Source organism: Tripterygium wilfordii, chromosome 12, assembly GCF_013401445.1.
Source record: "Tripterygium wilfordii isolate XIE 37 chromosome 12, ASM1340144v1, whole genome shotgun sequence".
Lineage (NCBI taxonomy): Eukaryota > Viridiplantae > Streptophyta > Magnoliopsida > Celastrales > Celastraceae > Tripterygium > Tripterygium wilfordii.
The window spans coordinates 10,549,888-10,671,783 of record NC_052243.1 but is presented as its reverse complement, the minus strand read 5'-3'; the positions used below and the strand labels follow the sequence as shown (position 1 = coordinate 10,671,783).

Sequence of the window (121,896 nt, the reverse complement as noted above, 5' to 3'; positions counted from 1 at the left end):
GGAAGCACCAGTTGCTTTTTTGGGAGAGAGGGCTGATGGCTTGCATGCTTTGCGCCCTGCAGATGTGTTGTTATATGATTGGTCGGAGGGGAGGCATGCTTGCTTAGATGTCACTGGGGTCTCGCCTATGGCAGGGCTTAGAAGTGACTTCAAGGTTGGGTTTAGAAGTGACTTCAAGGCTGGGCAAGCTGCCTTGGATGCTTCTGCTCATAAGATTGCCAAACATGCTCCTGCATGCTCAGCCAATCAGCATTCTTTCATCCCCTTTGCTTTTGACACTTTTGGGTACTTAACACCGGATTCAGTGGCTCTCTTGCTTAGAGTTCAACGAGTCTTCAAGGCAAACATGATGCTACGCTACTCTTCATCAGCTGGCTTTGTTTTTCGCTCCATAGGATTTGCAATTCAAAAGAGCCTTGCTGCCCAATTTGTTGTCCGTGCTACAGGGCATTATTTCTTGTAGTTTTGTTTGTTGTTTTTCTTGTTTAATTATATATGTTTTATGTTTCTTAAAAGAAAGGTTAGAAGATCTAATTGTATTAGTCGAAAAAACTAATACAAACCATATCATGTGGTCATTTTCCCTACCCAATATGTTGATAGAACCCGAACAAAATAAAACCCAAGAAAGTCAAATACTCTTTTCTACTCATTGCCTTTTAATAATTTTCTAACTGATTAATTAATTAATTTACTGATTTTAATCTATAATTTATTAAAAATTAACCAAAAAAAACAGTGATGCTAGGTAGTCCATATAGTGATAGCCTATGATAGCTCAAGTTTGTTAAACGAAATTTTAAAACGTTTTAACTCTCAGAATCAACACATAAACATATTTCTAACAAGATTCATTGTCGATGAGTTTTATCGAGTACATCTTAATTCTATTTTTTTTTTCAATGAAATTTCAAAAACAATTAATTCAAAACTAAAACAATGAATTCTGGATCGTGCTTTAAAAAACAATGGAATTTATATTAAAACAATAAATTTTGGATAAAGAATTTTTAGGATAAAAGAGTATCATAAAACTATTTTATTGATTAAATCTATTGTGCTTTCATGAACTATCAAACTGAAGGGCTTGATATCATTTTCGCCCATTTATTATGCATTTATGGATTTGGCCAAAAGATCCATGGTGCATTGAATGAGAGGGAACAGAGACCCAACGACTCAAATAACAGGAACGTGACCACAAGTCCACAACTGGGTGTTGAATGTTGATCTGGAAAGGGAAATTATCAGAACCCATCGTTTCCCTTGAATCTGTGGAATCATAAAATCCCCCTTAAACAGCTTCTCTCTGTCAGAGATTTAGACATTCTAGAATTTTCGTATGGAGACTCGCTGTTGTCTCTCCCTTTCTCTCTGTTTCCTCCTCCTCCTCCCTCTCCGCTCCAATTCTTCCTGGTTCAGCGACCAGAAGACGTATATATTTCTCTCACACCCGAAATGTTGTACAGATTTGAGGCAGTGCAAGTAGAGAATTAATTTCTTAATTGTTTGTTATTGTGCAGGTCCGGATCGTTGCTTAGATTGAAAAATGGAGGCTTTTCTGCTGCATTTGACCCCACAAGGGTCACTCAGCTATCGTGGCGTCCCAGGTATGGTTTATGTACGCATGTATTGTATTCACAGTTCGTGGGTTCTCAGACTGGCTTCAATTGATTTTTTTGGTTGTTCCATTTTATTTTATTTTTACTTTGTAGGGCTTTTCTCTACGAGGGCTTTTTGACAGACAAGGAGTGTGATCATCTCGTCAATCTGGTAGTTGATTTTTTCAACCTAGTGTAATTGAATTTCAGATTTGTTGGAATTAGTCGGGTTTTTGATTTGAATTGAATTAGTTGATGATGCTGTTAGATTAATCGGTTATTTTGTTGTCGATTCTGTGTTAATTTAGGCGAGGGATAAGCTGGAAAAGTCAATGGTGGCAGATAACGAGTCCGGTAAGAGTATAGCGAGTGAAGTGCGTACAAGCTCTGGCATGTTTCTTGGTAAAGCTCAGGTGTGTTCAATTTTTTTCCTTCTTGAATTTTCGACTACATGGTTTTCAATTATATATTGTGAATTTGTAAAATGAAAGCGTCCATTGAGTCCTCACCTATGTTGATTTGAATCCCACTTGCGGGAGCCTTGTGCACGGACATTATTTAGCTTACCCTGAGTGTTGTTAAGCAAATCAAGACAAAACCCATATGGTAAAGCAATATTTGTGAGGGAGGGAGACTTTTCAGATCTGTTTACATTCATATATAATAGACCCATACTAGTGTAAGTTTGTAGTTTTCTGCAAATATTTCTTAGGATTTGATGTCAACACAAGACCCATGTGTTTGTTATGCTCTCTGGTTTCTTTGTTATAATGCTGCTCCATCTTTGTTTCTTTTATGATCATGAAGCTTTAGCATGGTATGAACAATTGAACATCACAATCCAAATCTGCCACTGATGAATTATTCAATCCTCCAAGAAAACACCTGAATACCTCAAGTTAGAAATCCCTTCAAACGTGGATTCTTTAAGAAAATCTGTCACTTGAACCAAGATCAGATCCATATGCAAATCCTTAGGCTGTTTGGTGTTCTGGTCCATTATATTTGTATCAGGCTGGGAAAACATGATGTATATTCTACAACTTTATAAGTAGTAGAAGGGAGTAAGAGGTTAATCTACATGTGACCCCATGTGTATCTCTTAGGATTTAATATACATACAATAGGAGACAGTTAGCTGTTTATTTAAGTTCTTCTCTATCTTTCTTTCTCTTCGACGAACATGAAGTTTGACTACCTTGAAGCTTCTTGCGACCATATCATGGTCACAGTTAAATAAAAGGAAAGACCATGCTATGGACCTTTATGAATTTCTCTGGAGTACGTGTTTTCTCAAAAAAGAAGATATTTTGTTTAAGGCACTATTTCTTATTTTATTGTTTTCTACCTTGAACACCCACTTGTTGCTTGCCATTGTTTATTCTTCCTTCATCCAATGATGAAAGATATTGAAGAATCTTTTCAAAGGCCTGGTTCACATTTACCTGTAACATCTTCGCATCAGATTAGATTGTCAATTATGTGCAAGAGAAGGGGGGAACTTTGTGGATTTCCCTTGGCGATAATGCACCAAATGATGTTCGTCCTGCTTAGAAGTAAATGAATAGATAGAGATAACTTGTGCATTTTCTTGACTGGGTGACTGGTAAATATTTTTCTTTTGGGTGGGAAGTGATATGGTGCATTTGAATTCCCCTCTGCAACTTGCTGAAATTAGGCCTGAGTGCTAATGATTTGTTGAAAATTTGCTTTTCTGGGATTGATTGACTATGACCTCCTTACTTTCTGGCCTGCCATTTGGGGCCAGCATGGCTATGGTAATAGACTAATAGTTATGAAATTACTGTCTTTCTCTGTATTTCTCATTCGTAAGAATCATGATCTTTGTCTTTCATTAATGTTCTGTGGCTATATGTTTTCCAATTTGTTGAGTTGAAAGGGTGACTTGGAACACTTTGTGCTTAATTTTGAAGGATGATGTAGTAGCTGGTATTGAGGCCAGGATTGCAGCATGGACCTTCCTTCCAGTAGGTATATCTGTAACATGGTTTTCACAAAGACGAGGACTATTATTGTGTACGTAAAAAAGGAACTTATTTCATGTTCTTGATCCTTGGATTGCAAGCAGAAAACGGAGAGTCCATTCAAATACTGCATTATGAGCATGGTCAAAAGTATGAGCCACATTATGATTTTTTTCACGACAAGGCGAATCAAGCACTGGGTGGCCACCGAGTTGCCACTGTCTTGATGTATTTGTCCAATGTTGACAAGGGTGGAGAAACAATCTTCCCCAACTCAGAGGTAAATGGTAGTTAATGACAGTTTGTTTTGACTTTTACGCTGTTCAATTTCTACCATCATCATATTGCATGTCGGTGTAATCATGCTTACATATCTTCTGTAGGAAAAATTGTCTCAATCAAAGGATGACAGCTGGTCTGACTGTGCTAAATCTGGCTATGCAGGTATTGTTACTGATATGCAGTCTTATGGACTCTTATATGTCATTAATTAAGCACTTTATTCAAGCTAAAGCTTTAATGAACTTATTTGTACAAATATCTTTCAACTTCTCCGACCTTCTCAGACGAGTTAAAGATGTGAAATTAAGCAGGTCTTGGACACAGTAAGGGCTTCATGCTTTCTGAGAATTGCATTTTATTTCCTTTTTCTTCTGTTCTTCGCCTTCTTTGATATTGTAGAGATATTATACTTGTAGACAGTTACTGTTTTCTGCCGTCTTTGGGGTCAAGCATAACATAGGAGGCTACATGTTGGAAAGAGATTGGCTGCCAGTTATACATGTTTTTCTGTACTAAATATTTAAAGATGATATCAGCCTCCCTATAGTTGGTTCTGTTTAGTAGCATCTCAGTTATGGTATTACGTACTATTTTTTGGTGTTTTTCTCTTGATTAATCTTATCTGAGCTACACGTATCAAACGCTCTGAAGGTAAATCATTCGTGACTCTTAATTGCCTTGCTGGAATGGATGGACAACTTAAAGTATAACATTTGTTATCTCCACCATACTGTTTCTGGTATTTGATAATTGATAGCGAGTAATGTTTCCTTTTTGCAGTGAAAGCCAAGAAGGGTGATGCATTGCTATTCTTCAGTCTTTATCCCGATGCAACTACAGATACAAACAGCTTGCATGGGAGCTGCCCAGTCATTGAGGGCGAGAAGTGGTCTGCGACGAAGTGGATCCATGTCAGGTCCTTTGACAAACCAGCAGCATACTCGGATGACGGGGATTGTGTTGATAAGAATGACAGCTGCCCTACTTGGGCAAAGTTGGGTGAGTGTGACAAGAACCCCCTCTATATGGTGGGTTCCGAGGGGTATAGCGGATATTGTAGGAAGAGTTGCAACGTATGCTCATCCTAGACGTCCTCTCCCTTCAATGGTTCGTACTTATTATACTCAGAGTTCCAATGCATGGGATGTACATACATTGATCCATGTCCTCTTAGCCAGCAGGAAGGGGTGATGCATTTCCTGTTTAAATTTTAATTTTTAAGGAGGTAATTGTATGTCTTTACGTAAAATTTGTAGAGCATGACTATAAATAAAGAAAAGCTGGCAGAAACACCCTTATATGAGAATCTTAACCCAATACTAAGAAGCAAGAGAGAGTAGTGGTGCTTAAAAGACATGACAATTGCATTATGCAACCACCAAACATTCAAATCAACTAACAAAATTTGTACTCACCGAAAATGAACCTGAAGTAACAGTTAATGGAATCAAAGCTTCTGTCATACTCTTTGTGCGTCTGAAGGAGAGAATTTGTGATGATCATGCAAAACCATTCTCACTTGGGTTTGGGTGTCGAATTGTATAGACTTGAGATCTTGAGTTTGATTTCCACTGGAAACAATACTCTCGTGGCCATGTGTTGGGTTTTGATCCAACTTATCATGTCGTTAATGGTAATTTTTTGTGCAAGCGCTCCTAATGCCTTGTGTTTAGGACCATATCGGATGTCCAAAAAATAAACTTGTGTGTCATGCACGTTTAGGCCCATACCGGATGGGTGGTAAATTTTTGTGCAAGCATGCCTAACGACTTTGTATTTAGGCTCATATCAGATATCCAAAGAGTAAACTTATATGTCAGACGCATTTAAACCCATATCGGATGTCCGAAGGGTGAATTAGTATGGTGTTATTCTCGGTTACCAAAACCATTATTTTTTGGGAAGATAGAAAGCAATCATGCAAATACTATTAATTGGGGAGAGTCAATTTCATGCTTTTTTTGCTTCCTTATTTGTTAAACGTTTCCTTTCCTAGCTTGCTCTACATAAATTGTTTCTATAATTGGAATTGAATGATTGAATCACCAAGTACTTCATATCCCCCCTCTCTCTCTCTCTCTCGCTGCGGCCATAATCGAATCAATGGGGAGACCTCCTTCTTGTGACAAACTGAATGTCAAGAGGGAACATTGGACTGCAGAAGAAGAAGATGCCAAAGATTCTTGCTTATGTATCCAACCATGGAGTTGGTAACTGGATTTTGGCCCCTAATAGTGTGTTTGGATTGAGGGCTTTGGGCAGGGGATGGGGAGGGGAAGGGAAGGAAATCTTTACCTTAATTCTCTCCAAATCTCTCATTTTAATGAAATCTTTATCTCAATCCTCTTCAAAACACTCTATTTAATTTTTTATAAACTATCCAAACAAGAGAATTGGAAGGAAACTCCCTTCCCCTCCTCTTAAATCCCTCAATCCAAACACACTAAAGAAAAATGTTCAAAATTTAATATTTTCATAAGCTTATAGTACTAGATTAATGTTGTTCATTAAGATCTAGATCTTTTAAATTGTTTTTTTTAATGTTAAAATGAGTTTCTGAGTGCTGGACTTAACAGATCTGGTAAGAGCTGCAGACTTAGGTGGGGTGGATTAATTACTTGAGGCCTGACCTTAAACATGAAGCCTCAAGAAGAAGAGCATATAATTAATCTTCACAAAGTTATTGGTAGCAGGTGGGTGAAATATTTGTCTGGTTTTTGTAATACTTAAAAGACTCTAATTAGCTGAATCTTAGTTTAGTATGTTATAAACCAATGGACACAATTGAATAAATCCAATCCGTTTAAGAGAAATGAAATTACCATCTGGTGATGAACTCCAACCACAAACTCCGAAAAGGCAAGACAAACTATCCCTATTAGCAAAACCAAAAGACTTGTGTTGGTTTGAAGGACAAGAAGAAATAAACAAAATCAAGAGAGAGTAAATAGGAGAGGCACTTACATCAGGAAAAGAAGGTAAAGAAGGATTGATCCATGAGTGCATTGCAGAGATCCGCTGTTTCATTCAGGAGGCAAGGCTCTTCAGGTCGGATATGGGACTTCACCGATCCGAAAACTGGCCTACCCCACGGAGTTTCACCCCTTCACAAAAGTGGAGAGTTGTTTCTCCAAAAAATTGAGAACCAGAAAGCCAAGGGAAAGGGGGTTGATGCCTCAAATCTTCCTGATTCGCCACCGCCGGTTAAACTGGAAAATACGGCTTCTTCGCCAGAAAACAAGACTCAGAAGTGTGGTTTATCTTCCATTTTCCGCCGGTGCATAGGGCCTCCCACAGTCTAGTAGCTTTACATTCTCGATTCTCCTCTGCATATCATACATGTAAATTAAGCTGCACATATTTTAATTATTTTCCTGGTCTTTTTTTCCTTCAATTTCTCCATGTCTTTAGCATCAGAGAGACCTTCAATTGCCAATAGTCCTCAATGTTTTATATTTGTCTAGGATTGTCAATGTTCATCAGATATGTAAAGCAAACAATAGTTGTTCTTCCTACTTTGTTATTAATGCAAGGATGAAGGCAAGCTCCACAATATATTTTAGAACAAGATCAAAGAAGAGCCGTCTCAGAAAGAGATTATTAATAAATCAATCACAATTGCCTAGTACAGGAAGATAATAATTGAAGGGGAAAAAACTCTTTCTTTTCCTTTTATTTTCTCTTATTGGTCAGAACTGTACATTCAACAGACTCTTGCTCTACAAATAAATGGAGGTCAAAATTGAAATTAACAAGACACGAACCCAGAAATTCAGAGGTTAAAGCTGGGAGAAGAAGAATAAGGTGCCAATTAATTACTTCTTTATTAGTTGGCAAGCAAGCCTTAAGAGTATCACGCACTTGAGGTCTTCCAAAGTTCTCCAGTGTCAACAGCCCAAAGTTTGGTAATTATTGTAGTTAATCTCATTCAGACGAACACAACATAATAGATGCTCTGGCAAGTCTTCTGCCTTGTTTCCCTGTTGAATAGTTAACAGATAGGTCAAGATATAAGTTCCATATGTTTGTATCATGATATCATCCTATCCCAGAATCTTCACAAAGATGGTTACCTGTATGGTCAGGCCAAAGTCCAAGATACACGACTTCAATCTTTCTTGGAACGCTTCAAGACCCTTTCTTGAGATATAGCTAAACCTATGCACATCCAGATCGATTTCAAAGTAATTTTCTCCCTGCGAAAATATTCAAAATCAACCATAAGTTCTTCTATTGTCATTTTGATATGGGAGCTTACAAAGTAGAATTCAACTAGATGACTACATTCAGCGATACGTGAGCATATACATAGTCATGCATACAAGAGATAGAGTGGGGTTGGGAGGCTCTTAAGTCTTATCTTTCGTTGTTGTGTTAGTGATGCACAATTATTATCAGACAAAAGTAGGGGGCATGCTTAGAAGAATCCAAGACAAGCACTACATAACCTAAGCTGGCAAGCCAAAGTTGGTTTGGTAAACAAACTGCTAATACATGTTCAAGTGGCCCTAAAAAGCTGTCACATACTCAATTGGCGCTGCTTACTCTTATAACTGTGAGCAATTGGCGCATCCACCATCAGTATAACGTCTACGAATACTACCTCATCTTAATATGCCACATTTTTTTGTCCTAAGAAAGTGAAATTACTTCTGATTAGCATAACATGTTAACGTAATGCATACTGCATGTAGGGGGAAAAATCATCCTACAAACAATTCTGTTCAAGGATAAATAATAAAACAAATTAATCAGAAAGGGAATAGTCATTCAAAATAATACTGAAATTTAAGAGGAGAAGTTACCAAGTAAAATTCATGTTGAGGACGTGACAGAACAGGTTTTTCATTGTAAGCATTCATCAGCTTCTTTTCAGCGGCACTTAAATGAAGATCGTCAACATTTGCCACCCGACCCAAGATTTTTAATCTTTCCCTAAAAGGTGATATTGTATCTACAGGGAAACCTCTAACCCTCTCCACTTCATCATTGATTAACCTCTGCCAGTAAGCATAACCAAGAAAGTCAGAAAGCTATCGTTTCCTGCAGTTAATTTCTACGACAGAGATCTTAGAACACCATGTTTAAAGCACGAAAGAGACTTAGAAGTACAAAGAAAGAAATCATCCATCTTACATTTATATTTTCTCTGAAATTAAGGGGAAGCTCATTTGAGTAACTTTCTGAAAGCTTAAAGTACAAAACCACATTCATTCCTTCTCCATCGTTCTCGCTTTGAAAAATTGTAGCGGGATACAATGGTATCTGTAGGAGAAACAATAGGCACTCTGTTATCAATAAGTCTGGCCTGAAATCAGTTATTCTCAGAAGACATGATCAGTTTCCTAGTGGCAATGTTTGAGTATGTCAAAAAATGTTAAGCAGAAGCCTGCATTCGGATCATTCAGTAAGCGCTCTAGCCAAAACATGAAACATAGAGATACCTGAACATTTAAAACAAGGATAGGAGGGACTTCTTCAGATGCACTGACATGAGGAAGTTCCACAAATCGAGCAACATGATTGATTTTTTTCTGCGACAAGAAGACATCAACACCAAAAGGATGAAATGCAGAACAGTTTGGAGCATAATCTTTCTTCTTATCCCTGCAATGTAAATTATAAGAGGATATAATTATCACTTCAGGTTGATAGAGGCTACCCATAAAAGAGATTGCAAATGATCAATTCAACAGAGTGCCTCATCCAATGAGATTTCTAAACAACGACAAAGAAAAGCTTATTAGTTTCATACTCTCACCTGAAGTAATTTTTGCCCCTCACTCTAAAAGAACTTGGTTCAATAGTTGACCAACAATCAGGCATCCTCTTCTCAACACGGCAATATGGAACTGAGGAACCAGCTATCAGTCTTCTTTGCAGAAGCGCCTTGGGTGAAACTGTTATGAGAAAAAAAAAACCGTCACGATGAGCTACTGTAGCCATAACTTAGAATCAATCAGCAACACAAGAGAGGCTCCATTTAGCATTAAAGGAAGAAAACAAATGAATAACAATAAAGCGCACTAGGAGTATTAAAGTGTCAAGTACCATAATTTTGCAAGACATTGACGGAAATGTGCTATAGAGAAAAAACTGGTTATTTATCAGTTTTAGGAGGTTATATATCACCACTCAAGTATTCCCAATTGCTTATTTGCTTTTATATTTTCTTAAACTTTAATTTGTCATAGCTTCGATACCATAATGGACTGAGGCTGGAGTAAATAAACACCCTCATCATAATGATCAATTTCAAACTAGTTCAATAATAATCAGTCAGAAATCAAACTGAACTAACTTGCATCACACATGGAAAAGAATAGATAAAGGAAGAAGGGCAAGAGACTCACCTAACATTGGATTTGCATGCACTTCCTTCCACTTAAAAGAAAGTTTTGAAAGAGATTTTCTCCTTAAGCTTGGTGTCCCTGGACTGAAAGGTCTTTTCTTATCAACCGCAGCAATGGTTGAAGCAAGACAAGGCAAACACACATTAGGAATTAGTCCACAATGATCCGGTCGTTGTGCATCTTCTGCCCAAGCATTGGAAATTTCATCCACAAACACAGGAACAACCTCATTCGATTGTACATTGACTGTATTTACATCTTTAGAGACCTCCTTCAACTTCAGTCCTTCGTCAGAAGTACTGGGTATTTGTTCATTGGTCTCCTTTTGACCATAACGCGGTGAGATGCCTGATTCAGACCCAGTCATAGAAATCACATCTGTAATTGTACATGTTCAAACTTTAATTTGGTAAATCCCTAACAAAATATTCTAAGATCATACAGTTTATCAAGCATCCCAAACAATATACCGTCGTGAATGCTATAGAAATCATCTTCCAATTCAGATTCTAATACTGAAAACGCATCGCACCAGGCATGGTCTACACTTCCTGTTCACAAAACAAAAAAAAAATCAATAAATTTATTTTCTATTACAAAAAACGAAACTGATCAGAAAGAAGAAGAAGGTGCAGCGACGATTAGAACCTCGAAATGCAGAATTAGTGAAAGAACGATTTGTGGAGGTATGAAAATCGATCTCGTCAGGTTTGTGATGACAACAAACACGTCTTCTAATTCCCTTGATGACTCTTCTTCTTCTTCGTCGTGTTTGCTTACCACTCATCTTCTCCATCGGAGAACCCACACACTCCTTCGATCTCGAACCACAAGCTCCCATCCTTCCACACTCCCTCCGCAGATCAACAGCGAGAACCTGATTTGATCAATGAATCATCTCTCGCTTTCCTTCTCTCTCGCCGCTTCGAGACTCCACAAATCTGCAGATTTTTGAAGAGTCAATCAAATCGATCAAAACGATTGTTGTTGGTGTGTGTGGGGCCCGATGATGGAAGCCACCTGTGTCTCTACAGGCAACAAGAGGACGGATCTGACGGTCAGTAATTCACCCATTGATTCGCCGCCTGATTCGGGTAGATTTGGAAAGCGTGTGGAGAACTAATGTGAAAGTAAATGCATTGCATTGGGAGTTGCTTCCACGACAACGTTTAATGAGAGCACGTGTTTCTTGTTCTTTGCACTAACTTTGATGAAAAGTAGCATTAATTGGGTTGCTGGGCTCTTTCTAATAAAGCCTTAAGCCCAACTGCAGCGTTGGTGAGTTTGGGCTTTAAAGGTCCAGTCAACTGCAAGTACGCAAAGGGCCCAAGAAGGCCCAATTCAACACCAAATTCTAATCGTCGTCTCATGCTCTTAAACCTCTAAAAATTCCGGTCACCGACCGTCCATCGTCGTCTTCCCTCAAAGAGAGAAACTCTTTTGTTCAATTTGTGAACTTATTTTGATGTAGAATTTGAAGCTGATTTTTGATTTGCTGAATGGAATTCTTCCTTTGTGTGCTGGTGGAAGGATCGGGAAGTGGATTGTTGAGTGCAAAGAAGGAGTTATTGGAGCAATACGGTGATACAAGCCTTCAACCTTAACCTAGCTGGTGTATGAGAAAGAGAGGGAACGGAGAGAATTCCAGAGAAAGAGAGGGAAAGTGAAAATGAACTTGTATTCTTTATTTAATAACTGCCCTTAACAAACTAAAACAATTCCTTCTTATACTAACAAGTCACCGACATAAACCTGACTTAATGGACGTTAAGTACTAATACAAAACTAACCACAACTAACAGACTTGTTAACCGTCTTAACAGGAGCTAATTGCAAGGGTATGTAACATACGGTCTTGATCCTAATGACTACAGACTACTTATCAGAGACTTCTCCTAAGGTTCTCACTTTCGCTCTCTCTTTCTGTGGCTGGGATGGTGGTCGCGGGTGTGGTGGTGGCTGCCTATTTAGTTTTTTTTGTTCGTTTCATTGTTAGGTAAATGAACGAAGAGAGTGGAAAGTGGAAGAGATTATTGAACAATGTCGTTTTTGCTAGTACTTAGAAAGGAAATTCAATGGCATTCAAAAAATTAGGGATTTAGAAACTTTGAATTAATTGGATAGTACAAATTCCAAATTCCAAATTCCAAAAGAGGATTCTGATTTAACTGGGAAAGTTCTATAGCAAATCTCTTTAACTTATTCCAGAAGAATTCTCTTTAGTTTGATTTACATTGGAGTTTTCATCCCCTTGATCTGTGCACCTGAATTTTAGTAGATCTCTTCATCCTTGTCGTGAAGAACAAGGAAAGTTGCTTAGTGTTCTTTATGTTATGTCTTAATCCATCTCGCCTGCATGAGTGTCTAAATAGTTTTGTGCATATGATCCAAATAACTTTGATAAAGTGATAGAAACCTTTGACTGACTCAATCTGGACAGCTCAATTATTGCCCTGGATGCAAGTAATGATTTTGTTTTGGGACTTGTTTATGGATTAAATTTCTCACATTCAGTGTTATTGTTCATTCTCTAAACCCTTAGTTTGCAAAAGACTGAAGTTTTGTTAAAGTGAAAGGCATCTAAACTCTTTGATGAGTTCTCTTTTTGGAAATTGTATTCTATTATGGGCCACAATTTACTGTTTTTTTAAATTCAATGTTAGTGAATCATATTTAAGTTCGAGGAGTAGGAAAAGTAATATGGGTAAACAGGCAAAGGGCTAGATGTTGGAGTGAGCGGAGCAGATCATCATACCAGGCAGTGTGGTTAAAGGTAATTTTTTTTCTCTGAAGAAGTTATAATTCTATCCCTTGTGCCTACTTGATTAAATCACGTAAGTCTGTCAAATTTTCTCTCTTGTTATTATGTTTTTCCTCTTCTGATCACAATGTTAAATAAGTGGAGAACACAGTATCTATTGTCTTAATCCTTGTTTGTACCCATAATTTCTTAACTCCATCCTTCTCTGGTGCTTTAAACAACGCTTTATTGAGAGTGGGCATGTGGGACAATTGCATCAAACTGGTTGATGGAATCCTCAAGGATGGGACCTGATGAATGAGTAAATACAAATCATTTATGGGCCTTGCTTATCCTCCCTCCCCACATGATTGAAAGAATTTTACTGAAGTTGCCACGTTGACTGAACTGTGATCCTCTGGTGGGATCTTGAACTAAAAGTGCTACATATTTGTACACAAAATCATCTCTAGCTTTGGAAAAGGGCATTTCTCAATGCTGTCCTCGGAATTTATGATTCTCAAGGCTGATTGAAACATACTACACTCTGAGAATCGATTGTTCGTCCAATTATCGATTTAGTAGGGCAAGCTAGAATTTTAGTTAAGATTCTTAACCAATGGACATTTGCTGAATAGTGAATATGCATATTCATGGAATGTGATAGTGACCATCTTGTTTGTATATGTTGGTTTTTTGTCTTTTAAACTTGCCTCACTTGTTTTTGTAGTTCAAATTCAGTTTAGCAGTATAGTTGTAGAACATTTCAGTGTGAATATTCTTATTCCACTAAAACACTTTCCAATTCTTCAAGATTCATTGCTTGAGAATGAGATATTCAAAGGTTCAGAAGACTATCTTTTAGTAAAGAACAGGAATAGCATATTCAAAGACAGCTTCCATGCTTTAGTACTTGTGCTACAAGCAAAGTTTAACTTATTTGTTTTTTAGTTCCCGGTTTAAATTTACGTCTTTGTATCTCCTTTTCTTTTATTGGGTGGATCCCTTCAGTCCTATTTTAGACATTCCTACTTGGAAAACTTTGATCTGGGACTGGTGAAAGCCCCTAAAGCAGATTATGCGGTCTACTTCTGTGACTGTCTATTCAAGGCTCAACCTTTAAATTTTCTTCAGCTTATAGAGATAGGTCTAAAGCTATTTTCTCAAGCAATGAAGATCATTTCCTAGGAACAATAATTCTCCTAGGTTTATCTTTTTGGCAATAATGCTTACTTCCTCCATACGGTTTGAGGTAGGGGGCACAAGGCCCTATGACTTTTGAAAACTGAGTAAGCATTTTAGAGTTCTGATTTCCTTTGGCGGGTTTGTAGTGAGGAGGTCCCCTTGGTAGCTGCACAAATCAAAGCAAAGGAAGAGAGCCTAGAATGGACCCATATAAGATATACTAAAGCAACAAGGGTAATAAACTTTTCTGTCTTATTGCTTATGCTCTCAGTCCTCGCTCGCTCTCTCTCTCTCACATAACATTCCAATCTTTCAACTTCAAATAGGACAAACCAATCCCCTTAAATAGGACCATCCATTCCTTACCCGCCAAGCTTATTTTTACCAAAAATACTTTGTTCTGCCCTGCTCTCTCACCCCTTTTCTTTGTTCCTGCTGGTATACTCGTCATCTTATGCACGTTTCTTCTCTTCACATTAACATGGCTATTGTGACTTCTTTCATAGACACCATCAGTGGCTTGCAATTCTCCTTTAGCTTAAAGTTGTAGGAGAAGACAGAGGGAGTAAAATGGGAAGAGGCAGCAGGGTTCCGAGGGCTCTATTTGGAGCTTTTGTATTTGTGGGAGTTATTTGGTTACTTTGTGTTGGAATAATGACAGACAATGCTAGTGTAGCAGTGATGACGATGACACCACCACCACCTCCTGGTGATTTTGAGCATCTGAATTTGATTGGAAGGGAGAGTAATCCTGGTCGTCGTCGTCGTCACCGTAATGTTGGTTTCCATTTCGTGAGCAAGAGAAGAGTACCTAACGGTCCTGATCCTATCCACAACAGGTACTAATTTCCTCTTGGTATGTGATCTTTGTACAACAGATGAATACTTATTCTTGGGAGCTGATTTGTATTTTCTTGAATTAAATAGGTACCCAAGTTTAGATTTCTTTGTACATCCAGTGGTTATATTGAATTCAGATTGTATGTTATGCCATGTATTTCCTTGAACACAATGATTTGAAATGATGATTGAATGATCTACTCTTTTATAAAATATAATATCTGTATGTATATTTGAGATGTGTGGAATGTGATGATGGTTTTATTCTTTAACAAAAGCTTCTTTAGCTATCAATCTTTCTCTTATTTTGATGGGATCAAATAAAGGCATTGGGGTAAAGAAGAAGTAGGACACTTTAGCTGTGAAGAGGGAACATTAATTAAACAGCTCCTTTCCTTTCAATATGAAATTCAAATAAATATTAGTTGATCAACCATTGATGCACGTACTAAAGCTAGTAATCACCTGGCAATGTTCTCCTTCCTGGTTCTGACTGTCAAGTTATGACTATTTGCTTGTAATAAATATACGTACAGCAGAGCAGGCAAGTTTAGGCAACCCTCTGTTCGAGCCTAAAGAGTGCCAAGGAGACAGGGCAAGCCTCAAACTAGTGAGGAAAATACCATTCTCTTGTTCTGTTACAAATTTTTAATATAGCTGAGGCCTGAGGGAGAGGTTGATGGATAGGGTTCACTTTGCATGACATGAAATGATGAAAATACCATATCAAGCAGGCACTGTAAGGGTACGAATTCTAAGAAAAACTTCTTCTTCTGGTCTCCATTTTTACTACTTTTCTTTTGATGAGGACTATTTGCACTCCAGAGATGACTAAGTACACCTCAAAATCGTAAAAAACCCTTAATCTAATAACTTCCCAACTGACTCTACCATGTATCATTTCCCTTCATCCTGTTTTCTCCTTCTTCACTTCACTCTCCATCTCCTTACAAAACCAGACCCATCACTCCTGTGGAGGACGAAGAGTTCGACGGCGTCTTCGACAGAGGCTTCACCGGAGTAATGGGGACATCGGAAGGAGATGACATGGACGGTTCTCATCAACTTCAGACCCAGCTGAACCAATCTCAATCATCAGGTAAAAGACAAAAGACATGGTGTCGAAAGGACTTGATGACCAAATACTGAAATTCTATAAGGAAGACCTTCACCCTTCTAGACTTCATTATGCAAACACGTATCTTCTTCCTTCATTATGCAAACACGTTTCATGCACACAACGTGTTTGAAACAATGCCTCAGAGAGACACCATCTCATCTCGTGGAATTTCATCATAAACTGCTATACTCAAAATGGGTGTCTTTTAAAAGCAAAATGATGAAGGAGATGTATTTGTGTGGTTTCCTGCCAAAATCGGAGTTGCTGGCTAGCACCTTGTCTCTCTGTTCTGGTTCTACTGTTCATCATGGGGTGTAGACTGAAAAATTTGCAAAAAACTAAAATTGAAGTGTACTCATAAATGTTATGTTTTAGGTTGAGTTTATTTAGAATGGGGTGAGTTTGATTAAGTATGGGATGCAAATAGTCCTCATCTTTCTTTTTCTGGTTTGATTAGGTCGAGATGCAAAGACTCGGTCCAAAGTAACTAATAAGATTCAATCAAGGACTTTATGTTGCATGGTAGACAGATTCCCATCTCGTTGCGGTTCTTTTGATTATACAGTACAGCCCCCCATTACTGCCGCACAGTAATACCTAAAACAAGCAGATTAATATGATCATGCATGCGTATAACAAACTTTTTTGAAATTTCTTTTATTCAAAATTATTATTTTAATTATTTTATACACCTGTAAATGTCACGCCTCATAGCATTTTTCTGTCATAATTAAATAAAATTCCACGTCATAACTTAAGGGAACATGTACATGGTTAACGGCTAGATAAGTTTTGACCATTAAGTGACTAACGATCATATATTAGTAGCAAATTTAGTACCATTTGGTGTTGCGTTCGATAGGAAAACGCTCACCATCAAATGTCAACCAAACACCTCGTAAAATGTAAACATATATGTTACCGTTTACGTCCCAAAAATAAACGCTCACATCTGGAGCGTTCTTTTTACCGGTCTAGCTTTTTCCACAAATTATTCCTACCACGACCTCCGGGATGCTTTCGATGCTTGCCAATATGGTCGTGGCCACGCTTCTTGTGGACTTTGCGTCGTCGTTTTGTAGCTTGTGCACTTGTTCTCGGTCTTTTGGCAGGCTTATGTTGTTGCATGTTGTACCAACTCCACCGGACATCTTTGTACCATGTTTTATTCCTTTTTTTTTGCTTATTCCTCTCTCCCAATTTTGATGTTTGTTAATTTGGCGTTTCTTTACCGTTGCTGGTTAATTGGTTCCTTTTCTGAGTTTTAAAGCAATCAACGTTTCCTGCTTTGCTTCGGCATGTCCATAAATGGCGAGAGGGTTAGCGATGGAATCTGACATTATATATTAAACGAGCTCCTACACAACAACGTATACTCTAACGTAAATCAACACCACATATTCTAGCGTATACTCCGCCAACGATACATTGTACCAGACTGACCCTTAATCTATTGATGAGCGCAAACATTGAAAGTAAATCGTTCTGATCCATCTTTCAGTGAGTTTTTCATACCTTTTCCTCAAGAACATTGCCAACAAGTTTGAGACAAGCCCAAGCAAACTGACTAACAAAACAACTAGATAGTGAAAACACTACTACCCAGCCAAACAGCATTAGTGTCTTAATCCACTTCTAACCCTTCAGCAGTGCTGATTTGTACTACATGACTCTTATTTCACTTGTAGGTTTTTAGAACCAATTGATGCCTCAAATCAGTTGAGAAATCGACACCAATACGGCAATACTCATAATTCAAGAGGGGTATTCATAAAAAGTCTTCTTCGAAAACCAAAGTTACCACTAGAAACGGGTTAGAAACTGCACATTTGACCATTTTCATGGCACACCAATTAGAACTTACTAGGTAAGCAATATAACATATGTAACACCCACAAAAAATTCTACAAAAAAAAAAAAATGTGTGATACTAGCACAAACATAAAAGTATTGATGCTTTTAATGACGATGAAAACAGCAAAAACAAAACTAGTTCTAAGTTCTGACTAGGGGACACGGCCGGCCTAGCCACTTTGGTGCTTGAAGCGACACCCCGAAAAGTGGTGCCATATTGCAATTTTTTTTTTTTTTGCATAGAGTGAGATGGTTCTCTCACAACCTTTATACGATCGATAAGTTTACAACAAAACCTAAGTATAAAAAGGTAAATATTGAATATCTACTTATAATGTTTCAGTTCAAAACCCCACAAATATAATACAAAACAAAAACTTCTCCTGATGTAAAAGAAAAAAACACAAAAAAACTTGTGATGACTACCTAAATTTGAAATTGAAGATTATATGAATATATATAATACTTTGTACAGTGAATTTTCATAACCTAAGTGACCAAATTCTGTTGAAAGAACAAATAACTTCCAATATATAAATAAATAAAAACTGGTAATGAAAACAAGAATATGACGTTTTCCAATGGCGGGTGCGAAACCTCAGTCAGAATATTCAAATCATATGATTAAATCAGCTCTGTTGATTACTGAAAAAAGTCATCATCGGAGACCCATCACCGCCAAACTCAAATTTTAACTAAACACAGAGAAATGAAAAATTACAAATAAGAAGAGGAGATTTAGGGCAGTTCACTGAATTATACACATGACAGAGAGTGAACATGTAAAACCTTGAGACTGCCTTCACAAAATCGGAAAAATATAGGGCCTGGTGAAGTTGAGATCTCATAAATTTTGATTTCGAGAACCCATTGGAATGGCCCCCTTAATTGAACCACGAAACAAACTAAAACATGTAAAACCTACGACCTGTAGGTGAACAGCCGACCGCTCTACCATTGAGCTACTGAGAATGGACTTCAGGAAGCCGACTCTCGTTCTTTGGACCAACCTATGACCAAGACTTGGATTTTTTTTTTCAGGGCTTGGGTATGAGGATCAAATTTTAAGCATTACTCTATCAGTCTGCCTCATATGATGCTAAATCTGATATGATCATCAAACTGAACAAGAAAGATCAAATTTTGCCCAATCCAAGCTCAATCCTCACGTTGTAATATCATTTACAAACACTATTTTCCAGACTACAACTCTTCTTTCCAGACTACAAATATACCTAAGAATTACCTTTTCTTGGTGTTGCAGGGTACACAGGTATTTGTACCCCACATCCAGCATGAAAAAAGGGATATTTCTAACACACAGAGCGTGTGTCAGAGCAAACAGATTATAATTCCACAAACCATGAGCCACTTCATATGTGGAGCTCCCCATTTAGGACAAAATGCCTAGAACATACTTAAACTACATAATAGAGGCCTTACGGTAGTTCTAATACAGGTATTCTCAGGCTTTTCATCATCTTTTATCTAACAAAATTCTGAGACTCCATGATTAGGACAAGATTACAGATATCATGGAGCTATTAGGGAAAGGGAATATATAGAGTTCTTAAAACTCAAGATTTCAAAGACTTTATGGTGACATTTAGCAATAGATAACAAATGCCCAATGCAGCTAAAAATAGAAATCAAAACTACATCAAGCAATATTCCAATTTTGATTACCCCTTTGTCATACTTTATTATCTTACTTGCCAAAAAGCACCAGAAATATAGAACAACAAATTCCAAGAGCCCGCAGTTTTGAGGAGTTCATAGCATCAGATAGCAATATACAACAAATGGACAAGGCAGCTAAAAATAGAAATTGAGAGACATTTACATCAAGGGACATTGAGAACTTACTGCCCAGGTGCACAAAATTCATGGAAAATCCTTGCCTCCATCGTGCTCTTTCATTTTGCTTTAAAGCTGAACTGATTCACTTTCTTGCTTCTGGAAAACAAGTGGAAAGTCATCATACTGTTCAGACGACCCTTGATCCTCAGACATGTTCTTTAGTGATTGGTAAGCCTGGTACATAGACCATCTATCCTTTGGCCTTGCAACCACACAGTTGCATGCAATTACTAAGAACTGCAAGATTTCTTCGTCATGTCCCTTTCCACAAAGAGCCTTGTCAATTGCACCCTTAGATCGACCAGAATTACAGAGCTGATTAACCCAATCCACCAAATTACTCTTTAATCCTTCTTCAGCAAAACTAACCTCAAGCGCCTTTTGCCCTGTCACAAGCTCCAGTAACACTACCCCAAACCCATACACATCCCCCTTAAGTGAAGCAACCATGATGCTTGAATACTCCGGCGCTATGTAACCCAATTCACCTAATTCGCCATGGACATAACTACTACTCTCATTAGAATCCGAAGAAGACATAAGCCTCGCCAATCCAAAATCCATAATCTTAGCATCAAAATCATCATCAACTAAAATCACATTGGAACATATGTTCTGATGCAAAATTGGGGGTTGGCACCCATGGTGAAGCCACGCTAAACCCCTAGCAGCACCCAAACCAATCCTAAATCTGGTTGGCCAATCTAATGGAGTACCATTTCCGTGCAACAAAGAATACAAAGTCCCATTAGACATATGCTTATAGACCAGAAGCTTCTCATCCTCCACAACACAAAACCCCAAAAGAGGTGCCAAATTTGGGTGCCTAAGCTGTCCTAATCGCACCATTTCTGAAGGAAAGTGCTTCTCCCCAAGCTTACAAGCATTAAGCCTCTTGACTGCGAGAACTGATCCATCGGAAAGAACAGCCTTATAAGTAGTACCGGTTCTAGTTGAGAATGTAACATTTTCTGGATTGAAATTGTTTGTGGCTGCCAACAAATCAGTCAATTTAACCTTGACAAGAGGCTTTTGAAACAAAGAAACTTGAACAAGCTTGTGTTTCCTCAATCTCTCAACAAAACTACTATCATCCCCTCTTCCAATCCCATACCCACCCTTTCTCTTCCTAGAATACTTCAAGTGGTACCACCACCACACCCCAAAACCCAACAATAAAGATCCCGCCGCACCTAACACTCCGGCAACTATAATAATTGCAAGATTCCTCTTGCTCATTCCACCACACTTTCCAAGAGGCCCCCCGCAAAGTCCATTATTCCCGGTGAAATCTGCGGAATCAAATCCATCAAAGAAGGATGGGATAGTACCAGTAAGCTCATTATTCGCAACTGAAAACCTCTTCAGCCTACCTAAACTTACAAACTCAGGTGGTATAGTCCCCGTTAACCGATTATCGGACAATATCAGAGTATTCAAATAAATACACTTTACCAGATCTGAAGGTATAGGACCTGAAAGATCATTGCTAGACAAATCCAGAGTCACCAAGTATGGCATCCAGGTACAGATCTGGGGAGGAATACTACCTGAGAGTTTGTTAGATGAAAGATCCAGCTTCTGCAAGCTCTGACAGTACTGCAACGATTCCGGAACTTGTCCTGAAAGTTCCATTTCGCGAAGTTGGAGCTCGATTATCCGGTTTTCACGGATATTCCAGCACGAGACACCAACAAAGTCACAGACGAAACCGACTGAACTATTTGCGAAGCTCCAAGAGCTTAGCTTCCCCTCTGGGTCGCCAAGCGAAGCCTGGACACCCTCCAAGCACTTCACATCATCCTCAGAAACTGCAGTAGCAGCAAAAACAACAACAGACATGAATATCAAGCTCAAGATCCTTGAATCCTTCATCTTTCATAAAAAGAAAAGATCTTGTGAACTGGGTTTGGTGGATTTGGTCTAAAAAGAATGAAATTTGTGCGTAAAACGTATGGAATAGTCTAAAGATGAGGCAGCCATAGAAGTAGAACTGCAGAATGAGTCATTATTTGACTTTGATTTAGATGGGGTGGTGTGGTGTGGTGTGAGTGATTAACAAACAAATTGTTTAAGAAGATGGATTTGAATATTATTATTTGCAAGGCTTTTATGGTCAGTGGGCATTTTTTCTTAATGGAATTGTGTGTGATTGATGATTGAAGCTGCTTTGACTAACAACGATCGTTTAATAAAGGGGGTTTAATTAAGGGTTTTTGACTAATCCCAACATGTTTTGGTCTAATCCATTGATCCTCTCCGGTTGTTTAACTTTTCTTTTGGGGCCGTCTGGATTCTTGGGCTGGGCTGGGCCGAGGTATGGAGAGATTTAGTACTACTAACGAGGCTCGGTTGTAATTTTTAAAGTTGAGATTTTTTGCAACAAAATTCTATAAAATTGTGTTATGATTTTAAAAAATTATTTCCTAAACTCACCTTTAAAAACAAGGGTTAACCTATTTTTTCAGGTATTTTGACAAGTCTTATGACGTCAATATAAAGAACCGAATTTAAATTTATTCATTGGAGAAGAATTCATTCTTAACCAATTCGGTCATCCTTGAATTGATTGACGTGTTCTTAATTAAGTTTTGATTAAAAAACTCTGTCATGTAATATAACTTATAATTTGAAACAAAGTTCGGGGTCGGGTTATAATTTTTTTATGGTTGTGAAATGTGAATTTACATCCCAACATATCTTAGGTATTAGTCACACAAATCCATCCATGAATACTCTTATAGTCTTGTTAGATACAAAAAAAAAATATGTACGATTAAATTGTGACACATTTTGATTTTTTTTAATGATCTTATTAAAACTAGAATACTTGTATCGCTCCATTCTTTCCAAGTACTTGATAGGTCGTACGATGATGGGAATCTGCGACAAGGTTTGTCAATAATGATCCCTGTTATCCTTATGGTTTATATGATTTATTGGTTTCGGAATGATATGTACAAAATTTTTCTCCCCGTCATTTTCTATTAAGATAGTATTCTGTATTTGGTTGGTTGGTCTGTTTTAGATTTTTTTTTAAGGTTTAAGGTTTATGTTAAGACACTATGTTTTCCATATGATGTGCGGACTTGGAGAATCTGCGACAAGGTTTGTCAATAATGATCCCTGTTATCCTTATGGTTTATATGATTTATAGTTTTTGGGATGATATGTACAAAAATTTTCTCCCCGTAATTTTCTATTAAGATAGTATTCTGTATTTGGTTGGTTGGTTTGTTTTAGATTCTTTCTTAAGGTTTAGGGTTTATGTTAAGACACTATGTTTTCTATACATTGTCTGTTGTTTTTCATATATTGTGTGTTCAATTAATGTGCAATTAGTGTTAAGGACCTGTTATCCTCATGGTTTATATGATTTATTGGTTTTGGGATGATTTTGTATTTGGTTGGTTGGTCTGTTTTAGATTCTTTCTTAAGGTTTAGGGTTTATGTTAAGACACTATGTTTTCCTCTGTCTTTCATATATTGTGTGTTCAATTAATATGCAATTAGTGTTAAGGGTTTAAGGTTTGGATTTAGAGGTTTAAGGTTTAGGGGACACTTACGGTTTTTCAATTTAAGCTAAGTGTCTTATGCAGTTTAAGCTATTATCTATATGTAATTTTGTATATATTTTAAAAAAATAACAAAAGTGGAGGGGTAATCCGGTAAAAAAGGTGGAGGCATTCTTCGGTTTCCCAACAGAAACAACAGCTAAATAGGAAAACCCATTTTCGGCTCTACATGTACTGGGCGGTCTCACTACTCTCAAAAACCCCAAACAACTTCTTTACGGTTTATGCAAGAATCAGAGGTAAATGTCACCAACCACCGCACTTTCTCCTCCCAACCACCACTGGCGTCGCTTCCAACCTCTAATTATACGTTAACCGATTATTTTGTTGGTCTTTTTTTGGAATTGCTTGTGTTGTGATTTTGAAGAATTTATGCGTTTGTGTTTTTTTGTTTGGGGGAATTGCAGAAAATGGAGGCCTTGAAAAAGGCTTACGCGGAGATAATACTGAACACTTCGAAAGAGGCGGCCGCTCGAGTGATGCTGTCAGAGCGTAAAGCACTTCGTTTCGAGCAGGAACTGCGTAGCGCCAAAAACGAAGGGGTTCGATTGCTTTTGCGCATGAAGCAGATGATTGATTCCAAGGTTCTTAGAACTTCTCGTTTGTGATCTCGTGGATTTTAACGGTATTTCATTGGGATGATATTGAGTGCCTTATTTCATTGTTTATTCGATTGTGTATGTGCTAACTCTACATTGTCGGATAGTGGTAAGAGATAACAGTTGGTACTTTACATTTACATTCTACTCATCAAGAAAATTTTTGCTTAACTTTGGTTGAGGAGTGTGATAGATTATCAAATCATTAACTGAATCTAGTTCTGGTTTAAGCGTGGACAGCATTCTGCTTTTGCTTAATAGTTATTTTTATCAACCACCAAATAAATTATTGTTTTTCCATCATGGAAATGATCTAATATGTATTGTGGAAAAATTGTAGGATCTAAGTAATCTTGGAAGTATTTATATATTATTGCACAGTTAGAATAACTTAAAGGTAAGCTCCTATCTACAAGCTTATTTATCTACTAAAACATTCCTGTCAGCGTGTATTCCTTGAGTTGGACAAGCTTGTTTCTCTCCCTTCAAGAGCTCTACTTTTTCTCTCATTCCATATTACCTGATAGGATAGAAATGGCAGAGCTTAAATATCTCCTTTCATCCTGAAATATGAATTACATAACTCCTAGCTTTGATCTTACAATCCACCATTCTAGCTACGGCCCATGGTATTCCCATTATTCAAAGAAATTCCTTCCACAGAGTAGAAGTCAGTTTGCAATGAAGTTATGTGCATAGCGGTTTCCTCCTTTTCTTTACTCGAAGATATCTACTGACTATGGTAATTTGCCTTCGTTAAAGATTGTGTATAGGTAGCATTTTTTCACGAAGAAGCCTCTCATGCAGAGTAAGATGTTTTAGTTGGGATCTTTGTCTCCCACAAGTTTCTCCATGGAAGATACTTTCTTCTATTAGTTTCAAATTTGTGTGAAGGAGCCAAATATGATCTTTAACTTTGGAACTACCTCCTCCTCCCCACCTCATATGGATTCATTGTTAGTGTTTGAACTTGTTTTATACATGATGTTGAACAAGTACTCAAAGGGTCGAGACGGCCTACCCATAATGAACTGACATCTTGATGCATGAAAAATAATTAATACAAATGTTTCTTTATGCTTACTGAAATATTGATTCATATATTTTCACCAACTCTGCCTTTACCTCATATTTTACTTCTCATGTGGCAACAAGTCCATGTTTAAAGCTAAAAATTTAAAAGATCTACTGTCCTCTGTGAGGTCATACTTTAACCTCCCCTAAATCTTCTTTTAAGAGGAATTATGAATTTCATAAATTTGCTCCATCTGCTCTATTTATTAAGAGGGCAAGAATTTTTTATGTGTAAAATATATGCAGCTGTGAGGTCTAATTTGGGTGCTTTGTATCTGACTTGGGAAGTCCTGATTGAAGTAAAGGAGTGATGGTTCTGTGAGGCTTATGTAAGATATAATTGCGTGTTTACTTAGCATTAGCGTTCAGTAGATTGGGAAGTTCGTTTAAATGTCTTACTATGTTGTTTACTTGGTTCATTTCTGATTCTGAACCTTAGTTGATCATAATGTTGTTCTGAAAACTAGGATGGTTTGCAATTCCTTGTTGTGGACGTTTTTGATTTCGCAGTGTGCTTCTTTTGCAAAGTCTTAATTATGTAGTGTGCACACTGGACTGTTACCAAAAGTCAAGGAAATTTTTTTCTGTTAAACTTAAGTGGAAAGAATAAGGAACTTATTAGGAACCTGAACCCCAAGTGCCTAAAATATTGTGCTTTGCCTGTCATCTTTTGCTTCTTCTCCTGATTTAGAAGATTTTTTTCCCATAAATTCTGTAGCCAAGTTTGATAGGCTGTTTTTTTTCCTTCCTTTGGTACTTTGGAATGAATAGAGTGATGTTTAGTTCCTTTATTGATCTGTCATTATTCATTATGCGGGTTTTATCAAGAGACCCTAAGAAGTTCCAAACTCATAAAATTTGGAGCTAAGTCAAGTTACATACAACCCCAAAGGCACCAAAGGATTGTTGCTTGATCTTCTTTGATTCAGCACAATAAGTTTATTTCTATCAAGGTCATAGCAGAACCTTAAAAGCGCCACCCTTTTTGTCTCTATGGCATTTTGCGTTCGTTTGGATAGTTGGTTTTGCTTCCTCTTAAATAGAGTTTTGGCAGAAACATCAGAATATTTCATCAGATATGCAGTAATAGTTTATTAATATTGCTGGGAAGAAGGGGGTTTTCTGATTATAGTATTAACTCAATGATATTCCTTTCAGCCTATAAGTAGACTTAGTCTTCTGTCTGGATTTTTGTGCCTAATATTGAAAAATGATATCCAGTTGTTTTACCCAAGTTTTCTACACTTCTTTTGCTTGGTACTTTTTGGTTTTTTCCATTTCAAATCAATCTGGGATGAAGTTGGATTCTGCTATACTTATAGATTTTACTTGCATTGTCTGCCCTTGGTTGCTTTCTTTTAAATGTTACCAACTAGAATCGATTGAGCACTGTTCCTCTCGTTATTGATAACTGAAGCAACAATAACTTCCTTTTGCCAGCAAATGAAAATTGATGAGCTTGAAGCGCAGCTCCAGGAGGCTGAGGATGTCATTACAGATCTCAGATCAGAATTGTATGGTGTGCGGGAGAGATGGGAGAAAGCGGACAGCGAACAAGTACCACCTATGAATGGACAATTCTCAAAGGAAGATGAATCTTCTCCTAGAAGTCCAACAACTACGCCCATCGTACCTTCTTCAGATTCATTGTTTGATATTATGATAGCCTCTGACTTGAAAGATGAAACATTGAACCCTAGTATTTTGGACAGTAACTGCCGCAACAGAAACGGATGTGCACAGAGAATACGTGCATTTGAAGGAAATTCACTGGATGGAAGAGAGCCTGCTCCTGTAATGAAGAATGAGTTGATAATGAAAACTAGTGACAAGGATGATGGGAAGTGTGTTAGACCTGCTTCCATGAGCAAGAATATGCAAACAATGGTACACTTATCTACTGTGGGGAGAAAACGTGGTAAAGCCCGTAACTTGAGAACGAGAACAGCTCAATTTGGTAAAGGAAAAGCTGCCTCATGCAAGTCTCATCCTATTCGGCGCTTGAAACCTTCTCAACCACCTTCTATTGCTATCGTGTGTGAAATGACTAATTTAAATGATAATCCTAATGAGAAGGCATTTTCTATAGCCTCTACCAAGACTGACAACATGGCTACTAACAGAAATTCTAATGGGTTGGAGACAAATTTGCAGTGCACAAGCAACTGCTTGAGAAATGAACATGATATATTCCATGAGGAAAAAAGAAAAGGTGAAGTGCAGAACAGGGATAACATTTCTACCTCAATCATGTCACATCCTGATCCTCTCTCTGAAATTTGTCAACCGCCTTCTGTTCTCACCCGCTGCAAGGCTTACTCATTTTCGCTCAAAGGTAAAGTCAAGTCTGGTGAAGATCAGTCCAATATTAAGGATAATGAAGTTAAGATCAAGCCATTTCCCTCTTTGGATCCTGGGTTGACACTGATTAAAAGTGATGTAGATCCTATATCTGGCTCTAGGAATGTTACTGTAAGCATTAAGGCTTTAAATACATCTGGAGTTGCACAAAATGCCTCAAAAAAAGACTCGGACATAAAAGATGATTCTTTGGTGACAGGGGAAGGTGAGACCCTGTTCATAAATCAGGAAGGTGATGCTGCAGTAAATTTAGCTGGTCCATGTTCTGTGTCAAACTCTGATGTAGTTAATGTGCCGTCGACAAATTCTGACTTGGAAGATGCCAGAGCATCCAAACCAAGTGATGGATCTCATAGTCATGCTGACAACAATGAGCTTCGTAGATATACAAGGAAACGCAAGAAGGAATCTTTGAGAAGCACTGATAAAATCAGTTCTCCTGAAGAGACTAACATAAAGAGGAGCGTTCGGGACCCAAAAAATGGTTCACGTGAGCTGGAGAAATCTACCTTGTTGACTGAATCATCTAGAGACAATAGGAGACTGGCTCTGGTTGCTCATCAGGTTAGTTCGCCAGTACTCCCATAGTCCCATATATGTCTAAACTGTCGGTTTATTTTTTGTATATATCTAAACTGAGACAGTTTCCCATGCTGTCTTGTTTACATCTAATTCATCCGTTCCTTGGAAATTCTAATGCATTTGGTGTGAAACATCCAATTAAGTGACTAGATGATAAATTTACTCATTTTTTCCCTCTTTTTTGCAGCTTATTTCTTTATCTGGGAAAAGATGGTGAAGTTCAATGTTACATGTCAAATCTAGATTGATTATGTTGGGCAACCTATAGAACACAACTTTGTGTTGTGGTTCTTGATTCCATTTTTTATTTAATAGATGACTTCCGCGGCTGGCTTCAATGCAAGGAGATAGAGAGTTTCCCGTTGGTAACTTGAGATCACTGTTAGATATCCAAATTTATTTTTTTTAACGCTGCTGTCTTAAGCTCAACTCTATGGCCATCATTCTTGATGCTGTCTTCTATCAATTATATCATATAATTTCCAATAGCTGCCAATCAACTGTGAGGCTCTTAGACGCCACAGAATTTATTATAATCCTATGACAATGCTTCCAAATATCTAATAATGATATATTTTATTGAGGAATACTTGGGTGTATCTGCGACCTGAACTGTCTTGCTGGGGATGCTTATGTTGCATATATTATCATTGCTTCATTCGCAACTGAGGTGGATGCGGAAATTTAAGCTAGGGACTGGCAGAGGTATGTATAGACCCTTCCTTCCCATCAGAATTTCCTTGATTTTAGTATTATAGAAGTCATGGTGATGGAAACCGTCTTGTTAACCTGAATGGTCTCTGAAAAACTTATGTTCTTCAGTTTAGAAGGCATGGTGCTACCTTTGGCTCCTCACTGCTAACGCGTAACATCTCTTGCAATCCCTCTTGTTATCTTGATCTATTTCATAGTCCTCAATTTAATGGCATTTGAGTAGGAATGTAGTCTCTCTATCATGGTAAGGGATACATATTTGTTCTATTGCTCCAAGCGGGTCTTATCGACATTCGACTCGTATCAGCAGGTTGATTGATACATGATACTGTTGAATTTGGGGGATGCACTACTGCAGCTTGACATGTTGGATGGATTTATTTAAACTTCAAAACATATCCGATGGTAAAGGCAGCAGCACTTTTTAGATACAAATGAGGGCTTGGGTGTTGTGAGTCACAACATTGTGTTTGTAGGCATTGGTTCTGTCTTAAATCATATGAGTTGCCTAATGCAGTTAGTTATAACTCACCCTACAACTCTCCGTTAAACCAGTCACTTAAGCATCTATTGTTCGATACAATAAAATATGCAATTAATTCTAATTGGATTCACTATACTTGAATACCTTGTGGAGTCTATACTCTGACGAGTCATTTGGTTCATAATTATATGAGGTGAGTATGAGATGAGTACGAGGTGAGTGTGAGATGAGTATGGGGTGAGTATGGTTATATTTGGTATAAAATAAAGAGTAAAAGATAAGTGTGCGAATATTAATAGTACAATTTTTATATTACTCTTTTTTTTTCTTTTTTGAAATAAAGTAATATTTTATAACAAGTGTAAATTTTTTTTTTACATATCAAAATTCATTCTCCCTTATAAAGAATAGTCATTCTCACCATTACGGTGAGTTTAGTTATTCTCCAAGGGAGAATGGAGAGTAGAATGAGTTTAGGATTCTACCCTTTAAAACTCAATCAAACAAGATAATATACTAATCTCACCCTTATTTCCCTTCAAAACACAAACCAAATGTCTCCTTAAGGTGTTTAAGAGTCCTTATAATTATGTCATTGTAAGTAGTGTAGTTTCAAGTACATTGTATCTAAGAACCACGAATAGTTTAGATGACATTTATGTGTAATACTTTATAGAGGTCTTGAGTTTGAGCTTTCCCCATCTCTTCTCCAGTACTAAAAAAAAAATATGTACCTCCATATACAATTAAATTATATATAAAAAAACCAATTTAATAATATTCTTTCAAAAAGTTGGATAGAAGGTTGTATTTTTGTAAAGAAATTTACAGTAAAAACACTGCCCAGCACAGGCCAAATGGGTCCCACAGCTCTCTCCCGTGCACCTTAGTTGGAAAACTTCCTCTATAACACCGTTCATGCCGCCAGAAAACGTTTTAGAACTAACGTGGGCCCCAGATCCCCAACGGCCAACTAAAATAAGTAACGGAAGTGATGTCGATGTGTACATATTTTTCTTTTTTTAATAGCAAAATAATAGAGGGGCAATTCGGTCAAAGAAAAAGGCATCCTTCGGTTCCCAACAGAAACAAACTACAGGAAGGGTAACTGCAACTAAGCGGTCTTCCCTCTAAAAAAACCCAAGAAAATCAGAGGTAAATTTCACCTGACCACCACTCGTTCTCTTCTCAACCACCGGCGCCGCCTCCGACCGTTATATTTGTGTATTGTTTCTAAATTATAAATATTTTCTTCCTTTTTTTTTGAAATTAAGTGTGCTGTGATTTTGAATTTTTTCCTTCGTTTGTGGTTTTGTTTGGGGAATTATAGGAAAATGGAGGCCTTGAAGAAGGCTTACGCGGAGATAGTACTGAACACGGCGAAATAGGCAGCGGCTCGAGCGATGCTATCGGAGGCTAGAGCGCTTCGTTTCGAGTAGGAACTTCGTAGCGCCAAAGATGAAGGGCTTCGATTGCATTGCTTGTGCGCATGAAATAGATGATCGATTCGAAGGTATTTTCAAGTACAATACTCAAATTTCGCTCTGATGAAGTATTCTGAAAGTTTTCGGAAGCCTGAATCAGAGAGTAAAATACATAAATTAAAATTGGAAAAGCTTAGAATCAGAATAGTTGAGAAGGGAAGGATGGAGTTAGGAAGAGCATCGCTGCATCAGTATCTGGAAGCAAAATTAGTAAGATTACTGGAACGAGCTTGAAATTCAAACTTTCATAAACTGATTGGATGAAACAAGATTTTTTTGTTTGGTCAGTTGGATGAAACAAGATGATATGGCATAGACTAACATTGTTAATTTTCCTTCTGTGAAGATTGCATAAATATTTTTGCAAAGACCCTCCCAAGCTGAAAATTAGATTTTTAGTTGAGAATTGGGATCTTAGTCTTCCAAAATTTTCTCCATGGAAAAAATGCTTTCTTCCAATAGCTTCAAAAAAGTTTGTACTTGTTTTGTGAATTGCATTAAACAACTGGCAAACGTTTTGTATCTGTGGAATGAATAGAGTGATGTTTGGACGTTTCATGGATCTGTCATGAATCATTTTCTCAATTTTATTTTGCTTTTGGGCATTTAGATTTTCATTTGACCAAGATTTGAAGACACCCTAAGGAGTTGTGAGCTCATATAAATTTGGAGCTAAGTTAACTTTTAACTGTAGAGGCACCAAAGGGTTGCTGCTTGATCTTGTTTGATATCACTGGACAAGTTTATTGCCATCTGGGCCATATGAATTGATCAGAACCTTAAAAGTTACCCTGTTATACTAAACATTTTAAGATATAGGCCTATATGCCATTTTGTGTAGTGGGGTGTGTTTTCGAATAGGTTTGGGAAGAGAGTTTGCTGATGACAATATTAATTGAGTATCATTGCTTACAGAGTACTAGTAGACCAATTTTTATCTCTTGATTTTAGTGCCTTAGCCAAAGGCAGCCGTTTGTTTAGTGAGATTTGTTTACACTTACTTCACTCTGTGCTTTTTGATTCTTTTGTTTTAAATCAAACTGGGACGACAGGTGCCTGTTACACTTGTAGATTTTAGTTGCATGGCCTGCCCTTAAATACTTTTTAAAATGTTGTTAACAATTAGAATTTCTATGAGCACCGTTTCACGCTTTTCGGACAAATGAAGCAGAGCTAACGTCCTTGTGCCAGCAAGGGAAGATTTATGAGCTTGAATCACAGCTCCAGGAGGCAGAGGGTATTGTAACAGACTAACGGATCTAAGAGCAGAGCGGTATTGGATGCGGGATAAACTGGAGAAAGTGCAGGATGACAAAGGGCTGCCTATGAATGGACAACTCACAAATAAAGATGCGACTTCGCAGAGAAATCCTGGAACTAAGCCCCTGGTACCTTCTTCTTTGTATTCAGGATTTCAAACAATAAAAACTTCTGACATGGACGATGATCGATGAAGCATTGAATCCGAGTATTTTAAACAGTTATTGCTGTAACAGAAATGGATCAGAGAATACCTGCTTTTGAAGCAAATTCACTGGATAGAAGCTGGAACAAAGAATGAGGATATCATGAAAGCAAGTGACAAGTATGAAGGGAAGTGTACTATACCTTTTGTTGTGAGTGAGAATATGGAAACAATCGAATATTTTTCTAGGAAGGTGAGAAAAATTTATACAGCCCGCAAATTGTAAAGAAGAAAAACTCAATTTGGTAATGGAAAAGCTAACTCACGCAAATCCCTTCTGAATCAGCTCTTGAAATGTTGTCAAGCTTCTTCTATTCCTTCACAGTGCAAAACATCCAATTGGATTGTTAAGCCTAATGAGGAGGCATGTACCGGTAATCTCTTTCAAGACAGAGAGCATTGCTGTGAACAAAAAATCTAATGGTCTACAGCAAATTTGCAGCCCCTAAACAACTGCTCTATAGATGAATGAGGATATCCCATGAAGGAAAAAAGACCGGGAAAGTGCAGAATAGGGATGTCACCTTTCCTCAGTCCTCTAAGATCCTGATCTTGTCTTGTAAATTGTAATCTTGTCAACCGACTTCTGCTCTTACCCATTGCAAGGCATTTTTGCTCAAGGGTTATGTCAAATCTGGCAAATATCAGCCAAAGATGAGAATGGTGCTAACATGAAGTCACTGCCACTTCTGAATCCTGGATTAACAGTGATTAAAGTTGAGGTAGATCCTATATATCTGGCTCAAGAAATGTTACAGTGAGCATGAAGGCTTTAGATAAATCTGGAAGTGTACAGAATTCCGTGAAAAAGGACTTAGACTCGGAAAATGATTCTTTGATAAAAGAAGGTGAGCCTTTGTTCACTAAACAGAAAGGTGAGGCTGTAGTGCAGTCAGCAGTTCCATGTTCTGTGTCTGATACTGATATGGTGAGTGTGCATTTAGTCAATTCTGATTTGCACGATGCCATTGAATTCAAACAAATGAATGGATCTCATAGTCATGCTGGCAATGGTGGGATTCTTAAATACAATACAAGAAGGAACCTGCAAGCAGCCCCTGATAAAATCAATTCTCCTGAAAAGACCAACACAAAGAGGCACGAAGGGGTCAAACAACTATAGATAGTCAGGGACTGGCTTAGGTTGCTCGTCAGGTTAGTTCCCTTCTGAGCACTCTCATATGTATCTCAACTGAGATAAATTGGCCATCCTGTTGTGCTTTACACAATGAATTAGTCTGTTCCTTAGAAATTCAGAATGCCTTATGCGAAATTATCCGAGGAGTGACTATACATTGGTTCTAGAGAATAAATGCTACAAATTGGCTCCTCTGGTGGGCTAGAAAATCTATCTAAAATGTAACAAAGTTTATATTCATTTTTTTGGCAAAAAATTTTTAGACATGAAATAGAGGAGACGGAAAATGACTAAATGTTGCCACTCTCAAGTGGGATTTAGGTTATCATCTTAAAATGATATAGCTGTTGATAATTATAGCTGTACAGGACTATATGATGAGGAGTGCTTACACACACACATTATGCCTTTTGGCATGCGTGTAGGTTATTTTGTTTCTCTGGGAAAAAGTGGTAGTAGTGAAGGTGACTACCTAGAGTGTTCTCAATGACAGATAGTTTAAGCAATACAACTGCTCTATTGTCATTCTTGATCACACTCTTTACTAAATAGATTGGTTTATAAAGTAGCTGCACATAATGAGCTATAGTGTTTCCCATTGGTAACTTGGGATCATTGTTATATATTGAATTTTAATTTTACTTTTAAATATGACTTGTTGTCTCTAGCTTAGCCCTTTCACTTCTGCTCTTCTTTCTTCCCTCATCATCATCATCCGAGCCTTCATCCCAAAAGTTTGGGGTTGACTACATGAGTCTATGAGAACATCATCGGGAATTCATCATATGTATTTGTTTTCTCCATTCATTTCTATCATAGATCATACGTTCATTCACTCCTATGCATGTCATATCATTTCTTATTATTTCAAGCCATGTCTTGTTAGGTCTATCTCACCACCTCCTACTCTCTTCTATACAAATTCTCTCAATTATCCTCACCGCCGCATTGCTATATCTACGTTAAACATGTCCATACCATCTTAAACGATTTTCTCTTAACTTACCTTCAATATGTGTTACTCCTACCTTAGATCTAATAATCTCATTTTTTATCCTATCTTTCCTAGTGTGACCACACATCCAACGAAGCATTCGCATATCTGCTACATGCTTTTTTTGGATATGTTGTTTTTTGATAGCCCAACACTCTGAACCATACATCATTATAGGTCAAATGGCTGACCTATAGAATTTTCCCTTCAATCTTAAGGGAATTCTTCGGTTGCATAAAACCCCGGATGCACTCTTCCACTTATTCCATCCATTTTTAATCCTATTAACTACATCATTACTTATGTCTCCATTTTCTTGGAAAATTTATCCAAGATATTTGCTCTTCTTTCTTCCCTACTATTACTAATTACATTAAATATATATCATCTGCAAAAGTTGCCTGATTGACTGGCAAAAGCTCTGGAAGTTGTAGAATCAAAGGGTGCCATTTAATTCAATAGGTTTGGGATCATTTTAACAATGTGGTAAACTGCTGTGGATCCCTGTTTGGCATTGGAATTTTCATTGCTTCATTTGCAATAGAAATCGATGCAAATGATAGGAAATAGTACAAAGTTTGCACCTTTTTTCACAGAAAAAGTAGCCCCTCTTTGGACAAAACAAAAACCCAACAAACCCCAAAAAGATATAAAGGATGTCTCTGAACCTATTGGTCATGTGGGGTTGTTTTCAATGATTGACAAAGGGTGTTAAATAGGCGTGCTTAGGACTATCACGATTCGTTCCAACAAAAGTTTGGTTCACTAACTGTTGATTTTGGTCTCCTTTCAAGCCAAAGGGTAATGCAAGATGTGATAGGAGATTCCTCTCTTGCTTTTGCTCCAGCTGCTTCAACATCCATCATATCTCCACTTTTCTTCTCTCTTTTGCACACCTAAATTCATTTTGACTCGATTTGGTGTTGAGATTTGCAATACTAATAGTACCATATATATATATATATATGTGAATGCAGGAAACTGGGAAGATATATAACTCTTTAGAAGAAGTTCTTTATTGTTATTTTATTCTCTATTTTTTTTTATTATGCAAAGCATTATTTTCTATTTTTTTTTAGTGTGCCGAGCACGCGAAGACCAATCAAACACAAAAGCCAAGGAAGTGGTACTACGTTGGAACAATCATATGATGACTGCACTCTTGCAGGTGCAATATGTCTGCTTGTCTCCCACAGCAGCTACTACTGTTATTAGTCTAGTCCCTTTTATCATCATACCATTCATGCCTAGCCCAGGCTGCATTTAAAAAAAAAAAACACTACTGGATGCCCATTTCCCCATTCTCTCTCTCTTCTCTCTATATATAGCACTTGTGACACAATTTTGTTAACAGCAGGAACAATGGCTCTTCTCATTTCTTGTTTAAAACATGTTGTGAAGTTCTGTTTTGTGGAGCAATGGCGTGTACGGGTGTTCTTGGTCCTCAACTTGGTCTTAATAGCCATATTTTTCTGTTCTATTTATGCTAAACCTGAAACTCCAGAAAGCAATTGCAGGGAAGAGATGAGAATTAAGAAGAAGAAACGACATAGGAGGCCTGTTAGTGTCGAAGCAAGCAGCGAATCAATCAAGATCACAAGTGTTGAAGATGAAATTGAGCCAGAGCCAGAGCCAGAGCAAGAGAATCTTAAAATCGATGGCGAGGGTGCTACTCCAGTGATGTCTGAGGAGGAATTGAATAAGAGAGTGGAAGCTTTCATTGCAATGTTCAGGCAGCATTTGGCTTCAGATGCAAGAACAAGCAGAAATCAATTTCTGTCTAATGAAAAACAAACTGTAACTTTCAAGTTACAGAAGGAATCTAGCATGGCTCCGGAAGTCAGGTGTGTTGTTTAACAAGTTTAGGGTATGGGGTTTTCGAATTAATGTTATGTAGACCTAAAATTGCGATTTCTTATAGATTTCTTCTACTCTTGAGGTACTAAGAGTTCCAAATTCTTTTTTTTTGTTTTAGGGTTTAGAATTTAGATTATCATATTCAAATTTTACGAATTTTGCCATCTCAACTCAGTTTGATGTACATGAGATGGCACCCGGCCCTCTGTATTCTTTTCCTTGAGAATGTAGTCAAATTTGGTGAATCGATTGAAAAATGGAAAAACCCGAACATGAAATACCTTGAATCCCTAATATGAAAAAATATATATATATATATATCAACTCCTCATGATTCAGACAATTCTTAAAAAAAAAAGAAGAAGAAGAAAATAGTTAGGTATCATTAATTTTTTTTTCCTTAATAGTTTTGAACAAATTCACAGGCTTTTATTTGTTTACCCACCAAGAGAGAGACATCGAAATTCAACTTTGAAAACAGGTCTTGTTGAAAGGAAGGGAGTGTGTTATGATGAATGTATGTGACTAATACAAAGAATGTGGATGTCCTTATACATTACATGTATAAGGATTATATCATAAATGTGATGACTCTTCACATACTATTTGGTTTCTATAAAAGGAACATTATATGAATAAAATGATGAACTTTGAGATAATCATCTTAATACTATTCTATAGATTTCTTATATTTCTATCAGAGAGAAAATTCTTGATTAAAATTCTGTACCAAATCAAACCTCAGTCACTGATCTTATGGTCAATCAACCAGAAGCCTGCAACTCAACGTTTCATTTACAAATTTGGGGAAAAAAAAGAGTATTTAATAAGTCGATATAGACTTCAAGCATTTTGGTTCAATATTGGTGCCAAGGCAAATAGGCAATTAATTATCACCAATTATTAAAATATTGGTGACCTACATGGGACAAAACTGCATATACATGTATATATATGAATTCTCCTATGTGGATCAAAAAGTGTGGACAAGTTTGTGAACCAAAATCCAATGATTATAATAAAACACAACATAAGTGGGGGCCATACATTCATTTATTATGTGACCCACCACATCTATGGTTGAAAAACAAGTTCACAAACTTGGTTCACACTTTTGGTCAACCTAGGAGAATTTCTCTGTGTATATATATATATATATGTAATTAAAATTGATGTTGATGTATACCTGCAAAAGCTTCCATTTTTTGAAATTCTAGTTGGAATGTCGCGGACTTTGAAAGCTACAGCAGTTATTACAGTATCCCAACCCAAGCCTCGAAATGTCCAATAACTTGATGCCACAAATGAATCTGTAGTAAATTTCTCTTCATTCCTTACATCAGATTCAAATGAAAACTGCACCACCATAAGAGGAAAAACTTCTTTGAACGGTCAAAAATCTCTAATATCTAAAAAATAGTCAATAAAAATAAGCAACCTAATTGGCTACAGTTGACAGCAACGGTAACTGATTGGGTTGTGGAGAGGAACCTCTGAGATATGAACCATTTTGTGCAAAAGAATCCAAAAGTAAAAAGAAGCCGTAGCTTTGATGGTAGTTAATGTAACTTATCCAGAGAAGTCTCAACTAAAGCGGACAAAAAAAATAATACCCCAGCAACCTTTATCACAGTTGTTGAAGTGTACGAACATTTAGGCTTTGTTTGACAGAGCGGAAAACTAGATTTTTAATGCTAACGGAAATGTTGTGAAAAATATGCTGAGCTTAAAATTGTGAAATATGCTTTGAGGTGTTTGGTGAACTAAAAACTGACGTTAACGGAAAAACTGTTGAAATAAAGTATTATAATATTAATTTTATTTTTAAATTAAAATTAATCTAATAATATAATTCTCATTAAAATTAATTTTAAGTATTAATTTAATTAATCAAATATAATTTATATTTACAATTAATTTTAAGTATTTTTTTAATTAATCAAATTAATTAAACTTATATTTATTGTATTTTTTAATTTATATTTAATTAATCAAATAAATTTTGTTACATTTATTGTATTTTTTAATTTATCATTATGTATTAAAATTAAAAGTCTTAAAATATAAATATTTTATTTATATTTTTAAATTTTAATTATTTTATTTCAATATTAAATATATTGTTAAAATAATTATAAATGCATAATTATAATTAATTTATATTTTTTATTAAAATATAATTATATTTAAATCATTAAATAATAATATTTTATATAAAAGTGTGGGACCCACACTTTAAAAAATTAAAAGAAAACAAAAGGCTGCAATTTTTTGACGTGAGACCCATGCCAAAAAGCTGCAACGGATTCGCTGGTTCCACTGTGTTGTTTAGCATAGCGGAAGTGGGAAGCGGATCCGTTAGCAGATCCACTTCCATTTCCGCTCTGCCAAGCAGACAATAAATCTTGTGCATGCACCTCAACAGCAATTGTGATAACTAAGATTCCAATAAGATCCGTAACACTTCCCTTACATAATAGTTGCTCTCGTTGGTCATTTTCACTCCATATCATGTACTTGGCATATTTTGAAAAAGTCATGAGATTAGAGATTACATATGTTTTGACCTAAAAAGAATAATAATAAAAAAACTCACCAGTAAACTTCACCACGGGCCATACGTGACCAACACCAACCACAAATAGGGACACAACTTTTAACCACTCTAATCATCAACCAAATGATAGAACCTTGTGACTTGTGAGGCCAATATCGTTTTGGTTCCTTTTCGAATCACTTTTGTTTTTTAAATTATACTATTAAATCCGAGAAAAGCCTCTTGGAATTATCGCTCTAAGTGTAATATAATACATTTGTCTCTTTGTTTCAATCTCATAGGGTCCTTTGTATGGGAGCGAAGGAACGATCAACACAATGATTACCAGCACCAAAACCCACATCAGGTAACGAGAATGTCAAAACTGGCGGCCATTTTAGGGGATCAACTGCTTCCATCTCAACTAGGTAAGAGGAGTTGCACTAAGTTGATCCTTATTCTGAGCTATGGACATATTAAAACAGACGTCTAAACGCAGAGGAGTCTATAAGTGGTTTAAGAGGAAGAACAAGAGAGCTGATGATCCATTTCATTTCATCAGTGAAGCTTCAGGTTAATTCATTTCTATGCCTCTCCATTTCAATCCTCTGTTATCTCCTTTAGTTAACAAAGCTTTTGTCTTCCAGATGATTATGAAGATGGAAGTGACGACTACACCGCTGAGGCTCTCACAAGGTCCTTGGGGAGAGTCATAGCAAATAAGTTAAGGTAGGAGTCTCATCTTATTTTTCTTGTGAGAAGTAGGAAGGAAACTTGATTTAGTTTACCTTACCTGACAATTGTATCTACAACACCTTCAGAATATTTGTGGGAACATGGAACGTAGGCGGAAGGTCTCCGGTAGGGAGCTTAACTGTAGATTTGGACGAATGGTTAAATCCCATGGATGCTGCTGATCTCTATGTTCTAGGGTAGGTACTGCTTGAAGCTTAGTTTGTGTTCTAGGAAGAAATTATTACAAAATTGCAATTTTCCACCTGCAGATTTCAAGAGATAGTACCTCTAACGGCTCAAACGATATTTGGAGCAGAAGATCCTACCAAAGCAACAAACTGGAACCTGCTGATAGGGAAAACCCTAAATGACAAATATGGATGCCCATGGTTGACGCCCATGTTAAATTCAGTTTCAAGTGACAACTATGATCACTACACAATGACCCCACAGTCCGAAAGGGTAAGTTTTAGCAGCAGTCCTGGCACCCCAATCAGAGAGTGCCCCGGCACTCGACATGAGAAGCCATACAAGGGCAGCAAGTATAAGCTAATGGCAAGCAAGAAAATGGTGGGAGTGTTTATCAGTGTATGGATGAAGAGGGAATTGCTCAGAAAGTATTGCATATCAAATGTGAAAGTCAGTTCTGTGCCTTGTGGCTTTATGGGGTGGCTGGGAAACAAAGGTTCAGTTTCTGTTAGCATGTCAATTGAAGGAACCACTTTTTGCTTCATTGCAGCACACTTAGCATCTGGTGAGAAGAAAGGGGATGAAGTTCGAAGAAACCGCCAAGTCTCCAAGATTTTCAGGCGAACTACTTTCCCCAGATCGTCTAAAGATGATGACATTCCTCATCCTCTGTCAATCTTAGGACACGAGTAAGTGGTTTTCTTTACAAAAAAAAGTTTCAACCAGTATGGGTAAATAAGATAATCCAAACAGTAGACAGTTAAACAATTGCACAGTTTAATAAGCAAATACTAGGTGCCATTTCAAGCAAGAACCAAAGTATAAACATGGAAAAGACAGACCTTTCTTACGCTTTCTCATTTCAAACCAGTCAGGATCTTCTTAGTCCCTGCTTCAAGACCCAGCATTTTGTTTCCAGCAGCTGATAGCAATTCACCAAAATATTATTGATAGGTTTGTTAGTTGGGTTCGCAATTACTGTGCTGGTATGGATCAGCAGAAGTATATCTTAACTATGTGAAGAATGCAGAGCGTAATATATATTTAATATAGCTAAGTGAGCTAGAATCACACATAAAATTAATAAAATGCAACATGTTGAACAGTAAGATCTTCTGGTTAGGAGATCTCAACTATAGATTATACGTGGGAGACAATTTTGCAAGGAATCTGATAAAGAAGCAAGACTGGAGAGCACTGCAAGAGTTTGATCAGCTTCGGAAGGAACTAGAAGAAGGTGGAGTATTTCAAGGTTGGAGTGAGGGAAACATAGAATTTGCACCAACATACAAGTATTCTGCATCATACTTCAATCGGTATTCGGGTGGCCTTCCAATGAGATCAGGAGAAAAGCAAAGAACTCCAGCATGGTATAGTTAGTTATCCAATCTAATATATTCTCGTTCATTATATGAATATCCAGAAACAAGGCCAGGAGATATGGGGCATTTGGTTCCTCATAACTGCCAAGGCTGATTAAAATATTACCTCTTTAGTGTTCATGGTTAAGAAGAAGCTTCTCCATTTTAGTGCATCTACTTATGGCTGCAGGTGTGACAGAATTCTATGGTATGGAAAGGGAGTGAGGCAACTGTCCTATTTTCGCAGTGAAAGTAAATTCTCTGATCATCGACCAGTCTCTGCTCTATTTTCTATACAGGTGGAAGTTGTTAAATCAAGCAATCCAAGAGTTATAGCAATGCAAACAATTCTTCCCAGGACATCAACAAGCAAACCATCAGTAAGATATGGCGGACTCTAAAGTTACTTCAAATCTATATCAGTACTTTAACTTCTGATAAATTAAATTTTGGAAATGCAAAAGCAAGTCTCCAAGATAATTTCAAAATTCATAGTAATAAGACTAACAAAATCATTATTTCAGATACCAAGCAACAGTGATGAGGAAGCGAAATCTACTTTGCTATCGTTTATTGCTAAGGATATGGAACTTAAAGCACCATTAACATAGAAACGCGAAGTATAGAAAAAGAGGAAGGTAGTGGATGCAGCTGGCCTTTTGTTAGTTATGTTGCTGAAAGCTGGGTTTGTCAGTATATTATGGTCTTATATTCTTTTTTTTTTTCTTTACATTGCCATTAAATTACTTTCGAATTGGAGTCGTCAGTTTGATTTTTCAGATGGAAAGTACAGTCAAATAAGTTCTAATTATAAATTATATGAAACTACGATTTGCATTACTTCCAATCGCATGTAATAGCAAATTATACGGCAAGAGACTTAAGGATGATTTGGCATAAAGATTAATGAAAAAATTATAGGAGATATTAGAGTGTCTGAATTATCTATATAAAACTTTCAACAAGCAAAAAATCAACATCATCTCATATTTTCACAATTTTGAAGGAAGCGGGACCCTAATGAATCTTTTCAACGCGAGGCTGTAAAGTGTCAAGTGTGGTTCTTAAGCTTCTCATTCGCTATTGATATCTGATTGTGCTATCAACATCTCAAATGCAGCAAATATAGGAAGTATACTTACAAAATCTCAGTTCACCTCATTTGTCTGAGGAATTCCACTCAGATTCTCCACATTGTCTAAATGACAATGGGGACAAATGCATCTCTTCTGCAACTCCTCACCCAGTAAAGCACAAGTCTGTTCCAATTCAGAAGTCTGCTTGTTTCCAGTCAAAGGCACATGTTTTGTTTATTCTCATCATAAACAACATTATTTTAGTGATAGTTGAATCCATAGAGTATCAGATAACATCCCCCACAGGAATATCCCAGGCCATCCATATTGATGCCCTGATGTATGCTGGATTTTTGCTCCTTTTTATATATCTCTGATGTTTATTAAAAAAAAAAAAATCCCACAGGAATCTAGTTACATTGTTTACTTGAACCCAAAAAGAAAAAGCCAGATATAACAAAACCCTTTTTGAGGGATAAAAGTGAACAAGGGAAAAGCTCAAGAAAAAATTTTCAAATATCAGAGATCCAAAGAAATAGAAATTTTAGCTGCTTACAAGCATCTAAAGGTTACTGGTTTTCTTCTATATCTGCTTTGAAACCAAATCCCGTGGAGAACAGGAGATTGGGAAGTTCAAATAAGAAGCTCAAAATTTTCATGAACAGCTTTTAGCAATAGAACTTTCCAAGTGAAGAAGATTTTATTTGAAAATTTTTATGAGTCAATTTAGGTGATCGTCTTACCTGTAAAATATGAATATTGGCAGGAAAAATATTTCCCCCTCTATCAATTCTATTTATTGTTCTTTCTATAGTCTGAAGAAAGAGGTAAGCCTAATCTATCACCCCTATAATGGCAGTAACTGATGTATTCTGGGTAAGGATATCTTGTTAAATCCTGCAATGCTTTTGTTTCTTTCACTATCTCCTCAATCATAGATATCTTCCTTTCAAGATCACACAGCTCCAGCTGGGCCTGCAAGGATAAAGACCATGACAGTAGATCAGCTTATTTTCACAGATCTACCGAAAAGTTTCAGCTGATGCTAAAAGTCTAAAAGAATGAACACTTTGGGATGTTTATTGTGATAAGAAAGGCTTAAACCAATTGAAAAGGACATTATATTATTGACATCAACGCAGGAGGACCAACTTCTTACCTGCTTTTGAACCTTCTGTTCTTGTAGGTATTCTTCTTTCTCCTTATTTGTTTCAGAAATTATATCGGCAATCATATTCTCAAGCGCCATCAAAGGAACTTCAATGGGTCTATCTGTTGTGCAATTTTGAACTTCTGAAACAAAAGGAAAAAAGTGATGATATTTATTATAGGAAGAAGGCACTTAAAATTGAGCAGAAAAGGTAGGGAAAATAGGGTGTTTTCTTGAGGATATGTCAGTTCACAGTTCTATAGAAACAATAAATAAGCAATATAACAAAAGCTGTACAATATGTAACGTAATAGAAGTTGGCAGGAAAATGATCAGACTTTTATGACTAGCTAAACTATATTCTTGAATAAATAGACTGGATAAACATTATTGAAAATGATGTGCCCATGACTTGAGAACATTACTGAAAGTTAGGTTCTGGAAAAAGCTTCAGTCATCAGATAAGTGGAATTACAGTGTCAGAAACCATTGCAATTGCAAGATATTCATACAAGGTTCTGGAAGCAAACTCTTTGGGGTAAAAGGTAAATGAATTGTCACAGAAATTGAATATAGGAGAATATGCTTCTTTGTAACGAAGTTCAGAGCCACGAATCAAGAACAATACCACCGGGGAAACAAAACAAAGAAAACATATACTAAGAGGCAAAATTAGAAGATAGGAATTCTTTCAATGCCATCACCTTCTACAGTTCCAATGTCATTCTGCAGCTGAAATTCTTGAGCAATAGACTCTTGGAATTTCCTATATTAGTTAAGCATATAGTCATCCAGCTGAAAGATAATGCACATATGTGTAGCACAATCACACAAGCATGCAACCTTTACTCAGGAAAAGAAGGGGAACAACTTCTAATATAATCATGATGCAATGGCAGTAAAGCACGTGGAAAGATATCTTGTTATGTTGGAAGTTGGAAGTTGGAAGTTATTAGCCTATTCAAACTGTGAAATAACTTGTTCTGGTAGGTGTTGCAAGGGAGCTAAAGGTCATAACTCATAAGCCCAAGAATACCAAAGAAAGGGGTTACTAAATTTTCCATATAGAAAGATCACAGCCCAGGGCAGTGATAAATTCATTAAATCAGCAAGAAATCCTCGGTAGTTGATGTATGGAAGCAGAACAATTTAGTAAGCAAACTTCAAACTTTGAACACAGCATGGAGTGATGATTGAAAGCATTACAGGAAATGACAGATTCCTTCCTGTACATGCTGCAATGTACTAACAATTGGTTAGACTGATAGCATGTCATCTTGAAACTTTCATAAATAATTTATATGAGTGCAATTGGAAGTCAGTGTAATTACATTCCTCATGCAGGTGATGATTTTCTTCTAATTAACAATAATTCCACGTAGATAGAAGACTTTCGATGAAAAGTGGCAATGCAGTACTCCATCCTATAACGGTGTGCATGCCACTTGTTTAACAGTTAACCCTTTCCACCATTTGATGAAAAAGTTAAAATGATACTGATACTGATTGACAGGGAACGTTTACTTTCATTGGGAACCTGAATAACCATTGAATCACTGAACAATATTTTTGGCAAATACAAGTAGATGCTAAATTCCATATATATATATGCATTAGTACAGCAGTGCAGACAGATATCAAATTGAGTTTTGGTGCTTTCAATTAAATCTGAATATGAGCACTAATAAACAATGCATCTGAATAACAGATACTGACCTTATCTTAGCATTCACCTCAAACATTAGTCTAATGAACTCGTCTCTGCATGGACCATATGAACACACAACAAAAACGTAAATGTTAGTCTACTTTCTTGCTTATCTCCTCTCTTATTTTTCCCCTTTTTCTTTTTCATGTGAGAACTCAAAAATTCATAAATGAGAAAAAGGAGTTGTGGCTTTTTACCGCTTAGCTCCGTCTTCATTCTTTGGATGATGAGCAAAAAATTTCCCATACAATTGAGGTTGAAAAGAAGAAAACATAAACAGCATAAGAGTGCAAATTCAAAGAACTTCATTGAAGTCGATTAAAAATCAGAAATAAAGTAAGGTCTCACCATACCTTGACAGCCTCCACTTCAGATCCAACAATGGCTATTTCATTCTGAATCTGAGAAATCCTTGCCTATAAGTGAAAATTCAGCCGAAAACTCATCAAATTGGAAACAATCACATAGGGAGGGAGGAAATCCATAAGAAACCACAAAAATAACAAAGTAAAGACCTCTAGTGCTTGAATCGAAGCCTCGCTCAAAGCCAACTGGACTTCATAGCCTCTGAGCTCTTGCTCTGTGGTTTCCTTGTGTCTCTTGGCGCCTTCTAGCTCCAGATTGCCGGCATCAAGCTCCGATCGCAGCTCTTCAATTCGCTTCTTGAGGCCAACCACTCTTCTCTCTGCATAGCTCGAAGCAGAAACATACGCAGTCAAATTAACGCCACGACACCACAAATACACTCGCCGTTTGGGGAACGAGAAACGATACTAGATTTCGAATCGGATTAATTTTTCAAATTCAACAGAAAATGCGAATGCTGTAACCTATTGTGTCTAATCGAGAATTGGATAGATTTAGGTAAGCGTGAGATTCAAGGAGGAATTTCTTGTCAGTTTATCCTAAATTTTCATGGAAATCAAACTGAGAATGCTAAGAGCATAGTAGTACGAACACCACCTCCTTGTGATTTCTCCGAGGCAAAGTCGCGAATCAGAGTAAAGAGTTGCTTCTGTGAATCAGCTCCTGCCATGGCTCTCTGAGCTTCCTTCGTGTTTCGAATTTTCGCGCTTTCTTCTTCTCGCAGAAGATTCAGCATGGAAATTGAAATTACGGATTTAGGAACGTTTGGTGTTACGTATACGACGACATAAATGAAAACGACCATACATAGCCAAGCCTTGGGCCGTTTATAAGAAGAGATCACAAATGAGCATCCAAGGCCCAAAAAGACTATACCCCCCACCTTGGGCCCAATACATGCCCATAACGCGTCGTCTTTGAAAATGCATGTTCTGCAACAAGAAAATTCAAAATTTCACTACATATTTCTATTGCCATTCATTCCTTTCTGGGTTCAGAAACAAGCAAGGTGAGAGATGAACTAGCAAAAAAATCACTGCGGGATTACTCACTTCTTTCTCAGATGAATTCAAGTCCGAGACGAGCTAAATAGAGAGAATGTAACATACTCCGAAAAATTAAGACATTCTCGATAAATAAGATTGCTCAAAAAAAGAGAGTTAAATTTTGACATAACTGTACATCAATCAAAGTATTGAGAACTAAGGTTTATAAAGTATTATCCAAAACATAAAAAATAAAAAGCAAAATTGCGAACAAAAGTAGCAGTTAGAATATCAGTATTGAGCTGATGAGCTGTATGCAAGAGAGACAAAAAAGGAATACTGGAAGTTTCAGGTAGTCACTTCCCAAGCAAATTATTTAGTTCTTGCAAAAATTTGAATTCAGAAACTTGGATCCATAATCTGGCACGACCGAAAATCAGTAAACTGCAGCCCTATTTTTTGGGTGGAGAGCAGGAGAGAGAGAGGTGACGAGCTGCAACTTAAAAGAGAGCTGCAACTTAAAAGAGAACCTCGGCAGACACATTGCTACAAAACAAGAACATCAGGCATCAACATCAGTCATATTTACAATATACTAAATTCCTGATTCAGCGTCACTCAGCCAATCATGATGATATAAAAATATATTGAAGATGCTGCCTCGTTGAATTCTTCCTGCCTTCCATTGTTCCAAGGACCCTACATGCAAAATCATGAGCAGAATATATAACAGAGATAAAACAGAAATGAAATAGCATCGCTAGAGTACGAAAGTGCTAAATCTACCTGTGTCCCTGGTGATAGGGTTTGATAAATTATCATGAGGCCGAGGCTGATAAGAATTTGACAAAGCGTTGTACTCTTGACCGAGTCTGATCATGATAGAAAGATCCATCCCTTGACAATTTTTTTCTTTTGCTTTTCAAACGAAAGAAAAAATCTTCTGTGTCCAAAACATAGGAGATCTACCATATAATAGGTCATGAAAAGCAATTAGCATAGCAACGCAAATCAAAGCACATTGGATGCAACAGTTATGGCTACTTCTCAATTATAGATGCAAGCAAGACAGTACTTTACTAATGATGCGAACGAACACATAAAAAATGACCCCTTTATTTTAACTTTAGAATAGATACCGGATTAGAAGTGGCAATAACAAAGGCAAAGATGCACCACATTCATTGCAAACTCTTTCTAAACAGCAACTGCATTGTCTTCTGCTAAATTTCCTTTGATTACATCAAAACAATAAAACACAATTGACATCTGACCAATTACCTCTAATAGACCTATAAAGGTAAACAACACCTGTACACAAGGCCCACACAATGGGCAGGGTTGGGGACATGCAAGATGTACACAGATCTATGAGTTAATAAATTTATTTTCCCAAACATAGAGCATGATGAGCTCTGTTGATGCATAGGGATCTTGTCAAACCACAATGCACTCATACAGGGATCTAAAATTCAATCAGATCAACTACAAACACTTACGAAACATACATACACACACACACACACACACACACACATATATGCCTTTTTCGGCTTTCTTTCAGTGTAAGAAACTAAAAATTAGATTGAAACAAAAAGGCAAGATGTACACAACCTGGGCATGAGAAGGGTAAGATGTACACAGCCTTGCCCTATACTGTGGAAAGGTTGTTTCAAGAATTTCAACATGTGACCCTCAAAATGTAGGGAGGAAATTATACTAGAAAGCAACAGGTTAGAACTTTTTTTATGAAAAAGAAAAATGAGTGGAGAATAAAAAACAAGAATTCTAGATGGATTGAAACAATTAAATGTACGGAAGAGCAGGGAAGTCGTTCTTGAAAGCTCTCATACCAAGCAGAATTAGCTACGAGATTGATTATAGGTCCTACCATGCATCACTGAAGCCAGAGGAAACTACGAATAGAACAAATGAAAAATTATAAACCACAAGAAATTTGTAGCAAAATCAATATACCTTGCATGAGCTGCAAGCTATCTTACACTCAAGGCCATTGAAAATTTTAGAACCTTCCATGGCCATGCATGTAGCAGAATACTCATCAACACCAACATATTTGCGCATGTTTCTGCAAGTATTAAATTGAGAGAAGTGGGTCATTCTATCTCAGTTGCCAAAAAATCAGCAAACCTCCCCATGGTCTCTTCACACATACAAATCATGCAATTCTTATAAAAATTCACTGATTAGAGGCAGAATCATGAAATTTTGTAACCTGTTCTACAATAGTAGTTTTGTAGATCTGAAGAGAAGGAGGGAGGGAGTGGTGGGAAAACACTGCAACGTCCAAAAACTGAAGCGTAATGCCTTACCTTCGCATTATAATGCCATGTGGCTCCTTTTTGCCTGGAAATACAGACAGGAAATCGTTGTGAAGATAAGCCCCAAAATCAGGATCCATGGAAACAGCGAACACCTCAGGCTTCTCGGTTGCATTGTCCATCAACTGGATGGATAAACGGGACGGGGCAGTTGACTGCGGAAATGGGGCAAAGCATGGTTAAATTTAAAATCAAGGTTGAAAACATGAAGCAAGGAGAACAAAGACCTTACACATTCAAATCTAAATATATTCTCCTCTTGAAGGAGGGAACGGGCATTCTCATAATACACTGAATCAATTATCTTTCCAGGTAGTCGGGATCTCTCATACTCGCACAGCTGAAGAAGCTTATAGTCCATCTCATCGGTTGCAACAGTCTGAAGCTGCACCAAGACATAACTTAGAAACATTGCAGCAAAAAGGAGGATGAATAAATGAAAAGATGAGTATAGCATGAAAACCTGCTTGACCAATTTATATATTAACTTGTCCAGTGTGAATAACACATAAGACTGGTTTCCTATAATAGCTCGACATTCATCCTCGAACTTTGCATTGTCAACAGAGCCATCAAGCAAATTGTATAGCACACTCATAAATCTATTGGGGAAAGAGCAGCATCCAAAATTAATATGCATTGGCCATTCTTATATACCTCAAAATGGAATAAGATGATAAATCACCTTGCATATGGACCAGGAGAATCAGTATCTTTTGTGTTTCTCCATTTCATTTCGACACCTGTTGAATTTTTTTTTGCTGACAAAATTCTTTCATATAAAATCTGGCAAGGAAGAACAATAAATTGAGCACGGTATACAAATTAAAATTTGAAACAAAGCAGATAATTCTTGTGTAGGTCCTGTCTCTTCCTTACTTGGTGAAGCCTAAAGAGGACGTAGAAATCATCATTTCCATAAAGAACCCGAGAATCCTTCCTTTCTTCATTAAATAAACCTGATGGTACATGCTTTGCAATAGGCTTCACTGACAACAGAAAACATTCTGATGGCAATGCCGTGCTATCTCCTCCTCCAACGAACTGTGTATCAGCCATGCCCTCAGCTTCACCATCACTTTCAGCCTTACCATCTACTTCAACATGTTCAACATCTTCCTCCTCCCCATGCTCTTCTCGAGAGCATTCATCATCAGCAGATTCACTGCCTGAAACATCATCACCAGCCTCGGAAGCATTTTCACTGTCATCATCATCAGCGTCTGCATAGTTTCCTCCAGTACCCTGACAAAATAATTCCTCCTCCTTTCCTGATTTTTGTTGCCTACTTCCATTAAGTTCCTTTCCCTTGGGCATTACCTGCACACCAGTATTTTCATAGACAGCAAAATTGTCCTCCTCAAAATCACCATTAGGTGACAACTCACCCTCTTCTTTTTCAATTTTGGAGGGCCCAGCAGCATCTTCGTGATATCTATTAACTTTAATGTCGTTTGTAGGCACTCCATTTGGAGGTAAGATTGGTTTTGCAGCATCTTCACCCTGAAGACGCAAAAGTGAGGTATAAATAAATGGATAATATACATCCTACCCACCATCACAAGAATATCTGAAAATACAATTGATATTTCGCAAAACAAAATAAACTCTCTTTATGTAAGTAAAAGGATGAACGCATCCAATTTTCCAAAATTGCAAACTCCTACCTTTGATGAAGGTGCAATATCAGCTCTAGCTTTTAGCTTTTGGTCCTCAATGCTAGCATCACCGTGTAGAGATGGAATCGCAACATGCCCTTGGAATTCAAAATAAATTGGAATTGCAATTTAATCAGAAATTATTCAGAGAACTAGGTCAGGATCAAGCATATAACATGAGCAAGAAAATTTTTTGTATCTTTCCAAACCACGGACCTGCTGTCACCTCGTCGCTGGTTCTTCGATGACTGTTTTCTGTAAGTGACGCACTGGAATCTCCAGCTACTTGAGCAGAGGCAATTTGTATGCTATATCCAGAAATTCTGCCAGTCATCTCTGTATTCTTTGCCTCTCTTCCTAGCTGTTGATTATCACCTGTCAGATCACTTTTCCATACACGATCTACGCGAATCATACTATCTTCTTTAGCCATAGTATCTCCATTTGCCAACCTCCTGCTGGAACATTTTGCTAGTCCCAATAAAGAGCTTTCATCCACATGAGCAGCTGGTTTTATGGAACTACTTGTCATAGCATCTGGAGCAGGACTACTATCACCTCCTTCTATGCTAGATGCAGTATCCTTTGTAGCAATATTGCTAGCGTTTCCAACATCTGCAGAACTCGTTGTCCCATAAGGCCGTGAAGGAATACCCAGCATGGGCTCTAAGAAGGTAGTCCAAAATTTCATAACTTTGTTCGACTGTTCCTTAGTTGAGCAAACCTCTTTACATGAATATTGAACAAGTTTATGCAACTCTTCATGAATGCTGACATCAGAGTATTCATATTCAAAATGTGGAACCAAATGTTGTTTGGTTCCAGCAGCAAAAGCAAGAATAACATCCTCCTCTTTCTGCAGCTTCTCTTTCAACTCCTTGATCTCAGTCACCAAAGCTGTTTTACAAGTAAGAAAGGCCCATGAGAACGTACTTGCCAAATCCACAGAATTAGAAGAGGAAGCATCTCATACATGCATACATACAAGACATACATGAATGCATACAAACACATTAAAAAGAGAGATTAGTAAAAGAGGAAATATCATGTATGCATTCAAGGCAATGCATGTGTTAAGCATTTAGTGATTCACGATTTGTACACCCCAGGACCCGATCAGTCAACTTGCCAACTAAACTGACCCACTTTCCTTCATTGACGGGAAAGCTAAACCAAATCCTTGCTATCAGTGGAGTTTCTTCCATCTTTCTCCTTTTTCACTACGAGAATTACATGCTATCACACAAGTGTTAAGAATTAATTTGTTCAAAACATTGTGGAAGACAGAAAAAGGGCTAGAGACTGATAAAGACAATGTAACTCATGATTTTATTCAAAGGAAAATCAACCACCCCTATATATATATATAGCTGGGAAAGTAAACTTAACCCAAGAATTGAAAATAAAAAAAATAAAAATAAAAAAAGGATTCAAGAATACAAAAATATATCCTTCCAAACTTATGCAAAAAGAGACTCCAGGATAGAAACATATATATTTTAAATAATACAAACACACATGTATACAAATATCGTGTATGATGAGAACATCACGTTACATTTATGCCAAGTTTAGACAACCCAACATCAAGTAATGAGGAATAGCCATCCATAATTCATATTCCAGATTTACTCAACAGATACTGCCTCCAAAATAGACTATTTATGCCAAGTTTAGACAATCCAACATCAAGTAAATAACCAGTTAGCAATAAAAAGGCATGAAAAGCTTCTAAACATATTTTGGGGCCACAGATGCAAACAATAATATGAAAAAAAAAAGGTGATAATAGTATGATCATCCTTTTATAGCTCTTAGCCATGGGAAGTAGTGGACCACGAAACTCAAGAACTTTCTTGAGGTGCCCCGTCAGAAAACAACTACCAAAAAATTACTTATGCTCCACGAACAGAGGACGACTACACCGGCTGTAAGAGATGTGAATGGGGCAATAGATCCATGAGAGCTACCCCCATCCCTAGATGAATATTGAATACCATACCCAACTCATCCTTTTTATAATCAGTTGTTGGATCCATTGCCAAAAAAGGAGAAAAGAGACCTTAGATAGAGCTGAGTGGCAAGGCCAAATTTTCTTGGCCGATAAATAAGACCATAATCTATCATAGTTAACAGCATCAACTTCAATATTTGATCACTCCAACTCATCATCAATGATAAAAGCACACGTTTACTACTCTCCTTGAAAAATAAACATTTAATAGAATATAATGATAGGTACCAAAAAATCTAGCAACACTTATAATTCAATATAAAAAGTGAACTTACATTTCCCAGTCAAGTTCTTTGAATCCTGTTGTTTAAAATAGAAGCTGCGATGATCAAGTGATTTGTAATGGTTCTTAGCATATATGTCAGCCCAGACCTTATTAAAATCTGAGCGACACCTTGTCCACTCGTCTTGCTTTTGCTTCAGACGAGTTAAAATAACAGGTAGGGCAAGACTTGGGTTCTTCCGCAATATGTCCATCACATCAAGACCATGGTCACCATATAAACGTTCGATGCACCTAAGATTTAAAGCTGCAATAACAAGAACATAAAAATAGAGCATTGTAGTCAGAAAAGTAACAAAAATAAGTAGTAAAAGAGAGACAATTGCTATAAAAAATCGCTATAATCAACTACTAAATACAAACCAGTAAAGTAGTCCTCCATCTGGATTGGGGAGCCCAGATTAGGGTATTTTTCATTCATCTTGTTCAACAATTCCTCGGCACACTTGGCAGTAGAGCTCACAGACTCTAACAGCATGTCCAGCTCAAACCTAAAATCAAGAAATTAATATTCCACATTCATTGGTCCAGAGGTCCAGAAAAATCATAAAATCTTAAAGCGAAATAGTGTTTTCATTTTTTTTAGGGGCTAGATGTTTTTTATACCCTGATCTAGCCATATGCAAACTCCAACCTATAATCCCATTCCACAAGGAGCAGCATCAATTCTAAAGTCAAGAAAAGAGGAACCTTAAGATACAGGGTAAGAGACTTGTTTTCCGAGAGGGGGCAGGGAAAGGTAGTTGCACGCAATCCTATTCCACAAGGAGCAGCATCAATTCTAAAGTCAAGAAAAGAGGAACCTTAAGATACAGGGTAAGAGACTTGTTTTCCGAGAGGGGGCAGGGAAAGGTAGTTGCACGCAATCCTACCCCCGCATTTGTAAGTTCACCACAACACACACTGTAAACGGAGATAAAATATCCAATTCATAAATCTATGTCATATCCTCAATGTAGTTTACAAAATTTTATTTTTATTCCAGCAAAAAGCCAATGCAAAAACTTCGAAAAAAAGTGAGGCAACCATATATCATTGAAATACCAGGCATGCACCAAAATAACTAGCAATCCACGTACCTATCATCTTCACATCTAAATAAGCTTTCCTCATACTGATTTCTGCGCATGTGTTTAAAAGAGTAATCCTCACTTCCAGAAGTCACCGAAACCCAGTGATCGTTCAATACTTGAGCACCAAGCTCAGATCTATGGCTAGCCATAGCTATTGGATACTGAACAGAGACCAGTACCATAGGGTTACCCATCAGTACAGTACTTAATAAAAGCATTCATATGAAATTTCAGACACAACTAAATATCCTTACATCCTCTGGCAGAAGCCGATAACTTGGAGTACAGCGTTCACAATTAGAAAGGTCAAGCTCTTGAATTGATTTTGCCATATATTTCTCTCTGCCTCTATCCTTTTCTTTGGCACTTTCAAGTTCACGCTTGTGCTCTTTTTCTTTTTCATCAGCCCTCAATGATCTCGATACATGTCCATCAGTACATAGTGATTCTGCAATCAGCAGGTTTGCAAATTCAGATTTTGCAATAGTTATAATAATAAAATAGTAACAGCTTTTACAAAGTTCCTGAAAATGCAACTCCAAAAAAAAGAAAAAGGTACAAAAACGGGGAATATCATTTTACATACTTTTACTCATAACGCCAGCAAGGAAACCATCTGCATGAAACAAAAGTTAAATAAACTAAAGTATGGAAATGGTAGCCAACAATTGAAGAAACAAAGTTTTACAAGATTACCTAGATCCTCACAACGCTCCAGGAAGTCCTTGAACTCCTCCATAAGATCGGGATACTTCCCAAGTAAATCAGTCACCTGAAATGAACAGAAACTATTAGTAATGCATAGGTAAGCAACCAATCTTATATTTAAAGAACCTCAATTCCAATGCTTCCCCAGGAAAACACTAGGCATCTAATATTAGTTTGTTTTCTTTCTAGTGCAGCCCTGCAGCCCTCATTTAACGCTTCTGAAATAAAAAGATTAAAGATCCAATAGGCATTTTGTATTCACATGCCTGTCAAGTGCAAGAAGAGAAGGACCAACAAAGGGCTTTAAGCAATCTAGAGTACACAAAACCATCCTTCATTTACTTTGATGAACTACCTAAATAATTACATATACAATTTCCAATTCACACGAACAGCACTGAGTCTCACACAGCACTTTTACAACTTTTAATTTACTTGGCAATGGAATGCTTGAACAGGTGATCTTGGAAAAGATGAACTCATCATTAGTATACAGGACGGTATCAGAATTAAAAACCTCAGCATAATCTACATGTGGTAAGTCAGTAACACAAATTGCATAGAAAGGGCTTACAGTTAACTTAATAAAATGAACAAACATCAACCAAAACCTTGTGGCCTTAATATTTATCATTAGTTACGGAGAGAAAATCACATAAATAAACTAGCCATTGAATAAATATACACAAAATGGGATTGCAGTTTATACAAAGCTTTCTATAGTTAAAGTATAAAGAAAACTCCACAAACAACATCGTAAAACTGTAGCATTTACCATAAACATCTCAAAACTTATGTTAAAGGGAATTCCTAACCTCTTAAACTACTTAATATAACTCAAAACGACAAACTGATGAGCCAGAAACCGACTTTTTATCAAATAAACTTATAAAACTAGCAACACATGCTTTGTTTTCTGCATATTTTAATTCAGCTAGCCCCAACTAAAATTTATTAACTTTTCACCACATTAAACAAAGTTAACAAACATACATAGTACTAATAGCATGCCAATCCAAGTGGGAAATTAATATCATCATTGTCACTGGCATATATTTTCATTAAATAAACCCCTTGAATTAATTAAAAAAAAAAAAAAAAAAACCACTCCTATTAGTGTGAATCTTCGGTCTTCCATAGACTATGATAGCTCCAAGAGGAGGAATAATACATACCAAATTTAGCAAATCATTCCTTTTAATAATTCCTTGGCTATAAATACTGAGGCATCTCAGGAATGCTTGGTAGTCATCCAAACTGTGTAACCTCTCCTTAACTTTCTCACAAAATGCGAATGCCTGGCTGTACATATCTGGAAGGGATGAAAATTCAGAAATTACAAAATTTTGGCAGGTTAGAAAAACAGCATACAGCGATAATGGCACACAACAGCCAAATAATGTTCCCCTTTTTCAGAGGACCGGCACATAAATGCATACTGTGAACAGATTAACAAAATACAAATTGTAACTTCCTTTCTTTTCTAGGGCTAATAATGGAGGCTCCAACTGGAACAACATCAAGCCTTCCCCCAACATTAAAGAGTGCTCATGTTAATCACATAAGCCCCCTATAAAGTTGCTTCTTTTTTGTAGGAGGCTTCTTTGGAGAAAAAACTTAAAGTAGATAACATAAAAAAAAAAACAGATTTACAGCGCCAAGGAAGTGCAGAAAGGAGAATTACAACAAGGCTAAACTAAAAGCCTCAAAAAACACTATTTAAGGGAAGGAAAAGGGGCATTCAAAGTACAAAAACCGTCAATGGTCTATTTTTTGATATTATGTATATAAATTTTTCATCGCAACTGGATTTATTCGCTCGATTTTTTTGCAAAGAAGCAACCAGAGGAAAAAGAATATCCATTTCTTTGACTGAATTTTGGGTAGCATGCAAAGATAGGAATAGAAAGCAGGCAAGAAACTTATTTGATATCATTAAGAAAAAAGGGTTTTCACTCTCTGCTTGATTAAATGGTTGACGTGGGATGAATGAAAACCAGTTGCTTGAAGTAACAGAATCATTCTCGAGTAGACAGCCTTTAGGACAGCATTGGAGTTGCAGCCCCTTGGTGCCCTTTAATTCAGTTTCATTTTCACTGCTCAAAAATGAAAAGAAAGGAAAAAAGGAGCATAACTTATGCTTGTGGCATGGTGGTCAAAGAAATCTCATTGAAAATGTTCTATTCTATTTAATAATTAATATGACATGCTTTCTTCTAGATCTATGTAATGTGATTGCTTTCTGTAGATAGGTGACACCCTTCTATAATATAATTATAAATTTATAATTCTACCTCCTTTAAAGAAAAGGAAGGCAATGCCTTTTCTCCTAACACCAAAAACTAAACTTATAACACCAGACCAGAGTACATGAGACCAATAAAATTAATAAATATAAGCACAAATGACTCACTCTTTGAAGTGTCTCTTTCATCAAAAGAAGCAAAGTTTGAATTTGGTCCATAACCTTCAACCTTCTGGGCAGATTTTTTTCTGTCAGCAATGTGTTCCAAGTCCCTATTGTTCTTTGCTTCTCTATCATCATAATCATAATTTCTCCGGTCCCTACTCTCTTTTTCAGCATGCTTCTTTTGTTCTTTGTGCACTTTCAACATTGATTTCTCCTTGTCCAGCTCAGGGCAATCAGCACTACGATCACGGTCCGCATGGGAAGTAATAATTCTATCCCTCTGATGATGCTGAAAGAAAGAAATTCAATCAATCCATTCAAAAAAAAAAAAGAAAGAAATTCAATCACCATTTTTCTTGGATGTCATCTGAAAAAATAATTAAAACAAATGCAATTACCTTGTCCATATGCAAGTGGCGCAATGAGGGTGTAGCAAAGTTCCGGTCATTGTAGTGCTGGATAGAACTTCGACCATATGGAATTTGACTCACATGAGTTACAGAAGAATCAGGTAAGAATCTTCTAAACTCTTCAAGAAAATCTGGATGGTCCTCAAACAGAGCAGCAACCTACAAGTGATCAGATGAGAACAACTAAAATCTTTATAAAAATGGAAAATGAAAGTTTCCACATAAACTGGAAAAATGCACTCGATTCTTAAAGAAAATAACAAAGACAGCTGAGATAAAAAACATATATATACCTCACTGTCGACCTCACTGATGTCCTTGTGCTCCTTTCGATACATATTTAAAATGTCTAAGAACGATTTGTAAACATAGTCATCACTTTGGAAACGTTTCTGTAAGAGCAAATCAACCAATTAAACTACAAAAGACAAAACTAGTATCAATGGGCATAAGAGTTAGACAAAGTCATACCTTTATCTTATTAACAAAGCTGATAGCTTCTTCAAACTCAACAGTTTTCTTTGGTGGAGCCCCATCTTCATCAAGGGTTATTTCATAACCTCTTGGCAAGAAAGTGTTAAATCCAAAAATTAGGTTGTTATGCCCCTTGAATAATTCCTTCACTCTTGCAATCACACCAGTAGTATCAGTTCTGCAATAGAAAAAACACAATGTCATCAATGGTTAGTGTTATAAGCAACAGCTAATTTGTCAGCAACGAGAAGGGAAAAAACAGTCAATAGGTGCATGAATTATACCTTTGAGCCTTGAAATCTTTCATCACCTCCAAAAATGTGTCATACTTTTCCCTCTGGTCTTGAAACATGTCCTTTACTTCCTTTAGATATGTTAGAGCATCATTAGTGGTGAGTTTCTGAGAAGGGTCACCTCCACCTCCTCCACCTATTCCTCCTCCTCCCCCGGGAATTTGAGGTTGCCCATAGCTTCTTGTCCAAAAAAAAAATCAAAGAGTCAACTCACCTTAAATAAACGCCAATGAAAACTGTTAAGATTGGTTACTTTGCAATTCAACCTAATAAATTAACTTGTTGATGGGGGCATTCACATTATTTATATATATTCTAACACTCTCCCTCACATATGGACTGATGCCATGTTAAGATGAGTTACTTTGTCATTCAACCAAATAAGTTCACCTGTTGAATAGCGGCATTACACATCATTTATATATATTTTAACAAAAACAACAAACACTTCAGCACAGGTTCCCCCTAGGCCTAGTTATAGGTTTCTTCAAATAAAGACAAAATCTTCGCAGAAATGTGAAATAATTTCATAAAATGGTAATCCAATCTCCCCGCTCCCTCCCCCAACCCACCCATAACAAAAAGCTACCTGTTGCCAGATTTATCTAAAAAAGTTCCCCCAGGATTAAGTTCCGTCAAAGTTAACTCCTATTTAAACACCTATTTGAACAAGTTAAACAAAAAATAAAGGGTAATTAAAAATTAAATATAATTATGATAAAAATTAGAAAAATATCATCTGAAAGTTTTTTATCGATGTCTCCAACACATATGATTAGTTAATCGGGTAATGAAATCACAAAGTGGTACACAAATTAAAGAAATTCTCACCATCAAACACGCATTGAAGACCAGAAACTCAGACGCACGTAAGGAATAACTAAGCACATGCTGAACAAATATATAGCTTTCCCAAAAAACACAGTTACCGACCAGAGCAAAACAAAATCGAAAGAAATCAAGCAACTCTACGGAGAGATAGAGACAGAAACTCACGATTCTCCTCGAGAAGAACCAAACGGCCGCTTAACTTGAGAGCCAGGGTAAACATCATCTCTCATTCTCTTCATCTGCGCCCAAAACAAAAGCGATAAACAACAATAAATTTCGAAGAAAATGACTAAGACATTTAAGAAATGAAAACACAAATCCATCTCCAAAAATTGAACCGAAACTCACTTTCTTCTCATCCCAGCTTCCTCGAGAAAATACGAGCGGAAATAGAGTGAACAGATCTCTCCTGATAAGAGAAGGAAAAGCAGAAAATGTTACAAGGCTTTTTGATCGCCTCTTGCAGAGAAGAAATTAGATTGCTTCTTCAATGTTTTCGTGTTCTCTCTAGTTTCACGTTGAGAAATGGGAATTTTGGAAGAGGAGAGGAGTTATATAGCACTGGGTACGTGGAACTTAATGGTCGAGTCAAGATCGAAAATTCGAATAATGGGGTGGTTCACTGGTGTTGAAGTTAGTGAGGATGGCTCGTCTTTGGCTCGTCTTTGGGGGGTTTTGCCGTTTGTACTTTCGCTTTGGTCGGTGTTTGAACTCTTGAACACTCCTAATCACATTAGGATTAATTTGTCTAATGGGCCCATAAATGGGCCTGGATTAGATTTCGGTTTGGGCTTAATTGAGCTCAAGACCTGGTCTCATGCCCTAGTTATTGCGGTTAAAGTTCTAGGTTCACATGCAATTGAACACATTCATGCAATTAGGGGTGGCGAAAAAATTGGTTCGGGGTAGGTTTCGAGTCAGGCAAGAGCACGTGTTTACAAAATATTTACATATTCGAATCCTAACCCGGGTTGGATTTCGAATGTAACTAATTGACCAAACCCATATTGGTTTAAATTTGGACAAGTAGATTGGACAATAACCTAATCTAGAGTAGGATCCTAACAAAATTTATGTCTTTGACCCCGAACACAATTTTAAATCGGATAAAAATTTTGTATCTGAACTCGTATTCCGGACAAGTAACTTATGTCCAAACTTGATTTTAGGGTTGTAGAGGCATTTTTTGGATTGAGTTTGGAGGCTCGGACTTGGAGCTCTTAAGACTTAAGAGTGGCAACCATTGAAGCTTGGGGGAAAAATGGGTTTCTCTTTCTCTCTCTTTTCCTTGTTATTGATGATTGTAATTGATACTTCTATGATGTATTTGCACTCTATGAGGAACTAAATCCTCAACTAGAGCTCTAATGGACCCCCCACCTTGAATATTGAATACACTTGATTTGCGATTCTTGACTCCTCTTTCTTGTTGATTTTCTATGGATGTTCTTAATGTTTTTGGATGCTCATCATCATCTAAATGATATTTTACCTAGGTTGAGATCCGAAGGAGATACCTAGGGGGTTGCATGAACCATAGGAATATGGAGGCATGACCTATGCAATCGCTATGTGATTATCCATTGTTCTTAATGGGTTTTTGATATTTGAATCCTATTGTTAGGAATAACAAGGGTTGGTATTGAAAACACTTTTGATGTATCTAGGAATAGAACATTGAATAGGAAAGGGAAATCGATTGTCAATGATTGAATAGGGAATTGAGGATTAACGAATCAAAGGGAGTTTAATTGGTTAAGTGGTGGTGACATTAGGTGCCTTAGTGTTTGCATTCTTGATTTCAATCCTTGTTTCATTAGTTCATTGTTTCATTTCATGTTTTAGTGTTAGTTAACAAACAAACCCAATTATTTGATTCTCCATCTAACATAGTTTTAGCTTTAATTGATATTAATTTGAATTGTCATCATATCATTGTGGGATGATACTCTATATTAGTTGAACAATTCGTACACTTGCGAATTTACACCAACAGGTATGACATCAATCATTCACATGAATAGTACGAGACTAACGTGGAGAAGAGTGATTGGTAGCATATGTGTGTCAGAATGAATGTTCTGAAGTAAGTTGGTAAGGAAATTCGGGATGGGAATTGCTAAATACACATATTTTTTTACTACATAAACACAACATTTCAATCAATCATTTCACAAAATTAATAAAATATTAAAATAATCAAAGAATGATGTGATGGCATCGGGATCAGTATTTTACTTCTTTTTAATAAAATTATGTGTATTTAAACTAAAATACTACTAATCATCATTTTTTATAAATATACAAGCATGGTTCATAAAAATATTACTTAGCAAAAACAATGGACATGTTTGAACACATCTCCCATTAAATTGACTTCAATTTTATTAAAAAGAATGTTATACATATATATATATATGATCTCAATAAGATATTATACATATTATTTAATTATATATATATATATATATGATCTCAATAAGATATGATACATATGATTTAATTATCTTATGTAAATTTATTTAAGCATAATAACACATGTTACATCTACGGAGTCGGGTGCGATAGAATTACTATAAGTATGTATGTTTGCTTTTTTCTTCGAAGAGGGGCGTTGCATGTGAAGGTAATCCCTTGCATGGGCTAAACCATACTTTATATCCTCAGAGTTTCACGCTTTTCACGTTTTTGTCCTTGAAGTTTAAAATTTACCTCAAATATCCTTAATGTTTCAAAAAGCAAGTGCTTTCTGTCCTAACATGCCTTTTCCAACTGTACATTGAACGGAAAACGTCTACATAGCTACCAAAGGATACTATGACTTACACATGGTGAATAATGTGGCATTTAGTTAAAAAATTAATTGTTTAAACTTATTTGATTTTACACCTGTAAAATTAAAAAAAAATCCCCAAAATATCTCAAGGGATGAGTGGGGTTGAAATTGTTAATCTTGAAATTAATTAAAATTTCTTTAATCCTAACCATCAATAGTTTCAAGATCCAAGATCTGTTGACAGGGGTAGGGTTTGATTCATGTGGCTCTGGGTCGAGGTTCTTGAAAGTGGTGGTGCCCGTCGTCATCGCTTGGCGGCCCTTAAGAAAGTCGTCGTCGAGAACCAAATTTGTGAGGAAGAAAGAAGATGGAACCTAAAATGACTTAAATCCGGCAAGGTGGGGGAGATTCAAGCTGAACCCTCGGTGTCTGTCGCTATGGCTTACATAGGGGTGTCCACAACCGATCCGCAAATCGAAAACCGATCCATAATCATGGTTATTTGATTTTCGGGTCGGTTTTTTCGGTTACGGTTACGGATATGGTTATGATTTTAGTAAAATTTCGGATATTTTTTCAGTTATGGTTATTTTGGTTACGGTTATAACCTAAAAAACTGAAAAAATATTTATATATATTATATAAATATCCAAACATTATGATATATATGATATATGATATTATATATATTATATAAATATCCAAACATTATATACATTATATATATATAAGTTACATATTTAGATTAAAACTCTGATTATATCTTTATAACAAATTATAAATTTAGATATCAATTAACCTAATCATTATACAAATTATAAATTAAGATTGATTAGTTGAAACTCATGGTGGCTTTATCATTTTAAAATTCATATAAATTAAGATTGATTATTGCTAAAGTGAAAGTGGGGAGACATTTTCATGTATGTTTTCTTTTTTTTTCTTGATCATATTATTTCTCTCGTCTTGTAAATTTATTTTTCTTTAATTGTGATGAAATAATATATTTATTATCATTATCATGAATTTTTATCAAACTTTGTTAGATGGAGTTGGAATCGATCATAGCTATTTTCTCACTCTATTTGAGATTTATTCATACTTTTTCATTTTTTCAAAAACCGAAAACCGATCCGATCCGAAGCGAAAAATATGGTTTATTCGGTTTGGTTAACCGAACTATATGGTTCGGTTATGGATTCTAAAATATCATAACCGAATCGATTCGGACATTTCGATCATGGTTAAAAACCGAACCGAAAATCGAATGGATACTCCTAGGCTTACATATGGTGGATCTATGTGTCATGGTTATGGTGGTGGTGGATCTCAGCGTCATGTGTCGATTCAAAGAGAGGATTGAATCCATGGTGAGAATAAGAATTTAATGGAGCATTGTTCTTGAACTCTTTCTATTCTTACAATCTCCCCTAGATTTCCCATCCTCAGACTCAAGCTTCTTGTTCTTGAACTCTTTCTACCCTTAAAATCTCCCCCAGATGAAGCAGGTAGCCACTGTGAGGTAAAGAGGTGAAGATGGTGTGCGGATGAACACAAAATGAGCAAGGTTTTTTTTAATAAATTAGGGTGTCGGCCAACTCTGGGTGATTAAGATATTTATAAATGCCCTATCTACAATCTACAATCGAATAAAAGTTAAGATGGGTCACCAGCTACCAGCAAGACACGTTAGAAAAAGGACAATCGAAAGACAGGCAAGTAAGATAGGGTGTTGATCAAAAAAGTTTTGACGATCAAGTCAGTAAATGAAATGTTAAGGGAGAAGATGCAGTAGATTCAAGTGGGGGTAGCAAGACACGTAAGTAAAAGGACAATCGAAAGACATGTAAGTAAGATGGGGTGTCGATCAAAAAAGTTTTGACGATCAAGTCAGTAAAATGAAATGTTAAGGGAGAAGATACAGTAGATACAAGTGGGGGTGGCTGTGACTGTAAAAAGAGGCGCGCGACGGAAGAAGTGTTTAGGATGGAAAGGTAGAGTGCAATGTGATCTATGAGAGAATCTAAACTCGATTTGATCTGGTTCATCCTCCCTTCTCCAAGAAGAAGAAAGAGTTTTATAGTTTATGTAGAGTGAATGGTGATGATATCACGTCATGTAGAGTCAGATCTTAATGATGATATGTAACGAAATGATTTGAAAGATGCGTGTGTCAGAAAGAGGGGCTGACGTGATTGGTGATAAAAAGAATGTCACCAATTACGACCTTTATCTAATATAGGACTGGTGCAAGTTTCAAGGTTGCTTGGAGTATGTAACCCTAAGGTCTTGTAGCCAAAGAAAGGCTTGTGATTGGTTAAACCCTAAAGTCGACCCTAGTGATTGCGGTTGAGGCAAATGATGAAGGCGAAGTAAAAGAGGAATAGGTGGGCGGTAAGTAGCCTACAGTGGATGTTGTGGACAGGATGTCCAATCATGTAGGTGATGCAAACAGTAAAAATAGAGCGTACAATTATCATACCTGAGGTGGGCTTGCGCCTATCTTTGAGGAAGGACTTTTGGGCAATTCATATGATGTCATACTGGGTCGATCATCTGTATGTAAGTGATGGGCTTTGAGCATGTTAGTAAATAGAGTTGACTGAACTTTAGTCATACCTAAAGAAAATGAGTCTTGACTGAGGACTTCTCAAGTGCAAGTAAAGTGTGGGATCCATTTAACACCATTCATGCGCAGGTCCCATCACGTGTGGGGACCGTACTTACACCAAATGAGTGGTGTCAGATAGATCCCTCACTTTAAATAAAGTGTGGGATCCCTCACCTTAGAATTTTCAAGCCTTGACTATTTATTACCATTATAGTTTGTCCTCCAGTCTCTAAATTTAAGTGTTGCTTGGCTTAGAGAGTTGGTGAGATGTTGCTTCGACGGACAGAGATTTACCTTAGTACAATATCATAGAATTTGATAGGAATGAAGCATTCTAAGTGGGTGAGAGAACCAAATTCAATTCTCTAACACTCGAGTATGTGTTCAATGCATTTGAGTGTCTACCTAAAACAATTTATCTCCAACCAACTCGATTAAATCACTTGCTATCAAGTTTATATTTCAAAAAATAATAATAACTTGGGGTAAATTTGGATGGGGATGGAGATTCCTCACCTTGCCAGTTGAGCAGGGGATCATCGAATTATTCCCTTTTAGCTGGTTTAGAAGATGACTAATCCTTTAAGAGACTCTAATCGAATAGAAGTAAACTTACGAAGAAAAAAAGAGTCAAATTGACTATACGGGTTAGGGTACTCTCACATAAGGGTGATCCTTCCATTGAACATCTGAAAGACCCTTCAAGTGACCCATAATACGAGGATGAGGTACCTCTCACCTGTGGGTGATCTGTCCATAAGAACATTTGAAAGACCCAACAGATGACCTAACAGGGTGGATAGGGGTGCACATCGGGTATGGAAACTCGGCCCGACCCGGTGACCAGGACCGGCCCTTGATCAGGACCGACCCCATGACCAGGACCAACCCAGGGCTTATGAGGCAGACCTAAGACCTTTTCTATCGGTCCGAGTCAAACCCAACCCAACAATAAAATAACAAAGTCGGGTTCCAAGTTATTATTTTACTAATTTTCAGGTTATCGGGTGACCCGATAACCCATCCGTATAACAATCATACATGAGAGGCATGAATGGTTAGTGGGTTGTTTCATACTTTTAAAGCCTCTTACCCTTTAGTTCTCTTTTATTTTTACAATGTGGGATGTGAAACTTCAAGGTCTTATATTGTCATTGATTTATCATCACCATTCTTCCTCCTCATCTTCCATTCTTCGTCCTCTATCCCATCACCATTCATATCAAGATCCCCTGTGTGCATATATATCTCATCATCTTGGGGCTGACTCTTTTCTCTCTCTATCTTCTCCATCATTACTAGATCATTCTCTTCTATGCGTGAGGCCACCCTTCCATTTCCATGGTTTCTTTATTTGTATATTTCCTAGGTGAATAAACCTCTCTTATACTTACGAATTTGGAATAAAGATTGCTATAAATGCAGTGTAGAATGTCCAAGTGTTGGCATCATGGTTGAAACTTATGTCAAAAATAATTGTACTATAATTAATCCATGACTTTTTCTATGTTCAAACTTCAAACTTTCGAAGCAAACTATGCCCTTTTTTAGTAAGCTATAGCTTCCTACTCTACCAGATGTTGACCGACTTAAATCAAACACCTTTGGATGTTGGCTTTTCAAAAACCTATATAGCTTAATGAGAGACACTAGTCAGATAGAATTCAGATTCATTTGCTTGCTTTAAGTATTCTGGTTGTTGTGGATCAAAAATAAAACTATGCAGTCTTATATCTTCATAATTGTCTGTTGGTTTTGAAGTTTTGGGATGTGTGAGGTAACCCTGCACTATCCCACATCGCAAACAAAGTAAGACAAGCAAACAGAACCGGCTTTAAAAGCAAATAAGGAAGCCCATAGCCCCTGTGTCTATTAAAAAAAATTAACTGGGCTTGTTAAGGCTACTGGGTCACCCGGAACCTGACCCAAAAAATCCAATAATCCGGTGACCTAAGACCCGATAGCCCGGTACTCTTAATAGGGGTATCGGACTGGTCACTCCTTTGTCAAAAATAATCGGGTCTGGTCAAACTCGACCCGATATTCACCCCTACAGGTGGAGGTAGTGAACCCAACAGTATAGTTGTGTCCTAATCCAATACCATGAAAGAAAGTTCAACCCAAACAATTTATAGTGGTGATGTCCGTTTTGGGTCTCAAGACCCACAAAGTTTTGTCCTTAAAAGGGTCATCTACAGTTGAGAGGTGTTGGACCTTAACTTATAAAACATTTTATTCTCCCTTGACTTTTCTGATGTGAGATTTTTAACAAGGATCAATCCCAAAAATATTATATTGTTTTTACCTCGAAAACAAAGGATCTAACTTGTTGATCATGTAAGTCTGTAAATGTCTATGAGACATCAAAAAACTACTAGCATCATATCCCTAAACCATTTCACTTCACAAAAAGAGATGTGGGTTGAACCCACCATAAAGATCCATCAACCCAATAACCACTTCTATTGAGAACCATGTCAGGTGCGCGTCCATACACGCACCCAATAAGCCCATACATTCCTCAACCAACCACTACCCACATATGGATTGGTTGTAACCAACAAATCCAATGAAGTACTATTAAGGAAGGCATTTGCCCTCATTATCAATAGATTACAACTTCCACATCTAAGTAATGTGGGATGTTCATATCAACTTCAAAAGGAGGTTCAAGGGGGAAACACCCGAAATAGCTTCCAAAAAATATACCACCCCTAGGTGGTTATTTTCCAAAGGATAATTATTAGGAGAAAATTACCACTATTTTGTCAATGATTTATGTATTTAATTCGTGAAACATAAATGGGCTTGACCAATCTTCAATTAATTGGGCTCTAATTTTTCACATAAGGCCCGTATGTTTGGGCCCATAATTTAAACCTGTAACCTACCAAGATCCAGATACATTTTTCAATGGGCTATCAATGTCCAGCTCATGTCGGACCAAAGCATCTCAAAGCCTGGTCAAGGCAAAACTAGCAACAAGTCAACGCCTAAAATTACAACGAAATGTTGTTCCACTACCGATCAAACTAGTTGACCATATAAAATCACACATCTCGCCTTGATTTATTTTCTAGGTGGAGTTATCTCCTTCAGAACTCTTGATTCTTGAGGCGTTTGGTCATCAAGGGTTTTCTGAGAATACTTTGTTTGTGTATGTCGAGGTCGTTTCTCGATCTTGTCGAGGTACTCTCCTCGCGGTCACATCACTTTGGGTAGCTCGTATGATGTGTTATTCTCCTCAATTTAGATGAGGAATTATCCTCGAGATTACATTCTCGAGCTTCTATTTGTGATGCTCGGATGTTAGTCCATAATATGTTGTGCCCTTAAGTTTGGAAACTCTAAGCAAAAGTAAAGCATAAAATCTTCACTACAAAGGAATCAAGCCCTATAATTCACTAAAGCTTTGCACAATTAATTATATATCAACAATGCTACAAGTAGATGCTAATATTTTTTTCTACACAATCCATTTGTTCGACAAAATATTTGAGATTAGGCTCTTAGGCAGCTATTGAATCCGCTCCAGACACTTTTCTGACAACATCTGGGTTTGCCTGATTTGGGCCCACGGGAGGAAGAATAGTAGCTGCCAAAGCAAAGTCAAAGGCATCTCCTTTCATTTCTTAGGGGTCTCCCAAGTTTAGATGAGGGATTGTTCTCATCAGCCAAAGATTACATACTCGGGCTTCTGTTTGTGATGCTCAAATGTTGGTCACCTCCTTGATGTTGGTGTTTGCCACCTCAGTATTCATGAATGATACTTAGGACGAAGGCCTGATCTGTGACATCATAGGACGTGACACATGTCATGCTATCACGAGAAGGATATTTTGGTATTATAATAGATTATAAAATATGCTTATCAAGGGTCAACTTGAATTGGAGCTAACCCTTTGGGTTCACTCAGGTGGAGGATTCAATATGCTCGAATAAAAATATCTAGATATTATCAGACAAGTCCAAGGTATCGATGAATCTCTAAACCACTATCCGTTTAGAGATTTTAAGCAAAAATAAAGCATAAAAGCTTCACTACAAAGGAATCAAGCCCTAGCATTCACCAAAGCTTTGCAAATATTTATCAACAATGCTAGAAGTAGATGTTGAGTCATATTTTTCATTGTTCATTCTAGCAGACATATAAGAATAACATCTATTCTGATATGACAAAATTCTAGAGATTCCTCCTGATTAAGAATTTAGCTAGCTAGATGCTAATATTTGTCTACACAATGAGTCGGTTTGACAAAGCTATCATTTGAGATTTAACATATATGTTAATATATATAGTGGTTTTAAAATGTCACATTAAATGCTAACATATATGGTATCAAAAATGGTTAAAATGGTATGACTATTTCCTACTATAAACTCTTTTTTTAAAGAAATAATTATTTTCTAAATGGGACAACCAAACTCTCTTTTTAGGCTAATAGTGTCACAACCACACACTGATTGATGTAAATATTTGTTTCTTTCCAATAATGTGCGGGGTCTTTTAAGATGACAAGTAATATATGCTTTTCCTTTATGAGATCGATAAGGTTGGGACTATTTTTAGACAAAAGGATCCACATGCATACCAATCTAGACGCATGCACTTATGCATGTCTATTCTATTATATCTCCCAAAACAAAAAGAGAAAGAGAAAGAGAGAAGATGGAAAAGAAAAGAGACTCTAATATTGTATGTCCCAATTAGTGTGGTAGCTTGAACAATAAAAAAGAAATTGTACAAATTTGTAAAGTCCCACATCGTTCAAAGAAGTGGTGACAATGCCCTTTTTAAGTGTTAAGTCCACCCTTTATCTACCACAAAGTCTTTTTCTAGGCTTGAGTGAGTTGGGCCTAGCCTACTTGCTTGGACTTAAGGAGAAACAAAGCCGTGCTGGCCCGATATATCCACGGGAACCGGACAACCCAAATCGGACAATATTGTTGGTATGTATGGGGGTGTGGATTTACAACATAGTATCGGAGCAATTCGATCCAGTTGGACATGACCTCTACTCTACTTTGGGTCTGGCATAACCCAGTCCACAAGTGTGGGGGAGTGTAAAATCCCACATCGTTAAAAGACGTGGTGACAATGCCCTTTATAAGGGTCAAGCCCACCCCTTACCTACAACAAGGTCTTTTCTTAGGCTTGAGTAAGTTGGACCTGAGGAGAAACAAAGTCGTGCGGGTTCGATGTATTCACATGAACTAGACAATCCAAAGCGGACAATATTGTTGATGTGTATGGGGTTGTGGATTTACAACAAAATTAGTGGAGGATTTATAAGCTTGATATTCTCAAGTTGTCGATAATTATAAATAGTAGGTGGTGGTACCAATTGTGTGAAAGATTTAGGGTTTAGGTGGTGGTACCAATCGCTCCATGTTATGTGTTTTGCCTATTTCTGATGTGTGTGTGCATGCATGCGTCATGCATGCCATATATATGTAAAACCATATAAACCTTGACATATTGATTCTGCATACGTCTTAATTAGTTGATCAGACTAGAGATGGAAGGTTGTTATTCTATCTCTGCATAGGTAGAAAACGTGCACTTTGAGATCCCCAAATTGTATCTCAGGGGATACTCCGACGCACAAGTTAAATTGATAAGCAACAAGATTATTGAGAAAACCTAACAAAGGGGCTATTAAAAAGCATCGTCCTTGTGGATGCTCTAACGCATGATAGTAAGTAGTTTCAAAACGTATATAATTCAGTAGTTTTGTGAAAGATTGATTGGCCATTACCTTTCATTGGTGGAGGACTGTATATATTCATAGCTAGCTAAGAAGAAGAAAAATTCTTTGGCTTTCATTGTCAAATATACACATTATGGCATCAAAATGAATAAATACCAGCCTTTATTACTCCATCATAAACACCTTTTGTTAACACATAAGGGTCAAAAGGAGGTCAACATAAACTTTTTGACCCTTTATTGCACATCAATGTGCATATTTTAGTGTATTTAACTATCTGGATCAGTAGGAGTCTGTAGGGTGATTTATAGCTGAAGTGATGTATGGACAAAATTTATGTGTATCATGTGAGACATGTGGAGCTCACGAATTATCTTCTACATCCAATTCAACGGCTGAGATAATTGAGATGCCAACTGTGATCTTGCATGTTGACATATTTCATTTCTTGATAACTTCGCCAATTGAAACACGAAGTGGGGTTTTTTTTCTTTCTTTCCCTTTTCTCATTCAATCCGAATATTAGTTATATAAAGGAGTATAGCAAAGCAAAGCAATATTAGTGAGTGTCCCATTATACCACGAAAAGCAAATAGCCTTAAATAGAAAGATTGTGGAGGTTTCCTATATAACTAGAGCTTTTTATAATACAGAGTTAATATAATCTTCTTCATTTCAACGTATAATGGCTGGCGGACATAGAGGACTCAACAAATCATGTACTGTTCTCATAGGTTCGGCCTTTCTCTTCTGCTTTTGTTAATCTTTTGTTTTTGTTCAGCTGATCGCGTGCCTGTGTCTGGGTGGTTCTTGGATACTCACTCTCCCAAACCAATAAAGTTTTGGGTTCGAGTGGGGATTGTCCTGAAATAAATACTTGCGGGTTACAAATGGTGCCAAGCTCAGGCCCAAAACGCACAATACCTTAATAATGGTTCTCCTCGTACCGATTTGATTTTGCATGAATATCATTTTTTTTAACAATTTCAAATGGTTTTTGATTAAATTTGTTTGTTTTTGTATGTGGGTGATGTTAGTGATAGCTGGTATGGAGAGGTTTGCATTTAAGGGGGTGGCATCAAACTTAGTGACATACCTAACAGATGTGGTTAAGATGAGCAACTCGGCTGCAGCAAAGACAGTGAATAGTTGGGTTGGATTGACATCAATAATGCCACTCTTAGTGGTACCTCTTGCTGACTCTTATTGCGATCGATATTCCACCATTTTGGCCTCCTCTTCTTTGTATGTTCTGGTACGTAATTCTCTCTCTCTCTCTCTTCATATTCTTGTATTCTTCTCTTCCAGTAAAATCACTTCTTGGGGCAACATGTTCGTGCATATTGATTGTGATGATGAATCCCTGTTTGATTTAATGATGAGGCAGAAAGGTTTTTATACTTTTTGGATCATCCGAAATCTAAAATTGTCTAGTAGAAATCAAAAGCTTAAACCTCGAAACTGTGTGAAACTTGGATAGCTGACTCAAAACATCGATTCGCACCAGACTAGTGCGATGCATAGTTTCTAAACCCTTATCGTATCAGCGGTGGTTCAACTGATTGAGCCGCGACTAGTGGTATGCCCAACCACTTTTTCGTAATATTCCATCGTTTAAGCCTAAAATTTAGCGGTTTTGCCCTTTTAAGAACATTTCGTTTCTGTTATATTTTTTTAACGAGAAGTTCGAATCGTGTTTTGTCGATTTTGACTTGTTTCGAATTATTAGTAGTAGTGATTTATAGGTCTAACATGATTTTGTCATTTTCGACACTTTCTTTAGGGTTTCTTTGTTTTTGTTTAAATAAAACTGTGAGCCATCGGGTGAAGTAACCTTGAAATATAATAACTTTAAACTTTCAGTATCCTCTGTTTTGTTCTTCTCCTGTAAGGTATTGATGTAGTCCGTACCTTTGATCCGTTTCGGTTGTGCGTTATTTAATTTCCATGATTTCAATGTTTCTGTCTAAGACATTTGTGGTAAATTCGATAAACTCCTAATGACACCTTTAATCTTAAAGTTCTTGCTTAATATGAAAAAAAATAATTTTGTTCTATCTTTGATGTTTTTCCTCCTTTGCCTTACTCTTCTCAAGGGGCTTGTGGCATTGACATCGACAGCATTTGCTTCGGCATCGTCTCCTGCAAGCAAAATAAGCACTTCTTCATTCCGATTTTGGTCTCTCTGCTTGATATCACTAGGCCAAGGTGGATACAATCCATCCCTGCAAGCATTTGGAGCAGAACAACTTGAAACTGAAGACGAATTGCCCTGCACCAAAGATGACCAGAAGCCAAACAAGAAGAGTGTGTTCTTCCAATGGTGGTACTTTGGTGTATGCACCGGCAGTCTTTTAGGTGTTACAGTTATGTCATACATTCAAGACACTTTTGGTTGGGTCCTGGGATTTGCAATGCCAACGCTCGCAATGGTTTTATCGATCGTATTCTTCTCGTATGGAACCCGGATATACAGATACATTTCAAAGGATGAATCGATGCACAACAGGAGCTTCAGCGGCATGGTTCGCTCCATCAAGGAAATTGTATCTAAATTGAAGCCTACAAAGATTTCCCTATCAAATGAAAAATCCGCAACCGTGGAGCTAGAGTAAGTTTCTTTTTTCTTTCAGATGAGTATGTGTTCATGTATGTGGACTCAAGCATTATCATGTGAGACATATGGAGTCCACGAATTCATTTGGATCTTATGCGTCCAACGCAACAATTGAGATAACTGAGATATTAACTACTAAGATTTTTATTATTTTCATTTTTGGTCAAGCATTGTTGATAATTCTACATGTTTTTTTATAGGCTTCAGGAGAAACCGCTTTGCAATCAGAATTCGGGCAGCATGAATGCTCTGGAACAGAATCCGCAAAAATGCAACAATCTACTTATGAATGCCAGAGTAGTTCTCCGGCTTCTCCCTATTTGGACAATGCTGCTAGTGTTTGCAATCATTTTCCAACAACCTGTAACTTTCTTTACGAAGCAAGGCATGACAATGAAGAGAAACATTGGCAGTTTCAAAATCCCACCAGCAACACTACAGAGTGCTATTACAGTATCCATAATTCTTTTGATGCCGCTATATGACAAAGTTTTGATTCCAACTACAAGGCTGATTACTCGCAAAGAAAAGGGTATCAGTGTTATGCAAAGAATGGGGATCGGTATGTTCCTATCTATCATAGCCATGGTCATAGCTGCGGTAGTTGAGATGAGAAGGGTCGAGATCAGCAGAATTGAGTCAAAATCAGAAACGGTGCCATTGAGCATATTTTTGTTGCTGCCTCAGTCTATTCTGCTAGGCGTGTCCGACATCTTTACTGTCGTTGGGATGCAAGAGTTCTTCTACGGTGAAGTTCCGGTTAGAATGAGAACAATGGGGCTTGCACTTTACACTAGTGTATTTGGTGTGGGGAGCTTCTTGAGTGCTTTACTTATCTCCCTTGTTGAATTTTTCACAAGTTCAAGAGGAAAAGAAGGAAGCTGGTTCTCTGACGACTTGTGCGAGGCCCGGCTAGACAAATACTACTGGCTTCTGGCTTTGTTAAGTGCACTCAGCTTGTTTTTTTATGTGATTTTGTGTAGATTTTTCAAGAGTAGAAGTGAATTGGAAAACTAGAACTTGTAGTCAGTGTCTCTGTTTTGGGCATGGTGACTTTGTACAGTGACTTTCGTTAGTGTAAATATACAACACTTGGCTTCTCTGCTTGCCAATTTTGAAGAAATATAGCCTCGCACACGCTCACCCCCATATACCCCCAGCATGCTCACCCCCATATGAGAATCTCACCCAAGTACCTTGGGTACTTGGGAAGTGTAACCATTGGGGTTACCTAGAGGTGTAAAGTGGCCCAGTCCAGCCCACATGCGGCCCGTCATTTGTGTGGGTCGTGCTTGCTCTTCCAGCCTGCGAACCACAAATCCAGTGCCCCGACACGCTTAAGAACCCCAACCCAGTCCGTTATCATATATTGGGTTGGACCTAGCACGACCTGTGGACCTCGATCGGCATGCTAATGGGCTCTCGACCCATTTGACACCATTAGGGGCTACCCTTGATTCTCTTCTTTCACTTTTATTTCTACTTTTTCAATGGTTATAAATAATATGAGCTTGTTTAGGAAAATAACCAAGCCCAATTTATGCCTAGTTTCAACTTTCAAGCACAACTTTGTTTCAACTTTCAAGTATTCGGGTATAACACCTATTGGTAGACTACCCTGCCTAGGCCATTGAAGAATTTGTGCTTAAATCCTAAAGGAAGGTTGGGGTGGAGATGTTTCAACTACTTAGATGGCCAAAAAAGTAGGTATGGAAGGGGCGAGGGCTATGCTAGTTGTTCAATAAAAGCAAACAAACATTCTATCTTAGATGGCAAGATTGCAAGCGGAAAAGCACCGACTAACTACATGTCTGGTAAAGCACCAGTGAACTTTCAACTTTATATATCCAGCAAATGCACTGCCAATGTCCAGCCAAAAACTAACAACCATCTTTCGAAAAGACGCCGAAATACCATATACATGTAAGAAATTTTTGCAAAGAAAGCTTAACCATAACGAAACACTTGATTATCAGGCAACCCTCAATACCAGTGCTATAAAAAATGAAATAAAGCTCCTCCTAAAGAACAACAAACTTGGCTCCAATTAAAAGATCTCATCAAATGCAATGTTCTGTCATAGTATAAAGAAACTGAAAACTAATAAGAGGCCACAATAATACTATCTACAGAAAATGGGATCAGTCCGTTTTCACTGTGTGGTGAAAGATAGATTGTAAGTCTCATTCATTGCTAACCTTACCTCATTGGTGAGAACCATGAGCATGACCATTACCATTCACAACCATCTCGACCACAACTCCATTCTGCTTTGGCTCATCTTCCTTAATCTCATTATCGACTTCATCTTCATCAGAATCCAAAGTGAACCGGGCATTACTTTCCAACTGAATAATTTCTGCCCCAAGTGGTCTGTACCGCATAAATTCACCCCCATAACCATTCTTTTTGCCATGACTGAGTATATACCCGCCACCATAACCACAAGAAATGCAAGATGGCAATTGAACATAAGTGTCGCTATGGTTCTTCCACGATGATACTCTTGGTGCCCCTTGCACCTGACAGTGTAATTCCCTCTACTCTTCTCGTGCAGAAAGCAACCATTAACCATTAAATTGGTATAAAGAGAAAGACCATCTGGACAAACCATATTCCTAGCAAAATCAGCCCAATCCCGCAAGCTAATCTTGGGTATGGACTCGATTTAGGCGATCGCAATTCAAGAATTGTTGAAAATATACAAATTAAAATCGGCACAAGCAAGAGATCAGAGTACCGGTTCTCAATCCCACTTGTGTCCTGTCTCTGCAAATAAAAAAACAAGAGTTCCTCAACGAAAGCAAAATGTGCAATCAAATTAAGGATCACCGAAGGGAAACGAAGATAGCTGATGAAATTCGTCAAGAGACCCAAAACAGAATACAATAAAAATAGAGCTGCGACAGCGAGAACTTCCAATTGAATGGCAGAACTGAGCGAGTCGCTCGAGTTAACCGCGTCAAAGAGTGAAATCAGAGAGTTTACAATGAATAGGAAAAAAACCCACAAGCGAAGATATTGGACACAGAGGATGGATCTTGATTCGGGCTTCCGTGGTTTGCTGTGTTTGCTGATGATTTTCTCGTCAATGTTTTGGTCATCGTCGTCGTTGGTTTATTGATTTGATTGAGCGGCGAAGAAGGACTAGAGCATGTGTTTGGATTTGGTAGAGATTCGATGTCTGGATTTGCAGTGTTGTTCGTGATATTGAAGGTCTCGCCGATTTGTTATGGTCTGAAAACGAAGCATACGATGGTTTGTCAGCTTGTGGTGTTGACCCGAAGATTCGATTATGTTGTCAGAGCGAGACCAAATGGTCGTTGTGCTATGTTATTGGGCTGGGCTTAGAGTCTATGTTTCTAAAAGGCCTTTGTTCATTATGGGCCGAAAATTGTCTTTAAGTTTTACATTAATAATTCTTCGACCGGACATTCCACGTAAGCCCGATAAGATGAAAGCCCATTAATCCGCCTTAACGCTCTCAAGTCAAAAGCCCATGTTGCGGGTCCCATAAATTCAGCTGTATCTCTACCAGATCTCAGGCCACGTGGTTGGCTAATTTTTTATTATATATATAATGACTACATAAATATAACAACATAAATTTTGATAATGGTCTGTTTGGTAGACAATTTTGATAGTAGTATGTATGATAGCATATATTGTGGTAATAAATGGTAACAGATATGATTCTTGAAATATTGATAGTATTTGATTGTACTTTTGCTGGTAGTATATATATGCTGTTAAAATTGTTGTGAAAATTACATACATAGGTATTATGCATTAAGGGTGTTTCGAAGTTAACAATAAAAACAAGGGTAGTTCAGTAATGTAATCTAAAAATTGTCTTAAAAATGTTCAACTTGGGACAATTTGGAGAAGACAATAAAATGTTCCCAAAATTATCTGGGAATATGTGCTGTAAAAATGTCATTTGGTGGACCAAAACAATATATTGTGTCAGAATTGCGTCAGTACAATATATTGTTATTCAAAAGTGTTAACGAAACAAACCTTAAGTACATCTACTTTTAACTTTTTAGCTATTAGATCTAATCAAATTGGAGATTAAAGTTCATTTAGAGTTTAGGTATTATAATTTAGGGTTTATGAGAACAATGAAAAAGTATTTGAGAGTTAGTTTAAGGACTTAGGATTTTAGAAATCATTTGGTGATAGTTTAACTGGTTATCTTTTCGGATTTAGGACATAAAGAATCTTGCCTGAGAACGGGAGTATGATTCTAAGTTTATGCGGCTATTTCAAGTGGTTTGTACTAGGTCTCGATCCAACTAACTTGTCAGGCAAGTTTACAAGTACCTAATCTGGCCCAACTTTGGGCTTAGTGGACTATCCAAAAAGGCACCTACCCGAGGCCCTGAGTTATTATCAGTTTAAAAAATTAAGATTTTAGAATTTTGAGGATACGAGTATAATTCAAGATTTGATGTCAACCATTTGGTCAGATTTAATGGTATAAAAATAAAAAATAAAAATATTTACTTTACCTAAAATACCTGAGAGTCAATGGCAAAATTATCTTTTGTTGATGATTTACGGTTGACATCATTATTTTTTTATTATTATATGGGAAGAGGATGGGGGACAAGAATTTGAAGCCTAGAGACTATATATCATATATATAAGTGTCATTTGAGTTACTCATGGTTGTCAGTTGAAATTATTTGTTACGACTAAGGCTCCGTTTGGGGCTCTGTATAGGATAGTATAATATTGCTATCCAACGTATATATAACTTGATGTATAATTTAATCTTATCCAGTGTTTGGAAAGAATATGATATTAGGTTTATATAGTATAAGATTTGTGATAATATGTCTGGATTACCCGTAATTAAAGTGAGAGTGAAAGTCCTTTTTGTCATTTGACATGTGATTCTTTATATTAAGCGCTCCGTATAAAATAAAAATGAGTTGCAAGTGTTTGATTCTTTATATTAAGCGCTCCATATAAAATAAAAATGAGTTGCAAGTGTTTTAATATTATACAATCGACATTGTATAAGAATCACTTCTGTATAAAATTATACTATTCCGAATATTTTAAAAATCATCCAAAAATCCAATAACTTCATTAAAAGATAATTTTAAATTATACAAAAACTTATCCTCTCCTCCAATGGAAGCCTAGAAGTCTAAACACACCCTACATTATTTATTTTTTTTCAATGGTTGATTTTGATTCTGAAATGAATGCATTTAACGGCTTAAAAATGGTTCGGATAATAACCCTTTATGAGTGGACCCAAAGTCAAGCCCGCCTTGTGTCTCTCTGACTCTCTGCATAAGAGGGTTTTTTTTTTTTTTTTGGGTTCTGCTCTGTATATATGTAGCAAGTTTGTGTATAAATAAAATAGACTTTTTTGTACAGAGAAACATCATCTCTGACCTTTGCGTGCATCGGCACCTAATATACAGACAGACAAAAATGGCTATCAGGGACGGCGTTCGCTCTTCCTTTGTTATCTATGTGGCTTTGTTCTTATTGGGCTGTCAAGATTCTGTAAAGGGACACTTCCTGTCTACTTCGAAACCCGATCGCCATGACGCTGCTGCCAGTGCTCGTTGGCTGGTATCACAGAATTCTTGGGGGGTTTTGAAGTATATCTCTTTTCTTTATTTCACTATTGTTCGTTGGATTGGTCATTCTTTATATGTTTGGTTTGGTTCCAAATAGTTTTGTGGATGGTGAGTTAGGTTGAGAGTAATTTTATTTGATTGACTGTATTCTGTTTTGCAAAGCCTGGAACTTGAAAGAGAACCAATGGGTATTATTTTGTTGGAGGCAGTGAAGCTTTATGTGGTTTAATTGACTGTGATTAGAGGGTCACAAGGAAAAGGAAATGGTTTATTGTTGTTTTTTGTTTTGGAACTTTTGTTGATATGTTGTGCCCAGGAGTCTGCATATGATATGGCTTTTAGAGTGCTGGACTTGACTAACACTGGGTTATATTTTGATTTTGCAGCACCCTATCAAGTGATTTGGGTGGCACACCCTTTGGGTAAGATATTCTTCTTGTTTAACCTGACATATTTTGTGTTCATTGCATTATTTGACTTTTTATGTTTTTCTTTTGGGGAAATGAGAATGCCATGACTTGTTTATGAAACACACCCTTGATCAACTGTAAGCTTAATTTACCCTTGATTGGTATTGATCCAATTTATATCATAAAATGTAACCATGGTTCCCAGAACTTAGCAAGGTATACCACATCGAAGTTTAATTAATCACCCTATTAGCCTAAGACTCTTGAAGTTGTCTCACACCTTTAAGGACTAGGAGCAAAGTTGTTCTGCTGCCTTAAGGAGCTTTAGTAAATACACATTTCAATCACATTTTGACATTATCTAGAAAATCTGACACCACATCGTTTAGCTGACACTAATTATGCACTAGCAAATTTTAGCTTTCATTTCTTTTTACAGTGTTCGGACTAACTATAGAGCTAGCGATCCTCTAGCTCTTGCATTTATATCTAGTTTCCTGAACTTGCAATGCTATTCTTAGTCGCTTAATTTTTGCTTCTCATATCTCAACAAGATTGTATAATTTCTTTGCAGGAATGTTGTTTCTTTTAGTGATGGACCATATGATAAAGGCACTGGCATTCCTTACTTCTATTTGACAACTCTTGATCCAACTGCGAGGAATGCACTAAAAGATCAGAGGTCATCATTCACTATCAGTGAGTATCCTTTAGGAACTTGTGGCAAGAGAGACCCTATGAATCCCGCTTGTGCGAAGATTACATTAACAGGAAAGGTGCGTTGCAAAAGGAAGTGCGTGAAATAAATATGTGCATTCACCCGGGGGGGGGGGGGGTCTGTTTATAATATGCTATCTATATTCTCAACTGCCGCTGTGATTCTTTGTTTACTTGGTTTTAGCTTAAATATATTTGTATTACCACAATTTTGTTTTTGTGTCTTATGATAAAAAGTGTTTGTAAGGTTCTAATGGCATTGCTCTCTGCGACTCTACCACAGTTTTTTCCCTTCATACTTGGGTGGCTGTGCACAAAATTTGATGCACCATGAGAGCTGATGATAGACTTACTATGCTCATGGTCCCCGTTTCAAGCAAGGAATGATTCGAATGAAATTGCCATTATCAACCTTATCTGGGAAATCCTTCTTTAGGACTATATCAGAATTTGCATGTGCCTCAATCAATGTCATGTGTGGTGAAGTTAGAACAGATAACATTCTGAGGATTGGATTTAATTGCACTGCATGACTTTCCAGATATTTTATTTTCCTAAATTTTTTTATGTACTATAATTTAGTTGCAAATAATGTGGATGAGCTTTCAATGAAAATCTATTAGTATATAATCGGGGAAAAGCAATATCTCTTTTTGTTGCTGATTTCTCTTGAAATTTGGGTCATACTTTAGATGATTTTCATCATAATTTTCTAGTTGAAGGAACTTGAGGAAAACTCCAAAGAAGCAGAATTGGCACGGAATGCCTTGTTTACAAAGCATCCAGAGATGAAGGGTATGTACTATAATATTTATATACCGGCAGCATCTTTTACATGTTTTATTTTTCAATCATTTGCTCAATGTTAATTGTTAAAGCCCTTGACTTCTTTTTGTTTTACCTTTTAACTGTTGACAGGCTGGCCTAAGAAACACAACTTCCAGTTTTTCGAATTGGAGATTGAAGATATATTTTTGATCAATTGGTTTGGTGGCCCGAAGGCTCTCACGGTGGAGCAGTACCTGCATCATAGAAAGTGAGTATTCGGGCACTGTAATAAGTAAAATTCTTCTGGAAACAAATGTAATTTCTCTACTATGTTATTTCTTTCAGAATAACAAAAAGGGATTTCATATCTCAAGTGCTTGATTCACCATTCTGGTTTTTAGTTACTTAAAATGTGTTATTCGGCTATAACATGCAGGGACAAGTCCAACTCTATTCAGTGGATGCCCTACTGATCTTCGTTCCTTCGCTGCTTCTTCGGTACCAGTCTTCTGTGTATGTTGTGTTCAAGCAAGGCATCAGGGATACCATGAAGCAATTGTTTATATAATGTTTTATTGTTCCCACCACACTCCAACCAGTGTTGAAAAATAATGATGGATAGCAAATTGATTCAAAATGTATCTGATTATTATGACTTGTACCATATAATAATGGTTATGGACAATAGTGATTGATGTATGTATGTTCTTAAAGTCAGTGAAATGCAATATGATAATGTGTTTTTCTTTGATTCTTGCTCCATATCCTCCCTATATGTGTTTTATATGTTATATCGTTCCTTAAATGGTTCTTGTTTCAGGCCAGCAAATTCAAGTCGTGCTTCAAATTCTGGTATTTTCTTTTCAAATTGATTTCGCTGATTTTGGTTTCACAGGCATCCTAAATACATGAGTCGAAAGGTGGTGATGTGAAGAGTTGAATTGGAGTTCCCAGCGGAAATGATTCATTCCTAGTCAACTCGGCCACCCATGGGTGGTTAAATGTTGGAATACTTTGTTCCAATCAATGTAGCAGGTAGGATAGTCGTTGATTTTGATTATATACACGCATGTAAGACCTTTTAACATCCAACATTTTCTACATGGGGTTTCTAAGCTCAATTGTTTGCAAACGTCAAAATGGGCCTTCAAAACTATCTCATACTAGTCTGGCCCAACCCAAATCACATGTAATATGGGCTGGGCCCACTGGATACACGACCATTTCCCCCAAAGCCTTTCAAAGTTCATCCGAGTTCCACATTCGGAGCTCCGACCCCCAAACCTTTCCACATTCGACCATCCACCGCATCACCGAAAACCTACGCTTCACCGAAATCCCAATCTCCAGACCGGTGTCGGAGCCTCAACTTTCGCTTTAGAGATGTTCGCCGGATAAAGATTCCCAAATACTAAAATGGGGTCACGCGTGGAAGGAACTTGCGATAAGCAAAATAAAGGCAACAAGGAACAATTCATATGCTGTACATTCCGTCTGAACCCTGATAAGAGGAAAGATATCTGTTTGGTAAAGCGTACCGCTAACTGATGAGTTAACGTAGACGCTTACTATACAAAAAAAAGGCTTTTGAAAACGGCCGAAAATGGCGATAGTTGCAAAGTGAAAACTTATGCTGATGATTCGGCGAATTCTGGCCGTTTTTCTTTTTTTCTTTTTTGTTATCTAATCTGCTGCGACCCTTGTTCGTGAAGTTCTATGAATGTTTACTGCTGGTAACCATTTGAAGCATTGTGGACTTCTCCTTCTCTGTAACAATTTTTTGTACAGGCGCAATTCTCTCTTTAGTTTGAAGGTAGTCTTTACAAAGGCAATTTGGCTTCTCTTTATGCACCGATATAAATAAGGAGAGCTTGTCTAGTACATATTCATCTTCTTATTCAGCTTTCCTTCTATGCACATATTACCCAAACACGCACAAATGGCAACAAGTGGCCTTGTTAATTCTTTCTTTGTCATCTATTTGGCCTTCTATTTTCTGGGTTTTCAAGATTCTGTGCAGGGACGCTTGCTATCTACCTCGAAACCTGATCCAAATGCTGCTGCTGCTAGTGCTCGTTGGTTGGTCTCCCAGAATTCTTGGGGGGTTTTGAAGTAACTTTCTTTCTTCTTTTTAATTTTGAGTTCTTCATTCCAAATAGCTGTGATGAGGGTGGGTTACGTTGAAGTTTTTTATTTTTCATGATATGTTCTGGCTGTTAGAATATTGTTTTTCTTTGTCGATTTTTAGAGTGTTTGGACATAAAAATTGAAGCTTTGTTAAATTTTGATTTTGCAGCACCCTCTCAACTGAATTGGGTGGAGCGCCCTTTGGGTAAGTTTTTTTTTGGTATCATTTGCTATTCTAGTTGATTGAGCTTGCTTATATTCTGACAACTGGTTTTTTTAGTTCATTAGAGCAAATGCAATAAGAAACAATTTACTGGGCCAACATTTTTGTTGACCCGGTCCCACCTCTATTACACAAAAAGGCAAGTTAAACACGTATTCTAATACAGCCACATCAGTAAAACACAAATTTCTATACACTTTTTCTTCCCACACACTTTCTCTTTCTACCCAACCCAACAACATTCCATTTCTCCATATTATCCACAACAAAACTACACCAAAACATTAAATATCAATACATCCACATCAGCAAAACACTTATCCCAATACAGCCACATAAGCAAAACACATTTTACAATACAGCCATATCAGCAAAAGACAACATGTTTGTTGGCTCAATACCACTTCACCATTGCATTTGCCCTATAGCTTTGGATTCATAACGAAAGTACTAATACTTGTCCATAAGATACATTAGAAGTGCATTAATTACTTAAGTGCAAGCTTTTTAAGTTGTTACTGAGAATTTTTCAATCTTGTCATGAAGAAAAACGGTTCATATTGTACGAGAGAGGAGAGACAAAAAAAACTAATAGCTGATTTCATTCTTAATATAAATCTGATCATCTTGATGTGATTCAAAAAGTTGCACCCAAATACCCAATACTTGGTTAATGTGGTTGTGGCAGAAAAGGTGTGATCAACATTAGAGAATATATATGGTCGAAGTTCGAGTAATTATCCTATAGAGTAAGGACGACGGCCACCACTGGTTCAGTGGTTGGCATGTCTTCACCCTGTCCATGAGGACACTGGCTCGAGTCCCCACCCTTGCCCTTGTGTCCTTACTTTAAAAAACAAAACAGACCAAGTCCAGTATGTTTTAGGCAATGTTTTAAAAGTCGGGTTCGGAAACCGAGGCACTCGACTTATTTGAGGCGAGGCGTAACGAGGCGTAAGCATCGGTAAGAATTAATCTAAAATGTATATGTACATATTCAAATAATATAATCATATCAATTTATGAAGACATAACTCCATCTATCATCAATTCAAGTGATCAAGTCTCTAAATAACAATAATAATATTAATAAAATAAAAAATCACCAAATAATATCATCAATTCAAGTCTTAACTCTTAAGTAACAACTAATAAGTAATAAGTAATAACCATCATCAATTCAAGTCCAAGGCTCTAAGGTCTAAGCAAAACAATCATCAAACAATATTTAGAAGTCTAAACTGGGCCGAAATAAAGAAATTGGGCCAAAATAAAGAACTTGTGCCAAAAACTAAACTGGCCCGAAATAACTCCCGCCTCTTACGCCTTGAGGCTTAGCTCCTCGAGGCGTCCACCTTATGCGACTGAGGCACACGCCTCTCCGACCTCCGTTAGGGGCGTACGCCCGGAGGCAGCTCGATTGCGCCTCGCCTTGAGGCGCGCCTCAGGGCGTACGCCCCAATCGCTTTTCAAAACACTGGTTTTAGGGGCTCTTGAAAGTTCTCACAATTTCAGGTGCAAAACTGTGTCACCCATTATGAGCTCTTATTCTTGGATCCTTTAGTATTTTAGCAAGTAACTCTGAGTCCTCCTACATAACCAAGATTGTGTAATCATCCTACGAGAGGAGATGAATAGGATGGAGAAACACAGTTTGTTGCAAATGATTGTTGGGGGGTCATATTGGACCAAGGGTTTCTTACTAAAATAGTTATTTTCTCTCTTCTGATATGTATTGATCGTTGTGAACTTGTGATTTATCTTTACAAGGTCTGGACTAATTGTAGAGCTAGAATTGATCTGCCAACTCTTGATCTATAAATAGTTTCCTGAACTTGTAATGCTATTTTCAGCGACCTGAATTTTCTTTTCTGCCTTTTATATCTCAACAAGATTGTGTAACTGCACTGCAGGAATGTTGCTTCTTTTAGCGATGGACCGTATGATAAAGGTATTGGCATCCCATACTTCTATTTGACAGCTCTTGATCCAACTGCAAGGAATGCATTAAAAGACCCGAGGTCGTCCTTCACAATGAGTGAGTACCCTTTAGGAACTTGTGGCAAGACAGATCCTATGAATCCAACATGTGCGAAGATCACGCTAACCGGAAAGGTATGTTGCAAAAATAAATAAATAAAATCTTCATAATATGCATAACCACTGGTTTCTGAATTGCACCCATTATTGCTATTTCCTTAAGCTGCTACCTCTTAAGACTCTTAAGCTGCTAGTTTTGATTAAAGTAATGGAAATGAATAGCATTTTCTAAAGAAAAGCCTATTAGGATTCAATTTTAGCAGCTGATATTTAATTGTAAGAACTTTATATCACTAATCCATCACCTTATCGACATTGCTTTGTTGTTTTTCTGCAACTTTTTGATGATCGTAGCGTTTTGTTGATTTCTCTTGAAAGTTGTGGTATAATTGGGATTATTTTGCTAGTTGCTAGAGCTCAAGGAAAACTCTGAAGAAGCTGAATTTGCTCAGAATGCCTTGTTTACAAAGCATCCAGAGATGAAAGGTAATTACAACTTACAAGAACTCAAGAACATTTGCATATAACCGCAGCGTCTTAGAGCCTAACACAGTTGCCTTTTGTTTACTAATCAAGATGTTTTCCTTGTCTGTTCCATTTGGATGTTTGACAGACTGGCCCAAGGATCACAGCTTCCAGTTTTACAAATTAGAGATTGAAGATATATTTTTGATTAATTGGTTCGGTGGTCGTAAGCCTCTCACGGTGGATCAGTACCTGCATGCATCCTAAACTATGAGTATTAATTGGAGCAGTCTTTACCATGTTTACATATACTGTCAATATATATATAAAAGTGCTGCTGGAAATAAACGCAGTTTCTGTAGTTTGTTAACTTTTCTTCAGAATCATAATAATAATAAACTGATTATTCTATCTTAACATACCAAAATACCTTCCACTTTCATCGATGAGCCACCTCGACCGTCGACCAAGGCAGAGCCAAGGAATTGAAAGAAAGCATAACGGTGAGCCCACACGAGGCACAGTAACTGAGAAAAGAGTATCTCAACAAGATTGAGATGTCCCTTTGGTATAAAACTGAGCATGCCACCTCGGAAGCCTCGGATCACTGAACACTAAGAATCAACTCCACTTAAGGAAGCAATCACGACGAGATTCACCCTCCTATAAATCCACCAAAGAATCAAAAAAGAAGAGATATACTCCTATCAATATTAGGAGACCTCTAGCACTGGATAAAGTATCTTAAACCCTGTACTCTTAGTAATAACTAACTACTTGAGAAAGAGAGTCTTGCACTCTTAATAACTACTTGAGAGAGTATCAAGTATTGAACACTCCTCCATTGATAGTATACTGACTTGAGCGTCGGAGAAATCCCTAAAAATCTATTTGATGCACGCTTAAGTGTTCTATTGTGCAAGTCATCTAAAGAGACACTTTCTTACGTCAGTCCTACCACCTGATACATCACCAGAACCGAGTCAGTTTTGAACGTCATTTGATACATCATCAAAACCGAGTCAATTATGAACGTCATGTGTATCATAGTCAAGACTCGAGATAGGAATATTGATTTACTTTATGAATTAGAGAGATGCAATTTGCGTTTGTGCCATTTGTTCATGCTACTAGTACTACCTTAAAGGATTGCGGTTATTTTTGGTCGCCAAGAATAAGTGAAAATAAAATTTTATTTTTTTTTAAAAAAAAAAATCTAGTCACGCACTAATCGCGTGACCGAAGATCCATCCATTACCCTGTGAACAGTTTTATGGTGGAGACGAGATAGCCGATAAGCCGTCATCTTTGTCAGTGGTTACTCTGATGAGAGATGTTGATTTCTGTCGGCCATCTTCATCCTTCTCTACCACCTAAGACTACCGCAGACCTCTCTCTTCAACCCTTCACTGTCCCCAAACCCCTAATCCTACGAAAACTTTCAAAGTACTCCAAACCACTTATCCGGAGCTCCGCATCCGATACCCATTCCCGAACCCTCCCTCATTCCGCCATCCACCGCATTGCCGAGAAGCTGCGCTCCCTCGGCTTCACCGAAACCCCAACCTCCAAAACTGGACTCGAGTCCAAAGGGGAAGAGAATTCCGCTGGAGAGATATTTATCCCTTTGCCCGAGAAATTGCCCAAACCACGGGTAGGGCGCACGCTTGACCCGAGCTGGAGCATGCCGGAGAACCCGGTTCCCATGCCTGGGTCAGGGACTTGGATGGCGAGGGTCAATGAGTTGAAAGGCGAGGTGAAGAGGTATAAGGAGCAGGAGAAGTTATTGGGAAAGAAGAAGGAGGAAAAACTGCCGACATTGGCGGAGTTGAAATTGTCAAAGGAGGAGCTCAGGAGGCTGCAGACGGTTGGGATTAGGTTGACGACGAAGATGAAGGTCGGGAAAGCGGGAATTACAGAGGGAATTGTGAATGGGATCCATGAGAGATGGAGGAAGGAGGAGGTGGTGAAGATTGTGTGCGAGGACTTGTGTAGGGTCAACATGAATAACACCCATAACTTACTGGAGGTATGGGGCACTTGCGATTTGGATTGTTACAGTGAATGTATATAACTGTCATGTTTCTTAGCTTTGTTATTTGTAAAGTTTTATGGATTAGGTTCACTGGAAAAATTACTTGTGTGCGCAAATTCAATTCAGCTATTTTGTTGATATTTGGATTTTGAATGAACTCAATGAGCTAAAAAAAACCCAATAAGATTAAAAATTAGAAGGAAACTGGAAGTGTTGCAATGGAAAAGGACATTAGATCCTAGAGCTTAAAACAAAGAGCTATTGTCCTAGTGGTAGCCTATATTTAGGACTTGAATTAGGACAAGGTTTGAGTCCCCTCCCAGATAATACTAATACTAATAATAAAAAAGAGACATTTTTGTGGCGGAGATGCTGTTTTGTTCTATGTGATGTTGAATCATTAACTTCTAAGACTCATATATCTGTGTTTTAGAGGTATCTTTGAATGCTAGCCTGAAATAGTTGCATCCAATGTTACTTTTTCAGTCAAATCCAGTCACGAGGCTGCCAAATTAAGATATTTTGCATTCCAACTTGCTTTAAGTTATTCAATATTTATCTTTGTCTCCTGTATTTTCTATATTTTCATCAGCTTAGCCTTAGACCACACTCAAAATCCTAATTTAGTCCACTAATTTTTTATGTGGTTTTTAAACTGTCTTGAACATGTGGTTTGTCAATTCAATTATAATGCTCTAAGCTGCTGGAATGTCAGTTCTGGCACATCTTCACTATTCAATCTTTGTTGCTGTGGTCTAATGTAGTTTTTGATTCTGAAATGTTACAGAGAAAAACGGGAGGTTTAGTTGTTTGGAGGTCTGGAAGTAAAATATTGTTGTACAGAGGGGATGATTATAAGTATCCCTACTTCTATCATAAAAATTCAACAAATGAAACTTCTCTTTTGGTGACTCCACACATGGATTATGAAAGATCCAGTGAGAATGAATACTGCTCATCCAGCACGGATGGTACATCTGCCGGACCCAGTTCCACTGACAAACTGGCTCAATCAGCCTTAATACGAGGTGTTGGTGTGCCAAATAGAGTGCGATTTCAACTGCCAGGGGAGGCAGAGCTTTCAGAAGAAGCTGACCGTTTGATAGATGGACTAGGACCACGTTTTACTGATTGGTGGGGTTATGATCCGCAACCAGTTGATGCTGATCTTCTACCTGCCATCGTTCCTGGATACAGGAGACCTTTCCGTCTTCTTCCATATGGTGTGAATCCGAAGCTAACGGGTGACGAAATGACCATATTAAGGAGACTTGGACGGCCCCTACCTTGTCATTTTGCACTAGGTCTGTTTGATTTCCAATTTCATTTCATACATGATTCTGGATAATGTCTCTTCCACTTACTTTTCCTTTGCATCAGGTAGAAATAGGAAACATCAAGGATTGGCTACCGCCATTATCAAACTATGGGAAAAATGTGAGGTTGCCAAGATAGCAGTTAAGAGAGGAGTACAGAATACTAATAGTGAGATGATGGCTGAGGAGTTAAAGGTTAGGGACAGTTTTAAAATTTTCTCTTTTCTGTATGCTGTTATGTGTCTATGTGATAGTGGCTCATCAAAACTTTGGTTGTGTAAAAAATTATTTTGGATGCATCTTTAAGCTTGTGTAGGCTGATCTTGTTGTTATATAAGAAAAACTATAAGTTGAGTAGCTCGAGCAAATGTTTACTTAACCATTCTTATTGATAGCACTCTGTATACTCTTCCCTAGTCTTATCTTACACGAGGCAAAGGATTGAATCACATAAAAAATTTCGTCTCTTGGATAGCACATAAGATTCACTTTGCATACTCATTTAGTGCCAGTTAAAATTCTGAAGTTTTGTCAACATTCTATTGTTTAGATTTCACATTTATCCTTTTCTCATATGTTTATGCTTAGTGGTTTCAAAACTTTACACACCTCCTTCTACATTGTCATGCCTTCGAGTGTACATTCACGAATGTACTCTTTTAATCATAAATCAGCAAATCCGAAAAATGAGACCTAATACATGCACTGCCATTAATTTAACAAAATTTATCGGAAGAAAAAAGAAGGAACTTTCAGGTTGGGAATTGGGAACATCTCACAAGGGGAAGTGACACTATCAGGTCATGGTTGAACAAGGCAAAACATGCAGGTTCTTACATACACTGATACACTATAATAATGGGATTTTTTTTTTATCTGAATCACTCTTGGCCATCAGCTAGGCAATCCCAAAATGTATTTGAAGCATCTTAGATACCGTGTTATGTTTACAATTCGTCCTTATATGCTTATTTTGTTTATTTATCAGAAATTTTCTTTTCATATTTCTCATTGTTGGAACCAAAGTTTGATTACCTATTATTTAACCATTTTGTCTCTGTAGCCTCAGCAATATTCTAATATTTTTATAGATTGTTTATGCAGCTTCTTCACAAAATTGGAACCAAAGTTTGATTACCTATTATTTAGCTATTTTGTCTCTGTAGCCTCAGCAATATTCTACTAGTTTTATAGATTGTTTATGCAGCTTCTTCCTTTTTATGAATTAATTTATTATTATTACAATTTTTTTCAATAATTTCGTGTTATGCATGGGAAAAAACACAAACTCTTTAAACTGATTTACATGGTTCAAATTGTCGCAGTGGCTGACCGGAGGAACACTAATTGCAAGAGATAGGGAATTTATTGTATTATACAGGGGAAAGGATTTCCTACCCCCTGCAGTTTCCCTTGCAATTGAGGAGCGGAGAATGGTTGGAGTGCAAAAAGAGAAACAGATGTCTGAGCACTTAGAATCAGGTATGACTGCACAGGAGTTTGACGTTAGAAATGTTGAGAGTGGTTCTGAAGTCGAACTTGATGAGGCCAACAACGAGAGAACTATTATTTTGGAACAAAGAAAGACAAGGTCCACTGAGGAAACTATCAAAACGACCAGTCTCAAGTTGTCCATGGTATGATCTTATTATTTTGCCACAGCTTTTTGATTTCTTGTTAGAGTTTTATTTGTCTTCTCACCCAGCATACTGTTCTAACAGGCATTAGAAAAGAAGACAAAGGCAGAGAAACTTCTAGCAGAGCTGGAAAAGGCTGATCGCTCCGGAAAACCGGAAATAGATAAAGAAGGTATTACTGAAGAAGAAAGATATATGCTTAGGCGGGTTGGCTTGAGAATGAAGCCTTTTCTACTAATGGGTGAGTAATGCAATATAGCAGAAGGCTTTTCAACTTGAGAAGTCTATTCTCCATGTATCTGAAGAGTAAATTTGAAGACCCATCAGAAATCGGGTTTCTATCCCTTCGAGCCCTGATTGGTATTTTTTTTTTCCTTTTAGGTAGACGAGGGGTTTTTGATGGAACAGTTGAAAACATGCATCTTCACTGGAAGTATAGGGAACTTGTGAAGATAATATGTAAAGAGAAAAGTACTAAAGCCATTCATCAAGTAGCACGGTCCTTGGAGACAGAAAGTGGTGGGATATTAGTTGCTGTTGAAAGAGTAAATAGGTGTTATGGTATCATTATGTATCGTGGAAAGAATTATACACGACCTTCTCGATTGAGACCTTCAACACTGCTAAGCAAGAGGCAAGCAATGAAGCGTTCTAAAGAGGCTCAGCGGCATGAGGTAAATTTTACTTTCATCTCTTCCATTTGCATCTTTGTTTTGATGGTCTAATAATTCAATCGCATAATAATTGTTTGACAAGTGAAAGTGTTAAGTGTTAAATTTGCAAAGTAAATCTGTTGATTGAAGAACAGTTTTTGTTAGTGTTCAATTCACTTCTAATGGCCTGTACTGACTACTGAGGATTTTTACTTGGTTAATTGGTGTGGCTTACAACAACTTTCATGATATGTGGATCATTAAATCTTTCTGTATGCATTAGGAAAGATTGAAAAGTGTAGGAAAAATAGTACTAGGAAGGACGAAGGAGGTATAAGAGAAGGGAAGGGGTCCTTATATTCATTTTGCTGGTTCCCAATTTCTTTTCCTTCTTACTCGAACATGAATTTTTTACCTTTTCTAAAGATTGTTGACCTGATGTGATAATTCATGCCCTTTAAAACTGAGGCCCTTTGTTCTTGATGTTTGATATTGCAGTCTCTGAAACTTCATGTTTTGAAGCTTACCAGGAACATAAGCGAATTGAAACTTCAGTTGGTGAGCTATCTCGTGTTTGTTTCCTTTGCTTCTTCTTTAATATAAATCTCTCCCCATCTTGACTCATTAATTGAGGTACATTATGTTGTGATTTTGACGCAGGATGAGGACATGGAGGCGCAAAATATGCAATCAATTGATGAGTCAACATCACAGCTTGTGAGCTAACTCATTCTTCTCCCCCCTTTTATCTTGCCGTTGTGTGACCAAGTAAAATTTGCACTGAAGTTAATTTTATGGTTCTATCATAGGTCAAAGAGGAGATTAGCAGCATGCAGGCAGCTGAAGATGCTCAATCAGATATTGAGCTTATGGCTGGTCATCAATCTTCTTCAGAACTTCCCGAGGTTGAGGAGGTTAGGAGTATTCTGATGTTAGTACCAAATTGGTTGAACTATTATTATTACTTGTATTAAAGTTCGTGCGAAGATATTTTGTTCATTCTGGATACATATGCAAACACATGCAATAATTGCATAGTTTAAGTCAACATAGAAATTCTAGAGGCATATCCTTTTGGTAGAAGGCTAGAAGCTCATTGCTAGATGCCGTTTTGATTTTACCTGAATTATTATTATTAATATCCTCTGTGTGTTATTAAGGGTGCAAAGGTCCTCCTATTGCCTTAGACGCAAGGCGGACACAAGGCGTGCGCCTGAATGAAGCAAGGTGCAAATATAGTAAATTAAATAATAATAATGGAGAATTATGTTGTCCCTTCCAATTTCCTTCTACAAACTCCAAAGCATCTGAACAAAGAAACAACTTAATTTAGAAAAGAAAACATTATGACGGGGTCGGAGACTTAATAGGAGATAGAGAGTGATAGAGAATTAGAAATAGTCGAAGAATAAAATTAATAATTTGGATAAATTTGGCCAATAAATATTTTTATCTTCAGAAACTTGATAGAAGAGGGAAGAAGAGAAAGGATAAAAGAAAATAGAAGGGAGGAGAACAAAAGGGATAAAAGAAAATAGGAGAAGAAAAGTAGGAATACATGAGAATAGACTGAGAGAGAGAGATTTCATAAGTAGATATAAATTACCTGGTATGTTGAGAGTCGTTGCAGTTATGTTGTGACACCAATCGATGTCTTTTTTCGATACGGTTTGTTGTACGAGAGCATCAGAATGTTTCAATCGATTTGCTCTTCTTTTAACCTAAATCCTTCCCGGGCTGCTTTTCTTTTACTGGCCTTTCACTTCCAATCATGGTCCAAGTTCAAAATATATGTCTGGGCTCCACTTTAACATTGAAATTAATCCTACTAATGGAAAATAAGTCGAGGCAAGTGCCTCAGTCATGTGAACATCGTTCGTGAATCCCACATCAGTGGATTCAGGTTCCAAGTTGCAGTATATAAGTGGGTCAATCCAAACATTAGTCAACCGGTTTTCTAGTGGGTAGTTAGGGTTTGCTTGTTGCTGGGCTTGGGCCTGGATTTACATCAGAGCAGGTTTCGAAAACACGTGTCAGTTGAGGCCCGGAGGGGTAGCAGCGGCGTGTCGTAGAGGGTGTGAATGATGTGAACATCGTTCGTGAATCCCACATCGGTGGATTCAGGTTCCAAGTTGCAGTATATAAGTGGGTCAATCCTAACATTAGTCAACCGGTTTTCTAGTAGGTAGTTAGGGTCTGCTTGTTGCTGGGCTTGGGCCTGGATTTACATCACTCAGTGCCCTAGTGCCTGACGTGAGGCGCACGCCTCAATGTGCCTGGACATAAGGCTGTGCCTGAGGACCTACTGAGGCGCTAGGGCTGCGCACTTTTAATAACACCATATCATCATCATTATAGTTATTGGTAAATGAAGTTTCATGTCAAGGGTTATTTTTTTAATGATGATTTGCATCATTACTGAAGGTTAAAGACAAACATGTAGCTGATTCAACTTCGCCAGACTTGAATGATGGCATGAATGTGACATTCGAAAGTCTACAAGCTACTCAACAGGATCAGACTGATACAGCTTCTATGCGTGATGTCAGTGAGATTAGCAAGGCTGAACCAGCATTTTCGTGTCAATCAATAAGAAAGGAGACCCATGTAAGTGAATTTATTGTTATGAATGGGAAAGGTGGGGCAGTTGGCTCTATTTGTTTCACTTATGTTATGCATGGTAGTTTATACTATAAAATAATAAAACTTCGGCTCAACTTCAACCTTTTACTGTCGAAGTTTTAAATAATTAATAACATTAAGCCTTTTAGTTCTACTTTCTAACCATTTCGTAATTAGAGCTTTAATACAAACTTTTGGGGTTGGCTACATGAATCCATAAGAAAAATTAGTTGAATCTTGGTGAGCATAGACAGAGTCGATACACCTGCTAGATCAGAATGTAACAGGAAAACGTATGCTGTGTTTTTCATGCCTCATGATGCGATCCAAATCATTAGTAAAGTTACAATATACCTGTTGCTACTCTGATGGATTTCTAAAAGTGATATATACCCAAGTGGCCACACCTTGGAATTGGATTTTAACCTTTTGAAAAAAAATGGCCAGATTGTCACAACTTTGCCATTAGTTTGCTTCCCTCCATTCTTGTTGGCAGTGCCTTTAATAACACCATATCATCAACATTATAGTTGTTCTTGGTAAATGAAGTTTCATATCAAGGGTTATGTTTTTAATGGTGATTTGCATTATTACTGAAGGTTCAAGACAAACATGTAGCTGATTCAACTTCACCAGATTTAAATAATGGCATGAATGTGACATTCGAAAGTCTACGAGCCACTCAACAGGATGAGACTAATACAGCTTCTATGCGTGATGTGAGTGAGATTAGCAAGGCCAAACCAGCATTTTCGTGTCAATCAATAAGCAAGGAGACCCATGTAAGTGAATTTTTTGTTATGAATGGGAAAGGTGGGCAGTTGGCTCTATTTGTTTCGCTTATGTTATGTATGGTAGTTTATATTATAAAATAATAAAGCTTCGGTTCAACTTCAACCTTTTAATGTCGAAGTTTAAAATAATTGATAACATTAAGCCTTTTAGTTCTACTTCTAACCTTTTCGTAATTAGAGCTTTAATACCAAACTTTTGGGGTTGGCTACATGAATCCATGAGAAAAATTAGTTGAATCTCGATGAGGATAGACATAGTCAATACACCTGCTACATCAGAATGGAACAGGAAAACTTATGCTGTGTTTTTCATACCTCATGACGCGATCCAAATCATTAGTAAAGTTACAATATACCTATTGCTACTCTGATGGATTTCTAAAAGTCATATATAGTATATACCCAAATGACCACACCTTGGATTTTTACCTTTTGAAAAAAAGATGGCCAGATTGTCACAACTTTGCCATTAGGTTCCTTCCCTCCATTCTTGTTGGCAGTGCCTTTTAAGTTTCAAATCTAGCATACATACCCCGTCCTCACAACATGTTAATGTAGCTATGTTGTCACAGGTACTATATCTTTAAATAACTTCTAAATTTTAAGCAATTTTACAATAGACAACATGATATGAGACAATATGGATAAAAGATTTAAAAATTAGTATTCTCTAAGATTTAGAAATTGGGAGTGGTAAAAAATGATATTAAGACAAATAACATTATAAAAAAATTGTGACAGGCAAACATGTGACCTAGTGGTAGAGTTGCAAGGGTGTAACCTAGAGATTACATGTCAATTTTGGGAATCAACCTCTCCACATATTAGGTGGGGGTAAGATCGGACATCTTGCATATCCCTGATACTGTCCGTTGCGCGGCCTATCTTTTTATTACTTCCATCTAGTCTTTTTCAGCTCCCTTTCCCTTTCCTGTCTAGCATCTCCTTGAATTTTCTCCACTTTTTGCGACAGAGCACCAACATCTCTACGCAACATGCATGCCCAAACTATCATATATGGCATTTTTAAATTTTATCTTTGATTAGTGCTACCTATTCATTATATAAAATGACATTTTTCTTCACAGTCTTGTTTTGCCATACATCCATTGCAACATTTTAATCTCTACTGCATTCATCTTTTCAGTATGTTACCTCTTAACGGCCTAACATTCTGTGGTATTATTGTGGGACATATATCAAAACTGTAGAAGTTATCCTTTAGCTGGGTAGAGTTCGAGTTCCTTCTGAACTTCTTACCTTTTCTTGTCAGTCCATTCTACTTGGTCTGATCAAAGTTTCTGAATTTTTTTTGCTTTCGCTTTCTTTAATGTTCCTTCTTAATTGAGGAAATGCTCAATTTTTCTTCCTCGATCAATTCAGCCAGTATTGTTAAGTGCTTTTCATGTTGTGACTTTACTTTGCTCTATTAAGTTCCTCATTTGGTATTGATCATCTGGGTTTCAGTCAGAAGGAATGAGAGATTCTGCCATTGGGGATGCTCAGCATTGTGGTTCTGACAATAATGCAATGTTTTCATCAGATGAATCAACCAGAAATAAGATGGAACCTCTTTTTTCTGCAGTTGAGAAGAATAAGTCCATGGAGGGTAAGCTAATTGAGATCCCTTCCACTAGTGTACGTCTTTCCAACAGAGAGAGATTGATTTTACGCAAGCAAGCCCTCAAGATGAAGAAACGCCCACCTTTTGCAGTAGGTGAAGTCTACTTCCCGTAATAGTTTACAGTGTTCTCTCTTTCTTACTATCTTTTATTCAATTGTTTTTCTACTTCCCATAATAGAAAAACAATGGAACTCATTATTTGTGGTATATGTTATGTTGTAAAGTTTGTGAAACAAATGTGCCCCCACTCTCTTTTTCTTAAAGAGAGAAATTACACATTGGAGCTCACTATTTATGGTAAAATTACTGAGCAGGTAGGAGTAACATTGTTACTGGTGTTGCAAAAGCAATTAAGTTTCACTTTCAGAGGAATCCTCTAGCCATAGTGAATATTAAAGGCAGAGCTAAAGGTACCTCAGTTCAGGAGGTTGTTTTTAAACTGGAGGTACGGGTGATTCGTTTTTATTTGGAGTTCCATTAAAGCTACTGCAAATCGTGTATTAAATCTGTTTTCTTCTGTTAACTTCACAGAAAGCAACAGGTGGAGTTTTAGTCTCTCAAGAGCCTAGCAAAGTCATTATTTACAGGGGCTGGGGTGCAGATGATGTATCCGAGCACAAGAAAAAGGATGTTAATGATGTGTGGAGACCATTAGTGAACCGAAAGCATGGAATACGGCCGGCCATCTCCTCTGAACTTCTGGCAGCAATCAGACTTGAATGTGGCCTGCAGAATAAGGAAGAGTTCAAAGCAAATCCCGGGGCCGCAAGTTGAAGGTGTGTCAATGGTACAGCTACAACTGTTTATCCAGTTTAGTCTTCTACTACAGAATGCTTCTTGAGCGGCAATGTGTTAGCTGAAACAGAAAAATATGGGAGTTGATTAAATTATTAGTAGATTCCACCCTTTCTGTTTCCTCTAATGGAGAATTGGAGATGACATTGTATATTCCATGAATTCTTTCTTTTTAGAGTTCCACCGAGCATCTCCTTTTCAAAAAGTTGTAAAATCATGAGCTTCCAAGGGTCCCTTTACAACACAGATTAATTAAAGAGGGTAGTTTATGTTAAAGCTGTTTGACAAAAAGAACTTTTCTTTGGAACAGATTAGTTTCTCACTGGTTACATGCTTATTCATGGTGTTCGTCAAATTTGTAGATAAAAATAAGGATGTTGGTGTCAAAAAGTTAATTTGGCTTTAGATTAGTGAATAAATTAAATATGTTAATTCCTTTGGAGTGAGAGGGGCACCCCAAATTTAAAATGTCATGACGTGTGGTGAAGTTTAAACTCAGTTAACGAATGTTCAAACATCTTAATTATTGGGGGTTGATTTTTCAATTATTGGGTAATTAATTCATTGATTGGTATTAAAAGTCATATGACCTTTTTTTTATATTGCAATCGAGTTGAAGTTTTAACTCAGTTAATGAATGTTCAAACATTTCAGTTATTAGAGGTTGATTTTTCAAGTATTAGGTAGTTAACTCATTGATTGGTATTAAAAGTCAAATGGCTTTTTTTAATATTGCAATCGAGGTGGTAATAATTTGAAATTTTATAAGATTAATTAAATTAAAAATTAAAACCGTCGCTTTAATCTTCTTCTTCAATCACAAAACCCTAAATTTTCAATTCAACACAATTCTCTTCGTTCGGACGTTACCATTGCCCAAATAAGAAACCCTATATCTTCTCATCGTGATCACACAAACATCACTCACATCTTCATCTTCATTATCACCGAAGATCACCGTCCAATCATATACACGTGTACCTCGCCTAACCCAACATCAAAACAACATTTTTTTGGTCGATTCTAAATTCATTCTTCTTCTTTTTTTTGGTAAATAATTGGTTTGACGGTCAATTTGGTTGCTATAATTTTTTTAAAACCCTTAGTTTTGAATTATATAGTAACAATTAAGATGCTCGAGTTCTGGTGTAATTTTTTTTTTTTGAGTTTTATAGTAACCATTAATTTGCTTGGGATTTGTTGTGAGCACACATCGTTGTAATAGTTTAGGAGCCTCAAAATTTTTTTAAAAATCATGAATATGTTGTTTTAAGCAAAATAAAATTTATTGCAAGAGAGACATAAAAAGTTTCGATTTTATGTTCGACGTTCTAGAATTTTCATGTATTTTTGTATAAGATAAAAAAAATATGATTGGACTCGTAAATCCTATCAAAACACAAAGCATGGATGAACTTGTAATCCAATCAAAACACATATTTTTCACAAGTCCAACAAAACATGCATATTAAAATACATGGTCAACTTAACATCAAACACTACACATTAATTAGGATGAAATATAGATCATATATTGGACAGTAGTTTGTGTGATAAGTTTTAGTGGCCATGTGTAATTACCGTTTACTCCCCATAGGCATATTTGATATCTCTCAGTCTTTCTAGAGAGAGAAGGGGGCCTAGAAAATTGTAGCCTTTCCTTTGTTTTCAACGCCAGTAGATGCAATCATAATGTCCTCTCTATTCTTCTTCTTCTCCATCGCCATCATTACACCCACACTCACACTGACACCAACACCACCTCCATTTCCTTTTATCATCATGACTACCAACTCCATCGTCCTTGAGACCACCCACTCCATCATCATTACCATCTTTACTCCAAACAATAAGAAGAAACCCAAAAAATTAATTAAACAAGCTGAAATACTTGAGCCTTCTGATCTTCTCGAGGAATAACACAACTTCTTCACTCAACACTGCTACCAAGACTACACGCGGGGAACTTGTTGAAGTAAGGAAGGAAGGGTCCATGTATGGTCAGTCTTACCTTTTTGAAAGTCTGGTTTTTGGGGAATCAAGCATCTCGGTCCGATTACTCATATATGTATTGATTACTCTTTAGTTACTGTGTGTGTGTGTGTGTGTGGGTATTGTATTTGCACTTGTAGAAAGTTGTTCGGATATATCTTTCTGGGTTTGCTTTTAACCTAGTAATGAAATTGAACTTACTACTTTGTTGCTACCTGGGTTGTGAAAAAATCTGTGTGCGCTTTGTTTGTTTGATATTTAAACATATATATATATATATGGATCTAGGGTTTTGGATCAAGAAATGAATAGTTCTCCTTGAGAATATGAATGGTCAATTGTCTTGGAAGTGCATATCTTCTCTTGATTTGATTTCGTACTAATATCAAATTTTTAGATGAATTTGGCCGATTAATCATTTTAAAGTAAAGTAATTTATACTTTTTGATCTATACATACATAATAATGAATCTGCATATTTATTCATCATATATAATGCTTTCTAAATTCAAATCCATCTTGAAATTGTAGACTGCATGATTGATTTACGGATTAGATGGTTGGGTGTTCTTGTTATCATCATTATCTGTTTTGACACTAGCTACTCTTAATTTCCACCCGTTCTTCTTCCTCATCATCACACACGTGTGTGTGTGTATGTTTGTATATGTATATGTATATGTATGTATGTATGTATTCTTATGACATTAGATTTTCAACTTCTACATTCAAGGTACTTCTTGTTCGACATTCTACTGGATATTGTTCTTTGATAATTTCCACCCATTATGACTGTTTAAACTTTAAAGGAGAATGCTAGGGTTTAGGCCTTTCTATTCAACTTAATGGGTTCTTTTCTCCTTCAATTCTTTCTTCATTTGGTAGTTTTCCTTATATTTGTGTTCTTTCTCCTCCTCCTCCTTCTTCTCCTTGTGATTTGTTTATATTGGAAGAGAATTCTCTTTAAATGCCACACTATCGATCTGAAAGGAACTTCGTAACAACTTCATATTTGTAGAAGTTGTTGCATTTTGATAAAATATCATACTAAAGTATATAATTTCATTCATATACATGAACATTTATAAATATGTGCGTTTGTGGGTGTTAAAAAAAAAAGTTTCTGGCAATTTAATCATGAATTATTCACCTCTAAGTACTATGTACTAGATCTTAGTTGTTGGTTCATCAAGTGCCTTATATAGAGAGGGTTTTAATATGGGAGTTCTCCAGGCAGTTCATCTTTAAATTCCAGAGCTGGTCTTTGAAGGAGATGCCCTAATAGTGGTTAGTGCTGTAGTTTCATGTTTTCCCCTTTGCCATAAAAGGAAAAGTCCCTTATATATGTATGATAACTACAATCACATACTTGGCGATAATTTAATTGGTTATATATCCGGACATAGGGTATAAAGAATCTTGTCCGAGATCGGAAATTTGATTCTAAGATGGCGTCATTATTTTCAAGTGATTTGTACTAGTTCTCGATTCAATTAACCTGTCAAGCGAGTTTACGTGTGGCTAGCCCAACCTAAATTCGATTCGGGCGTAGTGGGCTGTCCAAAGGCACGCTGCTGCTGAGTTGTTTTGAAAGAGATCATGACTTGTACTACATCTCTTTGAACGTTTAGGCATTTGTTTGAGCAAACACATGGGATTATTTTTATGATCTTTTTAATTTAGTGGATGCAAATTAAATAGCTAGCCCCCTAACATGATCTAATTATGACCTCTAGATTCCCCATTACAACAGACACCTGCGCATGCCATGAATGTTTAGGCTTCTTTTTTTTTTTTTTTTTTAAAGTATATGCATGTGTGTCAATGTGTATATGTAGACATGTAGTTCACTATATATGTATGATGATAATGGTGATTGATTTACTATAATAGCTAGTATTAACTTGATAATGGAGCTTATCAAAAAAAAAAAAAAAAAACACTTGATAATGGTGATAAAGGTTAACATGCTTTGTTGAATGTTTGAATAAATATTGCAAAATTACAGGGAATTAATTCATGTTCACCACATACAATATATTTCTTACTATAATTTTGCAGAGATTGCAATTATGCCCACTAACTTATATGAACCCCAATCTCTTTGTGTACATTCCATTCTTGGGGTTAAACAGCTTAGCTTTTTTTACTGGTGCGCCGTGTTTTGGACTGTTTAATGTTGGATCGGACCAACATTATTTTTATAGCTTATAAATTTTATTTTATTTTTTGAAATATAAGCTGTAACACCTATACGGATTTGGGGGCTCCGCAATTCCCTAGAGTCTACAATTCATATAATGATGAAAAAAAAGTCATACAAATTTTAAAAATGAAAAAACAAAAATATAGTGTGATATGACACATGTCTCAAGCCATTGGATTTCAATTGTAAACTTTACAATTTGAAACTAATTGCGGAGCCCCCTAATCCCACCTACATGGATAGTATTCCAAGAGTTTTTTTAATCCATTTAGTATAATTAAATACCAGAATAATTGATGTAAACGAGACCAAGAAATCACAACTGTTTATTATAATAGGAAGGAACTAGAAAAACAAATAGAGGATCAACCAAGTACGAACCAGGAATTACTCTTAATACAAGCCAGGAATTACTCCTAATACAAGCTTTGCTCATTTTTTCATTACCAAACATGGTCGACAAGACAAAATAAGACATTTTTTCATTATCAAACATGGTCGACAAGACAAAATAAGACAGTCGATGCAAATCCACAAGACTTTAGACGTCACCACCTAATGTCAAGGAGTGACGTGGATGGTGAGCCTCCATACCTGTAAGACAAGAATCGGCGGCCTTTCGTGGCCCAAGGGCACTCTGATGCTCAAGTCAGTGTCTATCTCAAGAATGAATCAAAGTATTCTTATATCACCATTCATTCATAGTGCATACCTCAATCTGAGTTTCATCTTTCCTTTTATAGGCGCTCTGGGTCGTCTTGTAGAATTTTCGTATCCATGATAGTTAGGTATGTTGAGATGCGATGTGATTTGATCTCAATGTCGAGAGTTGAGACTGTTATGCTAGGAGGATTTGTCCTCATTTGAATTCGAATTTGAATCCTTCCTGGGTTGACGCTAGGAAGTTTCTCAGTGAAGTTTTCCCTCCTTGAGTCTTCCCTCCTTGGGTTGAATTTAGGTACCTACTTCCTCATATCATGCATGATTATCGGGATTATATGTCTGTTAGAATTTTGACATTCCCCTTTCCTTAGTTGACTTCTTAGTTAGAATCTTCTCTAAATTTTCTATGGGAAGGCATTCCCCTGTATGCCTCTTGTTGAATTTTCTGTGGGAAGTCATTCCTCTATGCCACCTATCATGTACACTAGGCATGTCATTTTTTATTCATCCACAAATGCCCCCAATCTTAAATCAATATTTTCCCTTCTTAGAAAATGTGAGCTAAATACTTAAAGTTGCTTGTGCATTGTCTTGAATTGGTTGAGTTTATTCTCAAATTGGCATTTTAGTTCTCTCTTGAGCCCCATTTTTCATTGATTTCTTCGTATCTATAAGTTGTATAAAAAATATCCTCTATTTTCTTTTATTCTCATTATATTTTTCTGTCTAGTGACATGGAGCAGGCGTAGTCAACCACATGGAGCGGGCATGGTCATCTGCAACCAACAGGCATCGTCTTTCGTAGGCAGTGAACGTGGTCATCCACATGAAGCAGGTGTCATAAGCATTCCCTATGGAGTAGAAGTGGTCAGCCCCATGGAACGGGCATGGTCAACAATTCGCAAGGAGCGGGAGTGGTCAACTTCCTGAGCGGAATCCCTTATACATGATGGTGAACCTGAACTGAACCCCCTAAATAGCATGTTAGGGTTATTGCGATTGTATCCTTGTTAGGGTGATTGCGATGGGACCTTGGAATCCTGCTCGCTGTATGCCTTCGATCCTTGTTTGGGTAAAAGAAGCAATCACAACCTTGTTAGGGTTACAATGATTCTTCTTGATTGAATCTATCGATTAGCTTGGTTTCAGTTAATTGCTTCTTGAAAATTATTGGCATACTGTTTTTATGGAGGACTCAAAAGAGGAAGGTGTTTTGGTGAGAATGAAATCCTAGTTGAGTTCATGGATACTGAAGCTTAGGGTCAATCAGTGCTATTAGAACCAGACTATGTCAGCTGGTAGGACTATAAAAGGGATGGCAACGCCAGTGGCGTTGAAGTTGAGTTCAATAGAGATAGAAAGCTAAAATATGTCACGCCAATACCACTGGTGTGACAGATAAAAATTTGGAATAATGTCATTGACGGTGACGTGATTGATATGATTCTGCTAATCATGCCATTGTTAATGGCATGATTAGTCTAAAATGTCACGCCAGTGGCAAACAACAAAACGCCAATGGCATTGGCGTCAAGTGCTATTGAGACTATGTTATATAGATACTTAATTGCACCAAGAGTGCTAAATGGGTAAAAAAAACTTAGACTTGATTGATTTTATTATTTGGCATGTAATGACTTCACCGTTGGCATATACTTGTTCCATCGTCAACGGGTATTTATACTTTAGCAAATGTCATATAAGTATCACTTTGACAACTTATGGACACATATATCCACTTGAAAATTTCTTTTCATACAAGTACCTATTTTAAAAAATTAATAATTACATATTATCATATTTGCCTTTTTTCTTCAATAGGCATAGACATAAAAATACATTTTTACCACCGCCACCGTCCACCTTCACCACTGTCATCGTCGCTCCTCCACCACCATCACACCTCCACCACCGTTGCACCTCCACCATCATCTTTTTTTCGTTTTCTTATTCTTCAAAATGTAACACTATACACTATACAATCAAATAATGACTTATTTTCTTAATCCTCTATGTTTTGAAACTGTAAAACTATATAATCAATATATTAGCATTATTTGACGTAAATAAACTTTTTAATGTCTATGTTACAGTTTGAAACAATAACATTCTACAAAAAAAAAAAGGTCAACTTTGGATCTTCCTTTCTGGTGGCCGTTTTGGACCAAATCTACCTGGACATTGTGCATCTCAGTGAGAGGAGTCTAACAACAATGATGGTGTAGCGAACTGTCGCTGAAATTGTCTCCATTTGAGACTTTTTCTTTCATGTTACTGTTTCAAACAGTAACATAAACTGGTATATTGTATAGATCTGAGATCATATAGTTATAGTTTCAATGTTATTGTTTTGAAAATGTAATATGAACTGATATATTGTACATATTTAAGATCTTACCGTTTCAATGTTATTGTTTTAAAAATGTAACATTATACAATCAAATAATTTGACTTATTTTTTTAATTCTCTATGTTTTGAAACTGTAAAACTATATAATCAAAATATTAGCATTATTTAACGCAGATGAACTTTTCAATGTCTGTGTTACAGTTTTAAATAGTAACATTGAGTGAACAAAACGGGCCAACTTCGGGTCTTCCTTTTTTGCGGTCGTTTTGGATGAAATCAGGTTGGGCATTGTGCATCTTAGTGAGTGGAGTCTAACGATGGTAGTGGTGTAGCAAACCGTCGCCGAAATTATATGGACTTGAGACTCTTTTTTTCATGTTACAGTTTCAAACAGTAACATAAACTGATATATAGCGAGGGAGGGGAGTGGTGGTATAGCGAGGGAGTCTCGCGACGGTGGTGGTGTAGCGAACTGTCGTCGAAATTGTATGGATTTGAGACTTTTCTTTCATGTTACAGTTTCAAATGGTAACATGAATTGATATATCGAGGGTAGTAATATAATTAACATTTTCATGGGTACTTATATATCCATGTGTTTTTTAAATGAACCTAGATATCCAAAAGAATGGACCTAGATATGCAAAAGTCATGTGTTTTCCAAAAGTCTCAAGGTACCAGCCTGAAATTTCCCTTTTATACTTGGTCACTAAGCAAAGCCCAGCCCATGATGGATAATTGTACATGATTAAGCCCAACATCAGTTTTCTGTTTTGATTAAATAAGCTCACGGTACCACAATAGCACTAACACCATACAACTAGATATTTATCGAAAACTACATATTCTATTCCAAGGTAACTGATTTGTAAAGGTTATTTGATCTGGAGACAAATTTGTGTGCTCTCTGAACCTCAGAACTTCCAAGATAGGATAGACAACTTTTAACAGCCCATTTTTGTTCTTAAAAGTTTTCAATTCGAGAATTTATGGAAAGAAAACAGCGTAATTTAAGGGAAATACAAATACATTGGTAATATATCATTGAAAACTCAATATCCTTTAACAAACGGATTTCTTCTTGATGAAGAAGAAGGCTGCGGATCCTCCTTAGCACAATCGGTAGCATTCCTTGCACCCAAAGCAACCCAAAACCTGTTAACCAAACCATTCACCGCCAAAGCAGTCGAAGTCGAAGCCGATGGTTTGCACTCATGGTCCGCCGGGAATCTGTGCTTCAAACACACCTTCAATTCGCACGTTTTGCAGGTCGCGGTATTTGAGAAGGTGAGTTTCTCCCTGCACCGCCTTACAGGACAAGTCGGCTTCTTCTTCTTTCTAGGATCACAATCCTTAGACCTCTCATGATTCATCAAAATCGACCTCTCGTCTTCTCCGGCAAAGCCGGTCGTTTCGATTGCAGTCGAGCAGATCTCGCACACGACGACCTTTCTACTGTTGAAGTCAGATTTGGCGCAGCCGTGAGATTTGTACGATCTGTGTTCCAAACAGAACAGCTGGTGACATCCGTCGCAATCGAAAGGAAGAAAATCAAGTTGATTGCAATCTGGATGCTCGCAGTGTCGTCCTAGCTCTGGAAAAGCTTCCGTTCCTCCTCCCATCTCCGTCTTCTTCTTCTTCTTTGGAAACTGAATTTGAGGTTTGTGTGTATAATGTATGTATATATAGGCGGTGGCTTGGGGTCTAAGCCAAGGCCTGCTTGTGAGTTGTGGTTGTTTTAGGATTCCTTTTTCAGATTGACGTTTGAATGGATGCTTCTGGTGTACGCGGTTGGTTGCCACGTCACGATTGACATAAATAGTTTTCATGTAAGATAAGTTCTACCAATCCAAAACAACAAATTCCAGTTGTAAATAGATGGGCTCGATGGCTAAAGTCCACGGGCTCGCCCACTAGTTAGTCAAATGGGCCGTCTATATCTAATGGGCCAGCCACATTTCAAAACCATACCCTTGTTTGGAAGTACTTGGGCTCTGAGATCCACCGTGATATTTCTTGGTTGTATTTGTTGCCTTCATCAATGTTTTTTTTTTTTTGATACTAGGGAGGGGGAATACCCACAAACAAACCAAAGGATTAAACCTCTACTTGCAATACCCGCCTAGGCCAAGCAACTCCAATAAAATCCTCCCAAAGCAGACCCTGAGTGCCAACAATAGGATGCTGAAGAATCGTTAGCCCATTGTCATGGTTGAGAGACTCAGATGCAAGGAAATCAGCAACCCGGTTCCTTTCTCTATACACGTGAATTGCTTTCACCTCCCAAGCTTGATGAACAAGCTTCCGGCACACACTAATCAAATTGGAAAGAGAGAGCTTTGGAACACTCTGCTTATTTAGCCAATCCGCAACCATATAGGAATCTGTCTCCAAAATAACTTGGCGAAAACCCTCTTCCCAAGCTAGACGAAGCCCATGAATCGCTGCCCAGAGTTCGGCCTCTATCGATCCACAACTGCCAATATTAGCAAAAAAACCTTTTAACCATACACCGCGATAGTCTCTTAACAAACCTCCAGCACCAGCTGCACCATGCTCACCTTTACTACACCCATCAGTATTGAGGGTCACCCATCCTTGAGGAGGAGGAGACCACCCAATCATTTGCAAACCATACATGCCTTTATGTACAAGAACAGATGCATGAAGGCTAAAGGCTTGCTTGATTTCAGCCAAATACCTCTTGATCCACATGAGCTTAGAATCCACCAAGTAGTCCTTATCATTAAAAACCATGTCATTTCGCCACCTCCATATGCTCCAAATAGCCACGACAAACATAGTGTCCCAGCTAGCCCCAAGGTCAGTAACTGAATTCTTACACAAATTATAAGAAAGCCAATCTTGAAAACCCATTAAGTTTTGACAACGGATTTCAACAGGAGGCATTAATAAGTTCCAAATATGCACTGCCATAGGACACCTCCTAAATAAGTGATCCACATCTTCAATCTCACCAGGACAATTTTTGCAAAAAGGAACATCAGTAAATCCTCTTCGGACCCTTTCTGAATTACATAGCAATCGTTGATGTTTAACCATCCAAATAAAGGCCTTGACCCGTTGAGGAGCCTCAATTTTCCAAATAGACCTCCATATCTTATTTGTATCGACCCCAATGTTGATAGAGAATGAGAGCGACTTTGGTGTTTTTTTGGCCTATAACGATACCATACAGGTTTTCTATTTGAACATCTGGTATGAGTTTAAACTCAAGTCGCCATACTTGTGTGCACGTAAGCTTTTCATCTGACAACAGGTAAACTAGCCAAGGCTTAGCACATGCCACAAGGGTATTGCTCCCATGAAAATCGAACTTAAGACCTCTATAGTCCATTCGGTTTGGTTCCAAAGAGATTCACCAGATGGTGGTGAGTTTGGCCTGCTAAGACAAGGAATGGAATGGAAGCACAAAAGATTAGATCAGCCAAAACTTCCATGGTTGGTCAATCATGGAATGTTAAAAGAGAAAAACAACAAAAGAGCTGCTGCTACTGCATGCCAGATTGTAAAAGCTAAAGCCTAAAGCTCACATATTATCTTTTATAAAGTTCATCATTGAATTATACTTCTCGTCTAGTCATTATCAACTGGAGCCTTCCACTACCCAAACTTAAGAATATCTTCTTCGTTATATTCCTAGATTCGATTCTTGTTTATGTTAAATAAAGTAATTCATATTAAAAGAATTACTTAATACCTAAAAATTCTAGGAAAGAGGAAATTATACGAAAGGGAAGCATAGCGAACCAATCGAGCATACTTTGTATGATAGTATTTTGAGTATCCGGATAGTTTGCTATAAAAGAGAGGAACGTAGTTCAATTGTACTACTGAAATTCTCATAGTGAAAATAGTCATATACTTCAGGAACGTAGATATTCTTGTCAAATCATGTAAACCTTGTATTATTCTTCTTTCTCTTTACTGCTTCGATTGCTCTGTCTTTTATTACTATATTATATGTTCTCTTCGAATAACCTGTCTTACAACTGTTTATTAATTAGTTTCTTAGATGGCTAGGGACAACATACTTTGTATGATTTTACCATAAATGTCTTGAAAGGTTCGCTTTTACTCTTTTAGACTTTAGTTAACATTCTCGCACTTTTTTCCCTCGGGAATTAAGGAGGGCCAGAGCCCAAACGAGCACGAGCGATTAGCTACATGTATATTGAGACATGAAAATGTGTGTATTTTTGGTTTAGGTTTAGGAGATGATGGCATATGCATGACCTTATAAGTCATGGAATTAAATCTTCTTTTATTTTTTTATGCATTCGGATATTAGAGAATTGCAAACAATTCGAGAAGGTATTATCTATTTTGAGTTTAAAGTCCGCACAATTTTGTCCCTAAAAAAAATTATCTTGGGTGTAGAAAGATTTGATCTTTACTCACAAATCAACTGGAATGGTGTATATTTGTTGAACCATAAAAAATGTTGGTCCGATATCACCTTTATTATATAAAAAGTCAAGTCAAACACATTTTTCAATATAGTCACATCAGCAAAACACATCTCCCAATATAACCACATTAGTAAAACATAAATTTCTATACATTTTCCCTTCCCACCTAACATGAAGGCCAACAATATTTCATGTCTCTATGTTGTCTCCAACAAAACTACACCAAAACACAAAATTATAATACAGCCACATTAGTAAAACACATATCTCAATTCAACCACATCAACAAAGCATATCTTCTAATACAGTCATATCAACAAAATACAACATCTTTATTGTCTCAATAATACTTTACCATTGCAAGTAACCGATGTGTGAGATAGAAGTCTTGCCATTTTTTGAAGCTAAAGAAATAAAGTTTGCATTTTAATATTAGATTTTGACAACACATAAAGCTACAAATGGAATATATCATCATAAATGTGTTCTCTAAAACGCGTTAATTAGGTAATCCATAAAATAAAAAAGAAAAAGAAAAACGCGTCAATTAGTAAATTATAAGGGAAAAAGTGAAAAACCAAATTGTTCTGAAATTATTTACTAAATTTTGCAGGTACTGAAACATTGAGAACTCGAAAGGGGATGCAATGTATATTCCTATTCTTATGAATAATTGAGATTAATGAGTATGCTATCAAATAAGAGAATATCTTAGAACCACGATCGCTCGGATGATAGTACTCATGTATGTTATCTCATAGAGATCTTGAGTTTGAGCATTCCATCTCCATTCCCTGTGATTAAATCAAATAAGAGAATATCTAGTTGCCATTCTAATCACACATTGAACTCTAAAAGAATAATCCACCATTATGAGGCGCACACATCCATTCTCCATTAAACTCCACACATCACAATTTCCAAATTACCATTGCAATTGTTGTGAGACTTGCATATTTGTACATAGGGGTGTCCATTCGGTTTTCAGTTCGGTTTTTAATCATAACCGAAATATCTGAATCGATTCGGTTATGATATTTTAGAATCCATAACCGAATCATATATGTTCGGATAACCAAACTGAAATAACTATATTTTTCGGATCGAATCGGATAGGTTTTTCAAGAAATGGAAAAAGTATGAAGAAATCTCAAATAGAGTGAGAAAATAACCCATGATCGACTCCAAGTCTCCAACTCTATCTAACAAAGTTTGATAAAAAATCATGATAATGATAATAAATATATTATCTCATCACAATTAAAGAAAAATAAATTTACAAGACCGAGAGAAATAATATGATCAAGAAAAAAAAAAACATACATGAAGATGTATCCCCACTTTCGCTTAACAATAATCAATATTAATTTATATGAATTTTAAATGATAAAGCCATCATGAGTTTTAACTAATTAATCTTAATTTATAATTTGTGTAATGATTAGGTTAATTGATATCTAGATTTATAATTTGTTATGAAGATATAATCAGAGTTTTACAAATACTACGTGACCTCCCATAATCTCATATTCTAATATGTAACTTTTTTGTATATATATAATCTAATATATTTATATAATATATCATATATGATATATATATATATATATATAATATTAATATTATTCAGTTTTTTCGGTTATAACCATAACCGTAACCGAAAAAATTATAATCGAAAAATATTCAAACCTTTACTAAAATCATATATGTATCCGAAAGTATAACCGAAAAACCATATCCGAAAATCGAATAACCAAAGGTTATAGATCGGTTTCTCAATTGCGAATCGGTTGTGGACACCCCTATTTAATGTGCCCATAATATCAAGCCACGCATACTACATTAAATGACTACTCCAAAAGGAGAGGAAAAAACTCAGATTACGTCAATCTTGATTGATGGGTCCTATTAATTACTATCATATGTGGTTTTGCTTCTGATCATTTATTTGTTTACAGAGAATCAAGCCACTACTGCTACACTTATTTTTTTGGATACCAATTAACTTGACATGAGACAAACGAGTGAGGGAAAAGTAATGCAACAAATCATTAGGTTAGCATATACATGGATATACTTGGGAGAATAAGTCATGCCTCACTCTAGCGATCGATCGTGAGTTCAAATTCTGTGTATTACAGATATATGGTTGGCTAATTTGGTAAGAAATATTCAGTAACATATATTCTATTGTTTACCAAACAATCATTTTGTGGCACGTATTTAAGACAATTTTAGGACGATAAAGATAAACATTTCAAAATGGTATCTATAGAGACCATTTTGTGAGAATTCCAATTTTCAAGACCAATATGTTCTTGTCCTATTAATGGAATGCCGAAATTAACTTTATGGCCATCTCGATGATAGCCGACCCGTGGAGACCCGAAATTTCGGGTATGGGTTTGAGTGTCACCCGAATAAGACCCGAACTTAATACTTTAATAAATAAATATATAGATATATAGATATATCATATATAATATATTGTACATATATATAGGAATATTAATTTATATTTAGTATATTTATCTTCTTATATTTTTCATAATGAGATATATGATATGCTCTCCTAGTTCATATTATATATAATTATATATTCAATACTCCATTTCAATTCATTAAAAGTAATTAAGTAAAGTATACTATATATTCTACATAATTGGATGAGTTGGAAATTGAAATAGTGAAATCAAATTGTGACTTGTGAGGTGTCGACTAGGTCAAATACTCAATAACTCAAATATAATTTTTGTTAAAACATTTGATCATTATAAATTTATAATCACATACGAAATTTCGGATCATACGTCCTAAACCTTACTTCCTAAACCCTAAACCCTAACTAAATAACAAAACCAAAATATATTTTTTGTTGTAATTTGGATCATTATGACATTATAATCATATACTTAAACCCTATGTAGTCATAAACCCTATACATTATATAGTATAAATAGTTCAATACTTTATACTCCGATGTATATATTAGACTGTTAGTATAATTTCTTTTTAAGGTTTATGACAAATTAAATATTCAAACATACTATTTTGATAATCTCTAGTCTCTAATTCTCTAAACCCTAAACATCTAAACCATATGAATTCGATGTCACGATTCTATACTCTATACGGCCTACAGCACATCTCTATTCTCTACGACTACGACTCTACCTCTCCAAACATATAATATTAGAGTATTAATATAATTTATTTTTAAGTTTATGAGAAAATAAATATTCAAGGGGGCGGGGATGGGTACGGGGATGGGGATGTCATACCCGCCCAGTTGCCATCCCTACTCGATGACATGGCCACATCGACTACCGACTACTCTATGACAGCGACCAACGTCGCCAATTCCACCATCGATCCTGGTACATAAATGATTTGTATTATATTTTAAACATTTATTTTTATTTTATAATGTATATGTTTAGGATATATCAAACTGTTAATTTTTAAGGTTCCGATACGGGTCCCTGCAAGTTTGTAGGGGCAAATGCAATGGGATTTAGGTTGCTGGGCCATCATTTTTGTTGGCCCGGTCCCACCTCTATTACACAAAAAGTCAAGTCAAACACGTATTCTAATACAGCCACATCAGCAAAACACAAATTTCTATACACTTTTTCTTCCCACACACTTTATCTTTCCACCCAACCCAACAACATTCCATTCCTCCATATTATCCACAACAAAACTACACCAAAATATCAAATATCAATACATCCACATCAGCAAAACACTCATCCCAATACAGCCACATAAGCAAAACATATTTTACAATACAGCCACATCAGCAAAAGACAACATCTTTGTTGGCCCAATACCACTTCACCATTGCATTTGCCCTAAGTTCATGGGAGTCACTTTATGTGAGAATACTAGTGGGACCCATAGTTGTTGACTTTTTAAAAAAAATAAAATTGCGTGTAAAATACAGATGTCCGTGATTTTAAAAGCTATGGACCTCTGCACTTTTTTTAAATTTTTTTTTAAAGCCATCTGCTCCCCTCTTTTTCCTCGTCTACTAAAGATTTTTCTTTTTCCCACATGTATTGAATCAAATATATGACTATGTCTAAACGCCCTCACAGACGAGTCTGCCGCCACCAACAACCAGCAATAGCCCCATTTTCTTTTCCTAATATTGAAAGCATTAGCCCCATTTTCTTTTCCTAATACCAACTCTTCTAGTTGGTGCTTCTGATTTTGGGGTAAAGCTTGAGGTTTTAGACAAAGCTCTCTGCTTTTTGAGTGAAATTTTGGTGTTATTGTCTTGGATAGAACCATTAGGTTCAAAATAGGTGGAACCAGACACAATAATTAGAGAAAGTTAAAAACCCCAAAAAACCCATATCGGATTTGGACGAAAATTAAGAAATTCTTAACAGAGTTAATGTGAATTGAAAAACTGAGGCAAATCCACTCACATTTTTTATCTCAAACACATCGGAAAACACTCGTTCATTGGATTTGGGTGGATTTTATGGATGAAGACGAAGAAGAACAACAAAAGAGATGATGACGCTCATGCGGACAGAGGGATGTTTAAAGATTGGACATTTTGACGAGATTTTGGGGTGTATTTTAGTAAAATGCAGAATGCATATAGCGCTCGTCAAAAAATACGTACCATGGAGAATGCACGTGTGTCAATTGTTACACGTGTGAGCAAAGCGTGAAGGCTATAGAGGCTCAGATGATTTTTTGTGGTTTTCAGTTCTTGACCCAATAAAATTAGTCCATTTGGACTTATTTTTTAATTTTCTATAATGGGTCTCAGTTCTCTGTCTTTTCATTGGCCAGAAGCGAATCAAAGTCCAACTCAAACACACACACTCAATTTCAAAATCACCAAAAGTCACGATCCATATCCCTCTCTCTCACAGTCGCACTCTTCTTCGTCTTCAAACAAGATCGTTCCTTGATCTTCTCTACATTCCCGGAGCTTCAAGAATCAACAAAATCTCGGACCCAACTACCTGATTTTTTGAAACAAATATGGTTCCTTCTTCAACCTTTTTCATCGCCATATCCGTTTGAACTCCCAAATCTAATAGGAGCCTGTGAAAAACAGAGACACAGTACAAATCATGGAGTTTCAAGAGGCAGTGATGAGAGTTGTGGTCCAGAAACCCACCAATCAAAGGGTGAATTGGGACAAACACGAGAAACCCAAATGGAAGGTCTCCCTCCACCGTTCCTCCTCCAAGCACGAGAGACGGCAGAAGCTTGATGATGAAGATGAAAACCCTAAAGAGTTTCTCTGTCCTATTTCTGGGTCTCTCATTAACGATCCGGTTATTGTCTCCTCTGGTCACACTTTCGAGCGAGCGTGTGTTCAAGCTTGTCAAACCCTAGCCTTCGCTCCATTACTCCCCGACGGTATAACACCGGATTTCTCCAATGTTATTCCCAATCTTGCCCTCAAATCTGCAATTCTCAGCTGGTGCCACAAGTGCTCCATAGATCCTCCAAAACCTCTCGATTTCTTCACTGCAGAGAAGATTGTTCGTGCATATATGGCGTCCCATGCACAAAACAGCCCAGATTCGGGTAGCGTCAGAGGAGACGATAGTATTAGCATTTCGGAGAAGGATTTGATTCAAAGAGTGGAAGAGAAGCCTTCAGTGAAATTCATTCACTCCTCGTCGGATATAACTCCCCGCCCAACTCACACGCACTCGAGCTCCGACGAGTCAATCGAGACAACAATGTCGACTCCGCCTCTCCAATTCGCGGCGCGACCGAGTTGTTTCTCTTCTTCCTCTTCAGACAACGAGGCCCTAAACCCTTACCCCAACCCTGAAGAAGAAGAATTGATCACAAAAATGAAAAGCCCACATGTGTTCGAGGTAGAAGAAGCCGTGATGTCGCTCAGAAAAATAACGAGAACCAGAGAGGACGGTAGGATCACTCTCTGTACTTCCCGGCTACTCTCAGCCCTACGATCCTTGATCATCTCCAGGTACACAAACATTCAGGTGAACTCAGTCGCATGTTTAGTCAATTTATCATTAGAGACAGTGAATAAGGTCAAGATCGTACGGTCAGGGATCATCCCACCGTTGATTGATGTGTTGAAGGCAGGATCCCCTGAAGCGCAAGAACACGCTTGCGGTGCAATCTTCAGTTTAGCCCTTGACGATGATAACAAGACTGCGATTGGGGTCTTAGGGGCTTTGCCTCCGCTTTTGCACTTGCTCCGATCCGATAGCGAGCGGACTCGTCATGACTCGGCGTTGGCGTTATACCATCTCTCACTCGTTCATAGCAACCGGACTAAGTTAATCAAACTCGGGTCGGTTCAAGTTCTATTGGCCATGGCGAGGTCGGTTCAAATGGCGAATCGGATCCTATTGACTCTCTGTAATTTGGCTTCGTGTGTGGATGGGAGGGCGGCAATGTTGGATTCGGGTGCGGTGGAGTGTTTGGTGGGGAAACTTAGAGAAGGCGAGATGAGTGAGTCGACTCGAGAGAGTTGTCTGGCGGCGCTGTTTGGACTGAGTCATGGAGGTTTGAGGTTCAAGGGACTGGCGCAGGTGGCCGGAGCAGAGGAGGTGTTAGAGAGAGTGGAAAAGACGGGGAATGAACGCGTAAAGGAGAAGGCGAGGAGCATTTTGGAGACGATGAAGGCGAAGAGCGAGGAGGAGGAGGAGGAGCAAGTGGATTGGGAGATGCTACTGCTTGACTCGGGATCGGTGGGCGGGAGTGGTCATCGACTCGGTGTGGGCAACACAGAGTCAAGAGCTAACTCGTCCGAGTTTTGAGTACAGGTTCCAATTTCCTTTTATTTTTGAACTTTAATGTTTATTTTGTGGGTTTTTGGGGGATGGGTTGTAATTATTCCTGGAGCTCATGAAATGGGCTCTTAAGATTTTTTTTGGGTTTGGGTATTTATTTCGTTTCTTTTTCACTTGGGAAAAAAAGTCATGGTCCATGGATGACAAAGGTGTAAATAAAGAGCTAAGAGAATTGATTCTGAAGAATAAAATAGCAACCAATGTGTGTATTGCTTTTGATTTTGATGAGTTGCCTAGTAGGTTTTTTTTTCTTTTCTTTTTTTTTTATAAATGTTTTCATCTTAATTCAAGAGACTCGGTTTGATTCTCATGTGGGGTTTGAACCTGTATTTGAGGCAATTGGGTTTTAGGAAGCCTAAACCCTAGACATGGCCATTAGATCCAAAGAAGTAGCCTCTGGGCTCTGCCCAGTTATGTTAGCTATATGTTTTAGGTTTGAAGGTGGGGGGGCACAGCTTGGAAAATATGAAGAATTGAGAATTGGATCAAGGAAGAGATTTCCTTTCTCAATGGTGATGTGACTCCGTCGGATTGAGTTGTACTTTGTGTTGTTATATATGTAATCATATTCCTGCAATTTGTATGGATTTGGATTTTGGAGCTTACTCTCCCAGTCGGATGAAATCGTCCATACCTTTTGGGTAATTCTTGACCGTGGTTGTGTTGTGCACTTGTGTGTGTTGTGCACTTGTGGGAATGACAAGCACCTGAAGTGTTTGACAAAAGTCCTGACCCAGTTTGCATCAGTAATTGTCCAACAATGAAATGGTGCTGGTCAATATTTTGATGATAGCGAGGCAGAGAGTGGTGCAAAAACAAAAAGCCAAAAAGACGTGGTGGAGTTGAATTTAGTGAAGCAATGCCAAATTAATGGAGAAAGGATAGATAGGTGTTGGGCATACTTAAGATTGCATTGATTAAACATTTCCTCTAAGCTTAATTCCGTATGTGATGTGTCCTTCAACTATGACTTCTTGTTGTCCTTAAAATAGCTAAATTACACTCATCCTTCTTGTCATTAGCTTAGATTATTGATGTTACATTGATCATTTGATGAGAGTCAAAAGAAACTTTTAATGTGCATGGTATTGTTTGTTGTCAAGTATGAATGCATTATGCATGCCTGTTATTTCTCAAGTGAGAGCGTCAGATTATACTAACTAGTATTTTTTTTTAAACTCAGAACAACAACATGTTTTGTTTTCTTGGATATTTAATATGAGCTTAAACTCGGACAATCAGGTTCGCGCATAAAAAAATTTCCCAAATGATGGGCTAAGTTGGGCAAAGTAAAAAATCGAACTCAAATCCTCTCGAGGGAGTTGTGCATATGGTTTAGTCAATTTTCATTTTGATGATACTCCTCCCATCAACTTCATCATATGATATGAGTTTGAACAAATATTTTAGGAGGCAGAAAGAAGAGACAAAATTGAACTGTAATCTTCAATTTCAAAAACATTTCTTGTGTTTCCATAAAAAGCAGACAAATTTAAGCAACCAAACTGATCAATTACCTAATCTTTCTGCAGCAACAAAGGGAGAACATAATGTGAGAAAAATAAGTATAATTAAGCTTCAATATCATCATAACGTGGTACAAACCTTTGTGTTCATTATCATCAAATCCTCACAACCCAAAAAAAGAATCACAAATCCAAGTTAAAAGCTTCAATTGAAAGCATCACACCTGTGCCTAATCTCTCCTATTCTCCCAGTCTGGACTCCATAGAGGCTGAGCTTCACCATAGCCGCTGCAAATGCTTTAAAGAACTTGTCCTGATCCGACCCGTACATCTCCACAAAAGGCCTCGTTCTCGGGTCAATGGCCAACCCGTGATCCGACCCCAAAAGACCCAAACCCTTCGGCAGATTCTGGAAGTACAAGTTGTCGAACTTGTTTGGAGTCATGATATCGTTGAAGACGGAAAGGGTAGGGTTGTTGTGATAGTCTCCACAAGCCTTTTGAAGCCCCTGTGCGAATCTAGGGTTGTAATGGGTGTTGTTCGGAAGCGAATTAGCGAATTCGCTGCAATGAGAGAATCCGATTGTATGTGCCCCGCTCAAAGCCACCATTTCCTGGATCGAAAACCCTCGCGATTCAAATATTTTGATGATCTGCGACATCGACATTGTCGGTCTCGGAAGATTGCCTTCCACGACGGAGGCCTTCGAGAAGCGTGAATCGCGGCGGCCGAGTGGGACATTGTAGTACGGGCCACCGACCATAACGACAAGGTCACGAGTGGCTACGGCAAGGATGTCGGCGCAGGAGACGGTGTTAGGGCAGGAGAGTTCGAGAGCTATCTTGGCACGGACCACAACGTCGAAGGCGTCTCCGGGGAGTGACAGGTTGATGTCGGCGTCGCGCTCGGCAGTGTTGAAAGGAGTGGAGGAGACAAGAATTGAAGCATCGCAGCCATTGAGGAGGCAGTCGTGGAAGAAAAGGCGAAGTGTGGCGGCGGCGGTAGTGGGACTGGTGATCTGCTTATTCGTTATGGTATCTTGCATGATTTGGTTGAACCTCGGGCAGGATTTCTGGTAGAAATCATAAGTAAGGCTCGATTCACCCGGAAATGTAGAAGCCAAGAGCAAGAGTAGAGTGAGAAACAATGTTGGTGCTGCTGCAGCTGCTCCTGTAATCGCCATTGTTGGCTCTGGCAGTGAAAGTCCAGAGAAGAAGCAGACAAATGACCGCTTGAGGATTGTTTTTTAGCTTTAATGGGCCGGGCCGGAGAGTAATGTAGATGGGGGGTTGGATTTATACTGTTAGAATAAGAGTGGGCTAGACGCGCTCGTCTTGGACAATGGGCACCACCAATCACGGTAAGGGTGCATATGAAGCGGGGTCCATCTTGGAGTTCGGGGCTTTGGACGGAGATAAATGTTGAAATGATCATAAAATATTATATCTTTATTTATATAACACGTAGATAATCAATAATAATACTTTTAAGTAATAAAATATTATTTTTTTTATCACTTAAAAATTAGTAACTCATCCAATCGTGCAAATTTATCTAACAATGTTCATTATTGAAAAACAACCTTCAACACTTGTATTGGCCTGTTGCGATAGACAAAATCAATGTTAACCTTATAAACTGATACATGAAAGAAAAAAAGAGAGATTTATTTTTTGCATTATCAATGTAGAAAGATCAACAATGTCATATGTTCATATATACCTATAATGTATGTCTTTAATTGACGCTTAAAAATCATGCATTCAATAAAAGAAGTCATAGAGATAAAATTGAGACAATCTTATCAACTTTGATGAATCAAAATTACCAAACCCTAAAAACCTTAACTAAATAAGAGGACGGTTAAAAGCTTAGACTTGGATAGTTGGACTCAAATGGGTTGTTTAGGGATTGAGCTACTTAATCTTGGAAGTTGAGCTTGGGCAATGCATAGTTGGACTGGATGGATTAGGGGGTAAAATATTTTGACCGATAAACATATATATACCCTAAAAACAAATGGTAACTGGAGACTGGGCCCCAGTAATTCCAGATTGAATCCCTCAGTGTGGGCCCTGAAGTATTTGTGAAGAAAGTCTTCCGCATCACCGGAATGTGAGAACCCAACGTGCACAGGGACAGTGTATGCCTCCACAGTAGTGTGTGAGACTGAGAGGTGCTTTACGTAATGACACGTACAGCTGTTGATCATGATAAATTTAAGTGCTTCACGTGGCAATACAATAGCCGTATAAAATATAGGAATTGATTTTGATGGTTAATTAATGACTGACATTTGTGCACTAATTGTTCCATGTCAGAGTCATTAAAGTAAAGGTATATGATATACTTTGGTCAAAATATTGGAGAATCTAATGAAAAGGTGTCGGTTGAAACATCTGCTGCAATAAACAAAAAAGAAAGCAGTAAAAACAAGCAAAAATACTGAGATGAGATGTCACAAACGGAGTACCTGCAGTAGATTCCTTTGCAGTTTCAATCAACACGGTCCCACTATCTTTATTAAAGTATAAAAAAATAGACTAGGTCCCACTATGTTTATTTGTAATGGTGTTATTTTTGATGGTCAATAAAAATGTATGAAATTTTATATTTTATTGATGTGATTATATTGAAAGATGTGTTTTGTTGTTGTCGTTATATTAGGAGACGTATTTATTGATACTTAACTTTTTATGTAATAGAGGTGGTACTCAATATTGATTTTTATTGGCCTATTAAAAATACAATCGTTGGAAGTGTTCTAAGGTCACTACAGGGGCTCTTAACTTGATATGTCATGTAATGCAAGCCTTATATGCTTTTCCTTGAAAATCAATTATTGGGTAAGGTAACATGGTCGTCTTTGGTTTTTCCTTGTACTTTTCATGCATGTGCATGTGCTAGTTGGTCCTAGCTGAGGCCCGGAAGTGAAAGGGATCCTAATAAATGGAATTCCAATGACAGTAATCTCAATAAATGATATGTTATTCTCTGGTTCAATTATTAAATTTTGTGAATCCCCACATTTACATTAATCAAGGAACAAGATTATTTAATGGGATGACTGAAACCTCATTTACTGAAATCCCTATCTTTTTTGGCTAAGGCCGATGATTCTGGTTAATTTCTTCAACACACAGCCAGAAATAGTCTACTCATATGGACTCATCAAATCTATACTCCTGAATTACGCACAACAACCAGTTATATATATAGTTCAAAAGCATTTACAAAAACCTAAGTGAATATACAACTGTTCCTTTCAGTCCCTTTTTTTCTCAAGTACAGAGTTCATGAGTGTTATACTAGAGAGTTGTACTGACAAAAAATAGCATGAGCCCAACAGTAACGAAAGCCCAACAAAAGTCCAAGTCAGAATCTTTTTGATTCTATTTTTCTTGTAAATCAGCTAGGATATTTGGCAGGAAGCAATCAAACCGATCCACCTCTGACATAGGAAGATATTCTCAACTTCTCCGCTAACACAATTGAGGTAGTCCCTGACACCTGAAGTCGTCTCACGTCCCATCATAGAATGGTGTCAGAAGGGTCAAAGTAGGTATGAAAGAGAAGGAAGTTAGTCCCTAACGGTAACCTGGATAAAGATCGGATGACTCTTATTTGAACACGTGTCCCTCATACTGCAACATAAATAGCAAAATCTCACCAAGGGTAAATGATCTTTTTCTCTCTCGAACCATCTCTGGAAAGCTTTATTCGACAATCTCATTTTCGACACAATCTGTATTCGGACCATTGAATAATATTCTTGAACCTTTCGCACTTACTACTTTTACATTCGAATATTTGCTAGAAAGGACATTTGATCACTATTTTGACTTGAGTGTCAGAGTGTTTTTGACAGGTATCACAACAGTGCATTATTCTCACCCTGATTATTCTGTCTAGGTCATTGATTATTGGTGGCTCAACGATATAAATCTTTGATTGTATATTCTACCCTCTACAAGAGCTACGGATAAACAACCACTAGAATATTGCTTACCAGTTTTCATGAAGTCGGTTAAGTGGTAAATCATATGAAGTTCCAACCGTAATCCCCTCGTATCTTTTCCACCATTGCATAAGAGTGCTCTTACTTAAAGAAGATCTCAGGAGATACTGCGTACAGTTCTTGATTAATTTCATTACGTACTTCTCTAATTGACTCGACCAGATTCTCTCTTGACAATTCTTTTGCCAAACCACTGGTTTCTTCGTCTTTCAACAACCGACACGAAATGATAGCCTTCTCCACACTGGCCCAAAAGCAAGAATCCTCTCTCCAAGATCCCATCTCCTCTCTCTCTCTCTCTTGTTTCTGTTTTCTGCTTTCCCGTCTTGGTGGCGCATTCTTTTTTGAAATTTTGTGCAATCTCGGCTCTTCGGCCGCTTGGGTAAATGGGCCTAATTTGGGCCGTACGAACGCAGTCTAGCCCATATAAGTAAAAATATACTGATTTGGTTAGCAACCTTTGCTCCCCGCAGATCCTATTCCTATGAATGCACACAATCAAAGAATTTCGCAAACGATTAAAGGTCCCTAATTCAAGAAAATAGTGGAACCTGTAAGAGATGGGATTTTTCAACTCTGATGGAGATTCAAAGACAATGGCGAGAAAATCAACGGCTCAAATTAAAAGGTCCGTTTTGAGATGTTTCAACCGGCTTGAGATACGACCACTATTTGGCCGCCATTATCATCATATTGAAGCCTAGACCACCACAAACGTGACCCAACCAACCCTGGTCAATTTCGTTCACCATAGCCATAAGAATTGCACTCGGAAGTGCGCGGCCACCATGAGGTCCATATCCATGGTCAACCCATCCACCGGAGCCATTAATTGTCTCCGCATGCCATCACTATAGAAGTGTTCCTGAGACCGAAATGCTCCTCACACAAGGGTCTGATTCTAATTCAAGAAAAAACACTCGCTTGAAGAAGAACTATGAATTTTGACCTCAAATGGATTGGTGCATCTCAAATGGGTCTTTTAATCTTGGTCGTTGCTCAGAACTAACGACTGAAATTAAAGTCCGTAAATTAGATGAAATTGCAGTGTCCGCACAAGAGAATCACCACAGAAACTTATGTCGATTAATTACATAAAGAAAGGGAAGCTAAAAAAAAACCCTTCTAAAACCACTATTTTATTAGAAAATCATTAAATCATACCAGATGAATTAAGGTAGGCTACAGACACATAACACACCACCACATTATTAGCATCATTTTAACACACAACCAAAAGATACACACCCAATAACTGAATAGAGCAGAGAAATAACAACAAACAACACTTTTAAGACAAGCTCAAACAACTTCTTTCATGAGCAGAAAGAATGAGACTGCAACACTTGTAAACCCGATCAAAACAGATGAAGATGTGATCAGCAGATTAGTTGCCGCGGATGGCGCAGGTGCCGGGTTCGAACCTGGAGTTTCCACAGCTGCAGTGACTGCCAACACAGAGCAAGCTGATAAGTGCCAAAAATATACACTTTTAATAATGAATTATTAAGGCATTTGTCACATAATTAGGGCTTAAAGTGATTATTACACCACTAAAATGCAAATATCATTTTCACTCACTTTGTATTTATTTTTATATTTTCAGGCCCAATTCATACCAACCAATGTTCAACATTTGCTAGCTCATTTCATGAAGAGCCC

The 121,896-nt window shown here is 37.2% G+C and overlaps 16 protein-coding genes and 1 long non-coding RNA gene across 35 annotated transcripts; 10 read left to right on the top strand and 7 right to left on the bottom strand.

The window, feature by feature from the left end:
* The first annotated feature begins 1,220 nt into the window (after window positions 1-1,220).
* On the top strand, window positions 1,221-5,174 carry LOC120010265 (probable prolyl 4-hydroxylase 7). The gene is made up of 8 exons (XM_038861009.1): window positions 1,221-1,434; window positions 1,524-1,610; window positions 1,716-1,773; window positions 1,910-2,014; window positions 3,536-3,593; window positions 3,691-3,866; window positions 3,970-4,030; window positions 4,649-5,174. The coding sequence occupies exons 1-8, from the start codon at window positions 1,343-1,345 to the stop codon at window positions 4,954-4,956; spliced, it is 945 nt and encodes a 314-aa protein (XP_038716937.1). The 5' UTR covers window positions 1,221-1,342; the 3' UTR covers window positions 4,957-5,174.
* Window positions 5,175-7,510: 2,336 nt separating this feature from the next.
* LOC120010264 lies at window positions 7,511-11,285 on the bottom strand. Of its 4 annotated transcripts, none has more exons than XM_038861007.1 (9): window positions 10,870-11,279; window positions 10,692-10,772; window positions 10,222-10,569; window positions 9,630-9,768; window positions 9,313-9,475; window positions 9,005-9,133; window positions 8,674-8,868; window positions 7,942-8,064; window positions 7,511-7,848 (listed from the first exon to the last, which is right to left on the bottom strand). In XM_038861007.1, exons 1-9 carry the CDS (start codon window positions 11,060-11,062, stop codon window positions 7,756-7,758), a joined length of 1,464 nt encoding a protein of 487 aa, XP_038716935.1. In that variant the 5' UTR covers window positions 11,063-11,279; the 3' UTR covers window positions 7,511-7,755. The 4 variants fall into 4 exon arrangements, 3 of the variants coding, with proteins under 3 accessions (XP_038716935.1, XP_038716934.1, XP_038716936.1); XM_038861006.1 differs by having other exon boundaries at window positions 10,222-10,599; window positions 10,870-11,276; XM_038861008.1 differs by having other exon boundaries at window positions 10,664-10,772; window positions 10,870-11,013.
* A 783-nt stretch (window positions 11,286-12,068) lies between these two features.
* Window positions 12,069-15,218, top strand: LOC120010263 (CLAVATA3/ESR (CLE)-related protein 25-like). 6 transcript variants are annotated; one of them, XR_005470851.1, is made up of 4 exons: window positions 12,069-12,121; window positions 12,885-12,994; window positions 14,293-14,380; window positions 14,653-15,218. XR_005470851.1 is itself a non-coding variant. In XM_038861004.1 (4 exons), the coding sequence occupies exons 3-4, from the start codon at window positions 14,717-14,719 to the stop codon at window positions 15,150-15,152; spliced, it is 348 nt and encodes a 115-aa protein (XP_038716932.1). In that variant the 5' UTR covers window positions 12,069-12,121; window positions 12,885-12,994; window positions 14,653-14,716; the 3' UTR covers window positions 15,153-15,218. The 6 variants fall into 6 exon arrangements, 4 of the variants coding, with proteins under 4 accessions (XP_038716932.1, XP_038716931.1, XP_038716933.1 ...); XM_038861004.1 differs by lacking the exon at window positions 14,293-14,380 and having other exon boundaries at window positions 14,653-14,985; window positions 15,074-15,218; XR_005470850.1 differs by having other exon boundaries at window positions 14,293-15,218.
* A 4,402-nt stretch (window positions 15,219-19,620) lies between these two features.
* On the bottom strand, window positions 19,621-21,947 carry LOC120010951 (inactive LRR receptor-like serine/threonine-protein kinase BIR2). The gene has a single exon (XM_038861912.1). It carries the CDS (start codon window positions 21,693-21,695, stop codon window positions 19,887-19,889), a length of 1,809 nt encoding a protein of 602 aa, XP_038717840.1. The 5' UTR covers window positions 21,696-21,947; the 3' UTR covers window positions 19,621-19,886.
* Window positions 21,948-23,525: 1,578 nt separating this feature from the next.
* LOC120010319 lies at window positions 23,526-28,598 on the top strand. Its single transcript, XM_038861090.1, has 4 exons — window positions 23,526-23,634; window positions 23,803-23,979; window positions 26,509-27,993; window positions 28,199-28,598. Exons 1-4 carry the CDS (start codon window positions 23,620-23,622, stop codon window positions 28,226-28,228), a joined length of 1,707 nt encoding a protein of 568 aa, XP_038717018.1. The 5' UTR covers window positions 23,526-23,619; the 3' UTR covers window positions 28,229-28,598.
* A 7,046-nt stretch (window positions 28,599-35,644) lies between these two features.
* On the top strand, window positions 35,645-36,400 carry LOC120010640. The gene is made up of 2 exons (XM_038861430.1): window positions 35,645-35,715; window positions 35,808-36,400. Exon 2 carries the CDS (start codon window positions 35,815-35,817, stop codon window positions 36,145-36,147), a length of 333 nt encoding a protein of 110 aa, XP_038717358.1. The 5' UTR covers window positions 35,645-35,715; window positions 35,808-35,814; the 3' UTR covers window positions 36,148-36,400.
* Window positions 36,401-38,745: 2,345 nt separating this feature from the next.
* On the top strand, window positions 38,746-42,321 carry LOC120010212 (type IV inositol polyphosphate 5-phosphatase 6-like). 3 transcript variants are annotated; one of them, XM_038860940.1, is made up of 9 exons: window positions 38,755-39,111; window positions 39,183-39,256; window positions 39,331-39,412; window positions 39,505-39,615; window positions 39,688-40,296; window positions 40,714-40,977; window positions 41,159-41,348; window positions 41,493-41,606; window positions 41,975-42,321. In XM_038860940.1, the coding sequence occupies exons 4-8, from the start codon at window positions 39,587-39,589 to the stop codon at window positions 41,577-41,579; spliced, it is 1,179 nt and encodes a 392-aa protein (XP_038716868.1). In that variant the 5' UTR covers window positions 38,755-39,111; window positions 39,183-39,256; window positions 39,331-39,412; window positions 39,505-39,586; the 3' UTR covers window positions 41,580-41,606; window positions 41,975-42,321. The 3 variants fall into 3 exon arrangements, with proteins under 3 accessions (XP_038716867.1, XP_038716866.1, XP_038716868.1); XM_038860939.1 differs by lacking the exon at window positions 41,975-42,321 and having other exon boundaries at window positions 38,746-39,256; window positions 41,159-41,176; window positions 41,268-41,348; XM_038860938.1 differs by having other exon boundaries at window positions 38,753-39,256.
* LOC120010214 lies at window positions 42,089-46,022 on the bottom strand. Its single transcript, XM_038860941.1, has 9 exons — window positions 45,866-46,022; window positions 45,418-45,587; window positions 45,256-45,318; window positions 45,100-45,119; window positions 44,911-44,955; window positions 43,899-43,960; window positions 43,204-43,337; window positions 42,931-43,019; window positions 42,089-42,249 (listed from the first exon to the last, which is right to left on the bottom strand). The coding sequence occupies exons 1-9, from the start codon at window positions 46,002-46,004 to the stop codon at window positions 42,117-42,119; spliced, it is 855 nt and encodes a 284-aa protein (XP_038716869.1). The 5' UTR covers window positions 46,005-46,022; the 3' UTR covers window positions 42,089-42,116.
* A 352-nt stretch (window positions 46,023-46,374) lies between these two features.
* LOC120010812 (paired amphipathic helix protein Sin3-like 2) lies at window positions 46,375-59,425 on the bottom strand. Of its 5 annotated transcripts, none has more exons than XM_038861688.1 (24): window positions 59,099-59,425; window positions 58,916-58,989; window positions 57,911-58,099; window positions 57,624-57,804; window positions 57,446-57,544; window positions 57,141-57,311; window positions 56,746-57,031; window positions 55,508-55,644; window positions 54,321-54,396; window positions 54,211-54,240; window positions 53,879-54,072; window positions 53,631-53,785; window positions 52,915-53,042; window positions 52,544-52,798; window positions 50,471-51,151; window positions 50,264-50,352; window positions 49,476-50,099; window positions 49,282-49,382; window positions 49,060-49,198; window positions 48,829-48,975; window positions 48,588-48,751; window positions 48,232-48,343; window positions 47,045-47,219; window positions 46,375-46,955 (listed from the first exon to the last, which is right to left on the bottom strand). In XM_038861688.1, the coding sequence occupies exons 2-23, from the start codon at window positions 58,987-58,989 to the stop codon at window positions 47,073-47,075; spliced, it is 4,179 nt and encodes a 1,392-aa protein (XP_038717616.1). In that variant the 5' UTR covers window positions 59,099-59,425; the 3' UTR covers window positions 46,375-46,955; window positions 47,045-47,072. The 5 variants fall into 5 exon arrangements, with proteins under 5 accessions (XP_038717616.1, XP_038717614.1, XP_038717613.1 ...); XM_038861686.1 differs by having other exon boundaries at window positions 46,375-46,953; window positions 47,041-47,219; window positions 48,829-48,981; window positions 59,099-59,424; XM_038861685.1 differs by having other exon boundaries at window positions 48,829-48,981; window positions 59,099-59,424.
* An 11,108-nt stretch (window positions 59,426-70,533) lies between these two features.
* Window positions 70,534-73,565, top strand: LOC120011483 (protein NRT1/ PTR FAMILY 5.8-like). 2 transcript variants are annotated; one of them, XM_038862607.1, is made up of 4 exons: window positions 70,534-70,582; window positions 70,886-71,103; window positions 71,945-72,459; window positions 72,666-73,482. In XM_038862607.1, exons 1-4 carry the CDS (start codon window positions 70,534-70,536, stop codon window positions 73,480-73,482), a joined length of 1,599 nt encoding a protein of 532 aa, XP_038718535.1. The 2 variants fall into 2 exon arrangements, with proteins under 2 accessions (XP_038718535.1, XP_038718534.1); XM_038862606.1 differs by having other exon boundaries at window positions 70,548-71,103; window positions 72,666-73,565.
* A 710-nt stretch (window positions 73,566-74,275) lies between these two features.
* LOC120011311 lies at window positions 74,276-75,737 on the bottom strand. The gene is made up of 2 exons (XR_005471001.1): window positions 75,476-75,737; window positions 74,276-75,234 (listed from the first exon to the last, which is right to left on the bottom strand). It is a non-coding gene; the product is annotated as an uncharacterized LOC120011311 (long non-coding RNA).
* Window positions 75,738-77,835: 2,098 nt separating this feature from the next.
* Window positions 77,836-80,715, top strand: LOC120010352 (protein CREG1-like). Its single transcript, XM_038861122.1, has 6 exons — window positions 77,836-78,092; window positions 78,458-78,493; window positions 79,056-79,257; window positions 79,915-79,993; window positions 80,117-80,234; window positions 80,403-80,715. The coding sequence occupies exons 1-6, from the start codon at window positions 77,920-77,922 to the stop codon at window positions 80,437-80,439; spliced, it is 645 nt and encodes a 214-aa protein (XP_038717050.1). The 5' UTR covers window positions 77,836-77,919; the 3' UTR covers window positions 80,440-80,715.
* A 527-nt stretch (window positions 80,716-81,242) lies between these two features.
* Window positions 81,243-85,216, top strand: LOC120011339 (protein CREG2-like). Of its 2 annotated transcripts, none has more exons than XM_038862430.1 (5): window positions 81,243-82,045; window positions 82,263-82,298; window positions 84,230-84,431; window positions 84,764-84,842; window positions 84,970-85,216. In XM_038862430.1, exons 1-5 carry the CDS (start codon window positions 81,879-81,881, stop codon window positions 85,086-85,088), a joined length of 603 nt encoding a protein of 200 aa, XP_038718358.1. In that variant the 5' UTR covers window positions 81,243-81,878; the 3' UTR covers window positions 85,089-85,216. The 2 variants fall into 2 exon arrangements, with proteins under 2 accessions (XP_038718358.1, XP_038718357.1); XM_038862429.1 differs by having other exon boundaries at window positions 81,243-82,078; window positions 84,970-85,215.
* Window positions 85,217-86,083: 867 nt separating this feature from the next.
* LOC120011403 (CRM-domain containing factor CFM2, chloroplastic) lies at window positions 86,084-96,573 on the top strand. Of its 3 annotated transcripts, XM_038862511.1 has the most exons (14): window positions 86,086-86,850; window positions 87,644-88,160; window positions 88,237-88,367; window positions 89,498-89,809; window positions 89,894-90,050; window positions 90,191-90,483; window positions 90,961-91,020; window positions 91,123-91,179; window positions 91,272-91,376; window positions 92,887-93,069; window positions 93,684-93,866; window positions 95,346-95,595; window positions 95,817-95,947; window positions 96,034-96,573. In XM_038862511.1, exons 1-14 carry the CDS (start codon window positions 86,155-86,157, stop codon window positions 96,274-96,276), a joined length of 3,318 nt encoding a protein of 1,105 aa, XP_038718439.1. In that variant the 5' UTR covers window positions 86,086-86,154; the 3' UTR covers window positions 96,277-96,573. The 3 variants fall into 3 exon arrangements, 2 of the variants coding, with proteins under 2 accessions (XP_038718439.1, XP_038718440.1); XR_005471017.1 differs by lacking the exon at window positions 96,034-96,573 and having other exon boundaries at window positions 86,084-86,850; window positions 95,464-95,595; XM_038862512.1 differs by lacking the exon at window positions 93,684-93,866.
* Window positions 96,574-104,401: 7,828 nt separating this feature from the next.
* Window positions 104,402-105,352, bottom strand: LOC120011120 (zinc finger AN1 domain-containing stress-associated protein 12). The gene has a single exon (XM_038862177.1). It carries the CDS (start codon window positions 105,335-105,337, stop codon window positions 104,561-104,563), a length of 777 nt encoding a protein of 258 aa, XP_038718105.1. The 5' UTR covers window positions 105,338-105,352; the 3' UTR covers window positions 104,402-104,560.
* A 7,397-nt stretch (window positions 105,353-112,749) lies between these two features.
* LOC120011599 (U-box domain-containing protein 40) lies at window positions 112,750-114,978 on the top strand. The gene has a single exon (XM_038862757.1). It carries the CDS (start codon window positions 113,041-113,043, stop codon window positions 114,715-114,717), a length of 1,677 nt encoding a protein of 558 aa, XP_038718685.1. The 5' UTR covers window positions 112,750-113,040; the 3' UTR covers window positions 114,718-114,978.
* Window positions 114,979-116,204: 1,226 nt separating this feature from the next.
* On the bottom strand, window positions 116,205-117,498 carry LOC120010107 (peroxidase 63-like). Its single transcript, XM_038860808.1, has one exon. It carries the CDS (start codon window positions 117,397-117,399, stop codon window positions 116,422-116,424), a length of 978 nt encoding a protein of 325 aa, XP_038716736.1. The 5' UTR covers window positions 117,400-117,498; the 3' UTR covers window positions 116,205-116,421.
* Window positions 117,499-121,896: the final 4,398 nt, after the last annotated feature.

Bases quoted from the DNA above. Each gene is read 5' to 3' on its own strand.
- LOC120011483 (XM_038862606.1), top strand. From the start codon at position 70,810: ATGAATATCATTTTTTTTAACAATTTCAAATGGTTTTTGATTAAATTT. The intron at 71,104-71,944 runs GTACGTAATTCT...ACTCTTCTCAAG, and splicing joins CCTCTTCTTTGTATGTTCTG to GGGCTTGTGGCATTGACATC. The intron at 72,460-72,665 runs GTAAGTTTCTTT...GTTTTTTTATAG, and splicing joins TCCGCAACCGTGGAGCTAGA to GCTTCAGGAGAAACCGCTTT.
- LOC120011120 (XM_038862177.1), bottom strand. From the start codon at position 105,337: ATGAAAACTATTTATGTCAATCGTGACGTGGCAACCAACCGCGTACAC.
- LOC120011403 (XM_038862511.1), top strand. From the start codon at position 86,155: ATGTTGATTTCTGTCGGCCATCTTCATCCTTCTCTACCACCTAAGACT. The intron at 86,851-87,643 runs GTATGGGGCACT...GAAATGTTACAG, and splicing joins ACACCCATAACTTACTGGAG to AGAAAAACGGGAGGTTTAGT. The intron at 91,180-91,271 runs GTGAGCTAACTC...GTTCTATCATAG, and splicing joins ATGAGTCAACATCACAGCTT to GTCAAAGAGGAGATTAGCAG.
- LOC120010812 (XM_038861686.1), bottom strand. From the start codon at position 58,989: ATGAAGAGAATGAGAGATGATGTTTACCCTGGCTCTCAAGTTAAGCGG. The intron at 55,645-56,745 runs GTGAGTCATTTG...CATCCCTTCCAG, and splicing joins TGAAAGAGACACTTCAAAGA to ATATGTACAGCCAGGCATTC. The intron at 48,752-48,828 runs GTAAGGTCTTTG...CCATTTCCGCAG, and splicing joins ATATATTTAGATTTGAATGT to TCAACTGCCCCGTCCCGTTT.
- LOC120011339 (XM_038862429.1), top strand. From the start codon at position 81,879: ATGCACATATTACCCAAACACGCACAAATGGCAACAAGTGGCCTTGTT. The intron at 82,299-84,229 runs GTAAGTTTTTTT...ACTGCACTGCAG, and splicing joins TTGGGTGGAGCGCCCTTTGG to GAATGTTGCTTCTTTTAGCG. The intron at 84,843-84,969 runs GTAATTACAACT...GATGTTTGACAG, and splicing joins AAAGCATCCAGAGATGAAAG to ACTGGCCCAAGGATCACAGC.
- LOC120010319 (XM_038861090.1), top strand. The intron at 23,980-26,508 runs GTTCTTAGAACT...TCCTTTTGCCAG, and splicing joins AGCAGATGATTGATTCCAAG to CAAATGAAAATTGATGAGCT. The intron at 27,994-28,198 runs GTTAGTTCGCCA...TCTTTTTTGCAG, and splicing joins TGGCTCTGGTTGCTCATCAG to CTTATTTCTTTATCTGGGAA.
- LOC120010264 (XM_038861006.1), bottom strand. From the start codon at position 11,062: ATGGGAGCTTGTGGTTCGAGATCGAAGGAGTGTGTGGGTTCTCCGATG. The intron at 9,134-9,312 runs GTATCTCTATGT...TTTCTCCTACAG, and splicing joins TCCTTGTTTTAAATGTTCAG to ATACCATTGTATCCCGCTAC. The intron at 7,849-7,941 runs GTAACCATCTTT...ACTATTCAACAG, and splicing joins ACTTTGGCCTGACCATACAG to GGAAACAAGGCAGAAGACTT.
- LOC120011599 (XM_038862757.1), top strand. From the start codon at position 113,041: ATGGAGTTTCAAGAGGCAGTGATGAGAGTTGTGGTCCAGAAACCCACC.
- LOC120010214 (XM_038860941.1), bottom strand. From the start codon at position 46,004: ATGCTGAATCTTCTGCGAGAAGAAGAAAGCGCGAAAATTCGAAACACG. The intron at 45,588-45,865 runs GTGGTGTTCGTA...CGAGCTATGCAG, and splicing joins CTCGGAGAAATCACAAGGAG to AGAGAAGAGTGGTTGGCCTC. The intron at 42,250-42,930 runs ATATCCTTACCC...GACTGGAAACAA, and splicing joins GCATTGCAGGATTTAACAAG to GCAGACTTCTGAATTGGAAC.
- LOC120010212 (XM_038860938.1), top strand. From the start codon at position 39,151: ATGGACATATTAAAACAGACGTCTAAACGCAGAGGAGTCTATAAGTGG. The intron at 40,297-40,713 runs GTAAGTGGTTTT...CATGTTGAACAG, and splicing joins CTGTCAATCTTAGGACACGA to TAAGATCTTCTGGTTAGGAG. The intron at 41,349-41,492 runs GTAAGATATGGC...TCATTATTTCAG, and splicing joins CATCAACAAGCAAACCATCA to ATACCAAGCAACAGTGATGA.
- LOC120010263 (XM_038861004.1), top strand. From the start codon at position 14,717: ATGGGAAGAGGCAGCAGGGTTCCGAGGGCTCTATTTGGAGCTTTTGTA. The intron at 14,986-15,073 runs GTACTAATTTCC...TGAATTAAATAG, and splicing joins CCTGATCCTATCCACAACAG to GTACCCAAGTTTAGATTTCT.
- LOC120010107 (XM_038860808.1), bottom strand. From the start codon at position 117,399: ATGGCGATTACAGGAGCAGCTGCAGCAGCACCAACATTGTTTCTCACT.
- LOC120010640 (XM_038861430.1), top strand. From the start codon at position 35,815: ATGAGAATTAAGAAGAAGAAACGACATAGGAGGCCTGTTAGTGTCGAA.
- LOC120010352 (XM_038861122.1), top strand. From the start codon at position 77,920: ATGGCTATCAGGGACGGCGTTCGCTCTTCCTTTGTTATCTATGTGGCT. The intron at 78,494-79,055 runs GTAAGATATTCT...ATTTCTTTGCAG, and splicing joins TTGGGTGGCACACCCTTTGG to GAATGTTGTTTCTTTTAGTG. The intron at 79,994-80,116 runs GTATGTACTATA...AACTGTTGACAG, and splicing joins AAAGCATCCAGAGATGAAGG to GCTGGCCTAAGAAACACAAC.
- LOC120010951 (XM_038861912.1), bottom strand. From the start codon at position 21,695: ATGAAGGATTCAAGGATCTTGAGCTTGATATTCATGTCTGTTGTTGTT.
- LOC120010265 (XM_038861009.1), top strand. From the start codon at position 1,343: ATGGAGACTCGCTGTTGTCTCTCCCTTTCTCTCTGTTTCCTCCTCCTC. The intron at 3,867-3,969 runs GTAAATGGTAGT...TATCTTCTGTAG, and splicing joins CAATCTTCCCCAACTCAGAG to GAAAAATTGTCTCAATCAAA. The intron at 4,031-4,648 runs GTATTGTTACTG...TCCTTTTTGCAG, and splicing joins TGCTAAATCTGGCTATGCAG to TGAAAGCCAAGAAGGGTGAT.